Source organism: Podarcis bocagei (genome assembly GCF_964188305.1).
Source record: "Podarcis bocagei genome assembly, chromosome: 1".
Taxonomy (NCBI): domain Eukaryota; kingdom Metazoa; phylum Chordata; class Lepidosauria; order Squamata; family Lacertidae; genus Podarcis; species Podarcis bocagei.
Genome location: NC_138125.1, coordinates 43,986,542 through 44,130,720, shown reverse-complemented (window position 1 = coordinate 44,130,720; position 144,179 = coordinate 43,986,542). Strand labels below are relative to the sequence as shown.

The window sequence follows — 144,179 nt, the reverse complement described above, 5'->3', positions numbered from 1 at the left end:
CATTGCTAATTCAAGACTGTTCCCTGTATCATCTGCCTCTGTTTTTTAGTGGTGAAGCTTCCAGTAATCTCTTCTACGTGAAGCGTGAAACAAGCTGGCATATTTTTCTCTCTCACACACCTGGAAATCCAGGTGTGAAGTGCCAGTAGAGGATGAATGATAAGAGCATAGAAATAAAAGTAAAGCTACAGGTAAGGGTTACAGATATCAAAATCAATGAAACTCACAAATAAAGGATTTGTACACCTACAGTCTTGATACCTATCCTGTTCTGTTGGCAGTGGAAAACTGAGAGACGGATTGCCACAATATAATATATGCAAGTACTTTGAGCTCTCCAAATGTTAAGCATTATCATAATTCCACTGGCATTAATGGATTGAGTTTAGATTTTCATTGAATAGGCTCTTGAGGTAGTTTCCCACTGACTAGGATGCTTAATGTATGCTAAGCTGGTTAGAGGGTTTTTTGGAGAAAAAAAAACCTTCTGAACAGGAGGCAGAAAAAGCCGGACCTCATAAAAATGTGTGTTTCTACTAATTTTGCAGTAGATCACAAATAATTTCTGAGTCCCAATTGTTTAATAACAAGGCAACTTCTTTATTTTACAAGTTAGGCTGCTGAAATGAAGAAAAATTGTGTGTGTGCAGAGGTGCGTGTTGGTTCCTTTTTTAATTCCTCATAATGCTAAAGCTGTTATATAGTATAGCAAATTTATCCAATCAATTCAAACTCAATCCCCCCAAAAAAGAATTATTCCTTTGGGATGCATACCAGGTAAAGTGGCCCAGTCACCTGTTTATCAGTAGTCAATAGCACTCTTTAGACCTTCTTTCTGAACATGAAAGAACTTAAAATGGGGACAGCCAGGTGTGAAGGCTTCTCTTCAGACCTTTGGTTAAAGGTCTGAAGAGGGTTTCTAAGTCCATTTGGTTGGCAGTTGTTACCTCTTCTTGATTATGGAATGATTGGCAGCAGCAAACCATGTGATGGAGCAGAAGCACTTACCTGATGCACTGGCGAGGTCAGCGCAGTGTGGACACACCAGCAACACCCTCCCCATCATTCCCTTCCAGCAAGTCTGCTACTGATGTTTAGCTTACTATTGTTCTAAAATAACTGTGAGCCACCTTGATTATTTTAAAAGGTGGGGCATACAGCCTAGGGAGAAGGAACCGTTTGGGGAAGGATGCTGTTCCATCCCTCACCCCTGTGTTTCATGTCCTTCCCCCCACCAGGAACTCCTATATATCTGGCTAACTCATTGGTTCTGCACACGGAGCAGACCTCTTGAGGTGTTCTGCTGAACATCTGGAAAATCCCAACTTCCCCAGCCTTGCCTTGCCTTATGAGGATCAGGGAACAAGGTGGCTCTTGATGATGGCTAGAATGTCAGAATAGCCACACTATAATAATGATGAATTTATGCTGCTTATTCAGGGAAAGGTAGCATTTGATTTCTCCATTTCTATCCTAAAAGTCATCAAAAGAAACACCCCTATCTTTCCTTTTTCTCTAAGCAAAATGAAAATGCCAACCAATATCATTTGTTCAATACAGAGATGTAACATACGCAGAACGGAATGTAACATAGAAGATAGAAATCAGGATTTTAGAAAATGTCTCTGCTGATAGCCTAAGAACGGAAATGCCATTTCATTGCCTTCATATTGACAGCTTAAATAATGCTTTGTAAGCCTTTAATACAAAATTCTTTGGTGGGAAAATGGCAGGCAAAAAGGGTGCACGATGGGTCAGCCACATCTGAAAGATTTCTATGGGGGAAATAACTTAGAAGCATGTCTCAAAGAATGCACTGGAAATTACAGGCTGGTTAGCTTAATGTCTTTCCTAGGAAATCTGTCAGAAAGTATTGTTAAAGATAAAATAACCAACAATGTAGAAGAAACAGCTTTTCTGAACTAGAACCAGTCTGGCTTCCCAAAGGATAGAGCCTGTCTCAGATCTGAGTTATTGGACAGCGTCAACAAGCATATAGACAGAGGTGATGGAGCAGCTAGAGGGCGCCTGGACTTTCAAAAAGCTTTCGACAAAGTACCCCACCAGCAAGTCCTAAGCAGGGGAGTAGGAAGGGGTGGGGGGTACGGTCCGCCCTGGGTATCATCCTTGAGGGGGTGACAAAATGGCACATTATGGGGGGTTGGCACTTACCGCGGGGCCTGGAGGGATGTAGAAGGTGGAGCCCCTCAAGGATATGCACTGGGACATGTGATTTTTAACTTGTTCATAAACCATCTAGAGTTAGGGGTGAGCAGTGAGCTGGCCCAGGTTCCCGATGCTACTAAATGCTTCAGGGTCATGGAAAGAAAAAGAGATTGTGGATAGCTCCAAAAGGACCTTTCCAATGGCAATACAAACGCAACACAATGTAAACAAGTGTAAAACAATGCATGTCAGGGAGGCAGAATCTTCATTTCACATATACACTCCTGAGGTCCGAACTCGTGGTGACAGACCAGATTTTGGGGCTGTCGTGGATGTTGACCCAGGATGCAGCAGCTGTGAAAAAGGCAGGGGTCATAAGGAAAAGAAGTGTAAATGAAAACTTCAAGTATCATAACACCATTATACAATGGTGTGACCACATTTGGAATGCTGTGTACGCTGCTGGTGACCATCTCCTCAAAAAGGGTATTATAGAGTTGGAGAAGGTTCAGGAAAGGGCAACCAAAATGATCGAGGGGATAAAGTAACTAACCCATAATGAAATGTTGCGGCAGAAGAGTTGACATGAGAGAGAAGTGCATTAAATGGTGTGCGGCATGGAAAAAGTGGATAGGGAAAGTTTTTATCCCTCTCTCATAATACTAGAATTCACAGGTATCCAATGAAGCTGAATGTTGGAAGGTTCAGGACAGACAAAAGAAATGTCCTCACGTGGCACTTAGTTAAACCATGGAACTCACTGCCACAGGAGGCAGTGAAGGGGTGGATCTACAAACGGGGCGGGAGGGAACACCCTATAAATAAGTCAGAAATTGGATCGTTATAACAAAAGGAAAAAACCCCTATGTATAAACATTTCGTGCTCTCTGGTGCATATTTATAACACATTCACACCATTGTTTCTTTGCTAATGCAGTAAAGGCCACCATGGCCACCAACTTGGAAGGCCTTAAGAGAGCACTCCAGTGCTCATGTCCTGCTCCCCAGTTTCCCACAGGCATCCATTTGGCCACTGTGGGAACAGGATGCTGGACTAGATGGGCCACTGGCCTGATCCAGTAGGCTCTTCTTCTTAACTCCAGCATACAGAAAGAGCCACTGAATTACGCAGACACAGTATATACAGCCTGGGTGATATATAAAAATGAGCAAAAATACCGAAGGATGGTTGATCTATAGTACAAGTTCCAGTTTTCTAAATGCTTACACCTGAAACCAGCCTCCTAATTCTGTATAGATGAGATCAGTGATTTTTTTCTTTAAAAATGTAGGGGTACTCTCATTTTGACTCAAGAAAACCACCATTTTATAGTTCAAATGGGGGGGAGGATACAGTAAGTGGACAAAAGTACAAAGATTCACAAAATGTTTAGGGGTATGTGTATCCCTGCGTACCCCCAGAAAAAAGCACTGAATGAGAGTCCTCAATAGACTCGAGGCATATGCTAAAAGCTTGAATGGGAAATCTCATTTTGTAAATCTGGAACTTTAATTCTGATCCTGCCAGAGGCCTGGTCAGTATCCAACTTGAATCAAACTTCATCTGAAGGAATCTGCTGTAGGAAATAAAGGCAATAATTGACAGAGGGTTCCCCATGTTGAAATGACTTCATTATAATTAATGAGCTATAGTTTAAGGCCCGCTATGCCACTAATCACAAGGAAATAAATCAAGGGACTTGAGAATGATGGCAAGGACTTCCTGTTGTGCCTCTTTTGGTAACCACGCAGTCAGGGCTGATATTACTCTCTCCCTGTCTCAGCAAGCGGACAATTTCTTCTCTGATAAGTTCCAGACCATTAGCCAGGCATTGGAAGAGAATGTGCTCAGGGTGTTACATTTTCCACAAAAGTATGCAGCAATTAGAAGGGAGGAGAGAATGCCCACATCAAATTTCCATTGCTTAACACACATCTAAACTAAAGGGAAGCAGAGCTGAATGGGAAACAGCTTTGATTCACCCTGCAGACTTTGCAAACATGTTTGTTTGGTGCATATTCTGCTCTTAGTGCTCCTGCAATCCTTCCTCCACTTAGAAACTGGAATGCACCCAACAGCCAGCAGGTCCAGTATTAATGTCCTTTCCTTGGCACAATTCACTGGCAAGGGACTCATTTCCCCCTCCATTAAAAGCAAAAGGGGCGGGGGAACCACATGAAACAGGAAAAATAAAATGCATGTCTAGAATACTCAGCAGCTTAGTTCACAAGCCGCTTTTAAAGCCACATTGATTCCCTTAGCCAGATTCTAATGGGTGCAGGGGGGCTGCAATGGTGTTGGACTACAACTCCCATCACCCCTGGCTGTGCTGCCTGGGGCTCATGGGAACTGGAGTTCTGGCAACATCTGGAGGGCCAGTGTTTCCATCCCTACTCTGTTGGAAGCAACACCCTCATACCTGCAAAGAATCCTGGGGATTCTTAAAGCTGCTGAGAATTGTAGCTTTGGGGAGGGGTAAACTATAGTTCCCAAGAGTCCTTGGCGTGGAGGTGCTTTAAGTGTACAAGGCCATAAACTGAGGATGGAACCAGGCATTACTGGAGGAACAGGGGTTCCCAGCCCCATGTGTCCCTGGAGCCCTTGTTTGTTTGTTGCATTTATATCCTAGCTTTTCCTCTAAGGAGCTCAAGACAGTGCACACAGTTTTCTTCCTTCTCATTTAATCCCCACAATGACCCTGTGGTGCAGGTTAGGCTGAGAGCCAGTGACTGGCAATAGGTCACCCAGTGGGCATCAGGTCCTCATGGGGATTTGAACCCTGTTCTCCAACATCCTAGTCCAACACTTTAACCACTACACCACACAGGCTTTCTGATGTGTCTCCTCCTGGAAGAGGAGAAGTGATAGCCTGGAAGAGGTTGCTTGGTCCCTCCCCATTCTTTGCAATTACCCCCCCCCCTGCTACGAACTGATTCCTTCCCCTTCACCCCCGGTTGGGCTTTTTGAAGTACAAACCCTCCAAGTGTCCTTGTTTTCCAGGGACAGTCCTGGATTTACAGAAGCCATCCGAGTTTCTGATTTGATCCTGGAATGTCTCACTTTTCCTTAGGACGTCCCTATTTTCATCAGAGAAATGTGGGCATGGAGTTATGTGACCCTCGAGCCAAGGAGACAAATAATTATACAACCTTTAGAAGACATCTGAAAGCGGCTCTGTATAGGGAAGTTTTTAATGTTCAATGCTTAATTTTATTTTTATATATGATTGAAGCCACCCAGAGTGGGTGAGGTATAAACAAAAGGAGAAGCCAGGCCAAGGAAAAAATGATGGGCAGAAGTCCTTTGTAGAGGGAGCTATCAGTTGCGACTTGCTCGGCTGATGTGCTGTGTTTATTCAATGAAATACCATAGGAGTTCCCTTTCAAAACAGGGCAGAGAAATAGCACAGAGGCAGCTGTGAGGGCCAAGCCTGCTAAGCCAAAAGTCCAGCAGTCGGGTACAAGCAGTCTGAATCAACTCTCCAAAGGACCAGGGAGAGGGGGGGGGGGAGAGAAAGTGGAGTTAACCATATGGTGAAAATAATACACTTTCTCCCTGGTGGAGCAGAACAAAGAACAGCAAAGTCGCTCGTTCTATTGCAGAAAGGTCTGCCCTTCGTACTAAGTGCTACTGTTGGGCTTCACAGCCAGTCGCTCTGGAAATCAATAATTCTCCATGAACAAAAGGTTGATCCTCATCATCACTGCACAAGGATGCTTTTCCCGTGGATTCAAAGCGCTCTTATCTGCTGTTCTTTGTAAAAATAAAGAAAAGGGAAGGGGAGAGGTCTGGAGTCAAGAAGGCTCCGAAGTTTGCGATCATTAAATCCCAGCCCATCTCCACAATCTAAACACAAGGAAGGCAAGTGAGGACAGAGACTTCCTCCGCTGTTTCAGAAGCGCCGGCTGCTCCTGCTGCATACTCTATCAAGGCACACACAAAGGAGCCGAGCAAAAGGCCAATTAAGACAAAGCACTCCTCCGGTTCTCGGGGAGTTTCTTATCGGATGTACTTTGTGCCAAATGGGATGCGTGCCTGCCTCTTTAGAAGCATTGGAAATGACTCAAACCCAGGAATGAGATAACTGGAGACTAGAAAGTACAAGCAGTTGCACTAGACTGGGGAGGCGGGGGGGGGGGGACTTTTTCAACCCAAGAGACCACCTTCCCTTCTAGACAACCTCCCAGGTGGGCAGGACCAGAGGTGAAAGTGAGCAGAACAACACAGGTAAACTTTACCTTTGCAGAGTATGCTATTTTCTACACTTACTCATACTAATTAGGTGTGATGTGTTAGGAGAAGGGTAGCACCTCTGGTGGGAGCATGTTGTGCTCCTTCTGGGGTAGTTTGTCCACCTTTGGTCCCCACCCTGCACTCAGCTCTCACCTGTGGCATGTGATAGACACCACACCCCGAGAAACAGCTTCCAGGTGAGGGAAGCTGATGGGTCTGAAGCCCTCAGTGAGTTAGGGACTTCCCCTGTATGCAAAGACAGGCTCCTGCAGATTGAGTGAACGAGAGCACTAGGGGGTCCAACGGTCAAGAAGGTGGTTTCTGCACATGCTGTAGAGGGAAGTGAGGCGCAGATAGGGCTTGTCAACCTGGGAAGGTAGCTCATCTCGGAGAAGGAAAACTCTGATCCTAAACTTTCCATGCTTCATGAGAAGAAATGGTTAAGGAGTGAACCCCACACAAATCCAGAGTGGAGTCCCTAAGATGGTTAGATGGTGCCTTGTAGGCCTCCTTCCAGCAACTCCTGCAGCCAAGCTAGTGTCAAACATTGCAAGGCCGAGAGAGGGGTCTTGTCATCTGGACAGCCTAGGACCTCCATACACACTGCCCTGGCTTGCACCCTGGGGAGCTCCCTTTGGTGCTAACCCAGAGGTCTGTCTTCACCCCCAGAAGTGCACTCCATTTGTCTCTTGAGACAGATGGATTCCAACACACATACTCATGTACCCTTCTCTATCCTCTGAAGCATTACCAGAGATCAGGGACATATTCCAGCCAGGCAAAAAGCTCTCAAGGAGGGTGCAAAGCAAGACCAGCCAAGCGTCTGGCTCAGGAAGATGTGTGACCTGGGACCCAAGAGCCAGAAAGAGAGGCCTAGAGGACTGATTTGGCTTCTAGGCCTGGCCTGAGGTTTCCTACCCCTGTAGCAGGGTGTCTAGAATTATGCTTCTGTCTTTTCTCCCACCAATTCTACAATCAAGACCTAATGCAGGAGGGAAACAGAGAAGAGGCCATAGCTCAGGGCAGAGCACCTGCTTGCCATGCAGAAGGTCCCAGGCTCATTTCCCAGGATCTCCAGGTAGGGGGATCTCTGAAAGCTTGGAGAGCCACTGCCAGTCAGTGTAGACAGCACTGAGTTAGAAGGATCAAAGGTCTGACACAGTTCAGCTTCCGATGTTCCTAAGACAAAAGTCTTCAAATTGTGAAAACTCACTTTGAAACTGTAGCATGTATGGCAGGTGCAAAACTCTCAACGTGGGGGTTAATATCTCAGCAGAGTGAAGAAATAAGTAACAGAAGAGACACGTAAAAACACAGTAAGAGCTGTGCTGGATGAGACCAGGTGGTTTATCTGTGTCCTACAGTGTCCAGCCAGATGCCTCTAGGAAGCCCACAAACATGAAGGCAGCAGATCTCTCTCTTTCTCGTCCCCAGCAGGGAGCAGTCAATATGCTACACCCTCTGAAGCTGGAGGCTGCATGTAAACCACTGACATACAAAAGACTTCTTTTCCCACCAAGCTGTCTGAGATGCTTTCAAAGAAATCTAATCGCATCCCTACAGCAAATGCTGTAGTTTCAACTGCAGTGTTTCAGAAAAGCCCTGTTCCAATGTGAACCAATGTACCGTCTGGGACCCTGGCCTCCTGCTGCGTAATAGATGTCCTTGGTTTTGTCTCTTAGCCACTTTCCCAGTTTAATCACCTCCCCCCTTTATAACAGCCCAACTAGTCTGAATTGCATGGCTGTTTCATATCAGAAATTTTGTGTCATTTAAAACAGTGGAGATGTACTATGAATAGATGTTTCCCAAGAATCTATTCAAGGAGGAATTTTGAGAATTCCTAGCGGCTGATTTCTTGTTTGAAATTCCTGCTGGCTGCATTTAGGTATTGCAACAGTCGACATTTTTAGAGGAATTATCAGTGCCTTAGGCTGCCACCTGCCGGACCATGGGTATTGCAGCTCCCCCAAGTTGCCTGTTTTTCAATGCTACTCTTTGTTTTCCCCTTTTTCTACACTCTCAATTTTTGTTCCTTTGCAGAGCAAACAAGCAACTCCGGCTTGCTGATGGCATCTTTTGGTTAACTGTGAGCCATGTCAAAGGATTCAGATTTCCGTGTCTTTCTTTGGAAGACATTTAGAACTCGGCAGTGCCTTTGTTATTTTGTCTGGGTTACTGTTTTCTTGCAATTGCTGCTGCTGTTTGTTAATGTGAATAAATGTGGTTGGCTGGCTGCATCTCATCTCGCCCCCCCCACCCCCCGTGTGTGTAGAAAAGGAATGAGGCAGGTACCCAGACGTGCAAACAACTGGGGTCCCCTGGTTCCTCATCCCTGCACTAAATAGCTGTGTTTTGAAAAAGCAGAAATTAGCAGGAGAAAAGGAAACAAACCGTTGGGCCCATTATCGAGTAAAATAAAAAGAGCACGAAAGCACCAATATTGTTCACAACAAAACAAAACAAAAAACAAATTAACACCACCAAGGAAGTTTTGCAGCACTCCAGCAGATCCCAACGTCAGCTCCAGGTTGGGGAGACTCCTTGGGTAAGACACCCTTTCCATGCCCCCCTCCTTGTCCTCCTCCCTGGTGCAGGGCCAGGGAACTCTTCTCAGTGGGGACTCTGCAGGGACATGGCCCCTTGGCAACACAGGAACCAGCTCCTAGGGGCCGTGGGGGCTTTGGCCTCTGCAAAAAATATTTGAGGCTCCCCCCCAAAGTTGATGGGCATTGGCATTCAAATGGTGTGCGTGCACTGCAACGTGTGATTATGTGGGGCGGGGCATACCTGCCCCCCAATATTTTATTCAAGTTGCTCCCCTGCTTGGCAAATGATCCAACATACCGGCTGTTGATGCCAGCCCTAGGTCACCCTCAGGGAATTCTGAGACGACTTCCTCTTGGACTGTGTAAGAAGTCACTGTCCTGAAGGTCAGAGTTGTCTGCCCACTAACCTTAGGTGATATTAACTGATCTGTCAGAGGCCACCAGACACCTGGGGCTCTTGGGCCACTTGGCTCCCTGCCTTGCAAGGGAGCAAGCAAGAGAGGGCAAGAGGTCAGAGAAAGCAGGATCTGTGCATTTTTCAGCAGCACCACATCATTCAGTCCCACTGCCCTGAGGATGTGGTAACAGTGCTCCACCTTATCCTAAAAGGTACTTTTTTCTTTTTCAAAATAAAAGGTGTTTTTATTGAGAGAGAGAGAGAGAGAGAGAGAGAGAGAGAGAGAGAGAGAAACCAACCTACCACATATTATTGAAGTACGTATGTTCTAAGCTGCATTCATAGTTTAATAAAGAGGTTGCAGCAACTTCCTGTACCCACTATCCCAGCAAAGTGAATGCCAATTGTTTGAAAATATATCTAGATTTTCTTTGTTTGGTGACTCATCACCACAATAGAGAAATACAATCTTGTTAACCGTCTTAATCAAAACGGATGACTCACATGCCACAAGTTAGGCAACCTTTCTTTGGAATCAGAGGGTGGGGGAGTTTCTGGATCTCAGCTAAACCCACTTTTCCTTTCAGCTGAGCAAAACTGAGCAGCAGTTGCTAAATTGTGAGGTCGAAGTTCTCAGTTTCTTATTCCCACAAACGTTTGAAACAGAGCCGAATAAGGGGCATCAATAAGGAACTGAAATTTGTCCACCACGTGATGAATATGAGCATATACCTCATCGAGTTGCACTGCTTGCAATTGCCGCAGAAAATATCCAGTTGATGATTTGGAACGAAAAGTGTGCCATTTGCAAAGGTGACGCAACAATTTGAACAAATTTAAATTGGGAGCAACCTCAAGATGTTTTAATTAAATTAAGGTTGATTTAAATTTTGTTTTCATTTTAATTGTAGATTATATCACAGAATCATAGGATTGTAGACTTGGGACCCCAAGGGTCATCTAGTCCAACTACCTGCAATGCAGGAATTACAACTAAAGAATCCCTGACAGATGGCCATCAAACCTCTGTTAAAAAAACTTCCAATGAAGGAGGTTTCACTGTTAGAGTTCTTCCTTAAGTTTAGTAGGAATCTCCTTTCTTGCAATATGAATCCATTAGTTTGGGTCCTACATTCTGTAGCAGCAAAACAAGCTTGCGCCATCTTCCATGTGACAGCCCTTCAGATATTTGAAGACAGCTATCATATCACCTCTCAGTCTTTTCTCCTCCACGCTAAACATAACCAGCACTATCAACTGTTGCTTGTGAGGCTTCGTTTCTTTTATTTTATTGTACTTGCCATGGCCTCTGGCTACAAGCAATAAATATTTATCATACCACACTCTGTATCATTTCCCCTTCAGATCCACAATTCCAATTAAAACTGCCACTTTTTGCAACATTCTTTGACATCTTGGGTAGCCTCATTTGCATGCAGCAACACTATTCACAGGTTTCAGCTTTTATAACTAGGTGAGGAAGTGAATTCGTATGCAACTAATTATCTAAAATGCCCCTTTGAAGCATAAATTGCATTGTGTTTGAACTGTCCCACTGCAACCTGCTTTCGGTGCAGCAGAATCATGTATCCTAACGTGTGTGCCTTAGACTACCAATTTCAAAAGCTCTCTTAACATCAAGAAAAAAACAGTTCTGTCTCATAACACTCTTTGATCAAGAGCCACAAGCATTTTGTCTGCAGAGTGTGACAAAGCAGTTGTAGAGAGAGAGAGTTCGATGTCAGACTGTTTTCGGGTTCTTCCTCCTCCTCCTTTTTACAGTTTGCACATATTTTACTGCACCCTGAGTTTGACAACCAACAATACATGAAAGATGGGAAGGCTACATTAGCAGAGGGTGCCAAATTGGATGTGTTTTTAAATGCAACTTTCTCTTCATGCCCCCTTTTTATTATTTATTTTTATTTAACAAAATGTATATAACACATGATTGTAGCGAAATCCCTAAGCAGTTTACAACAAGTATTAAAATTATCAACAAAAACAGTTAAAAACAATAAAAGACAATAAAAATTAACAGTAAAACATGACAACACATTTTAAGAGGGCATAGGATGTAAATCAGACCAACCAAAGGCCTGGTTAAAAAGGAACATTTAGAGGTGTATAACAAAGGCGCCAGGCTCCTGGGGAGAGCATTCCACAGATGAGGAGCCACTTCAGAGAAGGCCCATTCTTGTATTGCCACCCTCCAGACCTCTCGAGGAGGGGGCACACAAAGGAGGGCCTCAGAAGATGATCTCAGGGTCTGGGTAGGTTCATATGGAAAGAAGCGGTCCTTGAGGTGTTGCGGTCCTGAGATGTTTAAGGCTTTATAGGTCAAAACCAGCACTTTGAATTGGGTCCAGAAACTAATTGGTAGCCAGTGCAGTCGGACCAGGATCAGTGTAATATGCTCAAACCGTCTTGCTCCGGTGAGCAACCTGGCCGGTGAGTAAAGTATGCCTTCTTTGCTGCCTTCACTGTTACTAGGTAGGCTTGATAATGAGCCCTTACCAGTGTTCGGTTGCATTCATTCAGATCTTTCCTCCACAAGCCGTCTCCCAGCTTGTTTCCTCGCCCTAAGCTCTGGAGTGTACCAGGGGGCCAATGGGGTTCCACAAAGTGGGAAAGGGTCTCAGTAGTCAATCGCCCGAGGTGTTCCAGAGGTTGACTAGCATCCCCAGCAAGGTTAGTCAAGGTTTCAGGCCAGAGACAGCATAGGATTCCCATGAACTGTGTTTCGGTTCCCTGTCTTATAAAAGGGCACTCAGCTTCAAAGCTTGGGCTCTGCATAGGAAACTTTTTGTCTCTGTCTTCTTGGCCGTGTTGGAGGTGCTTTCAGAGGGATAGAGTTGGTCAAATCTTTCAGGACCTTGTGCTCTGTGAAGAGTCAGGAATTTGTTATAAGAAAAACTGCTCCCTTTCCCTTATGGGGTATTCCAGAGCCCATATAGAGTCCTTAAGTGAGTTCCCTATTGGCAGGAGAAAATAACATAGGCCAACCATAGTATATTGAGAAGCAAAGCGGCTCGTAAGCCTGATCTTTATTAAAGAAACAGTTGCAACAGGGTCCCCACTCACCACACGCTAGAAGAGAGCTCACTAGGCTTCTAGCTGGGTTGATAATTAACTGTTGATGTTCTCTGCTAGCCTTCATGTAAGTTGCTCATTCATTACATGCCATTATAAAAATGCTTCTTCCTGCCCATGCATTCATTGCCTGACTTAAATGACAAGGGAAAACATCCCTTCAAGAGGCTGCAGGAGCTGCTTCATCAGATGTGTAATTGTGTTTTGCTTGCAGCTAACACAAAAAGCTCACATATAGATTCATAATGCTTTAAACTTAAAAGCAGAGAAAAATGGCATGCATCAGAACTATGACATACTCATATGTTCTTTGCAGGCAGAATAGCCAAAGAGGGGAAAACACAGCTCTGACTGACTCTTTGGTGGTCTGTCCATGTCAACTGCCAACCTAGCAGTTCAAAAGCATACCAGTGCAAGTAGATAAATAGGTACCACAGCAGCAGGAAGGTAAACGGCGTTTCCGTGCGCTCTGGCCCTTGTCACGATGTCCCATTGCGCCAGAAACGGTTTAGTCATGCTGGCCACATGACCCGGAAAGCTGTCTGTGGACAAACACCGGCTCCCTTGGCCTGAAAGTGAGATGAGCACCGCACCCCATAGTCCCCTTTGACTGGACTTAACCATCCAGGGGTCCTTCACCTTTACCTTTTACCATGTCAACTAGTTCCCCAGTGTCCATGGCATAGCGCTCATCTGGAATTTCTGTATTTGTTGACAATCATATTGTATGATTTTTAGCTTGCCAATTCTGAGATGGAAATAATTTCACTGATACTGGCACAAAGATGCAAGCTGCCCAATGTCTTTGTATTTTACAACCATCCTGTGATCCCAGCCATGTGGTCCTGCACGGTAACGCTCCACAAGTAGGCAGTAACATCTGGTGTCGCTTGTCACATGATTCTTCCTGGCATGGGGTCATTATGCTTGCAGTACCACTTCTGCTTGCACAGCGAAACACCCCCACCCTCTCTTCCTTCATGCAACAACCCCAATCTACTCTAGGGGGTTCTCCCAACCCTCTGGAGCAGACTTTGGAGAGAGAGGGGGCGGGGAGGAGGCAGAAGAGGAGACATTCAGTTGCTTGAAAGGAAGTCTTTGTGGGTTCATTGACTTCCCTGGATACAACCCATGGAAATTCCCCATGACATGGGAAGAAGCCACATGAGAAGCCATGCTTGACATAACAGCTAGAAAGCTGCCACTGTGAAGCAACCCTCCATGTGAATAAGGTAAGATGTAGACCAGTCTTTAGATGAAGACAGGTGGGCTGTGACTATGTACAATCATATAGGCTAGAAGCTGGTCAACATGGTGCTCCCCAGATATTGTTAAACTACAACTCCCATCAGTCCCAGCCATCAGGGATGATTGTAGTCCATCAACATATGGAAGGCACTGTTTTGTCTACTCATGATATAACCCAACTGCCTGCTGGAGAGGATTTCATTAGAAACATTTGTGAATGTTCATTCATGTGTTGTTGTTTTTTTAAACAAAATCATCCAGGCAAGCCTTAAATGCATCTGCCCTCCAAAAATACCTAGGCATGAAATTCAGCTAAATCTGGCCAGGTGTCAGCTAAACTTCATTGGATATGTGGGAGTCACAAGTGTGAAGAAATACACAAGACGGTAACTTATAGCAAATTTAAATGGTATCTAGTGCCCACTGGGGCTGATAGGGGCAAAGGCAGGCAAGCCAACAGTAGATGGAGACCATAGAGTTCTTCCCACTCCTGTTCATCCTCTCTCCCATCTACTAACAACCAGCACCATCTCCTGAACCAGGAGACAGACAGGTGGAGGCTGGCTGAGGGCAGATTGAGTTTGGTGAGGAAATGCCTCATTGGCCTTAATGGACCAGGATGATTCCCAACTCAGTACTCAGCCTGCATCCTTCATTATAAGCCTAGACCAGGGGTCTGCAACCTTTAAGACAAAAAGAGCCACTTGGACCCGTTTCCGAAAAAACAACAACAACTGGGAGCCGCAAAAACATTGCAACATTTAAAACAAATATAACACTACATATATTGTTTCTGGCCTTAATGCTATATATACAGGATCGTGCAGTCAGCTGTCAATCTCAAGAAAAAAGGACAAATTAATAGCTAATTAAAATATTTAATTTACAACCAGGTAACCAGGTTAATGGGACTTTTGCTCCTGAACCTCAGTGCTCAGTGTCTGCACATCAGGCTGTAAGACGTCACCTTCATTTTCACACAGGCTTGCAAGCTGTCATCTGTGAGGCGTGATGGGTGCTTGTTTTTAATATAGTTCATGTTGGAGAAGACCTGCTCACATACATATGTGGAAGACACCACAAGGGCCATCGAGTCCAACCCCCTGCCAAGCAGGAAACACCATCCGAGCACTCCTGACATATGGTTGTCAAGCCTCTGCTTAAAGACCTCCAAAGAAGGAGACTCCACCACACTCCTTGGCAGCAATTCACCAAACTTTCACCTGCTTAAGTTTAAAAAGGGGCTTCAAGCAACTAAAAAGGGGCTTCAGGCAACTAACTCCACGTGGAATTCCACGCGACCGCGACTGCATAATCAATGCCACAAAATGCCAAAGAAAATTAACCAGGGCCCCAGTGAACCATAAATCATAATCAGTGCCTGATGTAAATAATAATTAATAATGAGGGCCCAATGTCATCCTCATCATTATAAAAATAATCCCTCTCTTCGTGCCGCCCAGCCTCCCAAGAAAAAAACCCCACTTCAAACGGTCACAAAGCACAAATTCCACGCGACCGCGACTTGCTATGCCCAATAATCAATGCCCCCAAATGCCATAGAAAATTAATCAGGGCCCCAGTGTACCATAAATCATAATCAGTGCCTGATGTAAATAATAATTAATAATGAGGCATTCGTCATTATAAAAATACCGTATTTTTCGCCCCATAGGACGCTCCGTCCCATAGGACGCACCTAGTTTTTTGGGGGGGAAATAAAGGGAAAAAGATTTCCCTTTATTTCCCCCCCAAAAGCAGGTCGGGGAAACCGAACCAGGTCGGGGAACAGCGGGATGGCGGCGCTGCGCCTCCCTGCTGTCCCCCGAGCTTGTGGGGCTGGCCGATGCCTGCGGGGCGGCAGGCTGCTATCCGCAGCGTGGGGAGCCTTGCCGGGAAGTCCGGCAAGGCTCCCCACGCTGTGGATGTCTGCCTGGCAAGGGGGGCGCTCTGCTTTAGGGCGCCCCGCCCGCCGGGCAGCAGGCTGCTATCCGCAGCGTGGGAAGCCTTGCCGGGACCTCCGGCAAGGCTCCCCACACTGCGGATGTCTGCCTGGCGAGGGGGGTGCTCTGATTTAGGGCGCCCCGCCCACCGGGCAGCAGGCTGCTATCCGCAGCGTGGGAAGCCTTGCCGGGACCTCCGGCAAGGCTCCCCACGCAGCGGATGTCTGCCTGGCGAGGGGGGTGCTCTGATTTAGGGCACCCCGCCCACCGGGCAGCAGGCTGCTATCCGCAGCGTGGGAAGCCTTGCCGGGACCTCCGGCAAGGCTCCCCACGCAGCGGATGTCTGCCTGGCGAGGGGGGTGCTCTGATTTAGGGCGCCCCGCCCACCGGGCAGCAGGCTGCTATCCGCAGCGTGGGAAGCCTTGCCGGGACCTCCGGCAAGGCTCCCCACGCTGTGGATGTCTGCCTGGCAAGGGGGGCGCTCTGCTTTAGGGCGCCCCGCCCGCCGGGCAGCAGGCTGCTATCCGCAGCGTGGGAAGCCTTGCCGGGACCTCCGGCAAGGCTCCCCACGCTGTGGATGTCTGCCTGGCAAGGGGGGCGCTCTGCTTTAGGGCGCCCCGCCCGCCGGGCAGCAGGCTGCTATCCGCAGCGTGGGAAGCCTTGCCGGGACCTCCGGCAAGGCTCCCCACGCAGCGGATGTCTGCCTGGCGAGGGGGGCGCTCTGATTTAGGGCGCCCCGCCCACCGGGCAGCAGGCTGCTATCCGCAGCGTGGGGAGCCTTGCCGGGAAGTCCGGCAAGGCTCCCCACGCTGTGGATGTCTGCCTGGCAAGGGAGGCGCTCTGCTTTAGGGCGCCCCGCCCGCCGGGCAGCAGGCTGCTATCCGCAGCGTGGGAAGCCTTGCCGGGACCTCCGGCAAGGCTCCCCACGCAGCGGATGTCTGCCTGGTGAGGGGGGTGCTCTGATTTAGGGCGCCCCGCCCACCGGGCAGCAGGCTGCTATCCGCAGCGTGGGAAGCCTTGCCGGGACCTCCGGCAAGGCTCCCCACGCAGCGGATGTCTGCCTGGCGAGGGGGGCGCTCTGCTTTACGGCGCCCCGCCCGCCGGGCGGCAGGCTGGTCACCTCCGCCCCTCGCCTCCGCCCCTCGCCTCCTCCCCTCGCCACCGCCCCGGAGCCGCAGCAAAGGCTTTAAAGAGCCGCATGCGGCTCTGGAGCCGCAGGTTGCCGACCCCCGGCCTAGACGCAGAACCATTAATACACATCCATGTTTGATGCCCGAAAAGTCATGCTTCTATGTAGCAAGAAGTGCCTTCCATCAACTGAGTAGGGCTGGACTGTAGGTGGTTGTGACTAAGGGCTCAGCCAAATTTCCTCTTGCGCCACGTTTCTAGGCACAGGTCTATGCTTTCAAGCGCCATGTCCGAGCACTTTTTCTCTTGCCCTAAGCATATCCAATTGGGTGGAAGATCAGACCCGTGGATTTGAAAAGAAACTTCTAGATAACGATGAGTGGAATGATGAAACTGGGTACTTTCTCTATGACCTTCCTGCAGATGCATCAGTCTGGTCTGATGATTATCTGCTGGAATTAATATAAGCCCAGTGAGTCATTCACTGGGATTTGTTTGCCTTGCCTTCAGATCCCAGTGCTGCGCACATGGGTTAGCTTGAAACAGAATTCGCTGAACAGGCTGCATCTACCCAGCTCAGTGAAGAACTGTGTATATTTATTGGGAGTATGTGACAGCAAAGCGCAAATCCGTGGCTATCTTTTGCATGTTTCATCAGGAGAAGGTTTTTAAAAAACAGGAAAGGCTTCATGGTCCTTTGACAGTCCTCACCCCATTGCCACTTCCCTAATTTTAAGTTGTACATTAACTTCTGGACTTCAAATTGAGTTTCCAAGAATGAGAAATATTTATAGCAGGCCTACTTCCTCAAAGATTTATTATTTTTTAGACTGCCACTTCCTCTGAACTTCACTATGCAGACACATTATTATTTTGTTGCCATTGTCCTTCCACTTCACAAAAAAGCCTCAGCAATCTTGCCAAGATATTAATGACATTTCACTGCTTTTCCCCATATATACTTTTAAAAATTAAAATACAACAACCACAAAGCACTCTTTCTTACTAAGCAGCCTCTTTGGGATTTAAAAACAGAATAAACAACACAAGGAACACTTCAGCAAATTATCAAGCAACACGTTTCTCCAATACTGAGAGGCCTCCTGCATGTTCATCCTACCTATGTTTCCTACCTTCATTTCTTTCATTTTTCTAGCAGTGGACTCATTTGGCAATGCATACAGTTTGCCGGGAATTCAGGTGGCTTATTATTATTGACTCAGCAGCCTGTGTGAAAAGACAAAGAAAAATTGGATCAAATGGCCAGAGTTTTGAGGCAAATAGGCCCCTGAAAAGTGTAAAATGGGGAATTCATGGGGAATTCATGGGGAAACAGTGTGGCGTGCAGAAAACTTTTGATACTCCTCTTTTGATAATCCTCTCTAAGAAGTGAAGTCCAACAGATCTGTTGAAGGTAGACACCTGGACCTGGTAAGGAATTAGTGAGGGCAGCTGGCAAACAAGTAGAAAATACTGTTGTGGGCTTGAAGTTGGTCTTTGGGGGTTGTAATGGCTAGGGAAGGAGGGAGAAATTAAATTCAGTTCACAAATTTGCACTCTCTGAAACAGTATGAGAAACAAAACACAGCCATCCTTCAAAATCCACACTTACCTAAATTTTGCAATGCAATTCTCCAGCCAAACCATATTTACAAAAATGCACAAATCAGGCTGAAGTGTGAATAAAAATGAACAATATACTAAAATGCATTATATTAAGAAAACTTCCAAAACTGTAAATATTAGTAAAAAAAATCCTACCAAACTGTGTTTATCAGGGGAAATTCCCACTAAAATGCTGCTGAATTTTTATGATAAAAAAAGACCAGCAAACAAATCATTGCAGAAATGTGAAGAACTGAACAGAAGAATGGAAAAATGAGAAACTGAGAGAACCACAACTGGCACACCCTTCCATCCCTAGACTAGCAGCCCATGGGCTGGGGTGGAGCTGCCCTCATGAAACACAGTAATTGCTGCTGCTCAGAGGCGTAGCTGGGGAGGGCACTGGGTGCCACATCAAGGGGGGCAGCACTTACCGCGCCTGAGCCACGCATCTCTCCTGGGACTGACACGGTGACTTGGCTGCCTACAGGCTCTTGTACTGCCCCAAAAAGCAAGGCAGGTCTACAGGGCACCGGAATGGAACAGGGCTTGGGCACTGGAATTCTGGCACGCCCTGCCCCACCCTGCAGGCACCTTGTCCCACCCTCACAGGTTCCCTCTCCTGCTACGCCACTGCTGCTGCTTATCTGAGCGAGGCTGGGCAGAGGGGTCTGTTGGGATTCGCAGGATACTGGATAAGTCTGCAGGCTTCAACAGGATGATGCAATACTCTGCTGGGTCAGAGTGACTCAGCAGGAGTGTGATTAGTGTAATTGACTATCACCTGTTTTAAAAAGGAAAGCCTGTTTAACAGGGTGTGGTGGTTGTGCTGTAGTGTGGTGGTGCTGTGGTGGAGAGTATTCTTTTGTAAGTACTCTATATGGACTGTTTCTTTTGTATATGCTCACATTAAAAAGGACTGCACTGAAAAACCTGGAACTCTTAGTGTTTTGCTGAAAACGCCGTGTGGAATACGCGACAGGGTTATGGGCCCAGCACGCTTCCGCTGCGCAAGAGTACAGGTGGCAGTTATCTAGCCGTGGGTGCTGGAGGTGAGCTGCAGGGATGGAGCAGTCCAGAACTGGCGTGTTGCTGGAGAAGCTGACGGCCACGAACTACAGCATCTGGTCGGTCCGCATGCAACACTTCCTCAAGCGTGAGGGCCTGTGGAAGGTGGTGGAAACTCCACCGCAGCCCCCTGAGGAGGATGAGGACGACGATGAAAAGCTGGCACTTGCAGAGGCCCAGCTTGAAAAGGATGAGAAAGCTTTGGCTACGATCATCCTTGGAGTGGACGACAGCCAGCTAGTCTACGTAGCTGATAAGGTGACGGCAAGTGAGGCGTGGAATGCGCTCAAGGCTGTCCATGTGCGAGAGACAGCTGGCTCACTGATAACACTGACCAGGAGACTGTACCGGTGTCGGAAGAAGCCGGGGGACTCCCTGGTAAACCACCTAAAATTCCTAACAGGCTGTTTCCAGGAGCTAGCCTTAAGAGGGAGGCCTGTGGGGGAAGAGGACAAAGTCTTTATAGTCCTGAGTTCCCTTGACGACAGCTATGATATGCTGGTCAACTCCCTCGAGTCTGTAGAGACTGATAAGCTGACTCTGGAATACGTGACCGGACGGTTGTATGCAGAGGAGGACAGGCGTGCAGAGCGAAAGATGACCTCAGCCCAGCTGTTGGAGCATCCCAGAGGGAACAACAGCCGGGAAGAGCAGAGGTGTCGGGAGCCGGAGAAACAGCCAGGAGGAGCTGCTGCAGACCAGCCGGTGGCCAACAAAGTAAAAAGGTGTATTTGCTGCAAGTCCAGTGGACATCTGCTGTGGGACTGCCCGAGAAAGCAACAAAAACAGCAGAAGCACAGGAGGCAGCAGAGAGAGTCTACTGCTTGGGTGTCTGCAGATAGTCAAGAAAAGGAAGAGCTGTGGGTTCTGGACAGTGGAGCTTCTCAAACCTTTTGTAAAAGAAAAGGATTGCTAATTGATGCTAGGGCTTCAAACAAAAAACATGTAAGTCTTGCTACGGGCCAGAAAGCTAATGTGGTTTGTGAGGGGGAGGTTGTGTTCCCACAGCTGGGACACACATTCAGGAATGTGTTGTGTGTGCCTAGTTTGCAAAACAATCTCCTGAGCATTCCTGATTTGGCAAAAGCAGGCTTTGAAGTAAATTTTGTGGGAGATCAGTGCCAGATAAAGCAAAATGGGGCAGTGTTGGCAAATGCTAACCTTAGAACTAATATGTATGTACTGCAGTGTGAATCTAAGGTTGCAAATGTGCAAAATGTCCCGACCCATGATATGTGTATTCATCTCCTGCACAGGCGTCTAGCTCATGCTAGCTATAAGGTGCTAAACAAAACATTGGAGTTGTGTGGGGGGATGAAAAACATTAAAAGTTGTGATAATTACTTAGACTGCAATATCTGCAAGGAGGTTAAAAGCAGGGCTTGCCCAGTAGCAAGAGCAAGCCAGAGAGAAACCAAAAAACCACTGGAGTTGATTCATGCTGATGTAACTGGTCCTTTTCCACCTAGTGTCTCCCACAACAAGTATTGTTTAATCCTAGTGGATGATTTTTCTAGATTTGGCTGGGTCTATCCATTAAAGCAAAAGTCTGACGTTGCCCAAACTTTGAAGTTCTGGGTAAGAAGGGTAGAAAGGCAACTTGGTGAAAAGGTGTCCTCTATTCAATCAGACAGGGGAGGGGAGTTTATGGCAAGCTCCCTAAGAAACTGGTTGCGTTCCCAAGGGATTAAACATAGGCTTACCAATGTGGCCACACCTCAGGAGAACGGAGTAGCAGAGCGTAGGGGAGGTGTCTTGCAGACACAAATGAAAGCATTGTTAGCAGATGCAAATCTTCCAATTAAGTACTGGGCTGAAAGTATTAAGACCGCGAATTATATTGGGAATCGCTTGTGGTCAAGGGTACTAGATGATATACCCTATAAAATTCTCTATAACAAAAGTCCAAGTTTGCAACATTTAAGAATCTTTGGGACAAAGGCATGGGTTGACATACCTGTGAAAAACCGAAGAAAATGTGGGAAAAGGGCACAGCAGTTGCTATTTCTTGGGTATGAAAGTGGTACGAAAGCCTACAGGTTTGAAGATGATAAAAACCTTTTGAGTTATAGTCGATCAGCCAGCTTTAATGAGCAAAGAAATTGGCCCAAGATACATGCAAACCTGCTGCCAGAAAAAGTTTTACTGCCGAGCATACCTGATAAGGCAGTTGAAACAAAGCTAAGAATTGGCAGCTCTCCCAGAGAAACTGAAAGGGAGGAAGTAAAGGTTGAGCATTTTTCTCCAGCTGCTAGCATGGAGCAGGGAAGAGAAGAAAGTGCAACAGGGAAAGGAGGAGGTAAATCTCCAGAGTCAATCCACCCCAAAAGCAGTCCTGAAGGTAGCCCAGGGGGTGAGGTTAATGAACCAAGGAGGTCTGCAAGAAGTAATAAAGGTCAACCTCCAGACCGTTATGGGTTCCCAGCCACCATAAACCAGGTTTGTGTAACTGAGCCAGAAAACTTTGAAGAAGTGCAAGAGTTACCTACTCTAGAGAAAGAGGCGTGGTTAAAGGCAATGCAGGCAGAGTATAACTCTCTGCTAAACAACAATGTGTTTGTACCTACAGAATTGCCTGAAGGTAAAAAGCCCATAAGCTGTAAGTGGGTTTTTAAAGTGAAAAAGCTGGCTGATGGTAGTTGTCAGAGGAAAGCCAGGTTGGTTGCACGGGGCTTTATACAGAGGAAAATGATACATTATGATGAAGTGTTTGCCCCAACAGCAAAGGCTGAAACAGTAAAATCAGTTTTAGCAATGGCAAGTCTGAGAGGGTTAAAAGTTAACCATTTTGATGTTGCCTCAGCATATTTAAATGCTCCTATTGACGCCGAGGTATATTTACAGCAAATACCAGGTTATGAGCTAGAAAAAGACAGTATGGTGTTAAAACTGCAAAGGGCACTATACGGTTTACACCAAAGTGCACGTCTATGGCATGAATGCATAGACACAGCTTTGAAAAAGATGGGATTCAAACAAAGCCTGGCTGATTCCTGTTTATATTCAGCAATGGTGCAAGGAAGTGTTTGTTATTTACTTTTGTATGTTGATGATATCTGTCTAATAACAACTGCACAAAAGCAAGTGTCTTGGTTTATAAACAGCCTAGGTAACAAATACAAACTGAAGTATTTGGGAGAGATTCAGAATTACTTAGGAGTAGAGGTTCAGAGAAATGAAGAGGGTGTTTACTCTCTGAGTCAGAAGGAAAAATCGAAAAGTTACTGAAGACATATGGAATGGAGAGGGCAAATGAGGTTGACACTCCCATAACTACCCAGTACAAAAATGAACCAGAAGGGCAAAAATGTGAGAATGCAGCAGCGTTTCATTCTCTGTTGGGTTCTCTATTATATTTAAGTTGTTGGACAAGACCCGACATAACATTGGCAGTGCACATGTTAAGCCAAAGAAGTGCAGACCCGGCTCAGAGAGATTGGGTAGCACTTAAAAGAATCCTAAGGTATCTGAAAGGCACAAAAGATTACAAACTGGTGCTGCATACAGGATATGATCAGCAAGTGTATGCATACGCTGATGCCAGCTGGGGGGACAGAGAAAATGGAAAGTCTACCACTGGCTATGCCATATATATTGGAAATGCCCTGGTTCAGTGGAAATCCCAGAAACAAACATTTGTTGCCACAAGTACTTGTGAAGCAGAGTACTCAGCCATAAGTGAATGTGTGTCACAAATAGAGTGGTTTGCTTGCCTAACAAAAGAGCTTGGAATACCTTCTGAAATGCCAATCACTGTGCTAAGTGACAACATGGCTGCACAACAGCTTGCCAACCAACAGAACTTTAAAAGCAAAAGTAAACATATTGCGATAAGATACGGAAATGTGAAAAATGCTTTGGAAAGAAATGTGTTAAAGGTACAGCACTGTAACACAAAATGTAATGTGGCAGATTTGTATACAAAATGTTTGGATGCTCCTAAATTTCGAGACTTAAGAGAATTATTGGGTCTCAAGCCTTTGACTTAAGGAGGAGTGTTGGGATTCGCAGGATACTGGATAAGTCTGCAGGCTTCAACAGGATGATGCAATACTCTGCTGGGTCAGAGTGACTCAGCAGGAGTGTGATTAGTGTAATTGACTATCACCTGTTTTAAAAAGGAAAGCCTGTTTAACAGGGTGTGGTGGTTGTGCTGTAGTGTGGTGGTGCTGTGGTGGAGAGTATTCTTTTGTAAGTACTCTATATGGACTGTTTCTTTTGTATATGCTCACATTAAAAAGGACTGCACTGAAAAACCTGGAACTCTTAGTGTTTTGCTGAAAACGCCGTGTGGAATACGCGACAGGGTCCTGGGTTGAGGTCCTGGGTTGAGGCCACTTCAGTGGAAGTTGCATCATTGGTTGCCAACCTGCCAACCTCCCTGCTGACTAACAACTTGGTGATTCTTGATTGTAAGAGAGAGGGTGGGCCTTAAACATGTCCAGCAGGCAGATATAATTTATGGGTTTGCAGGAGGCAAGAATCTCCTAAAATTGCTGGGTGCCAGGTTCTCCCAATGATGAAAGGTGGGACATTCAGTCTCAGAAGGGGGTGTGATGTCACCACAGGAAAAAATGTACTTTTTACATGAGACTTGGGCTGTGTTTTTAGGCAGGGCTTTGGGGAAGAAGGGTAGGGCCAGAGGCCGCGTGGGCTGATGGATGGACAAGCTGTGTTGAAGGAGACACAGAGATGGTGTTTTGGCTGCCTTTGAATCCAATGTTGTGCCACTGTGGGAGCAAGCCCCTCTTGAGATGTGGTGCTTGGAACCCTCTCTCCATCCAGACACAGATGTAAATATGTGTGTTGAATAAACCATATTTCATAAAGGCACTACAGCCTCTTCTGCCCCTCATTTTTCCCAAAGGAAACAAACCCTGGCTGAGTGCGAAAACCCCTGGAATTTCACAACACTCGGTAAAGACTGGGGTGGCCACTAAGAATTGCAACCTGCCCTGGGACCTTGTGATGAAGGGCAGGCAAGAAATCTATTAAAACAGAACAGAACAAAAGAAAAGAAAAGAAAAGTTCACTGCAGTGACAAGTTGCCCGGGATCCTCCTGTTGCTAAGGAGATTGGCTTTATCAAAGGCTAAAGGAAACAGAAACTCCTCCTAGAAGGGAGAATATCTTTTCTCCTCCATCTTCTCCCTTCTCTGAGCATAAGGTCACCCAGCTGTGTCTGTGAAAAGGGAAGTGAGCTGCAGTTGTTGAGGGTCTACAGAGGTTGAGGGTCAGAGAGATAAGCTGGAGCTCAGAAAGATTTTACTTATGCTGCACCTGTATGTTTGCAAATCAAACCAAATCTTACAAAACACCAACAAGCCTCTAGTGACCTCATTCAAAGAAAAGCGAGTCTGAGCAAGCACTGCAGAGGGTGGCTGTTTATTTAGCACCAAAAGAGAGGGAACACATTGCCAGGAAGAAGGGTACAGTACTAGAATTTAAATAGAAGTACCATACATCTCACCATAATAGTAAAGACTGGGAGCAGGTGATGTGGCAGCCTGCTCAGTCTGCTGTCCAGGTGCTGAAGTGTTAATGGGCAACTTCATGGTCTCTGCTCTATCTTTAAACTGGAATTGGATCAGACAGCCCTTCGAAGAGAGAGCTCTGTCTTCAGACAGCCTTTCCAATAGACAACTGTCCTCTGTAAAGCAGGATTAATTGCCACCACTGCATGGCAGTGTGGTGCTGAGCCATATTACTGTATTGTAGCGAGCCAGCTCAGGCCCATCCTATCTTGATGAGTTCACAGGGTGAAAAAGAGAATGAACAAAGGAGGGAACTTAACTGCCTGGGGCATCTAGGAACATAATTCTATGGTCTTAACCCCTTCATGCATTAACTAGCGCTAAGATTGCTAGCTATATTTGACCGCAATTTCCCACACAAATTGCCACCCCTCAGCTGCCTTTCTTGTAGGGAAAGTGAGGTGCTAAATACAGCCCTTTAATTGCTAAATTGCTCTCATCCTGTAGCAATTACTTTTGAACTGGACATAATTGCTCCTAAACATGGGGGGGGGGGTGGCACAGGTTCCTATTAGCAACAGGCCCCTGCTGTTTGTCCTGCCTGGTGGGAAGTATACGTATAGAGACTCTTTCTAGGAAGGGAAAGAAAAGTTTTGCATGCTATGCAGGCAATGAAAGCTGGATCACAGCAACCTACTGTTCTTTTCTCATCGCTCATCTCCACTTCTGCATTTACCTTGGGAGTGATTTTCAAAAAAATATTGAAGAGAGACAAACAACAGCATTTTTTTTAAAAAAAGAAGCTGGTAGAGCGTCACAATGTACAGGCCTCTAGTGGTGATGATAACACTCCAATCAGTTGCTATTACAAAAGCTACTTTAGGCGATATGCCTTGGAGTATAATAGCTCTTTATAAAGCTTCTGCTATTTGTGACTACCGGCAAAACAAATTATTATTTATACAGAACAATCAGCAGGCATGACACTTTTCAGCTGTATAACGTAAGCAATAGAGAGGTCCTTACTAGAAATGAGCAAATTTTTCTCAGAACACGTATTTGTTTACTTATTGTATTAACTTTGCACACTGTAATAGGTATGAGTTACTCGTGCGTAAACTGGTGCCTTTCTCAGTTAATTTGCCTTGTTAAACCTTTCTGACTGCACAGCCCCTTCTCATCATGGCTGCCTCAGTCACTGGCAGAATCCGTCAGTGGGCGTTTCTTGAACCTCTTCCAACATAAAAGTTGTTTGACACCCAGTCTCCTCCTCCTCCTCCTCTCACTGCGCGGGAGTCTTCTGCGCAGGGAAGGCATGGGTAGCGGAGGACCTGGGCTCTCCTCACTGATGTCCAGTGAAGAGTCCTGGAGCCCTCTCTCCAATTCCCCCGTCTGCCCCCCTTTATCCCTGGTGTTGCACTGATTGGCTTCCCCCTCTACTGAGCTGTTTCTCCCCCTGCTGCTGGGTCCTTTGCCAGCATCATCTGGGAGCCTCCCCTTCGCCTCTCGCTCCGATGTTAGTTCCCTGACACATACCCTCCTTCATCTGAAAATCCCAGAGGGATTCACAGCATAAGAATACAAAATAAAGACACAAAAAACATAATAAAAAACAAGACGAACCAATAGCCCCTACCCCCACCACATTTAAAAGAACATCAAATGATAATGAAGGTGCCAAGTGAGCTTCCCTGGGCAGAGCATTCCGCAAACAGGGAGCCACTGCAGAGAAGGCCTGTTCTTGCGTTGCCACCCTCTGGGACCTCTTATGGGGGAAACAGACAAAGAAAGGCCTTAGAGGATGATTGCAAGATCTGGGTTGGTTCATATGGAGAGAGGCAGTTCTTGAGGTACTGCAGTCTTGAACCATTTAAGGTAGGGGTCAGCAACCTAAGGCCCATGGGCTGGAAGTGGCCCATGGAGGTAGTTTGACTGGCCCCTGAGCCACCCCTGAGCCAAGCTGCCCACTCGTGTGCTGTGCTAAACTGGCACAGCACAGCATGGGGACTTGCTTCCGCGGCACCGGAAATTGTGTCTGCGCAGATGCAGAAAATTGCTCACGCGCACCTGTGATCCAGCCCACAGATGGATCTCTGCGGGACCAATCTGGCCCAGGCAAGATAAATCTTGCCAACCCCTGATTTAAGGCTTTATAGGTCAAAACCATCACTTAGAATTGGGCCTGGAAACTAACTGACTGGCAGTGCGGTAGGGCCAGGATCAGAGTAATATAATCAAACCGTCTTGCCCCGGTGAGTAACTTGGCTGCCAAATTCTGCACCAGATGAAGTTTTTGAGGCATCTTCAGAGGCAGCCCCATGTATAACACATTGCAATAATCTAAGATGTTTCCTCCACTCCCTGCCAACCCACTGTGAAAACCCACTCACTAAAGAAGGGTGCTGGGTAATGTGACAGATATTTTGAGTTTGCTAATAGCTAAAACTCTCTAGAGGTCTAGACTAAAACATTTGTGGAAACATTTATGACTTCACAGCAGCAGCGTATTATATTTCTGTAAAGGCGGCCCAGTGTCCATTTACTCCCCACCCAGAAGTTCAAAGCATGAAGAGGCACTTCTGGAACAAAATGGTATGTTTAACTAAAATCTGTGAGAGATTTAACTTTTGATGGTTTCATAAGGAGACACGGTTTCATAAAGAAGCACACACTTTTTCAGAGAAACCTTTAAACAGCACTCTTTATTGAACAAGTCTCAGGTAGACTTTCCCCACCTAAAATGGTTATCAGTGCTCTAACCCATGGGTAGGTAAACTAAGGCCCAGGGGGGCAGATCTGGCCCAATCATCTTCTAAATCCGGCTCGCAGATGGTCTGGGAATCAGCATGTTTTTACCTGAGTAGAATGTGTCCTTTTATTTAAAATGCATCTCTGGGTTATTTGTGGGGCCTGCCTGGTGTTTTTACATGAGTAGAATGTGTGCTTTTATTTAAAATGCATCTCTGGGTTATTTGTGGGGCATAGGAGTTTGTTCATTCCTCCCGCCCCCAAATATAGTCCAGCCCCCCACAAGGCCTGAGGGACTAGCCCCCCACTGAAAAAGTTTGCTGATCCCTGCTCTAACCAGTAACACCCACTTCTAGGATTTAACTTTCTCCCAGGGACTCAAAGGTGGGTTGCTCTCCCTAGCTAACCCCACCCAGATAGTTCAAACCCTAACTGCCCACACTGACAGTTACTACCCACTCAGGTAGCCAAAGACACCCCCCCATCATCCCCGCAGAAAGTCCCTCTCCCCATCTAGCCAATCCCCTACCTCTAACCAAGGCAGCCCTTATCTGACTGTTAAACTGTCAACAGCTCACTTAAATTCCAGTCCTCTCTTCTGATTGGCTGTTGGTCTGACCAGGGCTCACTGGTTGTCGGGTTAAGAAGAGGCTGACCCAGGGTGTGTCCATCACCCACCCAAATAAAAATACGGCTGTGGACGATCCCAGCCCCTACCTCATATTCCCCACATTTTTGTGGCTACTGCCATTCTCCCACACAATGCCCTGGAATAACATTAGAGCTTCATCTGCATTACTATTACTACTACTACTACTACTATACTACATTTAAAGCAGCTTCATACAAATTTAAAAAGTCATGGCCTCCCCCAAAGAATTCTGGGAGCTGTAGTTTGTTAAGGGTTCTGAGAGTTGCTAGGAGATCCTTATTCCCCTCACAGAACTACAATTCCCAGAGTTCTCTAGGAAAGCAGATGGATTGTAAAACCACTCTGTGTCTACACAGTCAGAAGTTCTCTCTCTGTTTCTGAATTGACACACTTTACATTTCAGAATGAAGTTTGATCTCAGAGAAACATAGGAAGGTGCCTTATTCCAAATCAAACCTTGGGTCAGCTACCTCATTGTTGCCTATGGCACTGACTGACATCAGTGGCTCTTTAGGGTTTCAGGTGGAATTTCCTCCACAGCCCTACTTGGAAGTGTTTGGAATTTGACTCAGGCTCTATTGCATACAAAACGATGCCTTGCCGCTGAGCAACAGCCCTTCCCCAACTGTTTGGCTGATGGAAAGTGCACTACATTGCCATATGTTCAAGACCATTCCCAGTCAAATCCTCTTGGAAAGTCCCCAAAGCAGGCCAGGCCAGCTGTTACCTGCCCCTAACTCATAGCAAACATCTCCCAATAAAACTTAACTTATCTGACTGGCTTCCTTGAATAGTTCTGGTAGATCCCCTGCTATAATTGACATTTTAATTATAATTTTGATATTAAAATATACTTTAATAGCCCTCAAGATAAAAACAACAACAACCTAGTACTGTGGGGTTATGGAACAGAAATGGGAGGAATATACTGAGGTATTTATGTAAGGTGTGATTGGTAGCGAAAGGAAAGTCATCTGCTTAAAGAGCGGGAAAGTGCAGAAAAGCTTTATAGTCTGTTTATTACCTTAGCAGACATTCAGAGTGTTTGCACACAGCAGTTTAAAGGTGGTTCAAGGCATCCCATGAATGCACTTTTTTTTGGTATCATCTACACAATGTCATCCTATCCAAGTAGCAGCTTGCACTCCCCTCCCATTTAATTTGGAATATGGGGATTGTGGTTCATAGGGGTGAGCCCAGTTGCCCCACCATGGATGTCCCTGGGCACAATTTCATTTAAGCCATGAACAAAGATAGGGGCAGAAGGCTAGTCGTGGCACACACTCCATGGCACCAGCACCTGACAGCTGAAGCCCCCGTCTCACTTTGTCAAATGGCTGGGCCATCCCTGAAAAAGCCCACCCTCATGAGTGTATAGGAGCACTACATCTGTGCAAAGTTTGGCAGCATATAATCATTTATTTAATTAACTGATTCGATTTCTCTCCATCATATACAATCTCAGGGAGGATTGCGATGTAAAATCACAGTACAGCTAAAACAACATATAGGCAACGTGAAGCTTGTAAAAGGGCACTATACTTGAATTATTTCAATTTCTGATCTCCAGGGGGAAAGGGGATGACAGACAAGCATTTCCCAGCCTTGTTCTTCCAGGCCCCTCTTAACAATCTCATTGCCATCTATTTCCTAGCTTCTTTGCTGCTTCCTGCACTCCTGTTCTCATCACGTCCTCTTTGGACTTTCTTTACATTCCCCCTTCATTTTGTTTGCTCCATGCTTCTGTGATGTCACCACAGTGCAATGCAGCCAATGGCAAGGGAGGTCTCTTGGAAGCCCACTTCTGATGGCCTCAGATTTGAAGTGTTGCTTTTAAAAATATCTATATATTTAGCTGGCTGCACATCCTTTGACATCTCAAAAGGTAGCAAAGATAGGTGCTGATAGGTGGTGTACTTGTGATATGAAAATCAACATGAAAGTAAAGGTGACAACTATAGCCTGGCTAAAAACCAGAGTCTTGCATTATGGAATAGATGGAAACAAATAATTGCAGCAGACAAGCTTTTAAAAGCCTGACACCACTTTGCATGTTGATAGTTACTTTGAAACTTTAAACTGGATGTGCCTGTGTATTTTGTACAGTGCCTTCCCCTGAGTGGCTGTTTTAACTGGCATTTCACGAGCGGAGGGTCTTTAACCTCGAGGTATTAAAGCATAAAACTGAAGAATAAATTGCACTTTCACTGGGCATCATTAAAATAAAAACCTCGTAAATCTACTTCCCTTCATTACATATCCTTTCCTCTTCAAAATGGATTAATGTCTTCACCAGAGAGCAGAAACTAGGAACAAGCCACTTCATTGCTATAGCAACATGGGCTACAAGCTAATGCATCCTTCCTCTGTTGTAAGCACTATTTGATAAAATTCCGCACACCAGCCAGATGCTCTCTGGATGTTCTGTGCTACAGCTGAAGAATGGCACGTTGTAGCTGAGGCTCCAATACTTTGGCCACCTCATAAGAAGAGAAGACTCCCTGGAAAAGACCCTGATGTTGGGAAAGATGGAGGGCACAAGGAGAAGGGGACGACAGAGGACGAGATGGTTGGACAGTGTTCTTGAAGCTATGAACATGAATTTGACCAAGCTGTGAGAGGCAGTGGAAGACAGGAGTGCCTGGCGTGCTCTGGTCCATGGGGTCACGAAGAGTCGGACATGACTAAACGACTAAACAACAACAAAAATGCTTTTGGGTGTGACTAAGTTATATCAATGCCATTGGTGGAAGATTCCAAGAGCAGCCCAGTTCCTCTTTCCTCCTCTAAATTAGTATAGGGGGTACAGTCTCATGGGAATTATTATTATTACTGGTTGGTGCAATCTTAGATTACGTTTGGTATTAACCTCATAGCATTAGGCTGCTGATGCTGCAATATGGCCTTTTTATGTATGCCATGGATTGAAAGGAACAATAATCGCTAATAGTATGGGAGAGTATACTTGTGTTTTGAATGTGCAGGCATAGATTGAGGTGTGTGTGTAAGTGGGTTTGGAATTAATGTGGATATTGAGCCAGCGGAATCCTGTATTATGCGCCCCCCCATTTTATCTACTGTGCAAGGGTGAGAGCCAAAGCATTGTGAGCAGACTGAGTAGCACTATAGGCTTCTCCTCCTCCAGCCCCCAACACATCCCCAAAATCTGCTCCAAAAGGTTAGAGGGAACCGCTTGGAGCAGATTCTGATACATGTGTTTGGAGACTGGAGGGGAGAACCCAGAAGTTATCTTGTGCTAGTGGAGTGCCTTTTGTACAAGTGGGTGGATGTAATTGGATCTCACCCTCTGTTATTTGGTGCTGTGGTCTGCTTGTCCTTGTAAACTACTTTGCAATCTTTTCCAATTAAACATACTTGAAACAACAACAGCTTTTCTTGACACGATGAATGGGAGATATGTTGGTTCAGATTTGTCTGTCTTCTACCTTACTTTGCCTCATGGCAGCCTCTTAAATTCTAAGCCACAAGTTGGCTGAACTGGATTGGAACTACAATCCTAAACACATCGACTTATTAGGAAGACCCATGTCCTGTATGGTAAAATTTCCTTCCAGGCTGGATTATTTTAAGATTACATCCTGCCATAGGATCAAAGACTTCCAGAATCCTGAGCCATGGCAACATAAAATGATCTTAATACAGTTCAAAGCATTTTATAGTTAATGGTAGTTCTATTTTAATGTGGGGGGTGGGGGATCCTAGTCTGTCTCCTCATATGAATTGGGATCTTCAGAATTCCTCACAGCAAAGGAAGGATCTATCTCTTTGACCTCAGATGCTTGACACAACTTATTTGGAGATTTCTGTTTGGGAAATGTTTTATCATGCCATTTGGGTGTTGTTCACACACCAGGGCAAAATGCCAGAATCCTGCTTGCTTCTTGCAAGGCCTTTTGAAATGTTTGGCCTAGTCACTGCGAAGCGTGTGTTTTTTCCATTATTATATGAGGATGTTTATTCCAAGCAGAAGCTTTGCTCTTTTCATGGTGATGGTGCTGCAATTTCGTGTGAAACGAACAAAATGAAAAGGATTGCAAGTACTATTATGTTTGCCCTAAAGTCAAGTGCCTGGATTTGTACAAAAGGCTTTGAAGTGTTCACTTGCATAATTATTGATTCGTAAACATGGTGTTTGTTATAGAAAAGGCTGAAAACAGCCACTGGATACCAATTGCAGTGGCAGAATGTTATCCTTTCAGGTGCTTTAAAAGCAAAAGTTTGTTTGCCTCTTTTGTGGCTGCATGAAGACTGACTGACCAAGATCTCTTGGAAATAACCCTTAGTATACTGAGTAGGATTTATCTACATTATGTATGCTCTTTTAGAACCTGAAGGGACCTCCAGTGTGGCTAAAAAAATAAGCACGGTAAAAACAAAACAAAACAGAACACAAAACTGTGGACAACCAGGGTAGCCAGTGGTTTAAAGTGTTGGTGCAAAAGAAAAATATAGGACGAGAATTCACTAGGTGCCAAGATCCAGGTTTGGGGCAAGTACTCTTTGGTGAAAGAACCTCAGCAGAGATTTTATATATATATATATATATATATATATATATATATATATATATATATATATGCTTTCGTATATATATATATATATATATATTGGTTTTACAGAATTTTTTAAAACAATACAAACATATAAAAAGACATACAAACACGTATAATTTCATAACCTTATTTTCATAAACCTTGTTTCTCAGACTCCCCCATACCTCCCCTTTCTGCATCCCTATGTCCAAATTTTTTCAGCAACTTCTAATGATTCTGTCAGGAGTATGTCTTACTAATCCTTCCTTCAGTCTATTCTTATATCGCTGTAGCCCTTTCATTCTCAAAGCCTTGACATTTTAACATTCATCAAGTTTATAATAGTCCTTAAGATAGATTTTAAATTTCTTCCAGTCTTCTTCCGTCGTCTCCTTCCCCTGGTTGCGGATTCTGCCAGTCATCTCAGCCAATGTCATAACCTCAGCAGAGATTTTAAGGCACAAAATATGCAGCAAAGCAAAGCTTGGAAATATAGGCTGTTTGACCTTTAAAATATGCCCTTCCAAGTTTCCCTCCTACCCCGGCATAGGAAAAGACTACACTTTTGATAAGTTAGAAATTGATTTATTTACAAATTCTTCAAAGGTCTGGTTCATGTGCTTTTCCATTCATCAGTCAGTAATACATAGCTTAGTTACTAAGTGACAAAAGTTCCTAGATTAATCAAGAGTGGCTTGTGAGAGCCATGCGGTTGAGCTGGAGCAACCAGCAGAAACCTCTTCACACGCTGAGTTTCTCAGGTAGACTGGGGGGTGGGCAGGCAGTAGGCTTGATTACTTATTTCCTTCCAAGGGAAGTGACATAGCTAAGCCTGGCAGGACAGCTTACTCTATGGTATTAACCCCCTCATGCATTAATTAGACTTAAGCAAGTTGATTATATGAGGCTGGTTATCCCACATAAAGAACCCTAAGAAGAGAGATGAGAAGGGACCTTGGCATTGCCCAGCCACACTCAAGACTGACCAGGTCACCTGGTCACAAGTCTTCCCCACAATAGCAAGCTGTTGTGTGTTTCTATTTAAACTGTAGTCATTATTTCTAATTCTGCATCTTTCTATATAAATTAGCACATGCAGATTTTATGTAAAATGACTTTCTGTTTTCCTTTTGTGTTCCTTCATTTTAGGCAATGTGTAAATAGCCACTCTAGGCAATACTGAATCTTAAATGGTATCAAAAACAATATTAAAATATCAAATGTAACCCCCCCCCCATATTAGACATGTGAACATATGTAATGATGAACAACATATTCCCACATGGATTAAAACACGCATCCTCGACTCTTTCGGGGCTTCTATGTCTCTTAATTAAACCAGATTTACAGTAGCATACAACCACTTTGTCCATGTCTCATTTATCAGTACAATCATTTTAATGGACCCAAAGCAATAGGAAAATCCATTTAATTGGATTGGTATTCTATCATTTTAATATGACAGCCACAATTACTTCCAACACCCAATTGGGGTAATTTCGGGTGCAATTACTGTCACTCACAATTAGCCATATTAAAACTGCCAGCAAAATGTAAGCAAATATTTCATGCATTTTGCCCTCTCGTTACAGCTCTGCAGATAAGGAAAGGCCCACTCCTAATCCTGCTTTCAGTACTTTATGTACAGTCGCTCACAAAAATTAGCAGGACGCCATCTCCTAAGGCTGGCAGCGTGGGAGAATCAGCGGTACCTGACCTTTCCTGAATGGCCAGGTAATGTGAAAAGACTGGCGCCCACGATATATACGGTTGTAGATCAAGCCATTCAGGTGCTCGACAACTCTGCTGTTTTTACAGTCCCTGGCAAAGTACAAAGGTGGGAGGATTATTTTGTCCTCGGTGGCCATCATTCATGACTGACAGGCTGTGTTGAGTTTGGTGAATACTGAATTTGACACATCTAACCAGGTGGTCATAGAATCATAGAAGTGTAGACCTGGAAGGGTTGTCTCCTCTGCCCATCAGCCAACTGCAGCATCCATCATTCAGAGACCACTTCCAAATATTTTCTTGCATTGGACTGTCACAAATCTAAGTGAAGACCAAGGACTTGGAGAATTGGTTTGTCTTAGATGGAAACATTACGAGCAGCTTGACCAATCCATTGTCTCCTTCGACACAGGGTTTGGCAACTTGGGAAGCACGCCAGTCTGCCAGCAGATGGCACTTACTTACCACTTAACTGCATTATCTCTGAAGGGTCCCTAACTTCCAAACTCACCAGGTGAGCAAAATCAAAATAACTACCTTCCCTCTGCTTGCATTTGTGTCCAAAAGCTGCACAGGGAAGCAGCGGCTCCAAGTTTAGTTCCACACATGAATATTTCTGGCATCACTTTGCACTTGTACACTCTGTCACTGTTAACTCTGTGTGACAAAAGGCAGGAACTCCCCCTTCAGTTAACGGAAACACCACTGAGTGGGAGTCTCCAGAATAAGGGCCATCCGAGTCAAAGAAGAGAAGAAAAATATCCACAATGAGCAGTAGGACTGAAGCACTTTTAATGCTGAGTCTCTCTGGTTTGCTCTGGGAAAGAAGCGAGGACTCTTCTTCTTTTACAGCCCCTCACACGCAGAGGCCTTCCCACAACAGGGTACAAACTGAGCTAAATCCCAGGTCGACATCACAGTCTAACACCACATATTTCAATGTAATTTATTGACCTGGCTGGAATGTGGTTGAGTTGCTGTTGTTCTCTGTGCGCCTTAAGCATTTCGAATGAGGTGGGGATTTTCTGCCACAAGTTAGAACTTGTGGACATTTCAAAGGGAGGGGATGGAAATTAAGTTGGGAAGGAGGGAGAGGAGTTCTTCCAACTCCGCAGCCCCCCAGCTCTAGTACTCATTTAATTATGAAAAGATAATTGTGGGGGGCAGGTGGATTTGATCTGAAGGGGTCAATCTCCTTGCATCTTAAAAGGATCCTTCAGGAAGGATAGGCTTCCACGGTGCACCTAACATGCTCCCAGCGCAATTTCTGTTCTTATTTTCAGGTTGCAAGAGTAGTTCGCTTGCTTCCCTTTAGCTATCCCCTCCCCAGGCCCCATCCGGCAAGAACGATACATGTGAGGTGCCCTCCAAGGCCAGGAATGTTTTCCAGCACTACAAGTACAAATGCAACATCCACACATTGTCATTTGGAAAGGAAGAACCCATGGCGGTGGGCCATTTCTCCTGTTTTCCGGCATGCCCTCTTCCCATGTAGATGCTACAAGTGGATGTCCTCAGGTTGACATACTACTCTACTGATCTAGAACACTGTATCTACTTCTTAAGTGCCACTGAAAGACACTCTGATCCCAACAAACCCTCCCTGTTGTGTGCAGGTTATCACAGATGGCCAGCCTGAAAGTGACTTCGAAACAGAAAGTTAGGGGAGGAATGAGGACTGGGGCCTTTTTTTGATGTGGCACCCTCCTTACGGAAAGCCCTCTCTAGGGAAAGTTGCCTGGGCCCATGCAATCCCCAATCTTAGGGAAAGTGGTCCGTTGTCTCTAGGAACAGAGGCAATATGTCTCTGAATACCAGATGTTGAGTAGCAATAGTAGGAGAAGACCACTGTCTTCACTTCCAGATTGTGGGCCTTCTGTAGGCTTCAGCTTACCCATTGCAGGTTACCCAGTGCTGGACTGGACAGGAGTTTGGTCTAATCCGAGAGGGTTCTTCTTACATTCTAATAATTATGAGATGCTGCAATTTATGAGTTCAGGAATGGATGTACAGTGGTACCTCGGGTTAAGAACTTAATTCCTTCTGGAGGTCCGTTCTTAACCTGAGGTACCACTTTAGCTAATGGGGCCTCCTGCTGCTACTGCCATACGAATTCTGTTCTCATCCTGAAGCAAAGTTCTTAACCCGAGGTACTATTTCTGGGTTAGCGGAGTCTGTAACCTGAAGCGTCTGTAACCCGAGGTACCACTGTACCTTGTATTCAGCAGGAGTCTTCTGTGCCAAACTTTTTTTTGGGGGGGGGGTTCCTGTAAATTCTTTTTTTTAATAATAATTTTTATTAGTTTCCAATTACAAACCAATAATAGCCTCATTACTGTGCCTCATAAATGTTTCCTGAAAACAAAATTAACACCACTTTACTTGTTTTTAACTTTTTATGAAGTTATTGTTTGGTTTGGTTTTTATACTGCTGTAAACTGCTGTGACAGTTTTATGATACAGCTGCCTATAAATATTTTTTTCTAAATAAATACTGGAATTTGACATACCTTTGTGAACCATCATGAGACTAAGAAAATACATTCCATGGCCTTTACTGTTACCAAGTAGGCCCCCATCAACAGACTAAACACAGGCAAGAAAAAACTACATTTGAGCTTTGTTTTCTAAATCAATACAGTTTCTCAAATTTATTTTTAAGAATTACTTCTAATATATCTTTTTCACAGAAGGAGGGTATAGGGAATGCTCTCATTCCATCTGTAAACACTGAAATACAGATCTGGGAAACAAGGGAAGAGACACAAAAAAGTGCATTTTACAAAATTATCAACTAAAATATATTTTACATGTATTACATTTCAATTTAAATTCTACTGACTGCATTTTCAGTTTCAAAAATATTTCCATATCTAATAGATTAAAAAAGCATGAAATATTTTCATTTCAGATAAGACATTTCAAATCATTTACATGCTGCCCGCAAAACAGCATAAAACAACCACACAAGTCTTTAAACAATATTTCTTGGCCTGAAGTAGATTCTGACAATATCAGAAGCACGGAAGGGTTAGGGGTTCTCCTCTCCAGATAGGGGGCTTCTAGCCCACCCCCGAACCTGGGCAGATATACAATTTCTTTCCATTTGTACAATTGTGTGAGTTTGTTTTCTTTGTTCCTGCCTGGAGAGGAGGCAGGACGAAGGAGGAGGAGGAAGCAGTCGCAGACATCAGATTTTTCAGGAAATGAGTCTGGTCTCTCTGTTTTCCCAAAAGCTCTTTCTTCAGGGCAGTAGCACCCTGAACATGAGTCTCGAATCAAAAGCTGTGAGGATTCCCTTCACTATACCATGAACAACACTACTATTTCCCCCCTCCCCGGAAAAAGAGGATACCTAGCAACGTGGTTTCTTTCCCCCACCCCCAATTACAGGGGCGGAGAAAGGAACCCCAAATCTGATTCTGCATAGATCAGACTACTCAACTCCTAACACACACACACACACACACACACACACACACACACACACACACACACACTTTCCCCATATCATTCTGGGAACATTCCCTATTCCAGTCATTCTCTTTCCCCTACAATTCCCTCTTCAACCAGGCAAATGGAAGAACAGGCAGCAACTACGGAACCCACAGTATTGCTCCCAAACCACCCCAGCATACCTCTAGACTGAAAAGAGTGATGCCAGCCCTACCCTTCCTTCCCTCCAATCTGAGCCTCCCTCATGGTCAGGCTCTCTCGCCTGCTTGAGGGAAATATCACATGGAAACTTCTGTTCCATTCCTGTGCTATAACAAGGTGTGCTTCGTAGCACCGGAAACTCCCAAGAGCCCCCTGACATGCCCAAGCAATGGTTACGGGGGGAAACAAAGCCATTACTTTGGCACTAGCCAGCTTGGATCAGCCACAGATTCTTGCTCGGAATTAGGGTGGGGATTTCCCCCGTAACGGCAGGGAGCAAATCCTTTCCCTACTAAAACACAGTAGGAATCGTCTCCTCGTGACCTTGAGGTATAACCAACCATCTCTTGCTTTGACCTTCTCAACCTCTCTCTCTCTCTCTCCCCTCCCCATCACTTTCCCATCTTTGGTATGATGAGCAAAATCTGCAGATCTCCACTCGTGCTCATGGCACAAGGAACTGAACATGGCAGGGCTACTTCCTCCGGGCCAGGCAGGCAGAGAGAGCCCAGGTGGCGAGACTCCATTCCAGCCTGCGGGCAAGTACTACTTCTACTTGAAAAAAGACGACAATATTAAAGCCGTAGGAACATTTCTATCATCGTATAACACTAGTTCAGTTCAGAACACTCCCTCCCCCAACACACACACACCCAAAAAGTAACCCCCACAGGTCCCTCGTTCGGGTGAGCGACTCTGGCCATCAGCAAGCACATCGACTGGTCCAGTGTTAATTCTCATTCTTTAGAATTAGTGCAATCTACAAATGGAATCCCAGCTTGGTGTGACCGGTTCAGCGGGCTCTTCGTATGCTGTCCTTTGGTTTGCTTTTAGAATTAACTGAAATAGCTTCGTGTTAAAGCCAAAACTAAAGTAGTTTTTTCTTTCTTTCTAACACCTATACATGTAAGGCAAGAGGCAGAAGTATCCGTAGGAATCAGGTAGCAAGTTTTTATTCTCTCTCTCCAAAATGCAAACCTCTCATTGGTCAGTTCCTTTTGGGAGCCAAAGAGTCTCGCCTTGGTGGGCATGCTCAGATGTCAGTGTTAAGAGGAGATTTTTTTGGGGGTGGGGTGGGGAGGTGTTTGGGAGAGGAGAGAGGTAGGCAGGCAAAAGCAGACCAGGCTGGTCAAGTTAGGATGCCTGTTTCGAAAAGAATGCAGTTCAAGCGGTACAACGTCCTTGCTAACTCTGGCTTTTAAGCCCTCCCCGAGGACGCTGGAGTGTGCAAATCCAGGTTCTACAAAGGGCTGGAAATAAGAGCAAAGAAAATGGAATCGGGATGGGAAAGAATATCCACTCTTTCAACCAGCAGAAGGGATGCCTCTCCAAACATCTGGAGGGAAGGTATCGGTTTTGTAGCAGCTGTCAATTAAGCCCTGGGAGCTGTTCAGGTGCTTGCCCACTTCTGAAGCAGTGATCCTTAAGGTTGGACCCTGTTTCCTCTCATGTGTGTGTGTGTATTAAATCTACGCAGCTTTTCATAATGGTCTGAAGTAATCCCATTGCATCTTTCCCACTTCCTGCTTTGGAGCTGAAGCTCAAAGCCAGTCAGGAAAGCAAACAACGGACTGGACAACCCCAGAGAGCAAGTGTGGTCCTCCTCCCCTTACCAAATCAAAACATGTTCAGCATGTGGCAAGGATAAACGTCTCCCAAACAGGGGTGCTTCTCCAACCTCAAGTATGACACTGATCAGAAGGATCTCTGCCTCAGCCTTCATATCGAGGACGCGAGATCAAGGGCCCACAGCAGCTCAGCTCTCTTCTGCACTAGTTCCCCTTCTGTATGCTCCAACCATCCCCAAGACTGGCTCTGGATTCAGTTTATACTGGCTTTTATCCCCTGGACCACCCTGCCCTTTCCCCTCCCCCCTCCCTCCCCCCTTATAAGATGCTCATTGTACATATATAGATATAGATATAGATTTACAGAAGCAAGTACCTATATCTATATACACACACACACATTTCTCTATAGATATATATTTCCATTTATGCTCTTTATATGAAGTGCTGTGCTTTGAACATCTGCCTCGGCAGGAAATCTGCTCCCCAAACGCAGAGGATAGGGCGCTTGGGCATCCCCTCCTGTGCCCGAGGGCCGGGCTCCACCAAAGCACGTGCCGGCAAGGAGGTCAGGCTGCCCTCGGCTCTCCAGCCGCCGCCACTTGTCAACCCCACGGAGCTGCAGAGCTCGGCTACTGCGGATTCTTCAAGATGCGCCCATGCCGGAAGTCGTAGACATGGCGGCAGAGGAAAACCAACTCAGGGTCAGTGTCCTCTGGCACCTTGCGATGGGCAGGGGTGGAATACTCTTCCGACGGAGGAACCATCACGGCTTTCTTGCCCGGGATCCCCTCCACTCGACGCTTCGCCAAGGCACAAAATCTGCAAAGTAAAGAATAATACTACATTTTTAGCATTATTAAATTCATATAGAACAGAATAAATGTCTAGTTGAGCCTCTCTAAAGGGCAAGCAAAACCAAGACTCTGGAATTGGTTATAGTGATCTTCCCATTTTGAATCTGCCAGAAAAATGAGAAGAGGACCTTGAAGGCCCATGATGCACTGATAAGACCTCAGAGAAAACACATGGAAGAAATGTATAGTAATGTGGCCCTACTGACTGCTCTGCTCCACCCCAGCCATGTAGAAATCCAAAGAAAAACTCCCCACATGTTCTGTTGACAAGGGTGACTGGGGGGCGGGATTCACTCGGTAAACAGCAATTGGACTGTGGATGATCAGCAGAAGCTTCTCTCTGCTCTTGCACTGTTGAATCCGTATCATTTGCATGCTGAGTTTGTGTAAGCATAGACTGGATTACTGCAGTGTACTTTATGTGGGGCTGCCCTTGGAAGCTCCAACTGGAGCATACTGTGGCAGCCAGACTGCTCATGGGGGCACCTGCCCATCTACTACTGAGCCAGGTTCAAGGTCCTGGTATTAATTTACAAGGCCCTGAACACCTGAGGTCCTAGGTAGCTTAGGGACACTTGAACACTTCTCTTCCAGCTCAATCACTGAAATCATCATCAGAAGCATTGCTAGTTGTTTCTCAAGTTCGCAAGGCTCATTTAACAACAACAAGTAACTGAGCCATTGGTGTCATGGACCGAGTCTTGTTGAAAACTCTGCAAACAGATTCAGCAGACGCCTTCTGTTTCAATATTTTAATCCCACTAGGGTTATGCTGGCTATTAAGAATGTATCTTTCCACAATAGTTAGCTTATTTCTCAATTAAGATTTTTTTATATGTGGCTTTTGGTATGGTTTTATGTATATATTGTTGTAAGCTGCTCTGATACTATTTATGAATCATGGTATAGAAATAATTTATATGAATAAATAAAATGAATAAACAAACAAACAAACAAACCAGTTTTAACCCAATCTGATTTTTAAAAATTATACAGTGGTACGTTGGTTCTCGAACTTAATCCATTCTGGGAGTCCGTTCGACTCCTGAAACGGTTCAGCATCCAAGGCGAAGCTTCCGATTGGCTGCAGGCGCTTCCTGCACTCAATTGGAAACTGCAGGAGCCGCGTCAGATGTTTGGCTTCCGAAAAATGTTCGCAAACCGGAACACTCACTTCCGGGTTTGTGGCGTTCGGGAGCCAAGCCATACGACTACCAAGGTACCACAGTTGTACAGTCATACCTCAGGTTACAGACGCTTCAGGTTGTGTTTTTTTGGGTTACGGATGTGCCTAAACCTGGAAGTACCGGAATGGGTTACTTCCGGGTTTCGGCAGTCACGCATGCGCAGAAGCACCAAATCACAACCCGCGCATGCGCAGGCGTGGCGCTGGGGTTGTGAACGTGCCTCCCGCACAGATCACATTAGCAACCCAAGCATCCAATGTATTCCCTTTTCACAAAGAAATGCACAAGGCAGTCTTGTTTATTAAATGAGGAAAACAACAGTCAAATTATTTAAACAGGAGCTTCTTTTAAAAGGGCTAGGGAAGATATAGGCGGTTTGGCACTCTCAATTCCGTCCTACTGCACAGCTTAATCATAAGGCCTGGCCACTTCTTTATCTTATATGGCCCCATGGTCTAGATAGGCGAGGATTGCCTTGGACGTCAAAACTATTTTATAACAATGAAATACTTTAGGAAACCAACAGCTCACAACTACAAAATTATACAGAAGGCTGCTCCCTATAGTCCAGACAAACGTCCTTTAATAATACACAGGAGCTTAGATACACTTAGCAAACATTAAATGTTCCTTCTAAAACGGATTCAAATTTCTCTACTGGGGGAAGAGAGATTCTCATGCCTTAAGCTGTCTTTACTGTTAGTGGGGTGTGGTATTCTGATTAAGACTGTGGATTATAAAACGGCACTCTTCAATTTCTTAAACGAGCTTTTAGCAATTCTCCCCCCAACCCCAGTTTTACTGAGAGAGGAATGAGTTGGCAGGTGGGTGGTGAGTGGACAGTTTTTTGTTTAAACTAAAACAGGAAAGAGGCCAAAGCGGTAATACTCTTTTCTCCTAGACATACCAAGAATAACCAACTGAAAATGGATTGAGATGCCCAGACAAGCACGATTAATGCCAAGGCAGAGAGAGAAGGAACACACCCATCAGCAAATGCAGCAAAGCAAAGCAGACAGCATGCGTGGAAACTGCCTTTCTGGAACTCTGAGACAACAGCAAAAGCAAGGTAAGAGCACCACCTACCTGCAGTATTCTGCAAAGGTCAGGACATAGCACTTCTCCTCGATACAGGCAACACTGTTTTCATCCTGATGTCGGGATGCAAAGATCTCATTCTGCAAGAGAGAACACAGTTGGGACCGTAGAAATGCATAGCAAAACTTCATGTGCAGGGGAGGCAGTTGTCCTGTGCATACTTTTGTCTCTGGCCTGCTAAGACATCATGCCTGCATATTTCTCTGCCAGCCACTTTGAATGTAGGCCGTGAGGCAACTTCTCATGGGACACATATGAGGTGGTGTTCCAAGTAGAACCTATGAGCTGTCGTCTTTTTAGACCAGCCTTTGCAAACCTGGTGTCCATCAGATGTTTGGAACCCAAAGTCACCACCTGGAGAGCACCAGTTTGGTGAAGGTAGTTTTAGATTATATAAGGCATTCGCTGTTGAGATTCTCCTTTAACTTTCTGGGAACTAAACTGACCAATCTTAATGTATGGGTACTAAGGAGCAAGTCCAATTAAAATTAATCTCTTGATCCCATGTCTCACAGGGTCACACCAATCTACCTGATCACATGCAGGGGGAGGATGCTCCAGACCAAGTGTGACAGGAAGTCCTCCTGGCTGGAGTAACATCCACCTGTGTGTCCACTCAGGGCAAACAGGAAATGTTGTACTTGACTGCTTATGTTACATCCCATAGGTCTCTCTCTCTCTCTCTCTCCTTGTAGAGTCTTGTGACCTTTGAAGATGTGGCCGTGTATTTCATAGAAAGCCAGGGTGCCCTGCTGGACCCAGACCAAAGGATTTTGTATAAAGATGTCATGATGGAGAATTATGGGAACGTGGTCTCATTCAGTAAGGAACTTGACTTGACGTTCTGTAAGAACTTGAAGGATGGGTATCGCCTCTCCATCACTGGACAAATAAGGAGTCTGTATTAATTTAGATTTCTTCAGTAATTCCTTCCCCCTCTTCCTAACTTATTACACCTGGGTGAGTTGCATGATATACTTAAAAAGGTAAAGGGACCCCTGACCATTAGGTCCAGTCGTGGCCGACTCTGGGGTTGCGGCGCTCATCTCACTTTATTGGCCGAGGGAGCCGGCGTTTGTCCGCAGACAGCTTCCAAGTCATGTGGCCAGCAGGACTGTGCACAGGATTACAGCCTTAATTTAATCTCAACAGCCACAAGGCTTCTAAGCCTTACTAAAATTCTATCATTTAAATGATTCACGTGAAGGTTGCTGGCATCTGATTGTCCTGATAGACAATGGAGTGTGCCTCTGGGGGTGAAGTCAAACAGCTGTATTAGCAGCACCAAAGTGACCTCCCTGGGGCACAAACCTGGGCAGTGTTTATGGAGGTCCAGGGCTGCCCAGACAACAAGACCCACCCCCCTTCTTTTAACTTGAAAGGCAAGCAATAGCATACTCTTTCCCCCTGTGTCATTCTAGAACAGATATGAAGCAATCAGGAGTGGCTGAATCATCCTGTCAGCAGGCCAACATAGCTAGAACTAGTTTGATAAAAGGAATTCTAGGGTGTTGCGTTTTTTTGGTGCTGAAGAAACAAGGAGAGCATTTTTGTTTTTGCTGCTTCGATCGTTTGTGAGCTGAAACGTACGAGTTCCAAGGCATTTGGCAACCAAGGTACAACTGTACAGGTAACTCACAACTTATGCACATTTAACTTGCATGCATTCAAAAAGGGGAAAGATGTTCACAGAGGTAACGGCACACTTCCAAAGCAACAACAAGTTGACTGTAAAATCATGAATGTTCTGAATGAGGCAGTAGAGGGATGATTTTACACCGGAACTCAGATTACTTGCCAATTTATGAGATTATTAGAAGATTCCAAATGTTTTGAAATAGGCAGCACCTGTTAATCACTCTCCCTTCTCCCTGCAAGAAAATGACAGCACAATGATCCCCACCTGATCATACAAACCACCACACAGACACACTCAACTCACCTGATGCATGCTAGGATTGCGGCCTCCCTGAGTGTGCTCTGGTCTGTAGTACCACAGGAGGCTCATCATCAGCTCCCCTGGAAGCAGACAAGGTAGGTTTTCAAAGAAATCTCGCGCATCAGCAGGAGCACAGACATAGCAAAAGAAAGAGAGCTCCCAGCATTCCCTCGACTATAAGGTGAGCCTGACTTCATGGCAGAAATAAGAGTTGTGCATACTCATACATTTCTGCACCACTCTGGAATCGTTTCAGGAAGGCTCGTTAAGAAATATTTAAGTAAGTTATGTGACACTCCCCACTTTAAAAAAGTTGTGCGTGTCTTCACCCACAAAATTAACAGTCATGGAAGCAGTTAATTATTTGCCCGGGGTTGAATGACTTGTTCTAGTCAGCTTAGTCTTTACACTGCAGCTTTGGGTCAGCCTGTTTAGACTTCCTCCGGGCTGCTCAGATTGTCTCAAGAGCGACAACCAACAGCTTCTACAAACAGGGGGGTGGTTCTGCCGTTTCAAAGCAAGGCAACACGGTTGTGGGTTGAAGCTTTATCTGAGCAATGCTCTTCAACCTTGACTTCCCATATGGATTGGACTACAGCTCCCATGATGCCTGACCATTGAGCTAAGCTGGGAGGGCAAGATAGGAGCTATAGTCCAACATCATCAGGGAACCAGAGGCTAAACTAAAACTGGATTAGAGAGCTCTAGAATTCCAAACCGCTTTCTCAGCCACACAAAGCCTCAGCTGTAGGCACTCTGGGACAATTGCACAGCATTCTTCTTTAGGAAGCCAAAAGGTTTGGATGCTCCTCGTACCCTTTTTACTATTTGGAATGTAACTTTTTATTTTTTGAATTTTTTTTGTTAAGTTTTCAAGAATACATAAATAAATACATAAGCAGCGGGTGCTGATACAATTGCATCACACTATTATACTACCCTCAAATAACTAATAGAAACAAAACTAATTCCTTTCCCCCTCCAACCAACAGGCCCTTTGGTTCAAAGTGTCGTAAGAATGTCCTGTTACTCCTCAACAGGCAAGTGTGGCAAAGAAATGTGAAGCATAACATGTGCCAAAATATAGTAAATCTACCAAAATAGCACTTTACTTTAAGATGTCCAAACCCTCATATGTTGTGAAGGAACAGATAAATCCTTAGTTTTATTATTTACAAAGGTGGTAAAATCCCATCACTCTCCCACAAAGTAATCTTTATTTGCTCGTCCCCCAACTGCTTCCCATGTATATGTAAGTTTCCCCACTAAAGTTAATGTCATTCAACTTTTAAGTCTTGAGTCATCTTCAGCAAATTAAGAAACTTCACCTCAAAACCCAACCACCCCCTGGCCCGGAAAGGGAGAAACCACCTTGCTCCCCCACAGTACTTTTGCTTTTTGTTCCCACCTGCAGCACGGCACGATCCTAGCTGCTAGAAGACGGATTACAAAGCAGGCAGAAACCAGAGTTTGACGCTATTTCCCAGAATGCGAACTATAAAGAACATTAGTCTAATTAGTGGCTTCTGAGATTCTGGCTGTTAAAAGAATCACGTGGCAGCAGGTGTTGCTCAGATGTTACGATCAGTAGAGAGACAGTGCAACTGTTTGGAGGGTGCACATTCCCCAAGTACGTGGCTTGAGGCAAGAGCCACAATTTGCAGTTCTTAAGAGCAGTAAGAGAAAAGGCATTCCTGTACTTCCCCCCTTGTTGTTGTTGCTGCTGCTGCTCGCAAGGGAAGGGAAATGAAGGGAATAAAGTTTTTCACTTCACTTCACACACTCTTGGCTGACCTGGCCAAGAGAAGGAAGCCTGCAGGAATGGGGATTGGGGGGCAAGCTATGAAGGGATGGGGGATGAGGGTGCAAAGGGAAGACTGGCAATGGGGCAGCAGCCCCTAGTACAAAATAATTAAATAGGTTTTCTCGCCTGTCTCTGCAACAGAGAGGGCCACCAGCCAGATGCAATTCTCTGAAATGGGATGGATGCACTTGTGTCCCACACAGGATGCAATTCAGGGATGACCAACTGATTGCTCTCCTGCACCTTGAACATGGGAGTTGCAGAAGACGTGGCCACGGAGGCTGAAGAACTCCCCGAGCACTAAAGAAGAGGCTCTTTCTGTGATAATTACAGAAGCCTCTGAAGTGGCCTCCCATTCAGTACAAAGGGATGAGGAGAGTTATAGTTCGGCATGATCCGGAGAGCCAAAGGTTCCCCACACCTGATGTAAGGTTTCCGGAGCATCACTGCCGTACGGTGCCTTTGTGGTCTGTCTTTAAAGACAGTTCAGAAACTTCCAACTGCTTCAAAACACAGGTGCCCAGGAACTGGCCCCACTTCTACTGCTCCAGTTACACTGCCAGTGCTACTATATTTCTAAGCCAAATTTAAATGTCTCTTGTTGGCCTTTAAAGCCCTGAACAGTTTGGGGCCACGTTATTGAAGGCCTGCCTTCAGTCTCATCAGCCTGCCTGTGTGCTGAGAGCCATTTCAGATGCTTGCCGTGTGTGAGCCATCAGCCGGCGGACAGAAGGGAAAAAGCTTTTTCGGCAGTGACCCTACGTTTGTGAAACTCTTCCAATTGGGATTCGGCTGGCTACATCGTTACAGGCCCTTAAAGGGACATGGAAAACTCATTTGTTGACCGCCAACTTTTCACATTTTTAAAGATTTTAACTGGGCTGCTGTCCTTGTGACGCTGCTTTATTTTGAGATCTCCTGTTCCACTGGGCTGAGCGCTGCTTTGATATTATTGTGGCTGCTGTGGCTTGGTTCTGTTGAGATGGTGGGCTCACAATTCACTTCCTTAACGTGTTCTGCTAAGCCTGCTTGTTGCCCCGTGGGGAACTTTGACATAATTGGCCTTCTGCTTCCTTCTAATTTGGATGGAATCATTAATAAATTACAGAGGCTTTGGCAGAGGTGTGGAGGCCTTCTAGCTCTTTAGTTCTTTGATAAAGAAATTCAGTATTAGCTGGGTAGGTGTGGGTGTGTGCATGCATGCATTTACAAGCCATCCATCACTTGCTACCTTCCATTCCATTTCTCCCTGACTGCCTACAAAGGAGATGGCAGTCATTTACCCATTCAATACCTGTTTTGGGGTCTTCCCATAGGGCTGATATCTTTGCCACATAAGGCATAGATTTCTTTCGTGGTCCAGATTTCAGGAGGACTGTGTCTCGGACCCGGATGATTTCTCCATCTCTCTCCACGGCCTGGTAGCTCTTGCGAACAGCTGGCTCTGGTTCGTTCTACAAATATTGACAAGAGAGAGCGCCGAGGAAAGAAGTGAGGCAGGGAAACAATGCTGAGAAACAGACGCCAGCTTCCTTGAATCCACCTACACCAAGCAGAAATCTTTCTGCCAGAAAGGGTGTGTCTGCGCTGCCAGAGGAACCCATGGAGAAGCTGCAGCATACAAAACAGCAGGATGCATCTCTCTCCTCCCAGCAGGTTAATTTCAGAAGCAAAACATGCTGCTCAGATGAAAGGCAATGATTATGAAACCCAGAAAAGAAAGGGAAAAGAAATCTTCAAGCAACTTCAGTTTGTTCACACCAGTTTTAAGGAAAGCAGCTCTGCAAAAAGTGGGGTACTTCAGCACTCTGGCCGCAGGCTTAACATCCCCGGGAGAAGAATCTGTTTAAACTTCTTTGCAGTAAAACACAACACAGGGCAGTCCCACATAATATAAGGATGTTCTATGATGAAAGATGTTGGAGCCTAATAAGGCTCCACTGGTACTTTTTTTCAACGCAGAAGCAGGAGCAGGGTGGGGCAGGGCACATAAAGTCAATCATCACCATCAATTAAAATTGTATACAGTCGTACCTTGGTTTTCGAACAGCTTAGTTCTCGAACATTTTGGCTCCCGTACGCCGCAAACCTAGAAGTGACTGTTCCGGTTTATGAACTATTTTTGGAAGCTGAACATCCGACGAGGCTTCCGCGGCTTCCAATTGGCTGCAAGAGTCTCCTGCAGCCAATCAGAAGCCACGCTGTGGTTTCCGAATGTTTTGGAAGTTGAACAGATTTCCGGAACGGATTCTGTTTGACTTCCAAGGTACGACTGTACTGCCCTATACCCACAGGTCTCAAGATGGTTACAACATAAAACAATATAAAACACAATAACACAATTTAACAATAAAACAATATAAAAACACAAAATACATAACAACAAAAACAACCCAACACATTTTAAAAGGGCACTGGATGCCAATCAGCCAAAGGTCTGATTAAAGAGGAATGCTTTTGCTTGGCACCCAAAGCTGTATATTGAAGGTGCCAGCAAGCAAGCCCCATCATAAGCAAACCTCATTATTGGAGAAAAAACCCGCAGTTTTGGCAGGCTGCTTACCACAACATAGACAGCCTTCTCGGAGGCTGCTCCAATGGGTATCCAGCCATTGGTGGCTCTTCTCCGGTTGATCCGTTGCTGCTTTGGATGAGAGTGACCCCCAACGGTTTTGCTGTCGGACACATGTAAACAGCTGGCGGTGTTGCGGAGGCCTGATTTGGAGCCACTGGGAGGCTTGGAGCTCTGTGGGCACTCACGGGCCATAGTCTGGGGCTCCGAGTTGGGCGTCTGCAAGTGAGGAACAGGTTCTGCAGCTGGTGGCACACTTGGTACCGGACATCCTGAGAGTGGGTGGGCAGGTGAAACAGGGTGCCCTGCCACAGGGATTGTGAGGCTCAGCTGGTCCAGAGACTTGCAGCTGTCTACAAGGAGATGAGGAGGAAGGGAAAGCAAAATATAGCGTGAGGCACTGCTTGTCGGAAGAAGGGAGAAATTATTGGGATGATTCCTGAGAGCACGACTGTAAAGCCCTCCTTAACAATGACTAAGCACAAATATTACCATCGGAAGCCAAGTGTCAGGCTCAGAATAACAGCAGGAAGAATGACATCCTGGCTCCATAAAAAAATACTTTTTGCTTCTGCCCAGCTCACCACCTCCACCACAGTATTTACGCAGCATTTTCAGTGTTCAAAATACTTGACCGCCCGGTGCCAAAATTGTCAGAACATGTTTTCAACCTCAAGAACCAAAGTCTCATTTTCCTTGCACCTTCTTTCTCTTTCAAGGGCAAGATTTTAGCTTGTATGCTCTAATTATCAGTGGGGGGGGGGGGAAGTAAATGTAAAAACTCATTTTGACTGAGATATAGAAGGCAAAATGGGTCTTCCAGGAAAAAGATTCCTGTACTTCCCCATGCTATCAGATGCTCTTCTCCCTAGTCCCTACATAGTTACTGCTGCTTCAGGTGTCCCAGAGGGGCTATCTGCCCCATATTATTTGATTTTGAATGAAAATAACAGAAGATGAAAGGGGGAAAGCTCTCATCCCACCCCCAAGAAATCTCCTGCAACCAGAAGAAAATGTGGAAGATCCCTATGATTCAGTAACAGTTCACATGAGAAGACCTCTTCTGCTTGCCACACATGCAGAAAATCCAAACCTCTTGGGTGTGCAGCTGCAATATCAGTGGCATGGGGGCTGCTGCCATATTTCTGGTCTACCTACCAAGTCAAGTATAAAAGCAATACCAAAACACCAGCGGTTACTCCTGGCAGAATGCATGCAAAAGGGGCTTCAGTTTCTTAGGAAAAGTTAGAACAGAGAATGACTGAGAGTGTAGTTACTTATGGTCTGTGTGTGTGGTTTGGGAGCTGCACGGTCAGGGAAAAAACAATGCTGTCCAGGCTTGTAAAGACTGCAGAGAGAATAATTGGGTACGCTCTTCCCACCTTGGATCAAATCTATTCTTCCAGGTGTCATAAGAAAGCTGCAGAGATAGTGCAGGATAGTGCACACCCCAGAAATGATCTCTTTCAGCTTCTGCCTTCTGGAAGAAGGTACAGGGTTATAAAGACTAGGACTAGCCGCCTGAGAAACAGTTTCTATCCAAATGCGTTTTTGGTTTTAAATGCAGTGTAAGGTACAGTGGTGCCTCGCAAGACGAAAATAATTCGTTCCGCGAGTCTTTTAGTCTTGCGATGTTTTTCGTCTTGCGAAGCACGGTCCGTCACAACTGTGCCTCTTCAAGCGGCTTTAAGAAAAAAGCGCAAGACGTTTTCGTCTTGCGAAGCAAGCCCATAGGGAAATTCGTCTAGCGAAGCAACGCAAAACCGAAAAACCCTTTCGTTTAGCGAGTTTTTCGTCTTGCGAGGCATTCGTCTTGCGGGGCACCACTGTAGTCTCCATGTGAGCATATTGTATTCAATTACAGGGTATCAGGGTTTTTAGGCGTTAACCAGGCTGGGATAGCAGGCTTGCTGGTTTTGGAATGTCTGATGTAGATTTTTTTCAATTTTGTTGTTCTTTATGGGGCAATGACAATAAAGATTATCGTATCGCAACTGTACCAAAATAATGCAAAAGGCTGCCTCCTATGTGGGACTGGGGATCCTAGCTGTCACAGCCAAACACGCCTCGGCACAAAGACGTTTTTGAATGGCAAGAGTAAACATCGGTGGAAAGGTGCTTACCTAGCTCGGTTGGTAGAGCATGAGGTTCTTAATCTCAGGGTTGTGGGTTCAAGCCCCACGTTGGGCAAAATATTCTTGCACTGCAGGGGATTGGACTAGATGGCCCTTGGAATCCCTTCCAACTCTACAATTCTATGAGTCTATGATTCCCCAGCTCATGACCTGACCAACACTGCAAGAAGCGAGTTCCGAACATGAAGATAAGCCCTGGCCTGAACCTTTCAGAATAGTCAGTGGAGCAACTTCAGACGGCCTCCGATAAGTGAGGAAGTTCACAGAAATGGATGCTGCAATGAGTGGCGGCCCCTACGTACGCAGCCTTGGAAATCCCAGCAAATTAGAAGAATCAATGCCACAGCTGATTTCGATCTAAAGAAGCAAAGTACGGCTGAGTCTTTTTGCTGTGGGAAACTGCTGCCCTCTGCCTCCCACTCTGCAAGCTGTAAAACAAGGCTGGGAAGCAGTCCTCCCTCCGCAGAGATGGGAGTATTAACAAGCAAGTGCCACAGCTGTAAAAACAAGGACAGCTAATAAAATATGACAAGATCTTTAAATGACCTGATTATTACAGGCACAGCCACCTTTCCAGGGCTCCCTCAGTTGTGGTGGCCCCGCCTTTTGATATGTTAAAAACATCAGTGCAGAATCCCTGAAGTCAGAAAATGGAACGGAGCTTTCTGGAGAGGGTCTCTTCTCCTGGGGAGTTGTAGCACTTTTTGTATCTCAAATCTAGTTCTCAATGAGCTAGACAAACCTGCATTTGGGCTGTTAACACTTCAGGTGCTGACTTGTGATTGAATGAGCCCTTCATACACAAATGGACAAAGGTAAAGGGCCCCCTGACCATTAGGTCCAGTTGCAAACGACTGTGGGGTTGCAGCGCTCATCTTGATATACTGGCCGAGGGAGCCAGCATACAGCTTCTGGTTCATGTGGCTAGCATGACTAAGCCACTTCTGGAGAACCAGAGCAGCACACGGAAAGCCGTTTACCTTCCCGCCGTAGTGGTACCTATTTATCTACTTGCACTTGACGTGCTTTCAAACTACTAGGTTGGCAGGAGCAGGGATCGAGCAATGGGAGTTCACCCCATCGCTGGGATTCGAACCGCCGACCTTCTGATCAGCAAGTCCTAGGCTCTGTGATTTAGACCACAGCGCCACCCGCGTCCTTTCATACACAAATAATAATGCTATAAATCAGGCTTCCTCAACCTCAGCCCTCCAGATGTTTTGAGACTACAATTCCCATCATCCCTGACCACTGGTCCTGCTAGCTAGGGATCATGGGAGTTGTAGGCCAAAAACACCTGGAGGGGCGAGTTTGAGGAAGCCTGATATAAATCACCCACCTAGAACCAGTCTTCCTGAAATATAGTTCTCTAGCATTATGTCTCAGTACACAAAGAGGTAAGGGATGAATTCTAGCTTCCTGCATGACTCAGGGAAGCAACCAAAGATTATCAAGCTCACTGGGGGACCTTGGGCCAGTCACTCCCTCTCAGCCTAGCCTACCTTGCAGGGTTCTTGTGGGAATTAAATGGAGAGGGAGAAAACAATGTAGGCCACCTTTAAGAAAAAGGTGGGATATAAATGCAAAAAACAAGAAAAAAAGTAAAAATATACAAGCAGCTAGAAGGAAATCTCAATTTGCTGCAATGAATCAAGCATTTTAGATTGGGACGGGAAGGGAGAACAAACAGGAGAAGTTTGGAATCTCATGGGTGGGAACAGAGAGACGGGAAGAAAGGAGTCACTGTCTCAAGACTGCACTCATGCAATAAAGTTGTCAGACAAGAGATTTAAGTCAGGACAAAATACTTCAAACATTGCATTAAACAGAATATCCAACACACCAGCACAAAATACTGTGCTGGCTGAAGTGCTAAGATAAAAGGCTTTTAAAACAAAAGGATTAGGTGAACACAGATATCAAGAGGCTAGAAGTGGAACTTCCATCTTGAGTGTTCGCATCTATGAGTATCTGACACTGTGGCAACGAGGGACTGACACAACTGTTTTGACCTGTTTCTGAAATTCTCTGGCGCGTCTGGCTGCCAACGGCAGAGGGAGAAAGCTCAGTTAGGTGATCTGATCCAGCACAAAAATTCCCACAAAAGTTCATTAAAAGGCTAAATGGCAGTTCTCCACTGCGCAAAGCATGTTTTAATTACGTCACTGAAGACTCAGCTGTTCAAAGGTGGCTGTTATCACAAAACCATCACATTGATATTGTCCTGAGTTATGGAAGACTCGGAAAGTAAATCCACCTTACTTAGTTCTAAATACCAGCTCACACCTTTAAAGCAGAAATAGCCTAAATATATCACAATTAAAAATACCATGAGAGATCCATGCCACTTCCGCGACATGGCACAAATCTGTGCAGTCAGCCACTAAACTGACCAGATAGCAAGTCTCGCTGCAAGGATTGCGGAGACTGGTGCAAGGAGTCTCCATTTTGCCAGTGGTCTTTCACCTGTTATTGGATATTACTGCCAGCTCCATGACACTCAATGGATCTGGAGGAGGGCAGTCACTCTGATGTCTGCAACAATCTTCTTGCCAGACTGAGGGAAAGTAAAAGAACTACAAGTGACTTTCAAGCAATTGCTTCTGACCCAACTTAGAAGTAACAGGCGATACATGGATTGTTTGTGCCAGCCAGATGAAAGACAGGCAGTTGAGGGGAGGGCTTCAATGGCCACTGGACCAATTGGCACCTGTAGACCAATTGACTGCATACAGTCCTGAGTACCATCAACTACCAACAGAGGATAGAGCTGTTGATGGCTACTAGTAATGAGAGCTATATATGATCAATGTGTCTCTGAGCACCAGTTGTAGGGGGATGTGAGTGGGAGTGTGTTATTGTGCCCGTGACCTGCTTGTGGGAGGCTACTCATAGGCATCTGATTGCGTGCTGGACCAGATAAGCCTTTGATCTGACCCAGCAGGGCTCCTCTCATGTTTAGCCACCACTCAAACCTCCTAATTTATGAATGACACTCATCTTCCTTTAGCAACTTCATCCCTTTCTAAGAAAGGCAAAACTTGATTAAAGGTCTTCCCATGAATGACTCAAAATATTTACACCACCTTCCCAGTTCTGCCAACTAAACTACAATCAAGTTCTTGATCATAACACAATGTGGCATAGGGCACAGCCCCCTTTTTACAGAGTCTGCACTCCCCCAATTTCCTGAATGTGCTATGCAATCAATAAGTCTTTAGTGCAAGGTAAGATTTTGAAGGCACATAAATCCACCAGGTGAGAACAAAAATGGCACTATGGTAGCACACATATTTACACAAATACACTCTTTGCTCCTGTGCTTCTTTTTTGAACCGCAATATATTCCGGGAGCAGGAGAAAATCGTAATGCCCATCTTATCCCATAGTCCCAGTTTAAACATTTCAGCCATCTACCTAAAACCCTCCAGCAGTTTAATTGGATTAGCTATCCTTTCCTGCGAATCTTAAAAACGGTTTTCACAGCATGGCTGTGCACAGCCAGAAAGAGATGTCCACAGAGGCAACTGCCATCTCGGGGAGAGGAAATTACACCTCTTTATTGACTAATTGTGTAAATAACAGTTATTACAGATATAGAATTTTATAGTCCGGCAGCTTTTATTCTAGACAAAGAATTTCCTAGCACAGCAACAGTGAGAAGCATTTTTAAATCGTTGGGATCAACATTTTACATGCAGTAAGAGAAAGATCCAGAGAACACATTGATGAAGCCTGGCTATGCAGACACCAGAAGCTGTACCTGAAACAAATGGCCTATGAAGCTGCCTTATACGGAGCCAGCCTCTTGGTTTATCTAGCTCAAGCCTGTCCCAACTGTAGATCACTGGGTATTCAGACAACAACCCCCATCGACCTCAGCTAGCATGCCCAATGGTCAAGGATGGTGGGGTTGTAGCTCCAATAATTTCTAGTGACCCAAGCTTGTGAGTCTTAGCTCTCTGTGGGTACCAGGCAGAGAGAAATCCTTTGACGTTGGAGATGCTGGGGATTGAACCTGCAGATTTGTACATGCAAAACATGTGCTCTACCTACTGAGCTATGGCTTCCCTTCGTGTAAGAACACAGGAAATGAGAACATACGGGTTGTGTATGACTGGGGTCATACTCTGTGCAGGCCCACCAAAATCAACGGAATTACTAATTTGTCCATTGATTTCAATGGTTCTACTGCAAATATGGCTTAATTAAATAAAACCCTATTTAGAGCAGGGTTGTTTTTTTTAAAAAAAAAACTTATCTATGTTTAAAAAAAACAAGGTTTTTTGCTGCTTTTCTGTAACAAGCATGGCTTTCCCTCATTAAACTGGATTAAAACAAAACCTTAATGTAACCTTCATCACTTAGAACTTAAGTTTTCTTACAAACTTACAAAAGGCTGCTTCTCTCTGTAAGGTAAAATTGTGGAAAGGTATCGCCAGTCACCAGTCATCGCCACGCAGCACAACCGTTTATGTACTTGCACTATGGCCTGATCCTGGGGGCCAGGGACTGGCAAGTCACCACTTATCCCTCTGTAAAAGGGTCATAACTCAGTGGTATAGCTGCACAGTTCCTGCGATGGAAGCTTCCCACAGTCAATTCCTAGCATGGCCAGGGAGGGCGGCTGCTACCAGCAGATCTGAAAGTGTGTGAAATTAGTAGGCAAGCTTTAAAAGGTGTTGGAACTACAATTCACCAAGTGCAATTTTAGCTTAGGGAAGGGGAAGACACCGAGGAGAACTCAGTGTTGTGACCTACTGGAGAAAGTGTGTGGTACTGAATTAAGAATCTTTTTTGCTTAACTCAACTCAATTCTCTATAAGAATACTAAGGGCTGTAAAGAGAACTTTGTGATATGTACTGAGGCCTCTGAGTTTAGCCCCAAAGTGTCTGCGGACCCCCCCCCCCCGCAGTGGGATAGGCTGCACTAAAAACCACTTGGAGAATAAAACAGAATAACCGCTAAATGTGCTCAGGCAACCACTAGGGTGTGTTGACAGGAATCTTTAGACCCCAAGCCATAATCTATTTTAACAGAGGTTTGTAAATAGCTACTTGCTTGGTTGCTAGTGAAGAGGAAGAATCATAGAATCATAGAATCATAGAGTTGGAAGAATCAAGGCCAGGAAAAGTTGTCCCTCTTTTTAGGATTAAGTAGGATACTAAGCTATGCAAACCTGGCAAATGTAAGTCTTGATTTTAATTCTATCAACATTTAATGGTTTTTTAATTATTTCCTCCTCGCATGCCTTTAGCTGTTCTTATTTTTATCTGTAAGCCGCGTTGCATCACTGTCAGGGGAAAGGGGGTGGTGTAAATAAATATATAATAATTTATTTGTAAGTTGCTTTGGTCTGAAACAACTGTAGCTTACCCTGACTTTGTGGTTTGTTTCTGTCCAAACAAACCATGAGAAGAAGCCAAGAACAAACCAGTTTGTTGCAAGAGCACTGGTTTGCACATAATGTGATTTGTTTTCCCTGAGCTTGGCAAGGAGAGGAGACAGACGGGTGCAATTCACAGCAAGACACAGTTTCAGACTTGATGTGAAGTGAGAACAGGGTCGCTAGAGGGTGTGTGGGCAGGTGGCATTTGTGTACCAACCTTCACAACTGCCTTTTGTTTTGTTTCCTTCTCTTCCCTTTACAAACTGCTTGGCTTCTTCTGAATACCAGAGCACTAGAGCAGTGTTTCCCAACCTTTTTTGGGCAACGGCACACCTGTTTAATGAAAAAAATCTCGCGGCACACCACCATTACAGCCCCGTGACGTCAGCGCGCAGCGTCACGCCGGGAGGGACGCACGAAAGTGAAAGTTTTTTCCCTCCCCCTTGCCGGGGAACCTCCAAGCTTTGGGGGTGGGAGGAGGCAGCAGAGCGAGGGACTGAGGGACGGCGGCAACTGAGGCGGCGGCGGCTGTTGTGGTGGCGGCGATAGCGGGCGGAGGAGGGGGCGGCGGCGGGGCTTGAGGAGCCGTCGCCGGGAGTTGCTGCTGCTGCTGCCCGGACATGCCGGCCTCCTCCTCCTCCGCTGTCTCACGCTCCTCCCTTTTGCACGCACTGCCCCGCCGCTCGGCACCACCACCGCGGAGCCGCCCCCGGCTCGACGCGGATCCTCGCCGCCGCCGCCTCTCACCGCCCGACTCGCCCGCCTCCCTCCCACGGCACACCAGCCAACGTCTCACGGCACACTAGTGTGCCGGGGAACACCGGTTGGGAAACACTGCACTAGAGAAGGGTTTGTGGGGCACAGTGCCTCTGGATGAGGAGCAGCTTGGTATGCTATTCAGCATGACCACCAAACTGCCTGCCCTTCCTCTACCTAGTGGGAAAGGATAGTATTCAACCAGCCAGGATCTCTCCATGCTATCAGCAGCGCCGTACACATATTAGCAGCCAGATATGTGGAGCTCTAGGGGACGTGGGTGGCGATGTGGGTTAAATCACCGAGCCTAGGACTTGCCGATCAGAAGGTCAGCGGTTTGAATCCCTGCGACAGGGTGAGCTCCCGTTGCTTGGTCCCTGCTCCTGTCCACCTAGCAGTTCGAAAGAACATCAAAGTGCAAGTAGATAAATAGGTATCACTCTGGCAGGAAGGTAAACAGTATTTCCATGCGCTGCTCCAGTTCGCCAGAAGTGGCTTAGTCATGCTGGCCACATGACCCGGAAGCTGTGAGCTGGCTCCCTCGGCCTTTAGAGCGAGATGAGCGCTGCAACCCCAGAGTCGGCCACGACTGGACCTAATGGTCAGGGGTCCCTTTACCTTTATGTGGCGCTCTAGAAAAGTTGGGCAGCTGCTTTTCCCCCTGCACCCTCCATAATATCATTCCATATGGACTGAGCTGCTCACTTGGAAATAAAACAAGCAGAGACCAAAATATGAGGTTACCACTGAAATGTGAGACTATCAGCAGAAGTTTCCCACACTTAAAACTATTTGGTTTTAAATATATGAAGGCCCATAAGAACTCTCGGGGGGGGGGGTGTTTTGCTTTCATTTTCCTGCAAAGCCTTCTTTTTTTTTATTCCCCCTACCCAAATTGAAAAAAATTGGGGTATGACATGTGAAAGGATAGAGAAACTTGTTTCAATCCAAGCATTACTTTAAGTTTTAGAAGTGCTTGATGGATATGATGACAAATATGAAAAAGCAGAAGCTGATAATAATAGCTCAGAAAATGAGACTGATTAAATTTCATGTAATATTCATTGAGTCTTGGTTCCTCTCCCCCACCGGCCTTCACATTTCTTTCAATGGAAATGAGTGATGTGGGGGACTGAAAGAAGCATGGCTTACTTAGGCTCATTCATTTCAATGGGTATGCTCTTGAGTAGGACTTAGTTGAATACAAACCATAGTAATTTTCTTTCTTTACTCTAATGTTGATGGTTTATCCTGTTTTTATTGGGGGGGGGGGTTGCCTACTCCTCACCAACTGGTAAAATGAGAGATGCCATGTTCCTTAAAGCACAGCATAGCTTTTTTTTTTAAAGGAAATTCAATACGTAATTATAGTCTGAATAAATGGCATTTCTAATATACCAAACATCATAAAGTAATGGCAAAGTTGAACATGATATATTTTATGTTCCTAAAGTACCCAAATGACTTTCAAATTGTACAGGATGCTACAAACCCAAACATTACTTACCCAAACCCAAACATTACTCCCTGAATTCCCCTCTCCAAAAAACAAAACAAAACTCTCCAAATTCCCCCCCCCCCACGGTTTCAAAATTTCTGGAAATTTTACATTTCTACTCAGGTTCTTTTCATAAATGAATTTTTCTGAGGAGAAAAAACCTGAAGCTGAATACCCACACTGGACAACCTGTAAGTCTGCAAGCCTTTCATCTCACACAGCAAATACGGCACATGGTATGTGTACCCCACTTGCAAACATAATTCAGTTCAAGACATCTGGTAGGAGAAACTGGGCTGCTATGGGCAACTATTAAAACATATCGCTGCAAGACAGGTCATGCTAGGAAGTAAGATGAGACAGTCGCTTCAAGGAATGTAAATGTCAAGGCCAGCACAGTATCCCAGCATCTGATCACGGAGGCAAAACTAATTCATTCTCAACAGGCTACAGTAAAAAGCCGGCAACCCACATTGTAAAGCCTCAAGTACTCTTAAGTATGAGCAGCCAAGTTTTTCTAAGGCGTGGGGAAATCCCATTTCAGACTTACCTGCTGCAAAAGGCATCTTATAAGGGTAGCAGTTCCGCCCTGCGTGCACAGTACTGATTCTGCTCTCCGGTACGTGCATAACTCCACAAAGGCTGTAACTGTTAATTGCCGGTCCTTCCCCACAACAGTAGGGAGAGCTACACCAGTGAAATGGCTGAAACGAGGGGTCTGGCGGTAAAGAACCCGGAGACACCAAAAGCCCCTCGCAACCCGTCGCCTGGGACAGCTCATCCTTCGGGTAAACAGAGCAGTGAGTGTAATCATTGTATCCGCTTTGGCCATAATAAACATAAAACCCATTCAATGGAGTCAAGTCCGACGATTCGTAGAGGCAGCCACAATCCGTATGGTTTCCTGGCACGGGCAAAGGGTGGAACTGAGGTACTGGGAAGGAAGGCTGATGAAATTCCTGCTTGGGAGTCGGAGATTTCTCCCCGGGTCTTCCATATTCAGGTTTCATAGAGGCTTGCCCACCCATGAGCAAAGGCAGTCTGTGATAGAAACCCTCCGGGCCTTCGCAAGAGTTAGGTAGCGGCTCGTAACTGACAGACTCCGTTTCCCCCAAAATTCTAGGAGGATCCTGATGGGCTGCTTTTGTAAATACGCCCTCAGCGACTCCTTGCCAGCTATGATGACCTTCTATTTTTACACTGGACGTTTCCTTTTTGGATTTAACGCAGTTTTTCCCACTGGCTTTGGCCCATTTGAGCTTGGATTTGGAACCGTGGTTTTCAGGCTTGCTCTCTTTTTCGCCAGTGGATTTACTCCTGGGCTTCAGCGGCTGGTCTTTCTCATGGGTCAGTTTCAGAAACGCCGCGGCGTTGAGACTAGCCAATCTCTTTGGAGCAGGGTGGTAGGAAATCCCGCCATCCTCCCGCCCTTTCCCGTCGACGACACCATCCAGCGGCTGAGGAGCACACTTCGGACTCGGTCGGTTTTGGTTCTTTCCCTTTGCTGCCTTGGAGCTCTGCTTTTCCACCGAGGGCCAAGTGCCCTGAGTGCCGCAGCATATATTCTTAGTGCAACAAACTCCGCCGACTTTGGGGGGATCTTTCCGGAAACGCCGGCCGGTTATTAAGCCGTCGTCCCGTTCGAAAAGCAGGTTGTTGACTGCCTCTGCGTTCAGCGAGGCTAGCCTGCGCTTCCTGGGTTCTGCAAGACAAGAATCGCTTCCCTGCAACCCGGTCCCAGAACACGATATTGTGCATCTCCCTGCCGATGGCTCTTGTTTCGCTGCTCTCACAACCTGAACGCGATCCGGAAGGCAGGCGGGTCTGAAGTCATCCATACAATGGGTGAGACCTCTCTTCATCCCACTCTGAGTCTCCTCCGACAGGGATCCGGCAACATCCTCCAATCTAGTGAGGAGCACGGAGCATGTTTTTTTATCCACGGGTGAGCTGAGGCGTTTTCTCAGTGGATACGTCTTTCTGAGTTCCTGCAAATTCCTGCTTTTATTCACGCCTGCAAATCGACTCTGGCAGGCTTGCCCCTCAGCGCCATTGCCTCGCTCGCAATCCTCCGCCTCAGTCCTATCCATTCTCTCACCGACAATCGGTGACAAAGCTTGGCCAGCAGAACCAGCTGAGTGTTTCAGAAGTAAGAGCTGTTTCTTCCGGGCATGCGTCATAGGATCAATGTCCACCCCTGAGAACAAAGAGGAAAATGTCTTAATATCACGGGTTGAGAATATCGCACAATACACCAAGAGATGGCAGGGATATGTTTTAGAAGCATTTGCCCTGTAGGAAAAAAATGCGGACCTTTTCAGCGAGGGAGAGCTTTTCGGTCAAATTAAGATCCTAGATACATTAAAATGGGGTTTTATTTCAAATTGAGGAGCTTGATAATTATACGCAAGGCTAAAGGCCCAACTAAGCCTCCCTTTCTTCTCAGATGTGGGCTACCTCAATCACGTCAGTTGGGTGAACGCTATTTATGATGTAGTTACTTCATTAAAACCACATCTACCCCTGTTTCCAATGAGAATTTTTCACTTGCAGTTCTCCCGCCAAAGTGGGAAAACCCACTTTTTTGGGGGGTGGGTGGGAATGGAAGAATTGGTTGTCTCTGTGAGTGCCCATATGAGAGATAGAAAGGGATGAGCGCAAGTATGCATTTGTCTGGAAGGGAGGAGCAGATATAGATATAGCTATATAGATGATATATAGAAATAGATATAGATATGTGTGCATGTGTACTCTCTCTCTCTCTCTCTTAGTATACTAAGGAGTTCAGCCATGGGATGCTGTAATAAAAACACAGTGAGAGGGAGGAAATGAACTCTGCACATGTTCAAAGGAGCCCACTTTGCACACAGGGAGCCTTGCAAGGTGTTAGGAAAAGAGGAGAGGGGGAGGGACATGGGAATAATGGTGGAAGTTCAAACCCCTAGTACTAAGCAAGCTGCGGAAGAGGAGGGCCAGTAGTTACAATGGGGGGGGGGGGAGAGAGATCCAGGAGGCTAACATGGGGGATGATGCAAGGCGGGGAGGTTAGAGAAAATGACTGGGGAGCAGCCGTGAACGTGATGCAAGGATACAAAGCAGGGGTGTAGAATAAGAGAGAGAAGCAACCCCAGAAGTGAGGTTGGGAAGGTTAAAAGGGGGCTTAATAGCTGTGTGGGGTGGGAAAGGAAAGGTGTAGGGCACGCATCCCCAAACTCGGCCCTCCAGCTGTTTTTGGGACTACAATTCCCATCATCCCTGACCACTGGTCCTGTTAGCTAGGGATGATGGGAGTTGTAGTCCCAAAACAGCTGAAGGGCCAAGTTTGGGGATGTCTGGTATAGGGGGTTGCCAGGGGAGAGTGGCAGAGCCCTGGTGAGGTGTAAAGGGCAGGAGGCTGGCAACACTGAGGGGTGTGCACTGAGGAGGGTTGGAGGGCAACATGAGCTAAAACGGCAGCCCCGTGTGTTTTTGTGTAAACACAACACCATATGTGACACAAAGTACTGAACACCCTCATTTCCCCCTTTCTTGCCATTCTGTGTTAATAATCGAACACGGCTCTTCAGCAGAAGCAGCTATTTTGTGGCAATCTGCTTTGAAAATTTAAGCTGTCGTATGGGAATTGGGATCCTGGAGTGTGTCGTTTTAATTCATGTTTAATAAATGCTGTTAAAAAGCTCTAAAAACTGGCTCATAATCTATTTGAGCTTCTATCTGCACAAAAAGCACCAGAAGGGAACAGAGTGGTGGTGGCCTGGGCCACGGAAACCCTGTGGGAAATGCGATGGGCCTGAGTGAAAGTGCACTGTGCGCAGTGTCAGAAATGGGCTGCAGAGACTGCGAGAAGGAGGGTGGGAATATGTTGCCGGCTTCCAGGCAGGCACAGTAAACGGAGGCATGGGGGAAGAATAAAGGTGTGCTTGTTAATAGCCACCTCACTTGGTTGCATGCGGCAAGAGCCTGGAGCCTGGATAGCCCAGTGGGTTAGAGTGTGGCCCTGATAACACCAAGGTTGCAGGTTCAATCTCTGTATGTTCTAGCTCTACAATTCTATGATTCTAAGAAAGAACCATGCACACTTTTAAAAAGGTGGTTCGCCCTCTACTATCTTTAGGCACATATCAAGAACGCAGGTGTGTTGTGGGGGGCGGGCAGGATAGTGAAACTTTGTGGGCCTACTTGGAAGTAGGAAACGGCCACCCACAAGAGAGCATCTTGGATGGCTAGACTACGAAAGGTTTATCAGATAGGTTAGATGAGGCATCTTTGCAGCTCTGCGCTTCAGGGTTAGCTTTTGCATGATTTGTGGATTTATCTCTTGCCCTCCAGGGTTTTGCGACCCACTTGAGAAAACATCCAGAATAATGCACATGGAATAATTCCACATGGAAACTTCCTATTTTGAAACAGACAAGCAACAGGGCTCTGAGGAACAGAAACCGGCATTCCACAGGTGCAGAACGGCTGCAGCCGCTCCCCATTTGTTCAAGGAGCTTCCACTTGAGGCCTGACGCCTGCCACACATTTTGTACATCAGTCGCAATCAAATGCATGCATCACATCGGATAGGAAGAGGACACCCAGAAGAGCCTGCTCTTCCCTTTAAATACAGGAGGGAAAGTCTCTCAAAGACACCAGTGCTTTTTTGCCCTTAATTGGAAAAGGTGCAGGTAATCATAACTCCACCTCCCTCTCCCAAAGCCTTCATTCCACCTCTGAAGGTTGCTTTCGGATAAAAGCACAGGGTCCACCCTGAGACAGCATCAAATGTGTAGCTTGTCCTTGGTCACCCATTGAAACCTCTGCACATTTTATCTGCTGAAAGGTAGAATGGAAGCCTCTATATCTTCAAAAGAGGCAGTACAGGTACAACAAAGCCCAAATTGTTGTTTCTCCTTCCAATGAATGGATAAAGTCCAACTACTACAGGGCTATTGCCTTTCTATTATCTTACAGCTTCTTGATTCAGGGGGGCTCTTCCATATGGTAGGAAACAACCCAAACTGTGGCTGAAACGTATCAGTACAGTGGTTAAGTACTTAATTCGTTCCGGAGATCCATTCTTAACCTGAAGCACCACTTTAGCTAATGGGGCCTCCTGCTGCTGCCGCACCACTGCTGCACGATTTCTGTTCTCATCCTGAAGCAAAGTTCTTAACCTGAGGTAATATTTCTGGGTTAGCGGAGTCTGTAACCTGAAGCATATGTAACCTGAGGTTCCACTGTACAGTGGTACCTTGGTTTAGGAACAGTCCGGTTTAAGAACGATTCGGTTTACAAACTCTGCAAAACGGGAAATAGTGTCCCGGTTTGAGAACTTTACCTCGGTCTAAGAACGGAATCTGAACAGTGGAAGGGCACCGGCGGCAGGAGGCCTCATTAGGGAAAGCGTGCCTCGGTTGAAGAACGGTTTTGGTTTAAGAATGGACTTACGAAACGGATTAAGTTTGTAAACCGAGGTACCACTGTACAATATTTAGACTGCCTGGAGGAAGTCACTGACAACTGAAACAAATCTATTCCTCTCCACCCCCTCCTTTACTTAGAATAACCTCTAATATTAGGCCAGTGACAAGGTTACTTCCTACATTTAGGCTTGGAAAGATTAGGCTGCTGATGTACCCTTTTTTTTGCTTGAATATGACCTCAAGGGTGAACAAGTTTTAGAAATGCTGGGCAAAGACAACTCCTTCTGTTAAAAGTATGTGGCTCATTTTGAAGCCCTGTTGCTGTTCCGCTGACAGACAATTCAGCTATCTCAATCTTGGCGCAGATCATTCATTAGATTTTCTCAACAGAGGGAGAACATTTAAAGTGACTTGTACCAAGAATTCCATAAACTATGAACCCATGACAGAATGTGAAAGACAGTTCTTAAACCATGAAAGTCCATTAAAACGGGCAAAAAACAAAACATTGCAACTTGGCAAGCCTACATGCATTTCTTATTTACCATGTACCAAACTCTACAAATACCAAACTCTAGGCTGCATTTTAGCAAATAAACATGGAATTTATTTTCTCCTACTCTGCACATATCGGCCAAATCTGGACACAATGGTTTGTTACATGCTCAAATCTTGAGTTTGTGTCTCCCCCTTCCCTCTTTTGACATGACCACAGGAAGACTGGAAACTTGTGCTTCCAGTTTCAATTAACAACAGTTTAGTGCTGTATTTGAACCTTAAACCATGGTTAATTTTAACTATCGCTAGCTGAAACAAGCCAAGTTCACAAAGCATGTTGTGAGGTCAACTATGATTTACGTATTGGTTTAAACAAGCAAAGAGTATCTGTAGAATATATTGGTTTAGAAGAATGTTAACTGTGGTTTGTCTTGGGGGGGGGCGGGGAGGAACTGCTTCCAAGCTCATTCCCCCGGCTGGATTTCTTTTATTTTGAAATCCCTGCACTTCCGTATTAGGATGCAGTTGCATCACTGACTCCCTGCCTGCCCCCCCCCCCCAACAGTTGTCCATGCATCCTCAAAACCTGCTCCAGAGGGTTGGGTGAGACTCCGCAGCACAGGGTGGGGGCACACAAGAGAGCAAAGTAAGGCGGAACTCCCCTCACCAAGCACTGGATACAATCCACCATAGTTTGGAATGTTTTGCATACGATTTAAAGCTTTCAAGAACCACACCTTTATGGTGACAGCACAGCACCAATACATCAAGTGGCAGACTGAATTCTGCACTACCTCCATAGGAACCTAGTGGGACACACTGCATCAAAATTGAGGCTTCGTCATATTGATATGATTTGTTCCATAGCTTTGAAAAACATGGCTTACATGCCCCAGGACAATTAATTGTTTTGGTACTAAGGTATGAAATTTGCAGTCCATTTTATGTGACAGCATCTTCAAAGTCCCTAATCAAACCCAAATCAGGATTGTTCAATAGCTTTTAAATCTCTGGAAGTGGTGGTATATTAGGCTATTAGAACAAATAGCAGCTGCTAATAAGGGGCAGAGGAGAGAATGCTGGTTTGAATGTGCTACTGGTCTTATCTAATACAGCAATTCTTGAGTTTTGATCCCAGTTAATGCTAGCATGGCCATAAAGATTATGTCTACTTCCCTTTACCTAACTTGAACAGTATTGCAAACTTATGTGTCCCAGGTCAAAAAGTACAGAGGCGAGTTTCATCATCTAGTTACAGCACGGACCTGGCACTTAATCAACTGCATTAACAGCGTAGAAGTCAACACACTGGCCATCTAACCTCTCTCTCCTAGCAATTGTGATTTGGGCAAGGGAGGCTAAGGAGAGCTGCCAGCGTCCTGGTGACGAAACTCTCAAACTATCATCATAAAACATAAATGCTGCACTTGGCATGAAGAGGAGGCCCTGGCAATTCACTCCCAATTCCCAGGGTCCTTTGAGGAAACCATGACAAGCAAGTTTAAAACCAATTGGCATATAATTAGTATAGACATAACTGTGTAGATAAATACAGGCACCATGAGTAAACTTGTCAAGTTAAATTTGGCGAGGGCTTTCGTGGCTTTAGGGAGAGCTTCTCCTGGCACCTGTCAAAATTCGACTTTCACGCAGTATCCCACCTTGAGCTGAATCTGGCAAAGCCCGGTGTCTGGTGTGTGCAAGTGGCAAAAGTGGAGCAGGGTGGAGCAGTCCTCGTCAGAGTGACACAAAGCCCTGGAGCAGGAGTGGGCAAGCTCTAGGTTTGCAGGTTCTACTTGTTTTCCACTGACATCTACCAATCAGAGTCAGGTGCAAAACAGTGGCTCCGCTAAGAATTTAGGAAATGCCCAGCCAAGGAGTTTGTGATCAGTATGAGAAGTAATCTCACACCCAAATCCACGCCTGGTTTGCTCCCTCCCACCCCTCTTTCTGGTCAGCCTAATTTGGGAGGGGAAAGCTTTTAAGTTGCTTGACAACAGAGATAGAAAACCTTACTGATTTACTGCAAATAAATCAATCTATCTGTCTTTTGCACCCCCTGACCTAGAATATGGTTTAAGACAGGTTGGGAACCCTAGTCACTGGAGCACCGCAGAATAAAACCCAGAGGTACCACCTGGAATATTTTATACAGTGGAACTGAAGTCTCTCCTCCTCCTGGTCCATAAAAAATCCTGTAAAAAACTAACTGAAAATGCAAAAAGAAGTTACAGGTCCAAACTCTCAGAAGTCCTTCCCTACACGCTTCTCATTCTAATTGCACAAAACTTTGAATAAGCAACGTCTTTGCCTCCCTTGCAAAGTAAAGTACAGCTATGAATAAGGGCCATTTCTGAAATTGGCAGTTTCTTCACTGCTCAGCTCTAGAAATCTGTGCCAAAAAGAGCTGCTGATCTTTCCAGCTATCACATAACCATTGGCGTACCTGCTGGTAATCTTTTGTCAGACCAAAAATGCAAGCGTATGCAGAGTAAGCAGCTTTTTAAATTTTATTTCTTGTTGAATACGGTGGCTGCAAACATATGGGTCCCTTGAATCTCTGCGGGTGCAGACCCCATCCTAGCAATTATATCACTGTCAAGCAATCACACTCCACAGTAAATTATAGGACACGCTAAGCTGTTATCAAACCCAGCGCTTGCCTTTGCTGCAATGTTTGATTTTAAGGCCATGAGGCAAGCACATATGAATGCAGGCACAGTAGTTGCAGGCTCACCGCTTGCACAGGATTCTGCTGCGGTAGGCTTGCACCTTCCCTTAGAACCCACTTCTAATTGCAAGCATTTAAATCCTTTGGGGTTTTGCACTGCTGGCTAGGCTTAATTTCTGGCCAAGTGAGTAGTGCCTTGAATCGCTTGGCAGAAGCACAAAACCCACAAGGACAACAGCACATTTTCATTGACGCTATAACACAATCACCAAGCTTTATTCCAATGGGAAGATAACTGACCCTGAGGATTTAATAATAGTCAGATTGAAGGTGAAGTGAAGCAAGAGAGGAACAGCTAGGAACAGTACCGAACTTCGCCCAAATCCATGAAAATCCAAACTTGTTCCTTTGGGGAGAAATCATACCTTAGAGCAGCAGTTTTCAACCAGTGTGTCGTGGCACCTTGGGGTGCCCTGAATGAAGGTCAGGGGGGCCATGGGCAACACTGGCCTCTGTCTTTCTTTCTTTCTTTCCTTCCCTCCCTCCTCTGATGCCCTCTTGCATCTCTGCCTCACAAAGGCTTGCAAGGCTGTTTGTTGCAGCAGCCCTGGCTATAAGCTCCACAGGCGAATGGTGTCTCTGGGGCTGGCCAAGGGAAGCTGGATGTCAGGAGCTGAAGCGGCCTCAGAGTAAGCAAGCAAGCAGGCAAGGAAGTCCAGCCAGCCAGTCCACCAGCCCTTGCTGTTGGGAATGGATAGACAAGTCCCAGGCCCCTGTGGGGCAGTGTGAGGGTCACCTCTCTTTGAGGCAGCTCAGAGACCAGGGGCGGTGGCGGCAGCTGACTGGAGGACTTCCAAGGAGAGAGGAGGGGAGAGGAGGCTGAAGGAACCCTCCACAAGGGAGGGGGCTCGGGAAGGGGTGAGGGGCTGCTGGCTCTGCAGGCAAGGGATGACATAAATGGGTTCCTGAGCCCCACAGGGGTGGCACAGAAAGAATGTAGTTGGCCAAGGGAGCCGTGGACTCAAAAAGGTTGAAAACCTCTGCCTTAGTGGTAAATCCATAGAATTCTAGAGTTGGAGGGACCCTGAGGATCATCTAGTCCAACCCCTTGCAATGCTCTAACCAACTGAGCTATCCATGCACATGGATTTGCACACAGAGCGTCCACAATTCAATCCCTGGAGCAGCCAATTAAAAGAATCAGGCTGCAGGTGGTGGGAAGGACCTCATGGAGACTGTCCAGGGCTAGACGGACAAAATAGTCTAACCCAGCATAAAAAGGGGTTGCTTATGAAGGTGACCCAAAGACTTGCAAAGCCTCTGGGCACAGCATTGTATTTATTTATCTGTTTGTTCGTTTGTTAAATTTATATTCCGCCCTTAGATAAAAATACAGGCTAAAAGCCCAAAACAAATAGTTAAAACAAAAAGAAAGCAAAGCCCCCCTCCAAACACATCCCAAAGGCTGTAGAATATTAATCAGCCCAAGGCCTAGTTGAAGAGGAACATTTTCGCTGGGCGTCTAAAGATATGTAATGAAAGCACCAGGTGAGCTTTCCTGGGGAGAGCATTCCTCAAACAGGGAGCCACCCCAAAAAAAGGCCCATTCTTGTGTTTCCATCCTCCAGACCTCTCACAGGGGAACTACACAAAAAAGGGCTTCAGATGAAGATCACAGAGGCAATCAAGCCAATCCTTTCAGCACTCACAGTACATGCTGGCCAATAGTATATAATTCCCCCCCTCCCAATGTATAAAAAGGGAAATAAAAAATATAAATATTCCCAATTATGTAGCAGGTGCATAGGATCTGCTGCATATTTCCACCCTTTGCTGTGGCAAAAGTTAAATTTATTCAAATGTTCAGTGTACGATTTTGCTTCTCTTTCAGTTTCAAGAAAGCTACAGACTGTTTCAAATTTTAGAACCACGTGGTGATTTCACAGTTTGTTAGTGTGCTTAAAAAATGCTATATGAATGATAAGATTCTGTTTCTATATTGTCAATTATAAGCCTCCTGGTTTGAGATTGATATGAAAAGTGAAAAAGGAACTAATCTGGCATGACCTGACGGCAGAGGTGGGAAGAGAATTTCCTTCACAGAAGCATTCTGAAATGCCTGAAGAGGGAAGACATAACAGCTGATTCAATGTTGTTCACAGCCGTGGATAACAATTTCAGAATAATATTTTAGGTTAAATGCCATATGTCTACCAACTATACTTCAACATCTGTCACATTCATGAAAATATGTAAATCATGCTCAAAGGCATCTAAAATATGCAGATTTCTAATCTGGTGCTGAATAAGTTGCTCACTTCTGTAACAGACACATGAGAGTACATGCATTCAGAGTGAGCGGGAAAATAAGAGTTGAAAAAGGAAGGATGAAAATGCAAAGAGAGGATTTGCAAAGTAGCAAATGTAGAGGAGGACGAGCACGAACCAGAAGGGGGTGGCTAATAATCTGCATTTTTATGTTCCATGTCCAATTTGAGCTAAAGTCTAGGTAGAAACTGTGGCTTGTTAAGGCAAAAGCCCGCAATCCCTGGGTTTAGACCTAACAGGAAGCCAAGGCTTCGTTTATCCTGCTTTCGCCAGAAGAAGCAAAGCAGGAGCTGGATCATCATCACGTGTGAACACACCCACTGTTGTTGAACTCCACTTGAAATGGATGTGAAAAGGCAACCAATAGGGCTGGATCGAACTAACCCAGTGCGCTAGCAGAAGCCAGAGGAAGGACTCCTGCTACTCTAACCAGGCGTTCCTCTGTCTTCTCTCCCTGCACCTTCCCCAAATCCACTCAGGGTGGTTGGGAGGACCCCCAGAACAGTGCAGAGGGGGAGGAGAGGGGAGATTGCTCCATGGGGCAAGCAGCAATGCCTGTGCTGGTGGAACGGTAGTGTTAGCGCAACAGGATAACTCAATTGGTAGAGCAGGAGACTCAATCTCAAGATCGTGAGTTCAAGCCCCATGTTGGGCAAAACATTCCTGCACTGCAGGGATTTGGGCTAGATGATCCTTCCAGCTCTGATTCTATGAATACTGAATTACACCCTTTAGTTTTTAATAACTGCTTTTAAAACACGCGCACACACGTCAACACAGACTGCCTCTAAGATGCATGCTTTGAAGCAAGAGTGTGAAAAGAGGAAGCCCAAAGCGGCATCTCCAGTCAGTGTATGGAAAACTACATCACAAGCAACTGAGTTTGTCAGCTGTGCAATGTTAAGTTCGCTGTGCAGAGAACAGCCTGGAGAAGCGCTCAAGACAAAGCAGCAAGCCTGCACATACTTCTAGACAGGTATATCCATGACTTGCCGAGTCCTCTCTCTCTCTCATATATCCGCAGTTGCTCTCCCACCTGCACATGCCATCTGTACCTCTATTTCCCTCAGGCCCCAAAGTTGTTGCAACATCCAAGTCCTTTATTCAGCAGAGGCACAGTGAGCTAATATTCTAAAAACTGAATTTAGATTTTTGCCAGTGGCAAACGTTGCCACCCCCCAGATCTTTGGCTATGACCAAGAAGCATCGTGGCTCTCTGTTACTCAGTCCCACTGCTGTTGTTGGGGCAGCAAAAGTACAGTCAAAGCTCGGTTGTCAAACGGAATCCATTCTGGAAGCCTGATCGGCTTCCAAAACGTTCGACAACCGAGGCGCGGCTTCCGACTGGTTGCAAGAGCTTCCTGCACTCAAGAGGAAGCCACATCGGAAACTGGAGCATTTACTTCCGGGTTTTCGGTGTTCGGGAGTCGAAAAATTCGAAAACGGAGCCGTTTGAGAGCCGAGGTATTTGCAAATAGAGCAACTGCAGAGCTGATCACCCAAACACCCCAAAGTGAAAAGGAGCAACAATTTAGCAAAAGCTGTGTAGTCACTGCGACAGTTTATTTATAGACCCAGCCAGCTATGGATTTTGTTTGTGGTTTGTTAATGCACTTTGACTTATCCCTTTTGTTTTAAGTCCAAGTATATTAACACACCACGAACAAAATCCATAGCTGACTAGCCCTATAAATGAAGCTTTTATAGATTATCCCCCAGTGTTAATCTATGTCAATGACTGAAGTACCCACAGATCTTTGCAAGGCCCAACTATTCCTTGCTCCTTCTTAGCATAAGCTGCGGAGGGGGCGAGAGATCCTTCAGGCACATTCTTCCCGCAAGGAAGGACAACAAGTACTAATGTTCTTCCTGACCTTCAGAGTTGTGTGGTATAGATCACAAGAGCGTAAACTCCAAAATCTCAATGATTTATAGCAGCAGCAGCTCTTGACAGTTGCCAGCGGGGGCTGAAACTTCTCAGCTGGGGTGGCGGGTGGTTTTTATTATGGTCTGTTCCCTGTTTCTGAAACATCTGCACTGCTGAGGACTGACAGGGCTTTAAGGGCAGTGAGAACATTTTGGCAGCTCAAGGAAGTAGCACTAACCCTTGGGATTTCCTGACCAGCAACACCTGAGATACTTCCTTGGGAAGGCCAAGTTGAAGGAAGGTGTCCCCAGAAGGGACAGCAGGGTCATCCCTTGGGGGAGGAGTGAGGGGCAGGGGCACTGTCCTTACTGTACAGTGGTACCTTGGGTTAAGAACTTAATTCGTTCCGGAGGTCCGTTCTTAACCTGAAACTGTTCTTAACCTGAAGCACCACTTTAGCTAATGGGGTCTCCTACTGCCGCTGCGCCACCACTGCACGATTTCTGTTCTCATCCTGAAGCAAAGTTCTTAACCCGAGGTACTATTTCTGGGTTAGCGGAGTCTGTAACCTGAAGCGTCTGCAACCTGAGGTACCACTGTATTGGCGTAGATTCCCCTCTCTGCATGGGAGGCAGGGAAAGGAGGGGTGTTGGGTGGGGTCTCCCCATGGGAGAAGCAGGTTGATTTCATGTAACCACAAAAACCTAGGGTGCATATCTGATGCCTTCAATAGGAATCAGCAGTGAGAGGACTAGGGCTGGGCAATATATCAATATATCATCCAAAACCGGTTTGAAGTTTGTATCATGTTATCGGTTTCATCGGTTTTTGACCTGGCAACATATTGCAAATCACAATGTGTGCACTATGCAAAAATCACAATGTGGGGCAAACCGTGAAGCCAGCCAATGCCTCTATATAGATCCATCCTTATTTCAGATACTGTGATCTACCATTATATTGTGATGTTTAGCTGGTGATATATCACGGAGTTGAAAACCAGATATTGCCCAGCCCTAGAGAGGTCAGAATGGAGAGGTGATTGAAGCCATTTAGTGTTGGCAGGACAGCTCCCTATGAGGAGTAATGAGACTTATGTTTGAACACTCTATGGTATATGATCAAGCTGCTATGAAGTACTTTAACTTTTAGCCTCTTTATGCATTTTCTAGTGCAAATTTATTAACTGCTATGCATTTCATAAAATACAGTGGTGCCTCGCAAGACGAAATTAATTCATTCCGTGAGTTTTTTCGTCTAGCGAATTTTTCGTCTTGTGAAGCATGGTGTCGGAAAAGTTTTGGAAAAGCTTCAAAAATCACCAAAAACCTCAAAAAAGGCTACCACACCGCGTTCTATGAGTTGCTCCTCGAAGTCAAGTCGCAACTGTATTAAAGGTGTTAAGAAAAAGGAAACAAACTTGCAAAAAACACAAGACGTTTTCGTCTTGCGAAGCAAGCCCATAGGGAAATTCGTCTTGCGAAGCAGCTCAAAAACCGCAAAACCCTTTCGTCTAGCGAGTTTTTCGTCTTGCGAGGCATTCACTGTAGGACCAAACTGATAGGAACTGTCTGCACTTTAATTTTTAGCCTTCAAAAAAAGAATTACACACTTTGTTACCTTTAAATCATTTGATATAGTACTACCAGGCAGTGTCTGCTGGTTTTATTATTGATAGTATATAATTGTGACTGATTGATTGATAAAAATGCAAGAGTTTATGTTTAAGTAGACTTTGTTTTTGGAAATTTGACTTATGTTCTTCTTTGAGTTTGCTTTTGAAAACTTAATAAAAAGTATTTTTTAAAAAAGATAAAAATTGATATGTGTTAATGATTAATGGCTTGTTTTATAATAATTTAAAATGTTGTAACGTTAATATTAGCAAAGTGAGTTGTTTGGATTGTCATTATGTTTTCAAAGAAACTAGTATTCAAGTGTTATTGTAAGGATGTACTAAATTGCATTTCTGTTGTGTTGCGAGTCACTTTGGGCATGCATACAAACTGAAATAAAATTTTAAAAAAGATACACAGCCCTTCACCAAAACTGGTCACAGTAATTGTTTACAACAAGATAAGCAATATGAAACACATATAAGCAAGAACATTAAAAATAATTCTCATAAAATATGTAACATAATAAGCAGCATCACAACTTAAAAATGACACAAACCCTAAGCCTCTAAAGAGGCAAGTAGTTACCTGCGCAACTATCCCAGAAGCCAGAACAGCAAGAGGGGTCGCTGCTTTCGCTGCGCAGCAATCCCTCTTGTTGTTCTGGCTTCTGAGATTCAGAATATTTTTTTTCTTGTTTTCCTCCTCCAAAAACTAGGTGCGTCTTATGGTCTGGTGCATCTTATAGAGCGAAAAATACGGTAACTGCTTGCCTTTGAAACTTGAACATGCATGCATTCAAATATACATGCAATAAAAACCAATTTCCATGCTACTTGGGATAAAAACAGCAAGTGATGTGAAATTTACATTCAGCTTCATAGCAGAATTAAACAATTCATTCAAAGAGCAACAACAGTGGTGTCTAGTATACTTTGGGGACGAAAATCTTGCTACTATAAAAACTGTGCCAAGACACTCTTGATGGTTCTGTTTCATCCAAGTTGTGAGTGGCATTCTTCATGCTAAAAACAGATGACTAGACTTGATGAAATGCCACATGTGTCATTTGACAGAAAGGCTGGCACTGCTCCTAACTGTGCGGATAGCAAAATATTGACAGGTTACATCTAAAACCAAACTCAAGCGACAAAGAGTCTTATATTTATAAATATTAACACATGTATTTAGTCTTCCCATTTCTTGTATTAAGTGACAGATTCTACTCCATCCAGAAATTCATTCTCAGTTTTGTTTTTAATCCAGCTATTTTGAATGATCACTCCCCGCGTCGTAGGTAAAAAGTGCTCCACAGCATTCTTGCCCTTTTGTTTAGAAGTCAGAGATTTTATTTCAATCAGCGTTCGGGGGGACGGACCATCTCTTTCCCCCCACTGGCTAAACCAGCAGTGTTCACACTGTGTTCCAGAGAACTGTGAGATTTCTCAAGAGAAAAATGTGAAGACTGCTGTACACACATTACATACAGGCTGAATTGCAGGACGTTAAACCGTATGACCCGGTGGTTCCTTTTAACCATTTGTAATTCTACAGAAGCTTAATCATATCCAAGACCAAAATATATGGTCGCTATGAGACATAACAGATAATACCTTGCAAGGCTGTTGTTAAGGATTGCAGAAAACGAAGGTGAAGAGTGCTGAACATTTTAGAAGTGCTACTTAAATGCTAATTATTCAAATTATAGGTTATATATTAACCCCACCAAATGGGAATCCCTTGCAGATTATCTCAGTGCCTCATGAAAGACAGTCAGGTCATGTATCTGTAGCAGTGACCAGAGGAGGAATGACCGCTGGGAGGAACCACAGAGAGAAGCGCTGTGGTGCACCTGTAGCAAGCAGCACAACTAGATACCTTCATCTGCCCCGACTGCAACAAAACATGTCTCTCCTATATCAGTCTCTACAGCCACAACAGGCGCTGTAACTCTCCAACTGTTTGACTTTACCCCCGAAGGTACACTCTTCCACTGTCTCCCAAGACAGACGGATGCCAACAATAATCCTAGGTAAAATATTACGAACAGCTCTGAGAAACGAGTGAGTTTTTGCTTTGCTTCTCTTTGGATTCCACTCCTTCCATCTAACTACCTGAAATGTCATATTGCCAGCTGCAATCTGAAAAACGTAACAAACTCAACAGATTCTACTTGGGTAAAACTGCAGTGGGCTATGAACAAGTGCCATTAACACTTTAAGACTGATCCTACCTATACAAACTTCTGGTATTTCCAACTCTCTCGTTGCTGCAGAGCAGGGAAATAGAGAAGCTTAAAGTTTAAATAAATGAGAACATGTGGATTCCATCCCACCTGTCATTGAAATTAGAAACACAAAGCAAAGGGAAGTTTATTTTAATCAATCATCTCCCATGGGACTTGCTTTGGACTTTATGGCTACTTCACAGCACCCAATACAAATTTAGCTGATGAATACTATGTGAATATTCACATAGTCCTGTTTTATTTCCCCTCTTTCCTCCACTTGTTTCCCTAAATCCAGCAAGCTCTGCATTTTGGAATGAATCAAAAGTAGTGTGGTGCTATTTATGGAATACACTGAAGGGTGTACTTGCAGGTATTGCGAACGTCAAGGCTGCAATCCTGTCCACAGTTCACTTGCTTAAAACTAACTGGAACCAGCAGCTTTTAAGTCACCCAACTGAATGCAGACTCACAGAACTCTGAAGGAACCCCAGCTTTCTGATTATATTGCTCTGGGGATGATTTTCTACATCCCAATCACATTTTCAAACTCTGCATTCTTACCCTTGCAGTCAAGGCTTGCCACTGAAAGACTAGGCAGGAGGGATGTCATCCTACCAAAGAAATACATGACCCAAGCAAGACCCATCTCTCAAAAGCACCAGCAAATCCCCCATGAGCAGGTGGTGAACCACTGGGGACAACTTACGAAGGGAATCAGGTTGGCTGTTCCCGCACTAGAAATACAACTAGCATGACTGCAGTGCAACATTATTCTCTCTATTCCGCCAGGCTTACGCAGGCAACTGAGAAAACATCTTTCCACAATAGTCAGCTGATTTCTGGTCTTAAAGGTTTTATGTTTAACATTTCTATTAAAAAATAAGTGAAATAGACATTATCAAGAGGTCCTGTTTCTACTCCTCAGTTTCTGGCGAAGACAGCAAGAGTCTCAGCTTCTACCTTAGAGGTGGGGACAGAGAGGTGATGGTTTCCACAGTTTCCACAGGGAGTGGAAGTATCCTTGCCCGTTTCTCTACCTGCAAGCTAGAGAGAAAGGTGTAGATGACTTGGAACACTTCCGCCAGCCAGCATCAAATCAACTCCCTGCTCTTCTCCTCCAGCTCCAAAAACTTTAGCGTGGAGAAGGTACAGTGGTACCTTGGGTTAAGTACTTAATTCACTCTGGAGGTCCGTTATTAACCTGAAACTGTTCTTAACCTGAAGCACCACTTTAGCTAATGGGGCCTCCCGCTGCCACTGCGCCGCTGGAGCACGATTTCTGTTCTCATCCTAAAGCAAAGTTCTTAACCCGAGGTACTATTTCTGGGTTAGCGGAGTCTGTAACCTGAAGCGTATGTAACCTGAAGCGTCTGTAACCCGAGGTACCACTGTATCTTGAAATTGTCTCCAGATTCCTGTGCATGCACAGCAGTAGACCACAGGTTTTCTACATACGAAAGTCACAAGCAAAAATTTAGCACTCTCAAGCTGATTCAGTGGTATGGATTTGCCACCCAATGACAGTGATTGAATGACACAGTGGCCTAAAAGTTACTAAAATCAAAACTGGAAAATGCCATTTTAAAATGAATCCCTACTATACTATGCTCCAAAACTAAAGTTTTACCCATCGTGTCTCTTATTCAAGCACACACGTGTTTTTGGCCAGGTAAGGCCAGGTTATGAGAACCTCAAGTTATTAAACACCTCCATCAGAACAGACAGTTTCTACCAGCCACTTTCCTGTAAAAGTTAATTGCTTGGCAATTAAATATTTCATTACTAAGCAATTAGCACTTAAAAGGTTTAAGTGCCGAGCACTCAGCTGCATTCCAGAACTGCACAGGAGGCAGGGAAGGCACCAATCCAGGCAAGGGGGGCACCGATCCAGCAATCCAGGTGGCACAGGGGAGACCAGGTATGACACAAAAGCATGTGTCAAATGCCATATTCCTGAGAGAAGACTCAATGAGGGATGAGCTTATCATCTGACAGTAGGGCTTGCATATTACAAAAGCTATAAACTGGTGTTCAGACAGCAAGGATGCAAGCAAGGAATGGATGTTAATAAAAGGAGCTGCAGAACCCTCTGAGAAATTTTACTAGGAAAATGTTTTGCTTTGGGTAAGATTCCTTGTGCTCTGGGTTAACAGGAAGCACACACACGTACAAATGCATCTCAAACCTTCGCTCTAGGAAGGAGCTGGCAGCAACAGCATTCTAGAATTGATAAGTTGGAAGGGACCCCAGGGGTCATCTAGTCCAGCCCCTGCAAGGCAGGAATGACAGCTAAAGCATCCCCAACAGATGGCCATCTAGCCTCTGCTTAAAACTTCCAAATAAGGTATTCCAATGTACAGTGGTACCTCAGGTTAAGAACTTAATTCATTCTGGAGGTCCGTTCTTAACCTGAAACTGTTCTTAACCTGAGGTACCACTTTAGCTAATGGGGCCTCCCGCTGCCGCCACGCGATTTCTGTTCTCACCCTGAAGCAAAGTTCTTAACCCGAGGTAGTATTTCGGAGTTAGTGGAGTCTGTAACCTGAAGCGTCTGTAACCTGAAGCGTCTGTAACCCGAGGTACCACTGTATTCTGTTCCTCAGCTCTTACCCTCAAGAAAGTTCCTCGTAACGTTTCTGTTATAAATATAGAAAAAGGCAGAATAAAAGGTGGAACATAGAAAAAGGCTTTATTTCTGTTCAGACTATTTGCCCATCTAGTGCAGAGATGGAGAATCTGTGGTCTTCCTGATGTTGTTGGAACAACAAGTCCCATCAGCCAACATGATCAATAGCGACAAAGGAGGGTCAAAGGTTCCCTTTATCAAGCCCATTATTCTGCACTCTGAGGAGGAATGGCAGAGGTATTTCCCAAAACCTGTTGCCTAATTCCTCCATCCTCCCTTTTATAAAAAGCTGCAGATACCAAAGACTGAACCAGGGAACAGAGCATGTCCTCAACCAGGTATGGTTGAGGAATAGTCCCTACCTCAAGTATGGCTGAGGTTAAGCAACCTCTGGAAATGCATATAACATACAAGATTCCCTAAGTAATGAGTCAGTGTTGACTGGAGGAAAAGAGAATGCTGAAGCAGGAATAAATGGCCCTTGGGAACAGTGTCACCATACTAAGGAATGAGATGGAGTTATGATAGACGCAAAGTAGGCTTGCTGTTGGGCCAAGGAGGCAGAGGCAATAGTTGGCTTTGCAGGGCACAACCTTAGCCAAAGATCCTACACAGAATGAGAAGATTGGTTTACCGGGGGGGGGGGGGGAGAGAGATAAAAAAGAAAAACAAAAGAAAAAAGACATGCAACTTACAGGAAGAAGAGAACAAAAGCAAAATTCCACTAAGTGTCATGCAGAGTTCAATCTTGTCAAGTATACAAAAATGCAAACGATTTCAGTTTATATAAAATACTCTTTAACACACAACACAGAAATACTGTGCTGATTACGTAGTAAGAGGAAGGAAGGAGGAGCTTTGCATTCAACTCAGATACTTCCTTTCTCAGTGTAACAGCCCTTTCTTTCACAGTATTACATCTGTAATGTCCACGCAACGAATCTGTTCCAAGCCCTACTGTGTTTACACGACTTACAGTGGTGCCCCGCAAGACGAATGCCTCGCAAGACAGAAAACTCGCTAGACGAAAGAGTTTTCCGTTTTGGAGCTGCTTCGCAAAACGAATTTCCTATGGGCTTGCTTCGCAAGACGACAATGTCTTGCAAGTTCCTGCTGGTTTTCCCCCCCCTCCCTTCCCCCTTTTTCTAAGCCGCTAAGCCGCTTATCACCTGATCCGATCAGCAGATAAGCCGCTAAAAGCCGCTAAAAGCACTAATCCGTCAATGGGCTTGCTTCGCAAGACGAAAAAACCGCTAGACGAAGAGAATCACAGAACGGATTCTTTTCGTCTTGTGAGGCACCACTGTATTAGCTAAATTCAATTTTTTTGTACTTAGTAAGCAAAGAACCAAAAGCTTTACTGCTACTAGTAAAAGGTAGTTAAGGATGACAATGGCGTTATACCATGGGTAGGCAAACTAAGGCCCGGGGGCTGGATCTGGCCCAATTGCCTTCTAAATCCGGCCCGCGGGCGGTCCGAGAATCAGTGTGTTTTTACATGAGTAGAATGTGCCCTTTTATTTAAAATGTGTCTCTGGGTTATTTGTGGGGCATAGGAATTCATTCATTTCATTTATTTTTTCAAAATATAGTCCGGCCCCCCACAAGGTCTGAGGGACAGTGGACCGGCCCCCTGCTGAAAAAGTTTGCTGAGCCCTGTGTTATACTATGCAATCTGTATTAGAAAAAGTCAAATGGAAACCACCACTAGCAACAAGATACTCGCGATGATTTTTCCTTTTGGGAGAAAACGCAACTTAACAAACGAAACCTCCACTGTTGGTCTCAGGAGTACAATTTAAATAGACTTAACCCAGGATTATTAGACAGGTGTAAAAGAAACACACAACCCTTTGATGGCAAACACAAATAATATGATTCATCAATTTCCAAGTAATAGGGGTGGGTATGGTGCTTTCAAATTCCTAGGAACAGCCACACACACAATTTCTATGAGGCTTTCCTTCCAAGTTAAAACTTAAAACAAAGACAATTTTATGAGTTCTTTGTAAAAAAAAAAAGTCAAAGGATGTGCTATAATGTGCTTAATTGTGTGCTGTATAGAAACAGTTTGGCTTTGGAATCCTGTTGTTCCATGTTAAAAACAAAACCCAGCCATAAATTCAGACCATCAGAACTTTATAGCAACTACTGTACTACAAAATCTTTGCCTATCTGAGTAACTAATAGTACACAAGTAGTACATCATCTGATGTTCTTCTGAACCTTGTGAGGGGTCCTACACAATGCCTCCCCTTTCCCCTTTCAGTCTGTTTCTGGAGGATATCAACATGGTTTCTCTAAGGAAAGGTTCTGCCTTACTAATCTTTTCAAATACTATGAGATTAAAGGCATACATATCAACAGAAACAATGTAGACGTTATGTATTTTTGTTTCTGTAATGGTTTGGATAATATTTCTCACAAAAGTTGTGGGATAGGATGTGTCCTTCTATGGATTAGAAGACAGATTTTTTTATATAAAAAACACACCCAAATATTTGGAGTAATGGGTCAGCAATGTTGTACCCAGTCCTGCAGATGACATCTGTTATTCGGGACGATGAAAACCTATTCAATGACAAACAGCTCCCAAAAGAATATTTCCAGGGTGAGCAGGCAGTAAAATGGTGAATGTAATTCAAAGTATTTGATTGGCAGAAGATTTGAGGCAGATAAAAGAAAGTTCCTCTTCACAAAGTAGTTCTTCAAAACAAAACATAATTAATAAGGAATCGTATCCAACAAAGTTGTCCCCTTTGACTCTTTTGTCATTCAAAAGTTTAGCCACTTCCCAAAGTTCCAATGCCAAAGGAAGATAAGGCGATTATAGCTGAATTAATTCTTTGCATCTGTCTTCACAGGGAAAGATAAATGAAAGATTCCTGTGCCTGAACTAACTTTTGCAGGAAGAGTGTCTGAGGAACTGAGGAAAACAGTGGTGTTGAGAGATGAAGTTCTAGGCAGAATAGACAAAATAAAAACTGACAAATTGCCAGGTCCATATGGTATCCACTAGAGAGTTCTCAAAGAACCTCTCAAAGGGGAAATTGCTGGATCTTCTAACAAAAAAATGTAATTTGTCGCTAAGATCAGCCTCTATATCTCAGGACTGGAAAGTGCCCAATGCAACACCAATTTTCAAAAAATGATCAGGGATGGGGAGAGGGAGGTTAATGGAAATTGCAGGTCAGTTAGCTCAACATCTTTTTTGGGAAACCTGGCAAAAAGTATTGTTAAAGATAAAATAGCCAACCACACAGAAGAACAAGCCTTGCTGAAACAGATCCAGTATTGCTTCTGCAAGGGCAAGTACCGTCTCACAAACCTGTTCGAGTTCTCTGAGAGTTTCAGTAAGCATACTAGAGGTGTTCCAGGTCACATAGGAACCAGTTAAACAACAGGAAGCAGGAAGCATGAATAAATAGTTTTCCCAATGTAGGGATGTAGAAAGTGGAGTGCTGACCCACCAAGGATCAGTACTGGGACCTGTGCTTTTTTACCTGTTCATAAATGATCCACAGTTGGGTTGAGCAGTGAGGTGGCCACATTTGCTGATGGTACAAAACTGTTCAGGGTCATCAAAACAAAAAGGGACTGCACAGAGCTCCAAACTGACTGAATGGGTGGCAAAAAACCGCAAAAGCAATTCTATGTAAACAAGTGTAAAGTGATAACATGTAGGGGCAAAATATATTTATTTCACATAAACACAAAGTGACACATTTTTTTCCATGTGTAGGAATGCTGTGTGGGAATCCCCACCTTAGTCATAAGCTCCCATACATAGTGGAATGATTTCTACATACAGGAAATGAGTGCAGCAGAGCCAATTCATGCACTACATTTTTAGGGGCATATCTGAAACATCCCTAGTTATGCATCTAAAAATGTGAAGTACAGTGGTACCTCGGGTTACAGACGCTTCAGGTTACAGGTTCCGCTAACCTAGAAATAGTACCTCAGGTTAAGAACTTTGCTTCAGGATGAGAACAGAAATCATGCTCCGGCAGCGCGGCAGCAGCAGGAGGCCCCATTAGCTAAAGTGGTACCTCACGTTAAGAACAGTTTCAGATTAAGAACGAACCTCCAGAACGAATTAAGTCCTTAACCCGAGGTACCACTGTATGAATTTACAAAAAAAAAAACACCTATCAAACTAGTAGTTACTATTATTATTAGTTATTTATCTATATGCTGCTTTATTTTAAAAAAAAGTTTTCAAAGAGCTGTAAATATGCTTCCCAGCTGTGTTGGTTGCAAAACCTGGGCTAGCATATAATTTGCTAAATAGCCAGTGTAACAAACACAAAGGCCCAAACTCCCTGCTTCTCTTCAAATACCCCCTTTTCTGCCCTACATATCGGAAGAAAAACATTACAAACTCAACAAGGTGCTAAGTATTGCCACTTCTCTCTCTCTCTCTCTCTCTCTCTCTCTCTCTCTCTCTCTCTCTCTCTCTCTGTGTGTGTGTGTGTGTGTGTGAGAGAGAGAGAGAGAGAGAGAGAGAGAGAGAGAACCCCAGATAGTCAAAATCCTCACTGACTGGATTCTTACTCCTTCTCCAAAATCACATAGGAGTCATGCCATTAAAATATTGTGGTTTTGGAGTTTGCCTTCATTATGGATGACCTTGCAGAGCTTTGTTTGTCCCCTTTCACCAACTGAACCCAGGCTGAGCCTGTAGAAGGATACTCTGCTATGCACCTCGGAACAGCTGCTATAGGATTTCTATTGAACAAGTGCCACACTCCTTCTCCCCCCTTTTAAAAGCAATGCTTTGCTTCTTTATGTCCCTTGGTCCTAATATTAATATATCCCCATTAGGGCTGGGCAATATCAGCTTTTCAACATCGTGATATATCACCAGCGAAACACTGTGGTCTGGCAATATACCGCGATGTTGAAAAATCAAGCTGCGTTGGCCTCAGACTGCGAGGCACCGGGTGAAATTGCCACAGCTCTCACTGCCGGAGCGGAGACAGTTTCACCCCAGCGCCTAGCGGGCTGGGACAAGGCAGCTTGTTTCTACGGCTCAGCTGCAGAGCCATCCCTGGTGCTCCCCCCGCTTGCGCAAGAGTCAGCGCCAGGCTGGGGGATCCTTTAACTGCTCAGCTGAGGGGAGCGGCAACCGCACACCCCTCAGCCGAGCAGTTAAAAGATGCAGAGGGAAGAACAAGCTGTATCAGCACCTTGCCGGTGTAGCTTTTTTCTTCCCTCTGCGCAGTATGAGGGCAGAGTGGGATGGCGGTTTCACCAGCGATATATCACTGAGTGAAGCCAACATTGCGGTTTGCTCCTCATACCGGTCCTGGGCGATGTACTGATACATCGCCTAGGCCTAATCCTAATTGGAGCTCTTGAAAGTGCCTGGTCAATTGAACTTAGGATCCACCCAACCACTCAGCTACAGTGTAGACATGCAAGGAGAGGTATCTGGAAATCACAGAAGAATCACAACCTAGCTGACCGTGATCACTGGACTGAGAAAAACATGGACAGAGGGACCTTGGAACCATTACTATTAGCTACCAATTCTTGTGGATAGCTGAACTTCTGCACACAAACTCAGTAAACACTGAAAACATTCACTTGGTCGCAAATAACTTGGTATCATCCACTGCCAAACACAGACTATTAATCCTAGTAGGCATGTAAACCAGCTAAATGTTAGACCAAATGTTGCATTAACAGCATCATTTATAAATTCACTTTTCTGAATGCCTTTCCGATCTACAGGACACAGATGAAACGCAAGGTGTTCTGGCTAAGATTTTCCATTCGAATAGTTCTGTGTAATTCAAAAGCTGACTGCATCGTACCAACATGTTTGTATTTATAAGATGCACATGCTACTTTCCCCAAAAACTATGCTGAACTATGCAGTTTCCATCAAACACTGAAAAGGTATTACCTGAACAGAATACATGAGCAGAAACCAAAGAATATGAACAAGAATGTTGAAGAATAGTCAATTTTTAAAAAAACAACAAAAAACCCCTCCTATCACCAGCACGCACACACACAAAATTTGGCCACACCACTGATATGCAGCGAAAATCTGCTTAACAGCTTTTGTTTCCCAAAGGCACATTTCTCAAGCCATGCATTTTATAGACGCAGTCCTTCCCACTGCAAGCGCCAGTCTACCAAGCAGCGATCCCTTTTTAAGCCTCCTCATGCTTTCATAAGCACCTCCTGCGTCTGCCCCTAGACCTCCTGGAACATACCCATCCCAGCAAGAGAAAGAAACCTTTGCCTTTATCACTAATTGTATCCTCACAGTAGGAAAGATCAGATAAATCCCAAGACAGGCACTTCTATCCGGATTGCACACAGGCCAAGCAGCCACATACAGTAAAAGACACACATCTTATGTAGTTAAACCTCCCAAGCATGAGGGGGAAAGTGGAATCATTACTTCCATGACCTCCATAGAGCAGCTATGATTCCTTGGCCTCTAGTAGTCTTCCTTTTCGCTGATCAAAGGTGCGTCTCACACTCCACCATTTGATGGAAGAAAATAGATGCTCTTCTCTCCCATCAAGTAAACAAGTAAATTAATGGCACTGAGAAGGCAACTTCAAAGGTGTTTTGAGTTAAAAACACTTTACAAACTTTACAATTTCTATCTCGTAGAGAGCACATTTTCACACCCTTTATTGGAAGTGTGTATCGGTTTTTATCATCACAACAAAAACATTTCATTCGTAGAATATGAAATTTTGAAAGTACACTACAGTCTGTAGAAGCCAAATAGAATATTGCACCTGCCAAGTAAGGTGTAGGTGGCAAGCCACAATTCAAAGCAGAATCCAAGGTTATCACACGGTGGTTACAACACTAGTCCTGTACCTATTCTACAGAGACGATTGAAGAGCAACCTGCAGCTGCAGCCCACTCCTATGGATAGACTCAAGAGAAGTGTTTCCCAAACTTAGGTCTCCAAGCTGGTTTTGGAGTGCAGTTCCCATCATCCCTGACCACTGGTCCTGCTAACTAGGGATGATGGGAATTGTAGTCCAACAATAGCTGGAGACCCAAGTTTGTGAAATACTGCTCAAGAGAGCTGTCATGAAGAAGGTGGGTCAGACTTGTTCTCGGCTGCTCCACAAGGCAAGACTAGAACCAACCAGTGAAAGTTGAAGGGAAACAGACTTTAATTATACAATAAGGGAAAGCTTCCTAACCCTAAGAGCTTTGAGCTCTGGGAGGTGGTGGGCTCCCCTTCACCGAAGGCATTTAGGTAGAGGCTCCATGGCCATCTATTAGGGAAGCTATAGTTGCACCCTGCATGTAGATTTCACACTGAGCAGGGGGTTGAGCTAGTCTGCCACTACAGTCCTTTCCATGTCTATGATTCTAAGTCCCACAATGGAATATTACTCCAAGTGTGCACAAGACGGAGGGTGGTACCAAACAAAGTTGTCCTGTTTGTGCCAGGGCTTCTGCCTGAGCAACAAAACTTCACCTTTCCTTTCCTTTCCCCTCCCTGTGCGTCCCCCCATTCCGCTCGGGAGGGTTGAGGGAACCACGTAAACAGATTTGGGGGCTGCAGTTCAGTTTTGCACGCGGGACGACTTTGTAGGATACAATCCTTGAAGTCATAGATGAATTTCTTCCTCATTTCTATCCCTGCAGAGAAGACTAGTTTTGTTTTTAAGATGGCAATCTTCACTATGCCAAGCCAGGGAGGCAAGACCTATTTCTATCCCATGGCCTCCTTTCACCCTAATCCCCAAAACCAGAAACACCTTCTTTAGCATTGTCTACAATACCTGTTCTCCATGTATGGATGATTAGGAAAACAACACTTTCTACTCTCTATAGTTACAGATAGGTAGCCGTGTTGGTCTGCCATAGTCAAAATAAAAAAAATCCTTCCAGTAGCACCTTAAAGACCAACTAAGTTAGTTCTTGGTACAGTATGAGCTTTCGTGTGCATGCACACTTCTTCAGATACTCTATAGGCTAGCCAACAAGAGCACCAATTCAAGTTTTATTATTATTTATATCCTGCCCCTCCTCTCTCAAAGGAGCCCAGGCCACATTCCAGAAGCAAAATAATGTCTACTAAGGCTTCAAGTACTCAACCATGTTTCGGTGGTTGTAGCACAGTTGTGGTACACCATGGGTGTTATGAGGTCTTCGCTGGTTGTGGTTACATTGCTGGGCACTACTGACACAGCAGCCATTTTTCACGACCAAAAGCCACTCTCATTCTACAGATGCTTATTCCAGTATTTACAGCCTAATCATCAAAAAGAATTACTACCCACGGGTACAGAAGTGCCATGAAGGTGTATACAAGGGAGAGAGAAACCCTTTGTGCTTGGTTCTTTGCTGTACTGGTACCAATCTTTGTTCAGCTTCTTAAGTTTGATGTGGAATGATCCACCATGAAAATGTTTCATGAAAGCTTGCTATGAGCTGCAATAGTGCAGGAAATTAGTGCGAAAATAAAATTACAAAATTGCACCTCTGGCTACCAGAGACATCTCTCAGACCCAAACCTCTCTTCCCAGATAATCTTTGCTACATATGCTAGACAGCTCTTACCAAGGATCATGCTATTTTTGCAAAAATTACTTAGGCCATCACTTGAGGTCACCTTCAAATGCAAACACCACATCTTGGCCAGCATTACCCAGCATGAAGGACTGGGCGATGATGGTGTCCCAAAATACAGGCTCTTAAGAGTCAGAAGGCGGGAGCTGCAAGGATGGTTTTGTCATGCAAGTAGAGAAAACCAGCTCTCTGTGCTGCCTACTTCATTTGGTCCTTTGCAGTCCTTACTGTTCTAGTCCTTACTGCTTTTTAAACAAATGTTATTAAATATATATATGAAAAATACAAACCTAAAACAGTAACCATAATCAAGCTCCCACTCCCACTTTGTCCAACACAAACACAGAGTATGAGAATTAATCTTATTCTTATTAAGATTTATATACCACCCTTCATCAAAAGACAGTTCAGGACAGTTCACAAGATTAAAAACACGAGATAAAAGCACAAATCAATAGCTAAAACAGAAACAAGGAAACAAGGAAACAGGGTGGTCTAACCAGTGCTTTTTCTCCCCCCTAGAAAAATAGGTGTCGGTACTCACCATTAAGTTATTATAGTGTCACACTTTTTAACAACTGCGTGCCCTTGAGTACCCCCTTTAAAAAAGCACGGGGTATAACCAGAAGGCCTTTGTGATTTCAAAACATTATAAGGAATCTCAATCAATTCTATATTTCCGGTCATAGAATAATAGAATCATAGAATTGTAGAGTTGGAAGGGGCACAAGGATCATCTAGTCCAGTGGTTCTAAACCTGTGGGTCCCCAGATGTTGCTGTACTACAACTCCCATCATCCCTGAGCTCTGGCCTTGCTAGCTAGGGGTGATGGGAGTCGTAGTCCAACAACATCTGGGGACCCACAGGTTGAGAAAGGCTGATCTAGTCCAACCCCCTGCAAGGCAGAAATCTCAGCTAAAGCATCCATGACAAATGCTCATTCAACCTCTGCTTAAACACCTCCAGACCTTTGATAAATGAAAGAAAACATATTTTCTGAAGAGTGTAGCATTTAGTAGTATTTTAAGACTTTCTGATAAAATGCTTTCCATGACATTCATTGACATCCAATGAAGCTAAATGTTGGAAGATTTAGGACAGATAAAAGAAAGCGCTTTTTCATGTGGTGCATAGTCAAACTACGACGCTCGCTCCCCTAGGAGGTAATTATGGCTTTAAAAGAGGATTAGACAAATTCACGGAGGAGAGGACTATCAATGGCTACTAGCCATGATGCCTATAAACTACCTCCACTGTTGGAGTTAGCAATGTTTCTGAATGCCGGTTGCTGGAAATTGCAGGAGATCAGAGAGTGCCCTTTGAGCTTGTGTTCTGCTCCCTGGTTTCTCACAGGCATCTGGTTGGCCACTGTGAGAAAAGGATGCTGGACTAAGATGGGCCACTGGTCTGGTCCAGCAGGATATTCATATGCTATCATCAGTGTCCAGATCACAACTGACATATGTGAACGTATGCACCAAGTACAGGATGTGGACTCAGAAATCACATACCCAGAGAGAGAGCTTGGGTACTGTATGAATATGCCAAATCGACTAACAAATAGGCCTGGACATTGTTTGGGGGACTTGTCCTGGGAAAAACAGCCCCAAAGTTAGCCCTTGGTCAGTTTTAGAAATCTCAAACAATGATAATGACGACAGCCCTGTTCTAACTTGCTGTAATCGCTGGTGAAGAGATGATGATGCAGCAGGCTGTATAGAAACATCCAGGTTTACTGTACATTCGTGTGCTGCCCTAATAGAGGGAACAGGAAAGTTCTTCACCTGATGTTAACATTTCCAGGACAGCAGATGACACCAAACAAAAATGCAGAAAAGCAATGGAGAATATTGCTTGACTAGCAGTGCAGACTAAACGACTTTAACCACTGTGATGAAAATAGCCGTTTTCTATGTACTTATGTTTTCTCTAACTACAGTGGTGCCTCGCAAGACAAAATTAATTCGTTCTGCGAGTTTTTTCGTCTTGCGAATTTTTCGTCTTGCGAAGCACCTCTTCAAGCAATGCACCCTGGGTATTAACGGTTTTAAGAAAAAGGAAACAAACTTGCAAGACGTTTTCGTCTTGCGAAGCAAACCCATAGGGAAATTCGTCTTGCGAAGCAACTCAAAAAACGAAAAACTCTTTCGTCTTGCGAGTTTTTCGTCTTGCGAGGCACCACTGTACTGTAGAATTGTCACATGGTGGGAGTTATAATAAATGAACCCCTGACCCATGAAAAGATTACACACACTGTCTCGATCTCCCCTAGGAAAGCTGGAAGCGTCACATTTTGCATGGATGCCCCCAGCAGCAGACTCCAATGCCTGCTCGTCTTGTTTTCTTAGAGCTTAAAAGCCTCCCTCCCTAACTTCTTGCTTTATACCAACGAGTTCAGGTGTTAAGTAGTTTCTTCAACCCATCAATGCTGTATCAAACCTTTTATTGCACATTCCTGCCACTATTTAGCAACATTTATGTCTCTTTATGGTTGCTGAAGTCTCCCCAAACAATTCAGTAGGGAATCCAGGATTTCGGCTTATCCACCCAGCTTCACACAGACAAGTCCTGTTTCAATTGAGCTTCAACCTTTACCCCAAACGTTCATATCTGCATGCATTTTTTGCATGAAAAATACTTTTAACTAAGCTAGAGTGAAGATGACAATGCAATGACAAACCTAGACAGCATCTTAAAAAGCATCACCTTGCCAACAAAGGTCCGTATAGTTCAGGGGTCTGCAACCTTTAAGACAAAAAGAGCCACTTGGACCAAAGAAAAAAAACCTGGGAGCCGCAAAACCATTGCGACATTTAAAACAGTGGGGAGTGTCGGGGCACACAATGCGCCTCCTCCCCTCGCTAGTATCCGCCCCGGAGCCGCGGCAAAGGTGTAAAAGAGCCACATGCGGCTCCGGAGCCGCGGGTTGCTGACCCCTGGTATAGTTAAAGCCATGGTTTTCCCAGTAGTGATGTATGGAAGTGAGAGATGGACCATAAAGAAGGCTGATCGCCGAACAATTGATGTTTTTGAATTATGGTGCTGGAGGAGACTCTTGAGAGTCCCATGGACTGCAAGAAGATCAAACCTATCCATTCTGAAGGAAATCAGCCCTGAGTGCTCACTGGAAGGACAGATCCTGAAGCTGAGGCTCCAATACTTTGGCCACCTCATGAGAAGAGAAGACTCCCTGGAAAAGACCCTGATGTTGGGAAAGATGGAGGGCACAAGGAGAAGGGGACGACAGAGAACGAGATGGTTGGACAGTGTTCTTGAAGTTACGAACATGAGTTTGACCAAACTGTGGGAGGCAGTGGAAGACAGGAGTGCCTGGCGTGCTCTGGTCCATGGGGTCACGAAGAGTCGGACACAACTAAACAACAACAAAAGTGAAGATGCATACAGCATAAGTACATCTTCGTGTCTGTACTGCTAGCAATAATGTAAAGTTTGCTTTATTTACCTTTCAGGAATCTTTTGGGGATTTAAAATGGTATATATAGCAAACTTGGGAATATTAAGTATTTTTTTTCAAAACAATTTTGCACATTTCATACACGTTATGAAATATTAGAATATATAACTGAATCCATGTGCTACATCCCATTAGTATATTTTTGCCATCAGAAAAGGAATTATTTGTCCTCCTTCCCTACATTTCACTGCCAACCTTAACTATTTTAATTATTTTCCACAAACTCACTAGAGACTTCCAAAGCAGGTGTACTTTCTGTCTTGCGATCTCTATTTTCGCTGCCATTATGTTGGAACCACTTTAGCATCCTTTTTGCTAATACTCAGACATCTAACATATCCGAGTAAGATTGTTAATGAATCTACGCATAAGGAATATCCAAAGTATTGAGTATGCTTGTATCCTGAATTTTCAACCCACCAATGTTTACAGTCTGCTCCTACTAAACCACACTTCCAAATATAGCCTAGAATTTCTTGAATCTTAGAGGAATCACATATGTATATATGCATTACTCCATATAGTGGGGTTTTTTTTAGACTATCAGCTATTGATATCTGGAACTTTTTTTAAAAAAATGTAAATCCATGCATGTTCAGCTGCTGTAATTTTTAGATCTCTTTTTCCAGCCTCTTGTAAAATTTCATTCTCAAGTAACACCTTAAAAACTGATTAAAGACCAGTTATAAGTATGGGTTCTTAACACCTCAGATTTAGTAAACTAGCCCAAAGTACTAATATTCATCACCTGTGGAAGAATTGCAGTTAGCTGGGAAAATGTACACGAACGTGCATTCCGCATTTTTTAAAAATTCCCCTCTGCTAAGATACTAAGTAGAATTAAATACAATCACATTCTTGGAAGCTCAATAGACTGTCATATCTAGAAACTAGCTAGTTTTCCCACCCAATTAAAACACCTATTGAGATTAATGAATTAACAGCTGTAAGAAAATGGACCCTGTGTTCTAAACAATAATAATGTTACCTGCTACATTAAAAGGTATATGAGGGATTGTGACAGGATAAGAATACCTTAGAACACAAGGATACGCCACTCTTGTTTACTCCAAGTTGAAATAAACGATAACAATACAAAGGTGTGAGAATACATTTTTACATTATGCTCCTCCTTTATAACCAGATATCCATTTTGGACTGATACTGCCTGGCCCACTAAGATGAAGGTGGATATTAATTTAAAATGTTCTTGCTAAAGTATATACTTCAGGCCAAAAGAGAAATAAGTTTAGCCATTTACTGTTATCTATGATATTCCGTATTGATTCTACTGATCCTGATCTCTTTAAATCTTATCAACTAAAGGACTGTGTTTGTTTGAAATTAAATCCTAGAGTTAGAAGTGACTTTAATCCCCAAATATTTTATTGAAGGTTTCTAAGGAGTTTGAAAGAAACTATATCTTGCTTTTACAGCTATGTGATATGAAAAGTCATAAATTCCGACTTGGTTGTTAATCCAGGACGAAGACTAAACTCATTCATTAGTGTTGTGGTTTCTTTTTTCCTTCACTTGCCATATTAATCAATTTTGGGCCTTAATCAATCCTCCCCTTTCCAATTAGAAAAAGGGTTCCCATTACCCACTGAAACACAACTGGTTCATGGATAACATAAAACTTTGCCCCAATGATATAATGCATTAGTCTGTGCAAAACTGAAGGTGAAGGAATAATTCCGGTGAAAGAACTAAGCACCACTAAATTAAAGAAGTATAACTTTCATCAACTCCACAGACCTATTGTATTTTGCTCCTCTTAACAGTTAAAAAAAATACTGCACTTGAAATCCTCTCAGGCTGGAACTGTCTGGAATTGGATTTAAAATTTCCTGCCCAAAAAATGCCCCCTTTTTCAAGGCTATCAACATAATTAACTCTATACAGCAATCTTCTGAAATCTGTATTAGGTTCGTATCCTGATCTCATGGCAATTTTGCTTCTGTATGCATTTCTTGCTGACTTTTCAAAGTTGCCTATACAATCTCTCACTGCTTTGCCCTTGTTCTGTTGCTACTCTAGCGACTCAATCAGCCAAATGTCCTAGCAGAACACAAGAGCGTCATCAATTAAAAAAATGTTTTGTTGTTGCTGTTGTTGTTTAAGGGAGCTAATACCGGTATATACAGAAACGTCACAAGTTACCCTAACTGATTTGGGAAATCAAGAGTGAGCAACCTATTGTATCGCAAGGAATTAGTCAGCACAGGGGCTCACTCATAATTTTGTTAGTGCACACACACAACCCATGGTTGTATCCTACCCTGACCAATCCAAACTTTTGTTACGTAGCACACATTCACTGTGCAGTGCTCCTTACTTTCTCTATTTTGTTCAATACAATTAAATTACAGTTATGCACAGGACTATAATGGTGATTTTCAATTAGTTCAACTGATTAGCTAAAAACTAGAAGTTGTTCCCACAATAGCCTCTTTGCATTATTCCTTCATCTGGGTGTTTACAACTACTTATGTAGGTTAATAGGGAGAGGAAAATATGCATTGCACAGAAGCAAAATCCAAATGTGTCATCTCAGTATCCTCTACTTGATGATCAAGGCTGGTGGTGAGTTTCCTTTTTTTAATTAACAGGTATTAAGTAAAATAGTTATGTTATTTGTGGTACCAATTGATAAGGTATAATTGCATGTCTGACTACCAAGGCTCACCAACTATTTCAGCTGTTTGTTTTGCATCTAATGATTGCTGGGAGTCGAGCTTCTGTACTGGAATAAGTCTGAACAGTATTTGAAGAAAAAATATTCCCAGCCTTCTATTTCAATAAAAGTTTCAAATACTGCACAAGAAGCACCAGCAATTATTATTTTTATTTTAAACAAGGATCACAAGGCTGAGGAAAACAGTCTCTTGTCCCAAGAGCTGACTCCTCCATGCACCCATCTCACATCCTCAACACATATTAACGGACAAACTTTTTAACAACCATAGCCTGAAATCAGGGAGGCACAAGGCAAATGCAGGAGGAAAAGAATGCCAGAGGTGCCTACCAGGTTCAATGAGTTACTCAGCAGCAACAGCCACAGAATAGTAGTTACTGGAGTACATGGCAGGACAACAGGCCCTGGTTAAAAGACTTACAGTCTATAGTGCGACACAGAGAACACAAGAACAGGCTGCTGCATCAGGCCAATGGCCCATCTAGGCCAGTATCTTGTTTTCACAGAAGCCTATCAGTTGCCTGTGGGAAGTTGCAGTGGAGAGGAAGGGGTAGGAAAGACCCACAGTATAAGCAGCCTTTTGTAACGCAACTCTGGATATACCGTATTTTTTTGCTGTGTGTCTTATGGAGTGAATGCGTGGTCCCTGGAGCCAAATTGCCCAGGGGCGAAAAGCATAGAATCATAGAGTTCGAAGAGACCACAAGGGCCATCAAGTCCAACCCCCTGCCAAGCAGGAAACATGCTTTTTTCTTTCTTTTTTTTTGAAAGAGGGAAGTGGGTGTTGAAACAAAGCCGCTAATCACCAAGCGATCGGGGAGAGAGATAAGGGAGCTAGAGATAAAGGAGGCTGCCTGGGAGGGGGGAGGTAAAAGCCCATGGATCCTCAGGATTTTTGCATTGGGTCACCCCAAATTCACCATCAGATCACACAGCATGTCCATGGCTACAGCCTGCACCAAAAACACACACACATCCACTGTTTCGTGGGGCCACAATGGCGCAAAAACGTGGTTACAAAGCATGGATCCACATGGATTCTCAGGATTTTTGCACTGGGCTACCCCAAACTCACCGTCAAATCACATGTCTGTGGCCACAGTATGAACCACAAAAATCATACATCTACTTTTCGTTCAGATTTTTTTTTGTTTGTTTTCCTCCTCTAAAAACTAGGTGCGTCTTATGGCCAGGTGCGCCTTATGGCGCGAAAAATATGGTAACTTAATGTCTCTGTCCCCGTAAGATATTTTTATTCAAAAGGACAGTATCAAAGAGTTACTGTTCTATAAAAAGTTGTGAAGGGCTATAAAGAAGCCAACATTCCATTTATTTATTTGTTTGTTTTGTTAAAGGAGGAGAACAGAAGCCTTCAAAAAATGGCACAGAAACTTTCAAGGATTGGTTCAAGGAGGAGCTGTAAATATTGTGGCAGCCGATTCAGTACTGCTACGTGAATGACGGGGTCTCATTAGGAGTGTTTCTTATAAGGGAAACAAATGGGAGAACGATGGAAAAATGCAAAACTGTCTATGAAAAGTCACACCGCGCCCCATTTTCAAGGGTCACTAATCCCACAAACATTGGGTAGAGGACCCAAATCTAAAGAGTGTCTTAAGTTCTCTCACTGTCTCCTATATGAAGGGCCTCTTTAAAAGTGCTGTAATAAAGAATGTTGCAGACTGTGTTCATAGAGATTAAGGCAGGTTTTCAACAGGAATGTTGGGCTGGGGGTTCTATCTAATGCTTAAGCAAATCCACTCAGAGATCAGAGGATTTCTGGTCCTAAAGGTGCTCCGGTTTTCTCTTTGCTTTGAAAGATCAATGACAGGTGCGTTACTGGGGCAAAGGTCACAAAGAGGAAGCATCCAGAATGAAACTGACAGGTCTTGCTTACAGAGGGAATGCCCACCATTCTGGACCTTGCTGTGATTCTTCTTTGCTTGAATCAATTTGCTAGAAAATTCTGTATTTTTAACAAAGGCTCTCAAAACGGCAAAACGGCGTTTAACCCACTTGCAGCATATCAACTGCAGCTCGCTTGATGCAGCATCACAGCTGAGGAGTGTGGACTCGGAAGTCCTTGGTCCTCACAGCCTCAACCCACCCAACCCCACCTGCATTATGGTCATAACAATACAGTGGTACCTCGGGTTACAGACGCTTCAGGTTACAGACTCCACTAACCCAGAAATAGTACCTCAGGTTAAGAACTTTGCTTCAGGATGAGAACAGAAATCGGGCGCTGGCGGCGCAGCAGCAGCAGGAGGCCCCATTAGCTAAAGTGGTGCTTCAGGTTAAGAACAGTTTCAGGTTAAGAACGGACCTCCGGAACGAATTAAGTTCTTAACCCGAGGTACCACTGTATTGATCTACCTTGCAGGACAAGAAGTTATAAAAGATTGCAGAAATATGCATTCAAAATTATTTGAATAGGCATTGAAAATGCACGTTATAAATACAGTCGTACCTTGGAAGTCGAACGGAATCCGTTCCGGAAGGCCGTTCAACTTCCAAACGTTCGCAAACCAAATCACGGCTTCTTATTGGCTGCAGGAAACTCCTGCAGCCAATCAGAAGCCGCGGAAGCCCTGTCGAACGTTCGGGTTCCAAAAGAACGTTCGCAAACCAGAACAAGCACTTCCGGGTTTGCAGCATCCAGGAGCCAAAACGTCTGAGTTCCAGGGCATTCGGGATCCAAGCTACGACTGTACTAAGTCTTCAAGCCCTGCTCCACAATCTACTGACTAAAATGCAGTTGATAGGTAAACAGTGCAAGGCTACTGTTTTGGCTTCCAGGCTTCGGAAGTATCTAAACACTTGAACGTCCAGCCCCCACTTTGATTCTGCTTTGGCATTTCATGAAAAATGATACTGCTCAGCAAGGCTCTGGTCCATGACTGTGTGATGATTTTACGCTGGACTATTTCTTCAGAGCCAGTAGTTTTGATTAAAAATAGCAGAACGTTGTTAGCACCTTTAAATACTCATTAACGGAAAGTAGCGTGAAGAATAAAAGTATTTTAATAAATAAAATCCACTTCCCTTCTATTTTGAGATGATTATTAATGCAGGCAAGAATTCCAGTCTGGGGCCCGGTACATACAAGAGACTACCTGCAAGGATCCCTTCAAACCTTGTTTTCTCTGACTGATTTACACACTTGTCTAAGACGAGAAACCCATCTCTAACAAGGACTCCAGATTTCTGTTCATCCTGCTTTGAGCTGGGAACATAGGATAGGCGACATCTAACTTCTCCAGAAGTGCAACACAGCACGACACTATTAGCGTACATGTTAAGAAAGCAGATTTCAGTAATTAAATGTTGGGGCTTACTCTTTCCCAAAGTTCCCAAATGGCCATAGACACTGCAAATCCTCCTACCCTTTTTAATGTATTTCACACTTATTCAATGTATATGTACGATGGTGCAGCTTGTACAGCTTTTCCTGCCTGCTTTATACTGAAATTATATTCAATATGCACAACGTTCTCCTCGTTCTTCATTTGGATGCTTAATAGGTAATCCTATTCCAGCCCATCTTCACTGCTACATGCTGATACCTATTCCCACCTTTCACTTTTGTCCGGTTCATCTGACTTTAAGCAAGCATGGACCAAGCCCCCTCGATGTCCAACAGAGAAGCTACTGCATTTCTAATACTAAAAAAGTGCTGAGCTATCAGCACTAGAAAATTCCTTTAGACCATGTACTTCCCGCCCCTGTGTGGCAAGGTGCTTCATATTCTAACTGTAATCAAATATTGGATGGGTAAAAATCAAACAATACAACTTAAAAAACACACTAAGCAAATGAAAAAGTCAGCATATATCCTTGAAGAGAAGCATGCACTAGATCAGCTTACAAACACGATACAAGCAAGATTCTTGAACCAGCAAATATTCTGATTTATTATGATGCCAGAGATTCTTTCAAATGCATGAATTCCTCAAGCACTCTGTAAAAGTCCCTTTGGAATGTCACAGGGAAAATTTAGCATTGCGCCACCTACTTGAAACCAGAACTCTGGATCTCAATCCAATCTACAGAACACATCTAACAGCTTGCAAATGCCCTGTAGGCAAGAGCTTTAGACCAGTGTTTCCCAACCACTGTTCCGCGGCACACTAGTGTGCCGCGAGATGTTGCCTGGTGTGCCGCGAGATGTTGCCTGGAGGGAGGCGGGCGAGTCGGGCGGCGAGAGGCGGGGCGGCGGCGGCGAGGAGAGGCCGCCCAGCGCGGGGCTCTCGCTGTCTGCCTGCCTGGCTGCCTGCGAGCTCGGCGGGCAGCGCCTCCGTCTGCAGCGCCCGCCTCACGGCTCTCATTCCCTGCCCCTGCCAAAGCTCACCCAGCCAAGCCGCGCTCTCCTTCCTGCCTCGCTTTGCTGCCTCCTCCCCCCCCCACCCCCAAAGCTTGGAGGTTCCCCGGCAAGGGGGAGGGGAAAAAATTGAAACTTACACTTTTGTGCGTCCCTCCCGGCGTGACGCTGCGCGCTGACGTCACGGGGCTGTAATGGTGGTGTGCCTCGAGATTTTTTTCATCAAACAAGTGTGCCTTTGCCCAAAAAAGGTTGGGAAACACTGCTTTAGACAGGGATAATTTGGAAAGAAGGGCAGCCAGTGAAACCAAAACCCAAAGCCACGGTTTATCCATGGATTCACCAGGTGATCTCAGGCATCTGCCTTGGATCAATTTCTTACAAAATGGAAATTAACAAAAGTCGATGCAATAAGGAAATGTTACATGCCTTAAGGATTAGTCAGGCTACATATCTAAATAAATAAAACGTAATGATCCATCTAGAACTGGCTAATCTCATAAAGTCAGAAGCATCCGGAAAGGAGCAAGAGCTGATCGCTGATCGCCTGAAGTTACTTTCACATTTTACTACAGAAAGCAACACAAGCAACCGGTTTTGTTTTCCATACAGATAGAAACAAATGGAAATCAGTGTCATCTGATGCTTAACTTCATTCCTCTACATATATGACAAGAAACCTTAACTTAGAAATAAAAACAGAAAGTTACTTTCCTAATCCTAACATTACTCTTCTACGTAAACACAGCTTCCAGATTTTAGAAGCTCAAGTCAGATGTGTGAACATGTGGTCTACATAATGAAACAGAATGCCTGATGTTCCACACTGTAGTTATGCGTAGGGAGTGACATACACACTTTTCACAAAACAGTCGTCCAACATGCAACACTGAGTTGCTACAATCTGAGTACAAGATTAATTTAATGCTGTTACCAAACATTTTTAGAACACTCATGAAGTACCACAAGAACCCCTAAAGATAATTTTCGCAATACTACTTCAATCCTCTTTTCTGTTTTTAAAAGAAATGAAGTTCTAAAATGAGCCTGTAAAAGGTTTTTAAACAGGCTGGAGATATACATTGTGGATGACTAACCAATCATATTTTAACCTTCCCACAATTTTGCACATCACCTGCGAACAGAAATGTTCCATCAACTGCACCATTTCAGTTTTCCACCCATTCCTGCCTGTTCAGAAGGCTATGGTGGGAGGAAAGATAACCTGTCAGAAACACTGATGTGGATTTCATTCTGGGTACCCATTTGTTTGCTCTCTGTTGCAACTGTCAGACAAGGAAGGGAAGGGGACTCCTTATGTACACTCTCTTGCTAGTCTTAGGACATGAGGAGGGTGTGAAAACTGGTGTTAGCATCTTCTCCCTAAGTGCAAGGGGTGACATTTAAAACAGGAGAAGAATGAGCTTGTGGATAGTGATAAAGTACATTCCAGTACTCCTTACTGGAAGGGAAGAAGATTCAAAATTTGATAGCCAATGCACTCAAAAATGTACATCTGATTTTGGCCTATGCAAACACTACACATCCAAGTTGTGATAAACAGAGAAATACCACACAAAACAAATATTTATATTCCCTGAACTATTAACAATTACAAAATAATTATCTCCAGGAACAAGTAACACATCCGCTTAGCTCCCTTTGTTTTTACTACCACTTCACAAACGTCTTCCACTATTTTGATGGCAGCTTTCAAATATCACAGCAAATCAGTAACTTTACTTTGCCTCACTGAGGCATGTCTCTTGAGCCAGTGTCAAGTTATTAAGTGCCTTGTTCTTTCTAGAGAAAACCCATCAAGATTCAGTTTCCGATGCCTCTTTCCCACGACCACTTTCTTTTTTTAAACCCTCTTAGGTTTGATCGCTTCTGTTCTGGCGCTCGGTTCCAAGTTCCTGTTCCAAAAGACCCCTCACGAGAAAGAGAGAGTGTTGCATGCGTCTTTGTCTTTTACAGCCCATTTTAAACAGGACATCTGTCTCTGTGTCTGGTTTATCCCAAAAGGTGCCTCGAATAGACACAGCAGCCCTCTCCCAACTAGGAAACAAGTCTGGGTGACAATGTCGTTTTCCAAGAGGCAGGGGACAAAATTAGGAAGGGGGGAAGGAGAGAGAGATAGCGCGAGCGCCAAGGAGGCCCTTCACGTGGTCTCCCATGGGTTCAGTTCCTGCCTTTCCCCCCGATGAATCGGGAGGGGGAAAGGGGGTGTTGTTTTCTCGATCGTCGATGTAAAAGTTAAATGGCTTTATTACATAACTTTAGACCTTAAAGCTAATCCCAGGAAGCGAAGCGGCAGCCTGACCCTCGCTCGCATGATCCAAGTGGGCCACCGGGGAGTCGTTGCCAGAGCTCAGCCCACCTGCCACCGGGGGCCATTTCCTCCCTGCTCTCCGGCGGCCGGGTGATGGGCGGGGAGAGACGGGAGCAGCCCGGAGTGTCCTTCAGCTCGGGCAGAGGACCAGCCCCAGGGCCACGGCGCCCTTCGGGGAAGGGGGATCGCCGCCCACCCCCCGGGGACAAGGCAGGCCCCCGGCGACACACACACTGGAGAGGGATAGGAGGAGGAGGTTGCAGGGGAGCGGCGGCGGCGGCTGCTACTGGAACCGCAGCCAGCAAACCACCCACCCACCGTGACACGAGGACGATCAGGGAAGCGGGCTGAGGCGCCCGGAGGGACACGCTGCCTGAAGACCGCCACCGATCGTCCTCCCTCTCTCCCCTCCAGGGCCCCGTGCCGGCACCAGCCGGATCCCAGCAGAAAGTTCCCGGTGGCCCCCGGCTGAAGCCTGCGCGCCGCCTCGTCCCGCAAGAGCCGCGCCCCCCTCCGCCCCCCGCTTCCCCGGCGGCACCTGTTCCCATCACCCGCCCGCGCCCGGCAAGTTCCTCGACGCTGCGCCCTTCCAAGCAGCGCCGCCGCCGCCTCCGGCTTGTGGGGCTCGCGAGGCTGGCGGCGTCGGCGGGCGGAGCCCCATCGCGCTGCCGGCCGGCCGGCCGGTGCAGATTGACGGGCTGACGCCGAACTCGCTCGCTCGCTCGCACTCACCGGGGCGCTGGCGGGCTGCTGCTCCTCCGTCGTCGTTGCCGGCGCCGTTCGGCTCAAGCGGGCCCACCCAGGGCAGGCGAGGCCCCGGCCGGGCTGGAATCCGGCGGCTGGAACGCCCCGGGGCGCCCGAGTCCCGGGCTCCACGCTGCTGCGTCAGCGCCGCCTCCTCCTCCTCCTTCGCCGCCACCGCCGCGTAGCCGCCCGGCTGCGGGATGGGGACTGGAGGCGCGCCCCCTTCTGGGGCCCGCGCGCTCAAGGCCGGAGGAGGGGGCGGCGGCTGCTGCTGCTTCTCCTGCTCCCGCCGCGGCTCCCGCTCCCGCCGCTCCCTCGGCCGAGGAAGGCTCGGCTGCCGTCTTGCCGCCGCTGCTCCGCGCCCGCTGCTGCTGCCGCCGCCTCCGCGCCCGTCGCCGATGTGCTCTAACTCCCCGAAAGCAGCAGCGGCAGCAGCGAGCCCCTTGCTCCGCTCAGGCTCCGTCCTCCCTTCCTGCTTCCTCGTCGGCAGCCAATCGGCGCCCTCCCCAGCGCCGTCCGCTCCGACGCGCCCGCCAATCGCCAGGCACCTGGCCCGCCCCCGCTAGCCAATCTCCGCACCAACCACCCGCCCCAGCCAGGTCCCAGCGCAGCTTGCAAGGCAAGGCAGGCAGGCGAGGCGGGCGGCTCCCAGCGGACACGGCATGGCCACGGCCGCCCAGCCGGGGGAGGGGCGTCCCCACGCGAGCGGCAGCATCCTCCGCGCGCGCCCCGCCCCCCCGCCGCCCGACCTGTCTTCTCGGCAGCCCCGTCGCGCCTCTAGTCCGCCCCATCGCTCTTTTCCCGCCTGCCCTGGATGTGAGCGGGGCGGGGGCGCCTTCCCTCCTCGGCCGCCCCTCGTGCTTCCCCACGCGGCTTGCCTCGCGGGGAAGAGAAACGCCTCGAAGAAGTTTATTTAGCCCGGCTCCGTCCGTCCCCCGCCCCCCCCAATTCTCCCCCTCCTCTTCCCGTGGCTCTTTCTCGCCCTGTCACACAACGGACTAGCCGTCACCTTGGTCGGCCACCAACAGCACCCTCCTCCTCTTCCATTCCAGCGCCTCTTCCTTTGTTGCATCCAGTCCCCTCGGGAGGTCTTCCATATTCAGGTCACCGGCTCTACTTGTCAGTCACCCTCGACGAGAAGCCGCCCACATCGACCCGAGTCCCTCTACCCATCTACTTTGCCCAGAAGTTCCTAGGCTAACAATCCTGCTTTCCCTCAACTTTCCCTTACTTATTGGACTTTCATCTCGACCAGTCTCTAAAGCTTGGAGGAACATTTGTACAGCTAAAGAAGAATCGCCGCCCCCCCCCCAAATCCCCCATCTCCTTGCTGGCATTCGGGAAGGGAAGGGGTGGCCTTAGCAGCCTCACTTCCACTCTTGGGTACTAGACTGTCCTTGCGCCTCATCTCTGCAACAACAGGACACCTGTGGACCATAGCTGTGCACGCCATAGACAAATGCAAGCTTGATTGCATTACCATTTAAGATGATTACATAGCACTGAATATTGAACCAAGTCCTCAGCACAATATCAAGGCTACAGAATAAATGAGCAAAACATTGCATGCACCTTGGTAATGTTCATTGTGTGTGTGTGTTCCTCCGTCAGGGAGCCTAATGTAAAAATGTCAGGTTAATACAACAGGCTTTTCAATTTTGTCTTCTAACTGTCCAGTGTTCGTTCATTCTCATTTTCCAGTTTTGCTCATAGAGAACCAAAGGTTCTTTGCTCTGTGCTGCAAAAGACTTGGTTTGGGGGCATTTAAGCTGATCTGGGATCATTTACTGCAGAATAATCTCTTGAAGGCTGTGGGCTACCTACCCTCAGGCTGCTTGCAGGTTGTGACCTTTTGAGCAGCTGGATTTTAATTCTAGGTCCACACATTATCCACCTTAGATCACACGCAAACACTCTACCACCCCAAATTCTAACCATATTAAACTACAATGACTGATAAAAGGCCACATGAATGCATACACAATCCATTTTGCTTCTCAAGCTACAATTCCCTAAGAAAATGAATCAACAAGTAATCCAAGAGTACCATGACACTAGCCTACTGCGTGTACATGATTTCACTTTTGTATTCCTTGTTAATTATTTTGGAATAATTAACTACATTTCTCTTGCTATAAACAAACACTACTGTAAATTTCCATTTCTGCTGAAAGCACATACACCTTTTGCAGTATTTTCCAGGAATCGCAACAGAAACTGTTTATTTTCCCAGGAAATGGGGGAGAGCCCTTGCCCTGGGTGAATGTGGGCTCAATATATGGAGCAACAGTGAAAAAAGGAAAAAGGTAATGGTTCACATTCAATTAGTTTTAATACACTTTAAATTAAATTAAATTAAAGTCATCTACATCTGCAGGCATCTTGGCGTATTGTAATTTTGCTCAACTCTTCTTGATCTTTCTGGTGCTCCTTTTCAGTTGCAGCTTCTACATCCACTTACATGCTTACTGGTTCATTCACATGAAGAAGCACAAGGCAACTCCTATAGTGGTGCTTTGGGATATATAGGCAACTCCTATAGTGGTACTTTCCAATAAATGAAACCACTTCCAATGTTACATGCCCGTTATCTGAGGATCTAATATTTACAGGCCTGGTACTTTCTCAAAGATCTGCTTATAGTTGGTTCACAGTTCCCCAGATGTCATTCCATGACATCATTATCACGATAATCTCTTAGACACTAACAAAATTCAGTTGTAGCTGAAGTGTTTATTTATATATCAATCTCAGACCAGTTTCTAAAAATGAATTGAAAATTTAAACACTGCTTGTGACTTGTGATCATAGGGAAGGGTGAAAGGTTCAGAAAGGGGGAAGGGAGGTTCCCTGCCTGTCGCTACTTTCTAGAATTTACAAGACGGTGAGATCAAGTTGTTCTGAGAAGTGTAAGGAGGTCATCCACATCAAGTGATCTTAAGCATGCATGTTGAATCAGGTGCTTGAAGAAGACTAAACTGCAATCCCCGAGAGCAATCCCTGAAACACTGGTTCAGCCAAGGATATATGCATTCAAAGTGAGGTCCACATATGAAAAGTGAAAAATTTCATTTCATATGCCTAGAGCAGCAGCAATCCTGGTTTTTGTATAATTTCTGTTTTGTTTATTGGGAAAATGTCTACATTTCTTGGAAAAGTGTCTGAATTACAACACATTTCTCTGACTCATCTTAAAATGAAGCAGCTGTCACTGCTGGATTCTTTAAGAATGATTTCTTTAAACGGGGGCATCTTCTGCTTCAAAATACTTACAGATGCATCATCCCCCCGCTTCCCTCAACTCCCCCTGCCTCCCAAAATAGCTTTGTGAAATTGCTATCTGTTCAACTGTTTTAAGATACAAGAACTCTGAACAGCGACACGATGAAGCAATTTCTGTATCGCTGTGGGGTTGGTTGTTCACAACAGCTAGAGATTCCAAGGATGCTATCCCACATCAACTGGGCTAGCAGAGATGGCGCTGCCCAGGTGTAGCCAAGTGTTGCTTAAAGTAGCAGACAATGCTGTACTTTTTCCTTTAGGGTACTGGTTGCCACACTTCCAGTTCAGAATAAGCCAGAGAACAAAGCAGAAACCTATGATTTGGGCAGAGCCTAAGAGCTTAGCTGAACTGGAGGCGTGGTTGGTTGTTTTGCACATCATGCTAAGTCAACCTTTGGCCTATGTTGTTCCACATTCCTGGAGAGTGTGGCCACTTAGTGCCCTCTCCTAAAAAAGCAAACACAAGCTGCAAACCTCGGTTACAGCTTGTAACTTGACTGGAGCAAGCCAAACCACAAGGTCGGGTTCGGATGACACACTAAGCCGAACCAAACTACGGCTTAGCTTGCAGCAGCAGGACCAGAGATGGAGCCATGATCTGGAGGCCACACACTCCTATATTCCCACCAAAGCTTAGTGTTTGGTTTAGGGTTATGTGTGAACCAGGTAGTTTTTAGAAAGCGTTTCCAGGGACATGATAAAACATTTGCTCCAGTTTTAATGGACTTTGAATATATTTACTGACTGAAAATAAAAACACTAAATTGAAAGGCTCTGAATTGACTAGAAGGAATGGCCATTTCTTGATTCCGTGAACCAGATTCATATGCACACACAAATAGCACAAGACAAGCTTTCTGTGTGATAGTGCCCTTAGTGCAGTGTTTCCCAACCTTTTTTGGGCAAAGGCACACTTGTTTGATGAAAAAAATCTCGAGGCACACCACCATTACAGCCCCGTGATGTCAGCGCGCAGCGTCACGCCGGGAGGGACGCACGAAAGTGTAAGTTTCAATTTTTCCCCCTCCCCCTTGCCGGGGAACCTCCAAGCTTTGGGGGTGGGGGGGGAGGAGGCAGCAAAGCGAGGCAGGAAGGAGAGCGCGGCTTAGCTGGGTGAGCTTTGGCAGGGGCAGGGAATGAGAGCCGCGAGGCGGGCGCTGCGGACGGAGGCGCTGCCCGCCGAGCTCGCAGGCAGCCAGGCAGGCAGACGGCGAGAGCCCCGCGCTGGGCTGCCTCTCCTCGCCGTCGCCGCCCCGCCTCTCGCCGCCCGACTCGCCCGCCTCCCTCCAGGCAACATCTCGTGGCACACCAGGCAACATCTCGCGGCACACTAGTGTGCCGCGGAACAGTGGTTGGGAAACACTGCCTTAGTGGCACATCGCCTTCTCAATCTAACTAGGTAACCCATGTTGGATTTAGGGTGGTGTGGATGGTTTCCCCTCCCCCCAGAGGGCACTGAGCCAACAGGGTGCAAAATTGAGAAGATCCATAATTGAGAAGATCCATTTGGGGGCACTACGTCCAGCCCTGTTGGTAACCCCACGAACTTGGATGTCAGCAGGATAGAGGAGGCTGGACTTGGTTACTAATTTCCAGCTCCTTATTAAAAAGTTCAAAGCACAGCTGCATGAGCAGTCTGAATAAGGAACTGAATTCTATATGCACCTCAAATTAAGCTTTGGGGCTCCTAAACATGGCCTGCGTTCACACCCATTAAAGCGCTGTATGGAAACTCCATTTTGACCAAAGAGAGTGCTGTTTTTCTTGAAAGAGAGTTTCTCTGGCATAAGAGCCTCCCTAAAACTGAGGGCGCAGGGGAATATAAAATTCCATTTATTATTCAGGCTGGTTATGTAGGAATACAGAACTGGGACCTAGCAAATAACCTTATGGGAAGAGCTCAATGGTAGAGCATCTGCTTTGAAGGCAGAATGTCCTAAGTATAACTCCCGGTATCACCAGGTAGGGCTGGAAAAGACTCTTCCCTGAAACCCTCGAGAGCCACTGCCACTCAGCTTAAGTGATGCTGAGCTACATGGACCAATGGTTTGGCTCTGTGTAAGGCAGATTCATATATTCCTATCCTCAAGTGGGTAAGAAGGGCATCAACCCATTGAAATGAAATAGCTCTCTGGTCCTCCAGTCACATAATAAAATGTAGTGTGCTCCGGGGCTTACACGTTTTACTGAAAATAAAGTCATTTTATTTTCTAGTTATTTTCATGCTTGCTCAGTACTGTAATGCTTTCAAAGGCTTTTTATGATGCTGTACATCACCTGTTGTGTTTTGTTTTTGTTTGTTTCCCCCAAGAAGGCGGTATATAAATTCATTCATTCATTCACAAATAAATGCTAAGCATACTTCCATTATTTTCATGGATTCTTATTATTTAATATTATTATTTATTGGATTTCCTACATACCCTTCACCATAAGTTCCCAGAATGGGTTACAACAATATAAAAACACAATATAAAAACCAGTACTAGAATCATAAAATCATAGAGTTGGAAGAGACCACAAGGGTCATCGAGTCCAACCCCCTGCCAAGCAGGAAACACCATCAGAGCACTCCTGACATATGGTTGTCAAGCCTCTGCTTAAAGACCTCCAAAGCAGGAGACTCCACCACACTCCTTGGCAGCAAATTCCACCGTCGAACAGCTCTTACTGTCAGGAAGTTCTTCCTAATGTTTAGGTGGAATCTTCTTTCTTGTAGTTTGGATCCATTGCTCCGTGTCCGCTTCTCTGGAGCAGCAGAAAACAACCTTTCTCCCTCCTCTATGTGACATCCTTTTATATATTTGAACATGGCTATCATATCACCCCTTAACCTCCTCCTCTCCAGGCTAAACTACTAGTGTCTTTAAAAAAAATCAGAAAATACAGTGGGCCCTGAAAATGTTCTACCATACTAATCCACAACTCCTCCATGAGGTCTTGTTTTTCTTGCACCATAGACAGCAGAAGATTCTTTTCACCACTCATTTCCAGATGGGCAATAGCGTCGGACTGTATGGACTGCCTCAAACAATTTCCTGAAGGCCATCCAAAGGGGCATCGTCCCACTAGAGAGTTGCAGCAGGATCATTGAATGTGCAAAAAAGATCTCCAATTCCCAAAACACTAATAAGAACTTGGAAGTTGTCTGAGATCATCAGTGGGAATGTCCAGAGGGGCAGAATGAATGTTTTGAACAGGAGATACAACTGTAGACTAGCTGGTGGTTAAGCAGCTGGCCCAGAGCTTCATATACTGAATACTGAGACTTTGGAATATATTTTTGAAGTATATTTGTAATCCATGAGTGGTTATTGGTGTCTGTGACAGCTATAGGAAGACTTGTGAACTTTACTCTTAACCTGACCTTTCTCAGCATGGAAGAATACATGTTCAGCTAAACCTTCCCATTAAGATTTGTTCATATAAGAATGACATTTCTTTACCTGCTGAAAAAGAAACTGTCCATTTGTACTCAAGAGCCTGAAAACAAAATCAGTCAATCTGAGACCAACTTTTGCTATTATCAAAGCATACATCCCTACGTATAAACATCTAGTAACATGGTCCAGGGTGTCCCCAGTAGAGAGTGAGTAAGAATAGAATAAGCTTTCAGGTATTCACTTTAATCTCCAGAAAAAAGAGTATATGTTCAATTCTGGACCATACTTAGGGGACCACTAGATAATATGAATTGTGCAATACAGCAGGAAGTGGTGCTGATGAGTTCATGGGTGAACTCTGCCCTCCAGCTTCCACCTTGATCAATAGCATGGCTCAGTGCTAGAGAACAGCGTGACGCTTGTAACATCATCTCTCCTGATCAAGTACAGCTTAGATCTTGTTTTTGCTTACAGTGTGCCAAAAGACAAGGTGGAAAGAACAGTCTTACACATTAGGGATATCCTGAACAGCTTTCACCTTAGAACATCTCACCAAGTTTCTATACAATGGGAAAAGGGAACTGAAATCAGGGGGAGGGGGGAGAGGTGTGCTTTGCTCAGCCTACATAAAGCATAAACAGTTTACTTTTGCCACCAACGTAGGTATCCTCAACTTACTTCCTGGTGGGAACTTCTTATTTTCCTGAAACACTTCTGATGGATAAGCCATCTGTATAAAAGTTGCGCTGATGAAGGCATCTGCAACTGAAACATCTACAGCAGGCGTGGGGATGCTGCTGAACTACAACTCCCATCAGCCCCAGCAAGCACAGCCAAGAGCCAGGGATTATGGGAGTTGTAGTTCAGTAATATCTGGAGGGCTAAAGACTCCCCAATACCTGATCTACAAAAATTCCTCTCTTTGGCAATAGGTGCAGTGTGGAATACAGGTACCGTATTTTTTGCTCTATAACACGCACCCGACCATAACACGCACGTAGTTTTTAGAGGAGGAAAATCCGTAAGCATGCCACCCGTAGGCATTCCCTCCATAACACGCACAGACATTTCCCCTTACTTTCTAGGAGGAAAAAAGTGAGTGTTATGGTGCAAAAAATACGGTACTTGTAGAAAGTATTCTCTCCTACTAAATAGTTACATTGAAATTTAGGGACAGGAAAAGCTAGTGTATATAGAACAACTAGCTTAAATTTACTGCTAATCACATTTGTTGATACACCTTTATGTTGGTCACTTGTGCAGTCTGACCCTAGACATATTTAGTTGAAAGAATGGCCCACTAGGCTGTTCAATGGGGCTTACTCCCAGTACCATATGTGTGAATAGACTGCAAGCTTAGTTAAGAACCTACATTTATACTTTTAATACAGAAAGAGAAAAGGGGAAAGGTGTGGCAATAAGACCAGGATTTACTCACTGTACATCTGATGTTTCATGAATCAAATGGAATGCTAGAGCTTTTCAGCTGCTTTTCAAACAAGTGTACGTACGTTGTTTTAGGCAAGCTAGCAGACAATTTAGGTGGCATCGATCCCTATGAAGGTTGAAAAACTGCACCCTTCCCTCTCTTCCACTTACATGGATTCCTTGAGGCCTTTTGAGAGGTTCCTTGCCAAAAAGAAATAAATGAGATTTAAAAACAACAACACCCCACTAATATCAAGGTTTCAAAGGGTCGCCTGGAAATGTACCTTGTCTACCTGTCAGCCCCATTACAAGCTATTCTACTCTTGTTTTTATGTGTGAACGGAACGGACAGGCTCCTTGAATTGGAAAGGAGTAAAGTCTGTTCTGCCACCATAAAGTAGAAACATATATATTCATCAGCACCCCTACAACTGGTACTGCAATCTGAAGGTAGCAGCAAATAGCTTCAGAGGTCTCAAACAAGGGAGCTAAGTCGCATAATAAAAAACAAAGGCAAAGCCTTCACCAGCTGAACAAAAACAAAACAAAACATCATTTGCGCAGCACTGAAATGATATCAAGGTAGATGTCAGGAAAGCCTCTCTGAGGAGGTTATTCCATAGCCAGGTTGCCATCACTGAAAAGGTAGTCACCTGCTGTACCTCACTTGGCAAGGGCACTCAGAGTAGAAGGAATCTCACACACACACACCCCATCAATATTTCCTGTTTCTAAGCAGCCACATGCAGCTTCAATAAGAAAGTTGCAAGCGACTTTTTAGCAAGGATTTTTCATGGATTACATGGTCCTTTTCTCACATCTCTGCAATATCCAATTGGTTCAAATAACAACCACCCCCCAACATTGGCAAAAATGAAAGATCAAATTATCTGGGATTATTATTACTCCAGCAGCCACAAATGTTTTTTTTAGCAAGGTTTCCTATTTGACATTTCTAAATCCTTCCCATGTAAAAAGGACACACCTTTCACTTGCTACGCAAAACACCTGGAGAAGGAAAACAAATGTGCCTGCTCTTTCCATCTGAAAGAGGTCACTGGGGCAAAGGGACCTTGTCTACCGACAATCACAAACAGCACCGGTGATGAAGGCCTGCTATAGTTCCTCACTAACTACCTCTGCAATAGGGTGGAGAAACCACAAGCAGCGTGGGTTACAGCAAATCCTGCAATCCATGATAGCAAAGAGGCTGAATGCTTTTTTTTAATGCAATCCCTGAAACTTGTGTTATATGGCTGCAAAGTCCCATGAAGCTCGAATTAAGAACCTAAGAAGAGCCTGCTGGATCAGGCAATGACTAATCTAATCCAGCATCCTGTTTTCACAGTAGCCAATCAGATGCCTGTGAGAAACCTGAACACACAAGCCCTCTCCCTTCCTGTGGTTTCAAGCAACCGGTATTGGGATACGGTGGCACCCTGGCTATGAAACACCCTCCTCAGAGAGGCTTGCCAGACATCAACCTTGTCTGCACTGGCCCCCGGTACATTTCGAGCGCAATACAAAGTGTGAGTGCTTACCTTTACAGCCCTAAACGGCCTTGGTCCTGTATACCTGAAGGAGCATCTCCACCCCAGATACTGAGGTCCAGCTCTGAGGGCCTTCTGGCGGTTCCCTCATTGCGAGAAGTGAGGCTACAGGGAACCAGGCAGAGGGCCTTCTCGGTAGCGGTTCCCACTCTGTGGAATGCCTTTGCCTTCAGATATCAGGGAAATAAACATCTGACTTTTAGAAGACATCTGTAGGGAGGTTTTTTGTGTTCTAATATTTTGTTGGAAGCTGCCCAGAGTGGCTGGGGCAACCCAGACAGATGAGTGGCATATTATTATTATTATTATTATTATTATTATTATTATTATTATTATTATTATTATTATTATTATTTCATTGCCAGGCAAATGCCTCTTCCTCTTGTCTAAGGAGCTGAGGTTTGCTTTTCTCATCTGAAGTAAAGGATTTTAGAGCAGATAATTCACCTAGTGGCATTCTGTAAGCGAGGCTGTTGAATTTGCCACCATGCACCCAAATAATAATAATGATAATAATAATAATAATAATAATAATAATAATAATAATAATAATAATAATAATAGCCAGAGAAGGAGAATCTGGTAATTCTTCATTTAAATTGTGTTTCTCCGCAAGAAGAAAGAAGAGTAAGTGCTAGCTAGCTGCAGGTAGATAATGCTGGTGCAGTCACCAAATAGTAGCATGACTAGTAAAAGGTAAAGGTACCCCTGCCCGTATGGTCCAGTCGTGTCCGACTCTAGGGTTGTGCGTCCATCTCACTTAAGAGGCCGGGAGACACTTCCGGGTCACGTGGCCAGCGTGACAAAGCTGCTCTGGCGAGCCAGCACCAGCGCCGCACACGGAAACGCCGTTTACCTTCCCGCTATAAAGTGGTACCTATTTATCTACTTGCACTTAGGGGTGCTTTCAAACTGCTAGGTGGGCAGGAGCTGGGACCAAAAGACGGGAGCTCACCCCGCCGCGGGGATTCGAACCGCCAACCATACGATCGGCAAGCCCTAGGCACTGAGGCACCCACAGCGCCACCCGCGTCCCTCCCAGTAGCATGACTAGGATGGGGCAATAAAACTACCTGTCCCAGATGGAATTTAGATAAGGACACAGAATGGGCAAAAGGTGTTGTAATATATGAGTCAGTTACCAAACGAATGTGACATTATGTAACGTGTCGTTTTCAGTACAAAAGAATGAACCGTGTTTCCAGAATGGTAGATGAGGAGCCAGGGAGACTTAGCGAAGGTAGGAGTCAAGGCAGAATGGGACAGATTGAGCCTCTCGGTGCTCCTGTTTGTGCCTCTAGCCGAACACGGTGAGACTCATTCAACCATTGATCCTGCTAGAAGGAAGGAAGGCGAATACGTGACCCTGGACAGCGGCAGGCAGCAAATGATTTATTTACTTACTCGCTCCGTATCTATCAGAGGAGAGAGAACGTTCCAATTTTTTCCTGCAGTATCTTTGACAGTCCACAGCCAGCCTTCAGTGGTCCCTGGTGCTAATTTCTGCTGGGTGGGCACAGAACTAGGAGCTTGCCCCAAGCACAGAAACAACCAGTTATGGCATTCCAATTAGGGAAATATGTGAAGTGAATAAAACAGGACGCTGGCCTCCCCGGAGAGGTGAAGCACCAGACGTATTAATGGAGTGCAGAGGTAGATTTATTGCAAGAACCCCATTGCACTCAATTACCAGCTACTACATCTTGAGCTCCACTCTCCCTCTGAGTGCAGTTGTCTTGGCAGACTCCCTATGGAGGCACCTGCTCTCTGTACTTCTGGCTGGAACCCACTGGGTAAGGAGAAAGCATGCATGAACTAGTTCACCCAATCAGCGTAGGCTATTCCACCTTACTCAACTGCTGCATTGGTCGATGGTGCAAAATCCTGATTTAATGTTTCTGTGTGTGTGTTTTATAGATATTTAAAAAGATATTAACTTCCTTGAGTTCTCTCTCTTGTGAGACTCTAAAACACATTTCATATCCACACAAGCTAATCCTTCCCTCTCCTTTGATCTGCCAGCTAATGGGCTAAGTAGGAGAGTGGATGTTGCCAGCTGAGCTTCCTGGCAAGGCTCAGGTGGCTTCTTTTTGACACAGAAAAGCTTTTCCACGGCAGACTCTGAGAGCTTCTAAAAAAAAGGGGAAATGTTGAGAGAATAAGAAATATTTGTGTGTCTTGATATCCAGATAGCCAAGGCGAACCCTCTGATTTGATTGCCTGTCTTTTTTAAAAGATACCAACAGGATCATAGGTCTTTGATTAAATTAGAGTTGCTTATTTTTCAGGAAGCCTCTGCAACTGTACCTCTTTAACCTTTTATCATTTATTATAATCTTCCAAAATATTGCACATCAATCCAAGGAGGAAATAAGGTATTACTAAGGAAAAATCATAATTATTAAAGCCTTAATAGGATTTTGATGTGCAGAAATTAGCAGCTGATCATATTTGTCTCCACGCTGTGGAAAGTTTCGACTGGTTGTCTTTGCTGATTAGACTGCTGTTCAAGGCACAAGAGCAGGGTAGGGTGGTTCCCCTGGTCAGTTGGCAATCCTAGATTAAATACAATCTGAAAGCACCATTGGTATGCTACTTCTTAAGGTTTGGAAGCCAGTGAGGAAGAATTACTGACAAACTTTTGATTATCAAAGGGAACGAGTGATATATGGATATGGATAAATATGCAACAGAAGCAATTAATTTCAAATTTTTCAATGTGAACTGAATGCCATGGTTTAAGAATGACAAAGTAACCCTTGAAGTGGCAATGTTATTTTGGATTACATGGTGCCTCTCTGACTTTAACACTCAAATGGAAAAGTATTAAACTATGCGGAAGAAGGGTTTTCAGCAAGCACAGCTTGGGGAAAGGTCATAGCTTAGTGGTACAGTGCATGCTTTGCATACAAAAGGTCCCAGGTTCAGTCCCTAGTGTCTCTAGAAAGGGAAAATTGGAAAGATTTCTGCTTGAAATCCTTAAGTACTGCTGCAAGTCAGGGTCAACAATACTGAGCTGGGTGAATCAACGGTCAGACTCAGTGTAAGGCAGCTTCAGATGTTCATGGAGTGGTGAGAAATCAGAAGCTTGCTCAAGTTTCTTGCTCTATGCAAATATTTAAATGCATAAGAAGTTTGTTCTTCTTTGCATTCAGTCCCAATGACTTGCAGGAGGGTGGAGAGGGGCAGCACACAGCAATTCTCTAGTACAGTGATGGCCAAACTTGGCCCTCCAGCTGTTTTGGGACTACAACTCCCATCATCCCTAGCTAACAGGACCAGTGGTCAGGGATGATGGGAGTTGTAGTCCCAAAACAGCTGGAGGGCCAAGTTTGGCCGTCACTGCTCTAGTACAACATGGAATTCACACTTCCCATCCAACATTTTGCTTTATGATCAAGGACATCGCAAACAGTGGAATGTCTATAAAGAGCCCATCTTTTCATGTGGGTCTTTCTTGTGAAGAGAGCACTATCACCGAAGATTAATCTGGATTAGCCCCCATCTCCCGGGTGATGATTCGCAATCATTAAAAGGAATTAGAATTACTCTTCCAAATGTAAACTTCCAAAGAAAGAACAAGGAAACCCACCTTTCAGTCACCCTGGTTATTTGCACAAAAGGGCAGCTCATTAGATTGTTCTTAGGCAATCTTGAGTATGTGCCCTCAGTGCAATTTAGCCTGGATTTAAGAATCCTGCTCAACCCCCTCATTCAGACATCTTTAGTGGACTCCTGGGAATGAGTAATCCCGGCTTCTCAGTTGGCGATGGCCATTGGCAGCTGTGTGATGTGTTGCTTTCTAGGGAGCAAGTGGGATAATGGAAAAGGCTGCCCTTCCTATACTGTTCAAATCACACACATGCATACATTACTAGATCTACACCCTGATTATCCATTTCTCCTTGAAATTCCCTCCCCCCAATCCACAACCACAATGCTCACGTCTTAAATGAAGAACCAGCCTTACCATGAAGAAGAAGAAGAAAAATAGGGGACAAGTAAGAAGAAAGGAGATAAAGAGAAGTTTTTCTCCCTGTCTCATAATACCAGACATTTTGGGCATCCAATGAAACTGATTGTTGGACACTTTCAGGATAGACAAAAGAAAGTACTTTACCACACAGCACACAGTTAAACTATGATATTCGCTTCCACAAGAAGCAGTGATGACCACCAATTTAGATGGCTTTGAGAGAGGAATAGGCAAATTAATGGAGGATATGGCTCTCCATGACTAATAACCCTGAAAGATATGTTCTGCCTCCACTGTAAGACGCAGGATGCTTCCAGATCCCAGTTTATGGAAAACCACAGGAGGGGAAACTCCTGCTGAGCTCAGACGTCCGGTTGCCTACCATGAGAACGGCATGTTGAACTAGATGGGCCACTGGTCTCATCCAGCAGGGCTGTTATTTTCCTAATCATACTCCCCAACATCTCGCAAATGAACGCAGAGTCACTCCTGAGAACCTAGTGGAGCCAGGGGTAGGCAATCATGGGTCAAGGCACTGGCCCCAGCTCATCAGGGCTACCCCTAGGCTGCAATACGGTTTCCAACACAATACAGTGCCCCAAATAGCAATAATAATAATAATAATAATAATAATAATAATAATAATAATAATAATTATTATTATTATTATTATTATTATTATTATTATTATTATTTATACCCTGCCCATCTGGCTGGGTTTCCCCAGCCACTCTGGGCGGCTTCCAACAGAATATTAAACATTAAAAGCTTCCCTAAAAAGGTCTGTCTTCAGATGTCTTCTAAAAGTTTGGTAGTTATTTTTCTCTTTGACATGTGGTGGGAGGGCGTTCCACAGGGCGGGTGCCACTACCGAGAAGGCCCTCTGCCTGGTTCCCTGTAACTTGGCTTCTCGCAGCGAGGGAACCGCCAGTAGGCTCTCAGCGCTGGACCTCAGTGTCCGGGCAGAACGATGGGGGTGGAGACGCTCCTTCAGGTATACTGGACCGAGGCTATTAGCAACAGTTCCAGAGCATGAAAAATTAGGATTTTCCTCCCAGTCATCAAGCAAAGGTGATCTGCGCAAGAGGTACAAAAGTTTATATTTCATTTTGTTCTTATGAGCTATAACCAACATTTGCCCTTGGCTTACCACTCGTGGCTTGTTTGTGGAGACAAACCATGGATCTGGGTTCAAATGTGGCAATAATTAGCAGGAATGCGGGAGGAACAGAACAGCCCCAGTTTTCTTACTGTGCCCCATAGTTTGGCTTAGCATTACAATACAAGTGAGGCCTCTGTTTCTTCCCACTCAGTTTGCAGCACCAATAACTTCGTTATTTGTATACTCTCCTCCATGCAACCACGCATGCAGGCAAAGATTCCACCCAAACCAGTGACATGATCAAGAGAGGGAGTGCTAAATTAAGATTACCCCAAAGACAATTCATTAAAAATAGGACACAGAATATTAATTGCAATACCTAGTTCATAATTCACAACATCTCCACCCCTTCCCCTGCAATCTTCAGCTTAAACTCCACACCCTCTAGCAGGCAATCATCATTTTACTCTAGTTATGTATTTGTCACTTTTCAGGGCCAAGCCCTCAGAAAGCAACATACAAATAAAACAACAGAACTTCTCTGAAGCACTGGGTGGATCCAAACAAATGCACAAGATGCTGAATTAGATCACAAATATTCTTTTAAGGAAAGATGACAATATCTTCTTGAATGCCAGAGCTTAAAGGGCTAAATGTATGTTAACTGGAAGAGAGTTTCACAACTGCAGGGCCACCACTAAGAAGGCCCTGTGCCATGTGCTTCCCAGTCTAAATTATTTTACCAGCAGGCACATAAGCAGGATCTCAGATGCAGATCTTAAATTATAGGCAGGGTCATATGGGAGCAGGCAATCCTTAAACTAATCTGGACCTGTATTAACACCAGCATGCTGGAAAGGAACTGGAAATTTGCGCAACTGGTGCAAAAGTTACATGCTCAGACCTTCTGCTTTCCCCACATCCCCTTTAGCATCCTAACAGCTGTATTATGCACCAATTGAATTATTCAGCCTGTCTTCAGAGGTAGCACTATTGCAGTAATCCTGTTTAGTGTGTGTTTCATTACCTGTCCCCAATTGACCAACAGTTAAAAGCATGCAGTTTGCATTTCCCACAGAGGCCTTTGACATGGAAAAGTTTTGACAGGAAAAATTAGAAGGGTGAGTGGATCTGTATTTGCATTTAATATGATAGATCTTGCCGCTTTATTTGCTTGAGTGTCAGTGAGATGCTACATTTATTACCAATTATCGTTTCTGGCACAGCCTTAAGGTGAAACGCATCGAGATTTTCAAAGGTTTATATACAGCTTTGATAAATCAGCTCTGTGTGATCTGCATCCCTGAGGCATTGGCTTTAGCTAATAGATGGATGGGCAATACCACAAACTAGCAGCCACCAGCTGCTTTTTTTGAAATTAGGATTCTCATAGCTAAACAACATGAGATTATAGGACTTGATCCATAACGCAGTGGAGGCAGGCAGGGATTGGAAGCACAGTATGCCTCTGAATGCCAGTTGTCGGGGATCTCCTTGGCCAACGCTCTGTCTCCCCAAACTGCTTTTTAGCCATTTCTTTCTATCTTCCCAGCTGTGCTCCTAGACTGCCACAGGGCCCTAATATGCTTTAAGTTAAGGTTACCAGAATTTTTCCAAAGAATCCGGGGACACTTTTTTTTAAAAAAAAGAGGGAAAAAATGATTAAAACAAGTTTTTTTTTTTAAAGAAGTAATATATTCTCTTCTGTGGGCAATTGGCTGGGTGGCTGGGTGCTCTCGCTCTTGGCTTGACTTGGGTTGTGTGGGGGGGTCAGCGGTTCCCCCAGTTGATGTGCCGGGCATCCCTGGTTCCCCCTCAGCAGCAGCAGCAGTCTCAGCAGCCCGGAGCCAGCCTGGTAGCGCAGTTACTCGGCTGGCTTCAGGAGCTGCTCGCTGCCGTGGCGCCCGCCATTTTGCCTCACCGGAAGTCCCCATACGATGTGTCTTGTGCCGTTGAACCAATCACACAACATTCACAATCACACAACATTCATTCCCTACTAATAAATCTACAACACTTAAAATATAAATCTGGGGACAGTAAATGAAATCCGGGGACATTCCGGGGACGGATTTTGTCCGGGGACAGATTTGTAAATCCGGGGACTGTCCCCAGGAAACAGGGACATCTGGTAACCATACTTTAAGCACTACCCCGTTCGACAGGAGAGAGTGGAAGCCGTCTTAGCCAACATTTGGGGCGGCAATACCTTGGAATACTTGAGGACAGTTCCACCTCCTGTCCGCCCCTGACTTCCCACCAAGAATGGACTCTGTATTGTTGAGTAAGACAAAAGGTCTCATTCTTAGTCAAACTGCTATGCAACACCTGCTCAAAACAAAACAATGAACCAGTTGGCCCCTCTAAAACAGGCATGGTCAAACTTGGCCCTCCAGACTACAATTCCCATCATCCCTGACCACTGGTCCTGTTAGCTAGGGATGATGGGAGTTGTAGTCCCAAAACATCTGGAGGGCCAAGTTTGGCCATGCCTGCTCTAAAAGGACACAAGCATCTTATGAACGTAAGGACTACTTGCTGAATCAAACCCCCAAGGTTTATCTAGAGACCAACACTCTGACTAGGATCCAAAGAGCCACATTAGGTACCTATATGGGCTTCAGTATGCCCAGTGGGAATTTTTTAGCGTACACACACACCCTGAGCAAGAGCAATGACCATAAAAATGCACCAAATAGCTGTGTCAGGACAATTGGTCTGACCCACCCAAGTTGTGTCAGCAGCACAGTAGTTATTAATAGCCTGACGGCGCTTAAGAAACAGTTTCTGCATCTTTCTTCCCAGAGAAGCAAAGTAATTGCTGAAGGCTAAATGCATTCTTGCATTTATTGTACTGTAGTTATCAATTGGAATGATGTTACTCCCAGGGTCTTAAGTTAAAGAAATATTTGTGTGCTGCTTTTATAGCTTTTAAATTATTATTTTTTTGTAAAAACAAGTGACAGAAGAAGGTGGATTGCAGTGAGCAGTCAGGCTGTACAGACGCACACCTGCTGAGTAATACCTCAGCTCTGTATAGGGAAGTTTTTAATCTTTGATGTTTTACTGTGGTTTATTAAATTGTTGGAAGCTGCCCAGAGTGGCTGGGGCATCCCGGTCAGATGGGCGGAATAATAATAATAATAATAATAATAATAATAATAATAATAATAATAATAATAATAATAATAATATAATTATTCCTAATCATTTTTAAAAGTAATGCAGCTTTACCTTTATTGATGAGGCTTTAAAAAACCCCAAGTGTCCCCAAGCACACAGCCACATGGAGGTACAGATCATGTCTGACAGTCTACCATCCAGAAGGATAGATAAATCACCAGGGGGAGAGTGCTTCTGTGCTGAGATCCTGGTTGAGAGCTTTCTCTACAGGCAACCAGTTGTTTACTGTGAGAACAAGATGCTGGACTAGATCGACCTTTGGCCTGATTCAGTAGGCCCTTCTTAAGTTTTCAGCATATTTTTTCCTGTTATGTCCCTGTTAATAGTAGCTGTCCCCCCCCTCCAAAAAACACACCCTAAAATGGCTTTTAAATTTGAGAATTTTTTTAATAAGGGAGTAGGCAGGAGGAACCAAAGCTACTTCATTGGTGAAATTCAACACCAATGAACACTTCAACACTTGTCTTGGCTTCAGGCATCCAAATAAAATCCAGGTACCTTTTCTTGCCTTCATTGGGCTCTACCCCTGTTGTGGCAAATAGCAACTGTATTTGTGTGTGTTAGCTACATTTGAAAAACAGCATGGAGAAAGGGTTAATTTTTGGTTACCAGTTTCCCCCCCCCAATGAATCCAGGGACCCCCCCCTTTTTTTTTTTTTGAAGCTGAGTAGCAACAGGGAGTCAGTAGTGGGGATGGTGAGGCAAAAGACCCTGGGCCCAAGCAGACATGCATATTGTATAAAGGTGCAAAGCCCTTCTTTTGCACCCTGTGAAACATAAATGCACAGTTTTTTAAAAAACTGGGCAACGGCCGCCTGCCTGCAACTCCTGAGCCTCCCCCGATCAGTCAAATCAAAAGGGGAAGGGGGCAGGAGATCGCACAAGACAGATCCTATGGGCACAAGACGCATCATATGGGGACTTCCGGCGAGGCAAAATGGCGCGTGCCACAGCAGCGAGCAGCTCCTGAAGCCAGTCAGAGCCAACTGTGCTACCAGGCTGGCTCTGGGCTGCTGAGACTGCCACATTTCCCAGGAACAGATTTGCAAATCTGGGGACATTCCGGGGACGGAATTTGTCCGGGGATTGTCCCAGGGAACCGGGGACGTCAGGTAGCCCTAGGTTAATTCCCTTCCACTACTTGGACTAAAATGAGAGCCCACCATGACTGCCTTAAAGAAAAATCTGGAGATGTGACCATGAACTGCCCACTGCATCACGTCTCCTTTGGCTCTTTGACAGGGAGCACTGGAATAAGTAACAGGGCAGTTTACTCCTAGGTAAATGGGCACAGGCTCACAGCCTGAGAATATTGGAGGCAGGGAATGATTCTCCTTAATGTGTGCAACACAGCAATATTCAGTAGGCCCTTGGGGAAAAGCAGGAAATAAATCTGAATGAATATATTTAACTACGGGCTTGCCATTTAAAGAGGGGGATCTGCCAACCTTGCAAGCAACCGATATTAATAAAGATGCATGAGCATCATCGTAGGAAAGAAAAGGGCAAGCTCAAAAGCTTAGGCTGAATCTGCACTGCTAGCAACAGCCAAAGGATAAATTGTAAATAAAAAAAAACTGGATTCAGGGAGTTACAATCCAATACAATGACTGAGTCACACCCTCCCCCTTAACTGCTTTTTAAATACAGTACTCCTTTTCAGAGTGGGCTCTCTTATTACCATTCCAGCTAAGCTGCTTTAAACACTTCACATCTAATGAGGCTCTTAAGCACTACAGGTTGCCTTTGGCTCTAAAAGCTTTAAAGCTAAAGGCATATATGAAGACGACTGGCTCTTTAAGATGCCTCTGCACACTATAGAAACAAGTCGCAGCTTCTGACACCTGCAATTCTTATAAAAGAGCTTCCATACGTACACAAAGAAAATGCTTACTGGCCCCTTTCCCTGCATTAATTCACCACGGCTGTGCAAATGAAAACCAAGGTTTGCAGCAAGTTGCTCCTCGCCACTTGATTTTCAGAGCTTTCAATCATCCGTTACACATGGCTTTTGGGGGATGGGGTCACTCCTTCGGAGACGTGGGATGAACAAACCGGACCCTTTCCGTCGTATCTGCACCCACAGCTGCAACAGCAATGTCATGGGATAAATCTTCCTGCAATACAGTGTACTCGGAAGAACAATGTAGCACAGGACAATTCAGAAGTGACACTGTGCCAATACTTGCCTTCACTGGACTGTGCACCTAATACGTAACCAACCCAGTGTTGGTATCCGTCTGTCACGAAGGACAATGGAGGGCGCCTGGGGTGGGGGGAGTCATAGAGCAATGCAAAATGTGTGGTTTGGTTGCCCACACAGATATGCATTTGATGTGTGAAGCTAGACAAGCACCTTCTTCATAAACTCTTGCTTTGATTGTCAGGTAACAGGAGAAGACGACACACACACACACACACACACACACACACACAAAAGCTTATTTATTCATTAACCAAACAGGATCAATGCTGTGGTCACAAATAAATGAGCAAATTGCTTACATTAAGCGTATAGAAATGGGGATCTCTGCTTAGATTAATAAAAAGAATGTGCCCTAGACCCTTTTCTTCATTAGAACACTATTATCCCTGAGCTTTATCGCAACAATTTTCTTTTATTGCAGCCATTGTGGGTACAGTGGACAAAGCACTGCAAGGCCAGCATTCAAAACATGGGAGTCTTGGGAGTGGAAGGAGGATGATCAAGCCTCTGCTCTGTGGCAGAAATGCTCTTTTTCCTTGGAACTTAACTAACGCCAGACACAATGGTTGAGGATAGGCTAGCTGTTGGTGCATAATCTTGCTTGTGTGCCACGGGAGATGATTACCTTTTATTTAGTTGCAGGAGGTATGTGCTTCAGTGCTAGTGAGAGTGATATGAGGAAAGATTCAAAAGAGAAAGAGAGAGAAAATTACCCCCCTACGTGCGCACACACGCACACACACACACACACATTATTTAGTTTAAAATAAACAGGACATGCAACATGGCACTGGAAGATGAGCCAGAGAATTATGGCACACTTAATGCTTTAACGATATCCATCCCAACAGTAAAACAATCCTGAGGGGCAAGAAGCATGGTTCACCAGCTGTTTGGATCAATGATTTGAAAGCTGGCAAAGAGCAGCTTGTTCTTATCTCAAGGGTGGTGTAGCACAAATCTCAGGCAGCCTCTGTCAAGGCATACAGCCTCAGGTCAAATATTAGGAATGGAAGGGACTAAGGAATCAGCAAGTTTAACCAACTCTTCTGAAGACGGCCATCTGATATCCAGGCAACCCTGGCATAAGCCTCTCCTAAATTTTGAAACAATCCCTAAGCAGATTCGGCTGCTGCTGCTATAGTTGGGAACTTCCTCCTAAGCTTAGATTCATCACGCATAATCCCTCTCTGGAGTCTGCTTCAAGAGTAAACCAGCAAATCTTGTCCACTTAACCTTTTTCTATCCTGTTAAAGAATGGCCTTATGGAAAAACACATCACATTTGGTCTCTCTGAGACCAGTGTCTTTTACTATTCTCTCCCCCCCCCCTTCTATAAACAGCACTTTCAACCACTGCATCCTGACACTCAGTAAGTTGACAAATTCTCACAGGTCTTGTTCTTTCACAGTCCCACAGAAATGAATGGCTCCCACCAATCACGGCATATAGAATATCAACTGCGAAGAACATAAGAGTCAAAACCTGCCCAACCCCTGCAACACTGAGATTGTTCAGTTTCTGTTTCAGTTTCTGTTAATTGGTTCTCGTGGGAAACTTGCAGATTCTAGCTTCACCAATTAACTCAAGCTGGTGTCAATTTACTCTTGGCAGAAAGCCCAGGTCTGCTTGACCTAGAAACTACTCACTCTGATTGGTTAACGAGCAGCACTCAACTCTGTTATCTAGGATTGCTAGCACAGTTTGGTGTGAGGTGTGTTAGGAGTTAGAAGTGCTGTGTATGGTTTTGAGAGAGAGAAAGAGAGGGTTTATTTTGCTTTTATTTGTATGCAGAAACTCTGCTGGTTTTATTTTTTCCTTTTAATAAATCCTGTAAATAGTTATTCTGAGTCTAGCTGACTAGTCATTACCGCCGCGACTAGCTTCTTCGCTGTGCAGGAAAACTCTGCTACGTTTGGGCTAAAGCCAGTAGGGCTATGCCTGACACTCCAAAGTTCCATGAGGTTATGGGCATTGTGCTGCCAGCCTGAGTTGCGGTGGTGTCAGCATCAAAGGCGTTGGTTCCAGTAGTTCCAGAAGTTGTTGTTCCTGGCTGGTTCCTGACCGTGGTGAGCTGGTGACGCAGCGGACACAAGGACAACAGCTGCAGCGTGTGAGTGCTGGGTGCTGTGGTTCCTGTTTTCTCTCTCGGTGGTCGTGAGTAGCTGGTTCCGGGTTCCAGGGACATCGCTCTCAAGATGGCCTCACAACCAGGTCAGATGGCTTTTGAGCGTCTGAATGACTCCAATTACTTGCTGTGGTCGGAACGCATGCAGGCAGTGCTGCAGAGGGATCGTCTCTGGCAAGTGGTGAGTAAGTTTCCTACGAAGCCTGATGATGAAGACCTTGATAAAGACCAAAGAGCAAGGGCCACAATTGTCTTGGGGCTGGAAGATTCCCAGTTGCCGTATGTGAGGGGAATCAAGACAGCTAGAGGTGTGTGGCAAGCACTTAAAGAACTCCATGTGCGTGAGACAGCGGTTTCCAAGCTGTTCATTCGCAAGGCATTGTACAAGGCAATGTTACAGCCTGGGGTTACAATGCAGGAACACCTACACAGTTTACAGTTAAAGTTCGCTGCACTACAGGAAAGAGACTGTGCACTAGACCAGCAGGAGAAGGTGGCTATTATTTTGAGTTCTCTCCCGGAAAGCTGGGACAATTTAGTTTTGTCTCTAGAAGGCATACAGGAGCGTGATTTATCAGTCAGTTACGTTACTGGGCGTTTGATTGAAGAATGGCAGAAGAGGCAAGAAAGGTCGTTGGCTGCAGAGGCTTCTACAGGTGGGCGGTTTGGAAGGAGTTCTCATGCCGTGCCAGAGGTGGAGCAAAAGCAGCGTACTGGTGAGGAGTCAGCGTTTGCTGTTAGGCGTTGTTTCCGATGTGGGTCTTCAGCGCATCTAAAACAACAATGTCCAGAGTTGGTCAAGTCTCAGTTGCCGGTGCAGGAGCAGAGACGAGATCAGCAGCAGCAGCAGCGTAAAAGGAAATTCTTCAAACAAAAACAGTCGGCTCAGCTGGTGACCGCCGTGGCCAAGATTGCTGATGAGAAACAAGCTGTCTGGGTGGTCGATTCGGGAGCGTCTCGCCACATCGTGAATTCAGATGAATTGTTTGTTTCCAAGAACTCAGCACAGCGCAGCCAGGTGGCTCTAGCAGACGGTAGTACTTCCGAAGTGATTTCGGGGGGTGCAGTTTATGTTCCTTGTCTTCGTGAATGCCTGCAAAATGTACTTTGTGTGCCGTCATTAAGGAGCAATCTGATGTCTGTAGATTGTTTGCTGAAAGCTGGGTTTAAAGTGTATTTTGAAGGAGACAGTTGCATTATTAAGAAGGCTGGTGAGATTTTAGGCACTGCTAAGTCAGAGGGAGGCTTGTTTTGGCTTAAAGCAGGATCTCAAGTTGCAGCAGCAGTCAGTAAATCTCAGCCTGCTAACAAAGCTATACATGACAACTGTGTGCACTTATTGCATAGGAAAATGGGGCATGCTTGCTGGAAAAGTGTACTAAAAATGTCTGAATTGGCTGATGGGGGTAATTTAAAGAGTTGTAACAAGTACCTTGATTGTAATGTCTGTAAAAAGGTTAAAACCCACAGAGTCTCTTACCCCAGAAGTGACAGAGTTAGTGAGTCACCGCTACAGCTGGTTCACATGGACGTAATTGGTCCATTTGCTGTAAGCAGGGGTGGATCGCGTTTTTCACTAACAATTGTGGATGACGCCACGCGTTATTCTTGGGTTTTTCCCATGAAGAATAAGGGTGACGTGTTCACTAAGTTTAAAGGCTGGGTGGCATCTGTGGAAAGATTTCTGTCCATTAAGCTCAGAAGGATACAGACGGACAGAGGTGGCGAATTTATGTCAAATGCCTTTAAAGATTGGTTACAAAAGCGTGGCATTGGGCATAGAAAAACGAACGTTTTTTCCCCAGAGGAGAATGGCGTTGCAGAGCGAAAAAACAGATCTTTACAAGATATGATGTTTGCCATGCTTGATGATGCTGATTTACCCATGTCTTATTGGGGGGAGAGCATGCTCACCGCGTGTTATCTCCAAAATAGGCTCTTTCATCAAACAATAGGTACAACTCCGTACTTTAAATTGTTTCAGAAAAAACCTAAAATTGACCACTTGCATGTGTTTGGATCAAAAGCCTGGGTATTAATTCCGAAACAAATGAGAAAGAAGGGAGATCCTAAGACCAAACAGCTAGTGTTTGTGGGTTACCAGGAGCTGGGAAAAGGTTTCCGCTTTGCTGAAGGGACAAATGGCATTGTGATCTCCAGGAATGCCAGTTTTTGTGAACATAGTGGCTGGGAGAGACTACATGCCAATACTGAGGTTTGGTTTGAACCTTCCCAGGAGCTTCATGACTCTGAAGGTAGACACAGAGAATCAGAGTCTGAGGGGGAGGAAAGTTCAGATAAGAGCTCTCAAGAAAGTGGAAGACCAGTTGCTAAGCAACAAAAGAGAGGTCGTAGTTCTGAGGAGGAAAGTGGGTCAGAAGAAAAATTTTCTCCCAGAAGATCTAAAAGACAAAACAAAGGAGTGCCTCCAGTGCGTTTTTCTCCTGATACTGCAAATGTGTTTAGTGTAAGTGCAGAACCCAAGAGTTTTCAGGAGGTGTTAAAGTTACCAAAAGAGGAGGCAGAGCGCTGGAAACAGGCAATGGAGGAAGAAATATCCTCTCTGAATGAGCACAAGGTTTTTACACCAGTGGCAGCGCCTGAGGGGGCAAAGATTGTAGGCTGCAGGTGGGTGTACAAACTTAAACCTCTGGTGACAGGAGAGTACAAATACAAAGCTCGTTTAGTGGCTCAAGGATATTCTCAGAGGCCTGGAAAAGATTATGATGAGACTTTTTCCCCTACTGCTAAGGGGGACAGTGTAAGGCTGATTCTAACGCTTGGAGCAAAGAGAAAACTCCTGTTGAACCATTTTGATATCCAGACTGCATATTTACATGCATCAATATCAGAAGACCTGTATCTAGCTGAACCGCCTGGTTATGAGACAGGTTCCAATAGAGTGTTGAAATTAAACAAAGCTCTATACGGTCTCAAACAGGCTGCAAGATCTTGGAACAGATGTTTCCATGAGGCCTTAGTGTCATTTGGTTTCAAGCAGAGTACAGCTGACAATTGTGTTTATGTACGTGGTACAGGCAGTGATCAAGAGTTTTGTTTGATTTATGTAGATGATGTATTGTATGCCTGTAAAACAGATAAACAAACTAAAAGATTTGCCAAGCAATTGTCCAGTAAGTTCAAAGTGAAGGACTTAGGCCCAGTTAGGACATATCTAGGGTTGGAAGTGTGCTGGGCCCAAGATGGCAGCTGCCTAATTAGTCAGCAGAACAAAGTTAAACAACTACTGACTACGTACAGGATGCAGGATTGCAAGGGGGCAGCGGTGCCTATGGATCCAGGTTTCATAAAAACACTTCATACAGATGAGAGTCCTGAATTTGAACATCCTGATGTATATCACTCTGTAATTGGAAGTTTATTGTATATAGCACAGTGGTCCAGACCTGATATTAGCTATGCAGTAGGCATATTAAGTAGATTGGTCTCAAAACCCACACTAAATGCCTGGAAAGGGGTAAAACAAGTTCTGAGATATCTCAAACAGACAATTGGCTATATGTTACAATTAAATTCTTCCGAGGACGAAATGTTGAGTTGCTACTGTGATAGTGACTGGGGAAATTTGCCAGATAGAAAATCTGTCACAGGACTAGTTATAATGGTCGGTGGAGCTTTAATCAGCTGGCGGTCTCGCAAGCAAGACGTTGTAAGTGTGTCATCAACGGAATCAGAGTATGCCGCATTGAGTGAATTGTGCAACGAGGTGATTTATTTCAAGCATTTGATGGCAGATTTAAATGTAAATTGTGGAGAACCAGTACAAGTTTACATTGATAATCAAGCTTGTATAACATTAAGTAAAACAGAGGGTTTCAAATCGCGTTCCAAACATATCTCTGTAAAATACCAAAATGTACGTTGCTGTGTACAAGACAATGTAATCACCTGTACTTATGTATCAAGTGAAGAAAATGTAGCAGATGTATTAACTAAACCATTGGCAAAGATAAAGAACAAGCGAATGTGCAAGGGTTTAGGTTTGCTGGAAAAATGATCTCCTACATAGGTGTATTTGGTGTTAATTGTTCAGCAGAATCTGTGAGGGGGTGTTCAGTTTCTGTTTCAGTTTCTGTTAATTGGTTCTCGTGGGAAACTTGCAGATTCTAGCTTCACCAATTAACTCAAGCTGGTGTCAATTTACTCTTGGCAGAAAGCCCAGGTCTGCTTGACCTAGAAACTACTCACTCTGATTGGTTAACGAGCAGCACTCAACTCTGTTATCTAGGATTGCTAGCACAGTTTGGTGTGAGGTGTGTTAGGAGTTAGAAGTGCTGTGTATGGTTTTGAGAGAGAGAAAGAGAGGGTTTATTTTGCTTTTATTTGTATGCAGAAACTCTGCTGGTTTTATTTTTTCCTTTTAATAAATCCTGTAAATAGTTATTCTGAGTCTAGCTGACTAGTCATTACCGCCGCGACTAGCTTCTTCGCTGTGCAGGAAAACTCTGCTACGTTTGGGCTAAAGCCAGTAGGGCTATGCCTGACACTCCAAAGTTCCATGAGAGATAACTCGTGCCGAGAGTGGGATGCAGGTACTTTCACTCCTACCTCACCTTTGCAGCTCCTTTACCTTTTCTGATCACAACTGAGGCAATTGGGGATATTGTTGACATGGTGCGAAACCTGATTCCCACCCAGATGCTCCTATGTTTTAATGTTTCTGAGATAAACCTGTCAGATACAAGATGAATCTATGCAGCAGTTAAGACCTTCCTAGAACATTTGTTTCCTATTCCTTTCTGCCACTATAGTTATTATTTAAATTTTGTAAAAATTACATGTGCAAAAAAAATTAATCAGACTGCAGTGCTATCATTTTGCAAGCCAGGCTCACTTAGGTCACGGAGGGTCCTGCAAAGTCAGCACCACAAAACTGCATGTTATAAGGAACCCTCCAGTTAAGGGCACAGCCAGTATTCTGATTAACAGCTTCTTCTTCAAAGGGCCCCACGGCGCACACGCAGAATTGGACTGTCTTGGAAATTGCTGCCCTCTGTAGCGAAACACTGTGGGAGATCCTCTGAAATGGTGCTGTGCTGTGCTGACTGCATGTAAAACCTACACTTTCTCGGCTCCTGTGCCACTAAAATTGGCAAGTTTTCCAATTGATTTCACAATTCGGTCTTTATTATATGCCTACCAGCATAATGGAAAAAAGGCCTTGCGGGGGGGTGTTATGCTATTTCTCTCTGCAGCACTTCGCTTTTCCTCCATCAGAGAGAATAGGAGGAACATGAGGAAGCAACTCAGTATTGTCTCCACTGACTGGCAGCTGCTCTCTGGGGTTTCAAACAGAAATCCTGCTCAGCCCTGTCTGGAGGTGCCAGAGACAGAACCTGGGACCTCTACCAAGAAATGCCTTATGATCAACCACTGGGCTATGGTCCCTTTCACCTTAACAGTGGGTCATCCACTTATACGAGAGAAAGCAAAAAAGTGTACTCCAAGATACTTAGTGTGATGTGTTATAGAGTTGCGGGTGGCGCTGTGGTCTAAACCACTGAGCTTCTTGGGCTTGCCGATCGGTGGTTTGAATCCGCGCGATGGGGTGAGCTCCCTTTGCTGCATCCCAGCTCCTAGCAGTTCGAAAGCACAAAAGTACAAGCAGATAGGAACGCGGGTGGCGCTGTAGGTTAAACCACAGAGCCTAGGACTTGCCGATCAGAAGGTCAGCGCTTCGAATCCCCGCGACGGGGTGAGCTCCTGTCTTTCGGTCCCAGCTCCTGCCAACCTAGCAGTTCGAAAGCATGTCAAAAGTGCAAGTAGATAAACAGGTAATGCTCCAGCGGGAAGGAAAACGGCGTTTCCGTGTGCTGCTCTGGTTCGCCAGAAGCGGCTTAGTCATGCTGGCCACATGACCCGGAAGTTGTCTGCGGACAAACACCAGCTCCCTCGGCCAATAAAGCGGCCAATAAAGTGAGGGCTGCAACCCCAGAGTCGGTCACGACTGGACCTAATGGTCAGGGGTCCCTTTACCTTTTTTACAAGCAAATAAATAGGTACTGCTGCGGCGGGGAGGTAAATGGCATTTCCGTACTCTCTGGCTTCCGTTCCAGTGTCCCATTGCACCAGAAGTGGTTTAGTCATGCCGGCCACATGACCCGGAAAGCTGTCTGTGGACAAATGGCGGCTCCCTTAGCCTGAAAGCGAGACGAGCGCCGCAACCCCAGAGTCGCCGTTGACTGGACTTAACTGTCCAGGGGTCCTTTACCTATACCTGTGATGTGTTAAAGCTTCTTGCTCCTGGTGATCTATTTTAAGAGACTGGGGACTAGAGAGATCCATATTATGCTCCTTTGGCCAGCAGTACAGCAGATTGTAGGCCGTTTACTCTGCCCCATGGAATTTAACAGAAACTATTGAAACATAAACTTGCTGTACCTATGGAGACCCACCCTTGGCTCCATTTCTTGGTCATATAATCTCTGTAATATATAATCTCAATTAACATATGCATTGAGATTATAGATAGATAAGTCATATTATGCTGATTTTAAATAACTATAATGTTTGTGTGTGTGTGCACGCAGGAAGGAAGTTACCTTTTAATGCCTGAAATCAGGAAAAATGATTACCAATGAGATCTAAAAGTATCCTTATAATCAAGTAGTATTTTTTTTTCCTAAATACACCCACAAATATTAAGAATTCTCACCTAATCTATTAAAATTTGGCTTTTGAAAACATATTTCAATACTTTTTGAAAAAATGCAGGGTAAAAGGAATTATGGAACAACCGCCAAGAACACCAGAACACCTCTTGCTGTTTAACTAGGATGGATAGTAGGAATTCTTCAGACAATCTTAAGATCAAAACAGGGAGAAAGCAGTCTTTTCTTCAGTGTGTTGAACAGAACTGAACTGAACTGTAAGGTATAGATAGAAAACAGCAACTTGAGTTATGCCCAGAAGCATAATGCAAATCTAGCGCTGGAGCAACAGTGTTTCTGCAACTTGGTAATGGCAATCTAGTCAGATGGGCGGGGTATAAATAATAAAATTATTATTATTATTATTAATTAAGAGCAGGGTGTGGGCTACCATGATCTGTATTAATTTAAGTGCTTGCTTCATACTGTGCACCACACTCTTTATTGAGATATCAGGTATTCTATTAATTGTAATAAGGACAATATAGCACTGCAGAGCTTTATAAGGAATGAGAGGACTCTACCCTCAGGGGGCTTAGAATCTAGACAGACACAACCAAGCAAGGGGAAGGATATGAAGTTGGAGCATGAACAAAGGAAGAATATGCAATTATTTCAGCCACATTTACTTAGGTTACAATCCTATATCCACTTACCTGGCAGTAAGCCCCACTGAATTTGATGAGGCTTACTTCTTCTGAGTAGGAATGCATAAGATTGTGCTGTTAGTTTAGTCTCTAGATAGGAAGGACCTGCAATAAAATATTGTTGTGTTCTGTATGACAACACACATTTACCCATTGCAATTCACAGCTTAAATATATATATTAAAAACCACTCTTTTGGCTCCTTTCCTGGTCTTGTCTCCCAAATCTCTTCCCTCAGGAACTGATGTCCCTTGAATTAATCCCTCCAAACATCCCAGCTGTCTGCATTTGCTGCTATTCTGATTCTTGTGAGAATTCGCAGCAGCTTAGAGTAGCTTATTTTACTTCACATTATAGAAGTTTATAAAATTATGCGTGTCAAGTTTATAAAATTATGCGTGAAGTTTTTTCTCCCTCTCTCATAATACTAGAACTCATGGGAGCTGAATGTTGGAAGATTCAAGACAGCAGGAATGGTTAACTACGGAATTCACTCTTAGAGGAAGCAGTGATGGCCACCAACTTTAATAACTTTGGCTACCAGCCATGATGAAGGCTGTGCTCTGCCTCCTTGGCCAGAGACCATGTGATTCTGAGTACCAGCTGCTGGAAACTGCAGGATGGAAGAAGGCTCAGGTTTTGCTTGCAGGCTTCCTATAGGTATCTGCTTGGCCACTGTGAGATCAGGAAGCTGGACTAGGTAATAATAATATAATAATAATAATGTATTATTTGCATCCTACCCATCTGGCTGGGTTTCCCCAGCCACTCTGGGTGGCCTCCAACAAAGATTAAAAATGCATCAAAATGTCACACATTAAAACCTTCCCTGAATAGGGCTGCCTTCAGATGTTTTCTAAATGTTAGGTAGTTGTTTATTTTCTTGACATCTGGTGGGAGGGCGTTCCACAGGGCGGGTGCCACTACCAAAGAAGGCCCTCTGCCTGGTTCCCTGTAGCTTTGCTTCTCGCAGTGAGGGAACCACCAGAAGGCCCTCGGCGCTGGACCTCAGTGTCCGGGCAGAATGATGGGGGTGGAGACACTCCTTCAGGTATACTGGGCTACTAGCCTGATCCAATAGGTTCTTAGGATGTTCTTTAAAGGTTTTTGTGGGCTACGATGAAATGATCTCTACTCCATGAAATGATCTCTACTCCATAAAAGCTTATGCCATGACAAACTGTTTAGACTACAGCATTTTCATTTTCAAGGCTCAAGCACAATTTATCGGCATAACTGCAAATCTTGTGCTATCGCAGCATCCTACCCATGGGAAGAAAGGTAAATTCTGCTCTATGCCAACCCCCTTCCATCCCCTTAAAAGGCATATGGCAAAACCACTCTCTTCTGGGCCAAGTACACAGCTTGAGGCAGACTGGATCTCCTCCATCATGCCCTGTCAATAGTCAATCCAGTGTTACACATCCTATGCATAAGATATGATGTATCCTACAGTGAGTTGGAGAGGGAATTGGGAGATACACTATAGATAAGGCATACCTGTTTATTTCAGATCCTTAACTACATCATATACTGTGCAAGCATACAGATGCAATTCACTGACAAATGAAGAGTAGTAGAATTGTTATTTTTGAAAAATAGCCAGCCGCTGATGGTTGACTGGAATTAGAAATGGCTTTGTTACTTATTTTCTCCTATCTACACTATCCAATTTAAACTATTTCCCACACCAGTTAATGGGTGACCAGCAGGGAAGGGTTTCTAATAACCTGTCAGCATCGGGTGATAACCACAGTGTATGAAAGGCAATGGATGGTTGCCAAAGAGGGAAAAGATCCTAATAGTTGTCTGAGTCCTGTAAGCATTTTTCTAATGAAATAGTTAATTCTTTTTAACACTGAATAAAATTCAAGGGTGAGTCTTTTCACAGATGCATGATTAATGACTTATCTCTCTGTTTGAATACGGCTATAGAAAATCATGTCCCCAAATATATTTGAAGTCTACATTGCAATTTGACAGAGAACATACAATATACAACCTTTATTGTGTTCAACCTCAAAACTGATGAAACATAGGGCCTCATTAATTTCTTTTGTAAACACATGCCAACTTGAAGGTTTAAAAACAGTGAGCCTAACATTTGGGAGTTAGTTCCATTGGAATCTTAAGCAAATGTGCTTATAATCAACATGTAAATTATCTGTTTGGTTGTCATTATATGACTAATGGATGGATGAATCCAAAACTTCAAAGTGTGTATTACTTTGAGAACATTTAATGAAGTCTCTCTCTCAGCTAATAATGATTTCTTGTTTAGAAAATATATATAGTATAAAATCAAAAGAGAACACATATTTGTTTCACCCAAATCCAGCATTCTCAATGTTTATCCAGTATCTGAACATAGAGATTAAAATGGCTGGCAATTATTTGAGACAGCAAAGGACATCAATACTAGCACTTACCGTATTTTTCGCCCTATAAGACGCACTTTTTCCCCTCCAAAAATGAAGGGGAAATGTGGGTGCGTCTTATGGGGCGAATGCAGGCTTTCGCTGAAGCCTGGAGAGCGAGAGCGGTAGGTGCGCACCGACCCCTCTCGCTCTCCAGGCTTCGCGGACCTCTCCTCAAGCAGCGGGAACGTTCCCACTGCTTGGGGAGAGTTGCCGGCATCCCGAAGCCTGCAAGCGCTGATCCCAGCACGTGCAGGCTTCGCGGATCTCTCCCCAAGCAGCGGGAACGTTCCCACTGCTTGGGGAGAGTTGCCGGCATCCCGAAGCCTGCAAGCGCTGATCCCAGCACGCGCAGGCTTCGCGGATCTCTCCCCAAGCAGCGGGAACGTTCCCACTGCTTGGGGAGAGTTGCAGGCATCCCGAAGCCTGCAAGCGCTGATCCCAGCACGCGCAGGCTTCGCGGATCTCTCCCCAAGCAGCGGGAACGTTCCCACTGCTTGGGGAGAGTTGCAGGCTTCCCGAAGCCTGCGCGTGCTGATCCCAGCACGCGCAGGCTTCGCGGATCTCTCCCCAAGCAGCGGGAACGTTCCCACTGCTTGGGGAGAGTTGCAGGCATCCCGAAGCCTGCCCGCGCTGATCCCAGCACGTGCAGGCTTCGCGGATCTCTCCCCAAGCAGCGGGAACGTTCCCACTGCTTGGGGAGAGTTGCCGGCATCCCGAAGCCTGCAAGCGCTGATCCCAGCACGTGCAGGCTTCGCGGATCTCTCCTCAAGCAGCGGGAACCACCGCTGGGCTCCCACGGCTTGCAGAGAGCTGCCTGTTTGGGGGCTGGGGTCGGGGGAAGCTCGGGCTGCCCCAGCCCCGCGCCTGGGGGGGAAATAATTTTTTCCCTTTATTTCCCCCCCAAAAAACTAGGTGCGTCTTATGGGCCGGAGCGTCTTATGGGGCGCAAAATACGGTAACTGTGGGTGTTTCAAAATAGAACTAGCAGCAACCAGGAGAACTTTTCACTATCTCTATCTGAATTACTGAAAGACTTTATATATACTATATACCAGATACCGAGTACCTTACAATAATTCAGATGGAGATGTTGAAATATGCTTGCTAATAGTTTAAAATCAAGATTGCCATTTTTGAGCAGGGTTATGTTGCCTCAAACAACTGAACAGGCAGAAATTCATCAGGTACAACTTTTCCCAGAGTGGAGGTGTAGTGATAAAAAACTTTCAGCTGATTTTCTCCCTTTACGCCATTCAAAGGACAATAATTTTAGCAAGTAAAAATGGTAGCCCTACTCAAAACATTCTGCTGACACAGTGGCCTAGTAGGGATAGTTTATTGTTAGTAGCCCATCATTGCTCTCAAGACAGCACTGGCTTTCTACAACTGTCTTATCACAACTCAAGATATTGCTTTTTAATTATTATTATTTTTAAATAATAGAGCCCTATGTTTCCCCAAGGGACAATTCACCATTAAAATTCAGCTACAAGCCCACCGTTTAAAATTCCCATTTAGTGAGTTAACTGAATACACCTGCTCATCAATGTTTTTAGTCTTACTTGCTGAAAGACACATTGCTCAGCTTGCTTCCCCTTCATCAATCTCATTTCAGTTTTCATCCACAGTGCCAGCAAAGAGATCTTGTCTGACAGATGTAGATCAAAGGAGCAAATTTGCAAAATAAAACCAAGGGGGGAAAAGCAACGGAGTAGTTAAGGGAAACCTGCCACAATCAACTATATTCATATAGGATGATTTTAAATAATACATAGCACACCTCCTCTAATCATATAAAAGCAGCAAAAGCTGGCTCCATGGAGGTATGTAAGACAAAGCCTTTCACTCTCATGTTTTGAAGCTGTGTGCTCCTGGGAATAAACATATTGCTACACGTTTCTTCCCACCCCCCACCCCCGGAAGAGACAGCTAGTCTGTCCTCCTGGGCGAAAGCTGCAAGAAGTGTTTCCACAGTGAGAAAGGCCATTCTTCATACAAAAGTGAACAGAAGTCCTAAGGGGCTACTTTGGAAGCAGTCTGCCTTCTACAGAAATCTCTTATCTAGCCCACCTTGCCTTCAGCAAAGGCTAGTGCCAGACACTGACTTCCAGTCTGTTTCAAGGCCCAATACGAAGTGCTGGTCCTGTCCCTTCTTAACTTTATTTTCCGGTTTCTAAATACATATAATGAACAATCCCCAAATACCACCACAGCATGGCGGCTTTTGGCCATTCCAATACTTCGAAATCTTCATCCTCCCCACCTGAGGTGCAGTGGCTGTTTATGGGGAACAGGGCCTTTTTAGCGTTGGTGCCACAGCTTTGAAATGTTTTCCCAAATTGGCTCAATTGGCACCACTCAGATTTCGTTCCGCTGCTGAGCAACACCCTTTCTCCTTTTCCCAGCTTCGGTTGCTCTGTTTCATTGGGGAGCCTGCTTTTATTGCATTCCCATTTTTATGTTGTTTTGATGCCTCCGCTTTTATGCTATATTATACATTTTTATTGTAAGCTACCCTGGCAATGCAAGGGGACGCTGGGATTCTCTCAGAACCTCGTGAAGCAATACATGTCTCTGGGCATATGCAGAGTGCTGTTCTCCATCAGTCAGTACTCAGTAACTTAAATCTAAACAGCCAGCGATCCCAGGTCCGAAACCCAGGAGCAAGACGATTCAAGCTGGGAGGAGGTGGCTTCCCCAAGCCACCTCCACCGCCGGCACTTTCTCTTTCGGAGCGTCAGTCTCAGCTAACTAAGGAAAGAGCTTCGAGAACAATCGAGAAACTTCTCCCAGGAAGCGGCTCGGAGGCTCTCAGCCAAAACGCTCGGCAAGCTGCAAACAGATAAAGACTCGTCGGGAGCCACCGCGCGTTGCCGGCCCTCCAAGCGCCGGAGAGTTGTAAAGATTTAGGGATAGCCGAGCAAAGGCGGCTCTGGTCTGCGCCAGCCGGAGAGCGAGCGAGCTTCTCGCGGCGAAGCGAAGGAAACGGCCCTGCCGAGCCCATTGCAGGCTTGAGGAGCGGGGCGGGAGTCGGGGGCAGATGCCGCTGCCCGCGTCTTCCCTTTCCCAGTCAGCCATTCAAGCCGGCCCGCTTGTTGTGCAAACGGCAGCCGCGCGACCACCCACTCGCGGCGGCGGCGGCGGCGGCTGCTTCTCCCAGGCAGGCGTCGCCCCCGCTTCGGTAGCAGCTCTTTTCCTGGCTGGCCGGAGACCGGCAGCGCCCTCGGAAAGTCTCCGCCTCGTGGCCTAGAGCGCAGGAAGACGCGCAGGAGCCTCAGCCCAGGCCCGAGAAGAGGTGGCGGCGTTTCCAAAAGTACCAGCAAAGTTCTTCAGCTGTTTTTTTAGGACGGCCCCAACACTTTTATAAAAAGGAAACTACCAAAATGGTTGAGCTTGGGGAAACCTCATTTTTGGCGCTTTTTCCATCACGTTGTTGCCACTTAACCGGGTTTTCATGACATTCGGCCAATTCAGCCAAAAAAAAACCCCAAGCACCGATTTAAAAATTTTATTTATTAAATTTAAAAACTTGGGGGGGGGGGTCTCAGGGCAGTTCGCCCCCAAACCAGGACATGTCAGGAATTTGAAGTCAACCCTGTTTAGGGAAGTTTTTAATGTTTGATCGTGTTTTTAATATTCTGTTGGGAGCCGCCCAGCGTGGCTGGGGAAACCCAGCCAGGTGGGCAGGGTAGAAGTAATAAATTATTAGAAATTATTATTATTTTCCTGGTGTATGAAAAGTAAGTTTCTCTGTCTCCCTCTCTGCCGCTGCTGCACCTTCCTGCAGGCCGACCCGCTGCTTCGAACCCACCCAGGATCCTGGGGCAGGAAAGGGGCATCGAGGTGAAGGGAAAATGTAGGGCTGCAGTTTTGAGGGGCGAGGGAGCAGGCATCATGGTGCAGGAGCAAAGTGTGAGCTTGGCAGGTTTCAGGCTCTTAAGGTTAACTCAAAGGAAGACAGAAGCAGGGCTTGCTCTCTTTCTTTTGAGTAACCCTTTATCAAGTGCAAGAGGTCAGCTGCAGAGCACGTGAAGTGGACGCCTGCCCCTTGAGCATGTGCAGAGCGTGCTTCTACCGGCGGCAATGCTGTACATTTAGGATGGAGGTCAAGGCGTTCAGACGGCATTTTGCACTACTCACATGTGGTCTCTACAAACCAGACTCTTTCCCCACAGTTTTAGTGTGATCTGCTGCAATGGGGGCCATGGTTGTAGCCAAGAAGTGAACTGGCAAGCCGTGCAGCTGTTTTAAAACAGGAGTTATTGTGGGTTCTAAATGGAACCCCATCTAGTAATTTGGCTTCTGCGTCTTTGAACAGTTAAGTTTCTAAGTCATCTTCTGTTGATGGCCAGGGAAAGAATATAGATACTGTATTTGAAGGAAAATTCCCTGGGTGCCAAAATTGAAGTTTGGGGCAAGTACTCTGGTGAGAGAACCCCAGCAGAGATTTAAAATCACAAAGTACTCAGTAAAGTAAAGCATGGAAATGTAGGCTGCTAGACCTTTAAAATATACTCTTGTGAGCTCCAACACTTCCCTCTTCCCTTAGCATAAAAAAACACACCACACATTTGGTAAGTTAAAAATGGTTTACTTACAAACTTCAAATATCTGGTTCATGTGCTTTTCCATATAACATTCAGCAGAGGTTGCACAGGCAGTAAAATTTGGTTTAGTTAGAGTGGTGAAAGTTCTTAAACTATTAGTACAGGAACTCAAGAAAGGCTTGTGAGAGCCATGCTCACATGTTGAGCTTCTCTGGTAGACTAGGAAGGAACAGTAGGCTAAATAGCTAAGCATGGCAGGACAGCTTACTCTATGGTCTTAACCCCTTTGTGCATTAATTAGACTTACGCATGTTGGTTATAGCAGAGTGGTTATCCCAGATCTTCAAGGAAAGCCCATGTACAGCACATTCCAATAATCCAATCTGTAAATTACATGAGTTTGGAGCACAACCACCAAGTAATCTCTGCCCAAAAGCGGCTAGAACTGGAAGCAGGCACTCCTAGCCACCAAGACCACCTGAGCCTCCAGTAACAACGCTGAATCCAGGAGTACCCTTATGCAACGAACCTCTTCCTACGGGGGTTTGATCTGGCCCGGAAGGAGACAATCTCCCCACCTCTGGGGCCCAAGAAATTGGAGCAAGTAGCAACATGTTTTATCAGTATTCAGCTTGAATTTGTATTGACCCATATCTAGCCCCTTTCCACTTCAAACAGCAGCCTAGCATGCTTCAAGCATATCTCTTCTATCTTTTCTAAGCTAGCCTTTTAACCAGGAAGTTGTAAGAAGCAATACAGTGGTACCCCGCAAGACGAATGCCTCGCAAGACGGAAAACCCGCAAGATGAAAGGGTTTTCTGTTTTGGAGGCGCTTCGCAAGACGAATTTCCCTATGGGCTTGCATCGCAAGACGAAAGCCCATAGGGAAATGCTGGCGGTCGGGAGCAAAGACTTTCGCCCACAGCCGGCCTTCAGAAGAGGACCTCTTCCGAAGGCCGGCGGGGAGCAAAAGTCTTTGCTCCCCCCCGCCTGCCTTCCCCCCCCCCGCCTGCCCCGGGCGATCTTAAAATGCTGGCGGGCGGGAGCGAAGCGTTCGCTGCCGACCCCCAGCATTTTAAAATCTCCAAGGGACAGCAGAGAAGTCTCTGTCCCGGGGAGATTTTAAAATGCTGGGGGTCGGGAGCGAAGCGCTGCCGACCCACAGCATTTTAAAATCTCCCCGTGTCCCGGGGAGGTTTTAAAATGCTGGGGGTCGGGAGCGAAGCGCTGCCGAACCCCAGCATTTTAAAATCTCCCCGTGTCCTGCCTTCCCCCCCCCCCCGCCTGCCCCGGGCGATCTTAAAATGCTGGCGGGCGGGAGCGAAGCGTTCGCTGCCGACCCCCAGCATTTTAAAATCTCCAAGGGACAGCAGAGAAGTCTCTGTCCCGGGGAGATTTTAAAATGCTGGGGTTCGGGAGCGAAGCGTTAGCTGCCGACCCCCAGCATTTTAAAATCTCCCCCTGTCCCGGGAAGGTTTTAAAATGCTGGGGGTCGGGAGCGAAGCGCTGCCGACCCCCAGCATTTTAAAATCTCCCCGTGTCCCGGGGAGGTTTTAAAATGCTGGGGGTCGGGAGCGAAGCGCTGCCGACCCCCAGCATTTTAAAATCTCCCCGTGTCCCGGGAAGGTTTTAAAATGCTGGGGGTCGGGAGCGAAGCGCTGCCGACCCCCAGCATTTTAAAATCTCCCCGTGTCCCGGGGAGGTTTTAAAATGCTGGGGGTCGAGAGCGAAGCGCTGCCGACCCCCAGCATTTTAAAACGCTGTTCCGAAGGGGGGGCGGGGACACCTGCCCCAGCCGCCCCACTTCGGAAAGCTGTTCCGAAGTGGGGAGGGGGGGCGGGGACACCTGCCCCAGCCGCCCCACTTCGGAAAGCTGTTCCGAAGTGGGGCGGGGGGGCGGGGACACCTGCCCCAGCCGCCCCACTTCGGAAAGCTGTTCCGAAGTGGGGCGGGGGGGCGGGGACACCTGCCCCAGCCGCCCCACTTCGGAAAGCTGTTCCGAAGTGGGGAGGGGGCGGGGACACCTGCCCCAGCCGCCCCACTTCGGAAAGCTGTTCCGAAGTGGGGAGGGGGGGCGGGGACACCCGCCCCAGCCGCCCCACTTCGGAAAGCTGTTCCGAAGTGGGGAGGGGGGGCGGGGACACCCGCCCCAGCCGCCCCAGCCGCCCCACTTCGGAAAGCTGTTCCGAAGTGGGGAGGGGGGGCGGGGACACCTGCCCCAGCCGCCCCACTTCGGAAAGCTGTTCCGAAGTGGGGAGGGGGGCGGGGACACCTGCCCCAGCCGCCCCACTTCGGAAAGCTGTTCCGAAGTGGGGCGGGGGGGGGGCGGGGACACCTGCCCCAGCCGCCCCACTTCGGAAAGCTGTTCCGAAGTGGGGCGGGGGGCGGGAACACCTTCTGAAGGCGGGCAGGGGGCGAAAGTCTTTGTCCCCCCTGCCTGCCTTCCCAGGGGCTTTTAAATCGCCCCGGACAGCGGAGAAGTCCTCCGCTGTCCGGGGCGATTTTAAAATGCCGCCCGCCAGCATTTTAAGATCGCCCCGGACAGCGGAGAAGTCCTCCGCTGTCCCAGGGTTTTTTAAAATGCTGGGGGTGGGAAGAAAAGCCCTTGTCCCCCCCCCCCAGCCTTCAGAAGAGGTCCGGGGACAGACTGTCCCCGGACCTGGTCTGAAGGCGGTTTCCCTAGGAACGCATTAATTGATTTTCAATGCATTCCTATGGGAAACCGTGCATCGCAAGACGAAAAAACCGCAAGACGAAGAGACTTGCGGAACGAATTAATTTCGTCTTGCGAGGCACCACTGTACTTGGTTCTGTTCACTTATACGGATGACTTTATAACTGCTCAATGATGATCAGACCTATATGTTAAATTACATCTTTATCCAGTCTGAAAAGGTAAGAGAAATGCTTTTGATTCATTCTAATTTAATGGATTTGTGGTGTCACACTAAGCTTCTACTGTATATTTTAGAAAGTTGTTTGTTCACCATGCATTTGGATACCTCTAAAGATATTACGGCCATTTTTTTATGCTAGTTCCTGAGATCAAGAAGCAGGTTTTCATCTATGCTTGGATACAATTGGATGCCATTTTGAATCAAGACTGAACCTTTAAAAACTGCACCATTTAAACCACCAATTTCAAAACTGCCGATTTTTTTATTGTTGTTTCTTAGAATTCCCAAGCAAAGCTGGGTCCAAGGCTTCTAGTTCACAGTATAGGGAAAAGTTTGGGTTTTCTTTGGCAACAGCAATATGTATGTTGGAAAGAACTTCAGATGCTTTATGAGAGAGGACTGGTTTTCTTTTGACTTTAGGCTCTTTCACACATTGTAACATTCTACATGGTGATATATAGAAGGAAAGTACTATATTACATGTTTATGACATCTCTCATCTGTAGAGCCAATTTGCTGGCATGAAACATGGTGATTTCTACGCAGATGTGTACTCTGTCTAGGAACATTGCAGTGTATAAAGTGAATCTGAGAGAAACAACACCTGCCTGCTACTGAATTGCTAACTACAAACTCTAAAAAGGATTTAACTTGGATTTCTGGAATTTTCTGAAGTCAGCGTTTTATCCAAAGGCTGCTTCATATGTTCATCTCTTTGGCTACCGCCACATGTCCAGGGCTCTTACAGAGCTGCAATAACTTTTAAATGCCTCCCTATGTGAGTCTGCTAAATAGTGTGGGAAACACAAAACCCAGTACTGCCAACCCCAGAGAAATGCAATAACTGGTTTGATACTTTGTTCTCCAGCAGAACTCCATGGTATTTAAGCATTCTCATGGCTACAGGGATCTCAACCACGTGTCTGGTTTTCGGTGACACCACTTTCAAAAACAAAAATGTTTTTGAAGCAAGCACAACTTGGTATTCTATTTTGTGTTTATGTTCTCCTATGTCTGATTGTACATTTTATTATCTTTTCCCTAAGTCAATTAATCACCTTCCTTTTAACCAGTTAATTGTCTGATTGAGTAATTTTAATTAAATTTTGCATATCACCCAAACTTCATTGTAGGTGCTTTTTTGAGTTATTGAAGTGCGAGGCAACATAAAACAAACAAATCAGAAAGAAATGCTGTCTTTACTGTTTTGATTTCCTATTACAGCAAAACACCAAACTGAAATAGCCATATCTGGCTGACCATCCTATACACAATGAGTAAGAATAATTCAGCTGAGTGCAATTTACTTCTCAGTTGACATACAGTGGATTCCACTGTAAAATACACAAAATGACTTTGTCTTCAGACCTCTTTTAAAACACACCTATTCGTGTTAAAGGGCTGAATTGTGATCAGGAAAGATGCTTTCATATAGCCAAAAATCTGCCTTTGCTCCTGGATCCCATGTGTGCTTTCTTTTTCCGCAGTGCCTCCACTTGTGAATGACTGGGCAGAGAGTTTCCTTGTCAGCCTCCGAGAATTTCTTCGTTCTTTTTAATCTCTCATGAGAAATGCACAGTGGAGCACTCCTGTCATATCAGAGTTAGAATGAATGAGATAAGGATTCTAAAGCACTCTGTAGAATTCTTGTGCTGTATACATGATTAATAACAATGAAGTGACTGGGCATTTTGGAGTGGATTTACCTTAGTTAGTGAATTTCCTTATTTCCCCTTGAATGTTCAGAGAGCAGCGATTAATATTAATGTGCAATTAGAGAACTGGAAACAAAAGCTGGAAATGGAAAGCATGCCATTAAAAAATTGTAATAGACTCCAGTCTGAAGTGCGAGTCTATAACCTCCCCAACAGGCATTCCCGCCCTCCTGCATAATCAGCACTTACTATAAAAGGCATCTCCACATTCAGAACAATTCTTACGTAGATCCTAATTAGAGAGGAGCTCAGTCATTGCCTGTGTGACTTCTCTGGCTATCTATCAAAGCCTGTTATTTTTAAATAAGGGGTCTTCCTGCTCCAGAGTTTCTGCTCCTACCCGCTCCCAAGAATGAAGCTCTACTGCTGAATTTATAACATTACATTACATGCATTCCCATGGCAACAGACTGTGATGTTGCAAAAAGAGAATTATGACTTCACTACAGGTGCTGCCACAAAGAGAAGCTGGGTTACCCAGGAGGAAGTAAATATTCAGAAAGAACATCTGATGCAACAGGGAAGGGAATAAAGCTCAGCAATGACAGAATGGCTGTTATTTGTGCCAATGTACTGTATCCAAAGAGCATTTGCTTAATTGTGTTGCATCTCGCCTCTATGTACTAAACCACAAGCTAGTCAAAACTGAGCTATGAACATAGGGAGAGTGCCTTACAGTGTGTGTCAGGGTGTTTCCAGGCAGGTGTTTATTGTGGGAACAATGCTCATCATGGAAGTTTTTCACCACATCTACATGGCGTTCTGAAAATGCTAGCTCGCATTGTCTTCTCATTTAATCCAGCAAAAAGTCTTTTAAAATAAACCTGTTGTCAACAACCTATTTGATGTCTCAACAATTCATTTGCAGTATTTGAACCCCATCTGGAAGCACCTTTTGTCAGACAACAGGTCCATCTTATAGCCCAGTATTATATACTGACTGGCTGTGATTCTCCAGGGCCCCAGGGAAAGGTCTCACCCCTGTCCTATCTGGAGATGCTAAGGACTGAATTTCTGCCTGCAGAGCTACAGCCCTTTATTCATTCATTTAGGCTAAAATCCCATGTCCACTTATCTGGCAGTAAAACCCATTGAAACGAGCAAGACTTTTATCTGAATATATAGGATTGCAGATCAAGGCCCTTAACATGTTCATCAGGGGTTAGTCCTGGATTTAATGCTAGGGTTTAATCTTAAGAGTATGAGAAGTTAATGCTGACAGTTCATTTTGTTTGCAGCCTGATTTCCCTTTTCCCTTTTCGCTCCCATTGTGGCTTCCTCTCATTAGAATGGAGTAAGCGATGCCATAACGTAGAAGACAATGGAGAAACCCAAAACTTCTGTCACTGCAGTGATCTGGCAGCCATTTATAGCGTTGGAGTTTGATGGATATATTGCAGCAATGTGCAGAAAGACTCTGATTGAAAGGATAGATAAAACTTAAAAGATTTATTACTCAAGGCAAACAAAGTCATTGCAAATAGATGTGAAGTTAACACTGACACGTTAGCTCATACTCAGACTAACTTGGAAAAGAAGCAAGAAGGAAGTAAAGCTTGAGAGTTGGTGATCTACTTTACAAACAGGTAACCTTACTAAAAGAGAAGGAATCAGTAAGGGATGAATAGGTTGCTTTTCTGTCTATTCCATCCCCACGGATTCCGATAACTTACTGCAAGCTTTACTGTTGCTTTACTCCTAATAAGCAGCATGCCCCAATCCACTCTCCAAAGTAGTGTGGAAGATTTAGCAGCCCTCCCTAGCAATGCGTATTCTTCCTAGTTAGCATGAGAAGGGGCTAAGACCACAGAGTTGAATTCTGATAGGCAAAGACAGGCCATAGAAATTTAACTGGTAGGGAGGGCTCTGTGTGATGTCAGCAGCATCATTATCATCATCATGTTAGTAGTCCAGTCTTCCTCCAAGCAACTCAAGAGCAGCTATACATGGAGCAACCTCCATTTATTCTTACAACACTCTTATAACGTAGGTAAAAATGAGTGGTGATTACCAGTCCAGTGTGAACCTGTGGAATGCATGGCTGAGGTGGGATTCAAACCCATGTTTCCCACGTCTCTAACCACTACACCACATCTGATATCTGTATCTGATAGTCATACAGAAAATTAATCCCATTGTGTAATATGTCGGTGTCTCTCTGGCTTTGCATAACAAAAGTGGGAGGCAAATAACAGAATTGTAATTATTGCTGCTTACTTCCCACTGTGATAAAAACAAATTTATTGCCTCCTGTGTGAATCACACCCAAGGGCACCTCTCTGGCTGTTGTTGGAGGGAGAGGGCTGGATTAGATAGATCCAATTCAGGAAAGCAGTTCTTATGATGATGTTGTCATCGTTCTGCTCTTAGACAGACTTCTCTAACCCAGTGCTCTCCAGATGTTTTGGACTACGGTTTCCATCAGCCCCAGCCCCAGCCAAAGGGTGCTGCTAGGGGGTGAAAAAGACAAAATATTAACTTTGTGTAAAACATTTGAATTTTAATGCTGAGTGCTGACTTAGAACCTTGCATTTTCTTCTGCTTGCTTTTGAGGACAGAAACGGGGGAGTAACTGGTAATATTTTCTTTCATCATAATTTGGCACCTGGAGC

At 45.1% G+C, this 144,179-nt stretch overlaps 1 protein-coding gene and 3 long non-coding RNA genes across 5 annotated transcripts; 2 read left to right on the top strand and 2 right to left on the bottom strand.

The window, feature by feature from the left end:
* Positions 1–37,207: 37,207 nt before the first annotated feature.
* Positions 37,208–100,896, bottom strand: BAHD1 (bromo adjacent homology domain containing 1). Of its 2 annotated transcripts, XR_014011623.1 has the most exons (8): positions 100,421–100,531; positions 59,600–61,246; positions 49,262–49,623; positions 47,993–48,152; positions 44,898–44,974; positions 42,944–43,035; positions 38,071–40,635; positions 37,208–38,032 (listed from the first exon to the last, which is right to left on the bottom strand). XR_014011623.1 is itself a non-coding variant. In XM_081208241.1 (7 exons), the coding sequence occupies exons 2-7, from the start codon at positions 61,227–61,229 to the stop codon at positions 40,446–40,448; spliced, it is 2,511 nt and encodes an 836-aa protein (XP_081064367.1). In that variant the 5' UTR covers positions 61,230–61,246; positions 100,421–100,896; the 3' UTR covers positions 37,208–40,445. The 2 variants fall into 2 exon arrangements, 1 of the variants encoding a protein (XP_081064367.1); XM_081208241.1 differs by having other exon boundaries at positions 37,208–40,635; positions 100,421–100,896.
* LOC308596110 lies at positions 40,524–43,787 on the top strand. Its single transcript, XR_014012320.1, has 3 exons — positions 40,524–40,642; positions 42,759–42,926; positions 43,651–43,787. It is a non-coding gene; the product is annotated as an uncharacterized lncRNA (long non-coding RNA).
* Positions 56,531–63,977, top strand: LOC308596407. Its single transcript, XR_014012518.1, has 2 exons — positions 56,531–56,594; positions 63,379–63,977. It is a non-coding gene; the product is annotated as an uncharacterized lncRNA (long non-coding RNA).
* A 40,136-nt stretch (positions 100,897–141,032) lies between the features above and the next one.
* Positions 141,033–141,947, bottom strand: LOC308593748. Its single transcript, XR_014011046.1, has 3 exons — positions 141,757–141,947; positions 141,559–141,646; positions 141,033–141,441 (listed from the first exon to the last, which is right to left on the bottom strand). It is a non-coding gene; the product is annotated as an uncharacterized lncRNA (long non-coding RNA).
* Between the last annotated feature and the right edge of the window lie 2,232 nt (positions 141,948–144,179).

Coding starts and splice junctions, on each gene's coding strand:
- BAHD1 (XM_081208241.1), bottom strand. CDS start 61,229: ATGACGCATGCCCGGAAGAAACAGCTCTTACTTCTGAAACACTCAGCT. Junction 44,975..47,992: donor ATGGGAAGACCCCAAAACAG/GTATTGAATGGG, acceptor GTCTGCTTCCAG/GGGAGCTGATGATGAGCCTC. Junction 43,036..44,897: donor GCAATCCTAGCATGCATCAG/GTGAGTTGAGTG, acceptor TCTCTCTTGCAG/AATGAGATCTTTGCATCCCG.